Source organism: Lissotriton helveticus, chromosome 5_1, assembly GCF_964261635.1.
Source record: "Lissotriton helveticus chromosome 5_1, aLisHel1.1, whole genome shotgun sequence".
Lineage (NCBI taxonomy): Eukaryota > Metazoa > Chordata > Amphibia > Caudata > Salamandridae > Lissotriton > Lissotriton helveticus.
Genome location: NC_136065.1, coordinates 170,313,480 through 170,457,658, shown reverse-complemented (window position 1 = coordinate 170,457,658; position 144,179 = coordinate 170,313,480). Strand labels below are relative to the sequence as shown.

At 44.3% G+C, this 144,179-nt stretch overlaps 2 protein-coding genes across 3 annotated transcripts; one reads left to right on the top strand and one right to left on the bottom strand.

Moving 5' to 3' along the window:
• Positions 1-36,078: 36,078 nt before the first annotated feature.
• Positions 36,079-65,664, bottom strand: ZBTB26 (zinc finger and BTB domain containing 26). 2 transcript variants are annotated; one of them, XM_078641969.1, is made up of 3 exons: positions 65,505-65,664; positions 53,472-53,582; positions 36,079-39,328 (listed from the first exon to the last, which is right to left on the bottom strand). In XM_078641969.1, the coding sequence occupies exon 3, from the start codon at positions 39,316-39,318 to the stop codon at positions 38,128-38,130; it is 1,191 nt and encodes a 396-aa protein (XP_078498095.1). In that variant the 5' UTR covers positions 39,319-39,328; positions 53,472-53,582; positions 65,505-65,664; the 3' UTR covers positions 36,079-38,127. The 2 variants fall into 2 exon arrangements, with proteins under 2 accessions (XP_078498095.1, XP_078498096.1); XM_078641970.1 differs by lacking the exon at positions 53,472-53,582.
• A 302-nt stretch (positions 65,665-65,966) lies between these two features.
• On the top strand, positions 65,967-113,343 carry ZBTB6 (zinc finger and BTB domain containing 6). The gene is made up of 2 exons (XM_078641968.1): positions 65,967-66,194; positions 106,482-113,343. Exon 2 carries the CDS (start codon positions 106,492-106,494, stop codon positions 107,785-107,787), a length of 1,296 nt encoding a protein of 431 aa, XP_078498094.1. The 5' UTR covers positions 65,967-66,194; positions 106,482-106,491; the 3' UTR covers positions 107,788-113,343.
• Positions 113,344-144,179: the final 30,836 nt, after the last annotated feature.

Here is a 144,179-nt window from a genome sequence, read left to right as displayed (position 1 = left end):
CTATATGGAAATCCTACTAGGAGTTCAGATAGCAAAGGGCCAAAAACAGCAACAATCCCTTCTCAAGCCTCTACATCAGCATATATTCCCCCATCAGACGCAGTTGTAGTAGCATCTTCCACCATCACCCCACACATTAACCCGAAATCAGTTATACCGGCTGTCTCTAATCACCTGTCTACAAGTACATCATCTGTATTCAAACATCCTCCCAATCCTAACACAAATCAGCCAAAAATACCTACCACAAGACTGACCTCAACATTGAATCGCATTCCTGATACTCCAGCTAATAATCTAGCAAGGGAAATGGGTAATTCATTAAATGGGCTACCAAGATTGGAGGAGGAAGAAGCTAGATATACTAGAGGGGTCCAAGGCAGGAGACCACCCACTGAACTCCCGCCGGAAGCCGTACCCTACGTGGTGGTACTCACTAGGGTACCAGAGTTGTCTGGAAACAAGCGGGAAGGATTCTTCCAATTAAAGAACAAAATAATACACTGGTTGTCCTCACACAGACCAATAGCCAGAAATATTACTGGCGAAATAGTCCACGTTCGACCTTTGCCATGGCTAGGTGGAAGACCAAAGGACATAGGGGGAGATGTGGTTGTAGTAAATTTTAGGGATAAAAACGCTGTACAATACATATTAAACTGGCCACATGGCAATGAGAATAACTGTATTATACCGCGCCCATTAACCTACTTTTATCCAAGATCTATAGTATTCCCTCCCCAATCGGTAACCAGTAATGCCCTTTTTGATAACCATTTCTCTAATATGGAGTCTGCTAGAAACTCTGTTTACATGTACCAATCAGCACCAGCCCCTGTCTCATCCAGGTGGAACATTGTTCCCCCCAGACACAATGCATGTGAATATAGAAAAATGGCTCATTTAATGCCATTCACGCCACTGGAGTTATCAAATAGGTTCGATGTATTTAGTGGTCTGGATGAATGCGATTGAAGATTAATGAACAGGGAGGAAGATAGTGGTGGCGTAAACATCTCTAGTACTGACGGAGTTAAGGAGGAAGAAGGGAATAGATCCCTGAGGGTAGAAAATACTATTACTGCAACTGGCACTGGGGCTAACAGTAGCCTGTCCTTATCTACACTATCAGGGAACCGAGGGTCAAATGAGGGGCCCTCTTTGATTACTCTAGTCTCATGGAATGTAGCGGGGGTGCGTACAAAAATATGTGACCCTGACTGGAATATTTATAGGAATAGTTTTGATATTTGTGTGTTGCAGGAAACTTGGGCCACGGATCAGGTTCATAGAGTGGGATATAAAACATACCAAATAGAGGCTGTGCCTTCACCAAGAGGACGAGCCTCAGGAGGTATATTAATTTGGATCAGTGTATCTATTAACATTGGTATAAAAATCTTAAATACTGATTCCCTAGATATACTTGGTCTGAAAATAATCACAGAGGATAAAAGGGTGATTAACCTCATAAATGTGTACAATAGTCCTCATCCATCCTATAAGGAGTCGCTATACATTGAAAAACTGGAGATTTTTATGGACACTTTAGAACCAGATGCAAGCGTAATTTTATGCGGGGACATGAACTGCAATTCTGAACCAATTATGGGCATGGTTAAATTGTATGAAGACGAGGATGTTGCTAATGGGATCCCTGTCCTGACTAATAATGGAACAGTTGCTGGGACCACACTAGCCCTCCAGATTACAAGGTTGCTCACAAGCCATGGTTTGAGGGCATGTAACGGGGGTATGCCATCTGATAGCCCGAAAGCACCCACTTTCAAGAGGCGAGATTGCGAAAGTAAATTAGATTATGTCATTGTTTCTTTTGACCTATGGCCATACACAAATGATTTAAAGGTCAAGGAGAGATTCGACAGTGACCATTATCCACTCGAAACTAGCTTTCTTCAAAGCTTATTAAAAGGGCCGGGAGTCAATGAGGGAGGTCTCACTCAAGCACAGCCACCAACAACAGATAATATCATTCTCAGTAACAATCGAAGGGCCGTCAAATGGGCATATATACTGGAAAGAGAGGACTTATTGGCTAATATTTACTGTACCCTTGTAAATACATTTGATTCATATTGTCCGTCTAGATGTGAATCTGGAGAATTTATCAAATTACATAAATCCCTTTTTAATAAATTGTTAGACCTTCTTACAAAAAGACCAAAAAAAGGGACTGGCACAGTAAATGCAAAACCAGTAGGTAAAGCATGGTATAATAAGGAATGCCGTGTTGCTAAAACCATTTTGATTGATGCACTCAAAAGAAAAGGTCCTATAGAAATCAAAGATAAAAGGAAATCATATAATAAGATAATGGTAAAAGCAAAATCCTCTTGGGATGAGGAACAATGGTCCAGTATGCTATCAGCAGCCAAAACCAAGGACCAGAGGCAATTCTGGGAACTAGTGGCTAAGGGGAACAAACGTGAGATAGGCTCTAGAGAGGTCTTCCTAGATGAGGCTACGTGGGTAAAACACTTTACAACGTTGTACGCAGCCAAAACCATTGAGGAAACTTCCCCTGAAGAACTCACTTCTATCCAGCCGGAGAAACCATACCCACTGGTAGTCTTTGATCTGCAGGAAACTGAAATAGCAATTGCTTCAGTTAAACCAGGGAAGGCGCCTGGACTTGACAAAATTCCAGGCGATCTTTATTTACATAATATTGATGTTTGGGCACCCTATTTAAACCATTTATTTAATGCTATTGCGGCTGGTGATCAAATCCTGGACACATGGGATGGTGCAGAAATGATCACAATTTTTAAAAAGGGGATAGAGGCGATCCAGCCAATTATCGCCCCATTAGTCTTTTAGATATAACTCAAAAGATATATGCCAGGCATATATTAAACCGTATAAACACATGGTTGGATGAAGAATTAGTTTTATCAAAATATCAGGCGGGGTTCAGGGAAAAAACTGGGACCATAGATCAGGTATTAAGGTTATGCTGCTTGTATTGGAAATACGTCATCATTCGCAAGGGCCACTTGTATGTGACCTTTGTAGATCTACGAGCAGCATTTGACCTAATACCTCGTGACTTACTTTGGAAATCCCTGGAAAGGCAGGGACTCCCTGGAGAATTATTAAAATTGGTGATGGAACTGCACCAGGAGAACTATGCTAAGGTTAGATGGGGCCCAAATGGGGAACTTACAGATCCAATTCCCATAAAAAGGGGAGTACGCCAGGGATGCGTACTGGCTCCCACACTTTTCTCCCTTTTTGTTAATGACATTGCAGTCTATATGGAGAACTGTGATAATGATTCGCGTCGATTGGGGGGGGAACGAGTACAGTCCCTCCTCTTCGCGGACGATACGATCCTCATTTCACAAACTCCTCGGGGTCTCCAGATTTTACTAGACAGGTTCCAGCAATATTGCACTTTAAAAGGCCTAGAAATCAACATAAAAAAACAAAATATATGGCACTAAACCTGCACAAAAGTTTTAAAAGAAACTTAATGTTAAATGGCCATAAACTTGATTATGAACAGAGTTTCACTTATTTAGGGGTATTACTAGATTCTTCATTGGGATAGAGACCCCAGCTAGAAAAATCAAAAATAGTGTTCAAACAAAATTGTCTTCCAATACTAAAAAGACACAATAAATGTGTGAACAAGGCAGTTACCCCAGCAATAGAGATTTTTAGATATAAGGTCCAGTCAGCTGTTTTGTATGGGGCAGAATTATGGGGACCAGTATGTAGGAAGACCTTTGAAATACAGGAGAATACGTTTATCAGGGGATTATTAAAAGTACCCAATAACACTCCATTGTTACCACTATTTCTAGACTTAAACATTAAGCATACTGACCACCATGCAATTTTGAGACCACTATTATTATGGGTTAGATTATGGACAACCCCTGCACTGATTGATTACAAAAATGGGTTGAAAGAAGTATTGGACCTAGACAGTGGCAGTAAAATGTATTGGTTCAAGCACGTAAGAGCTTGGCTAATCAAACTAGGACTAACCCATTTCTGGAGTGAGCCGGAGTCCTTAAGCATGGCCTCCAAGAAAATTGTTAAACTGTCTTTTTGGTCTCATGTGAGCTATGATTCTGCGTACATAAGATCGCACGGCCCTTTAACTGAAAAATTTTAATGGTGAAAAATGTGGCTCATTTTGAACCATTTCTCGATGAGGTTCAGCCACCTTTGGCCAAAACCCTGTACTTGAAATATAGATACGGAACATTGAGAACTAAGGCCACTGAGAAAAGCTGGGGGAAGACAAACAGTGATTACTGCACTCTATGTACAAATAATATAAGGGAAGACGTTTTACATATATTGTTTTTCGTCCCAGTTATGGTAAAGCTAGGAAAAAATGGATAGTGCCATTATGCCATAATATTGGTTCTATTTCCCATAAGGAAGCTGGTAGAATTTTAAATACGGATACCAGCCAAGTAATTGTGTTTGGAATCAGCAGATTTCTTTTGGCTGTAAATTTCATCAGATTGAAAATGTATCTTCCTTTTTAAAATTGCATACCCTGTGGAACTGTTCAAACCATGAACTATGTTTTTCTTTTTTCCTTTTATTTTTTTTCCTAATTTTAAATTTCTATGCCTTGGCTGTTATACATTTTATTTAATGATCTTTTTAAATCTGTAATAATGTATTTTTAACCTTTTATATATATTTATTCAATATTCCGTGATAATTCTAACCATAACAGTGTGTCCCAAAATGATGATGTGTGTACTGATTATTGATCTTTTGGCACTGTACAAAGTATTTTTATTGTATATCTTTTATGTTGCAAAAGCAACGAAATAAAGATTATTGAATTGAATTGACAGGGACACCAGGAGCACCTCAGCCTTGAAGAAAGTAGTGAAAGGGACAAAGACAACAACTTAGTTATTAACATTTCTTCCTATGCACTTAATGAAAGCGAAATTAAGACTCTACAAAAAGGAACTGCCTTTGTGCCTATCAGCAACACCAATGAACTAGAATTAGAGATCAGCCTTTTCAAATTCATGCAATGTTTACGTTAAGGTATTTATTCGAGAATGTGGTCACTGACATGAATCCTGTTGAAGTTGATCAATTAAGAGGCTTACGCTCCAAAAGTTAATACCATGGCAGCTGTCAGCCATAAGAGCTTTGACACCTTCGAGAAGTTGGTTAAATCGATCTTCAAAAGTTCAATTACAGACGCACTTCCTAACACCGCAACCTACATAACAAATAATTTGCAATATTGAGGAAGTTGGCTAACAATCCTGAAATCACCTGTGAGTCCGCCGACAAAGGGGGAGGTCATCATGAACTCAAGTTTTTATCGAGGACAAGTCATGCAACATCTTTCTGACTGCAACACCTACTGTACCATTGATCACAACCCCAAGGAACAATTTGCTGAAATTTTGAAGACCATCATCCGATAAGCAGTTGACACAGGTGTTATCAATGCCAAAACTGCTAAATACCTCATACAGTCAGATTCTTAACCCCCGAACATGTACATGTTACCCAAAGTCCATAAAGACATTTCACATCCTGATTTCAGACCGATAGTGTCCACTAAGGGTAGCCTGCAAGAACCTGTTGGGAAATTCATCGACAAATACTTACAACCATTTGTGGTGAAGATGCATACCCACGTAAAAGATACAACGGATTTTCTAACTCAAGCTAATAATATCTCATTTGCCAATGATGAACAAATTTGGTTATGTTCCATTGATGTAAAATCCCTATGACCTAGGGATGGAGGCAATTGAAGACACCTTACTACACTCTGAACTAGACACACATTTTCAAGTATTTTTAATGCTGCTGATACATTTCACCCTATTTCAAAGCTATTTTTGATGGGAGAACCAGCATTACATACAGATGTCTGGTACATCTACGGGCAACAGTGCCGCACCTTCATACGCCAATATCTTTATGAAATATTTTGAAGACAACAATATCTTGAACCAGACATCGTGGATGACACACGCTACCACCTTTTTGAGATACATTGATGACATTTTTGTTGTGTGGGGAGGCCCTTTACAGTCACAGCAGGTAGAAACGTTGGAAGCGCTCAATCACATCAACGAACGGATTCAATTCACTTATGAGTACCATGCACACTCCATAACCTTTCTGGATGTTCAGATGACTCGCCACGACAATATCCTTGAAACTAATCTATTCAGAAAATCTACAGATCGAAATAATCTGCTGCACTACCAAAGTTTCAACCAGACTTCTTTAAAAAACCATTAACCCTATTCCCAACTGTTACGTGTGAAAATAATTGTATCTGACCCTGTTAAGTATGAACAACAAGCCTCAGCAATGTTGAACAGATTCAAAGGAAGAGTGTATCCACCAGACATTCTAGAATCAGCCATGGAAAGGTGTCAAAAGATCAAAAGATCTGATCTCCTCACTTTCAAACACAAACCCAAATCCAAACGTCCAGTAGTTGTGTCTAAATTTTACACCATCAGTTATGCGTACAAGAAGTCTATCAGAAAACATTGGCCTATTATTGCATCCGAACCAGACTTCAGGGATATTTTTGAAGGTCCACCTGTTTTTGTATTTAACCGTGCCAAGAATATAAAAGATACCATTACCAACACTCCCATACCCACCACGCCGCTCATCTACAAAGGAAATGTACCATGTTACAATTGTAACAATTGCAAGAATATCATCAAAGGACCCACTATCAATCATCCAATGAAAGGTGCCAAGATCCAGCTCAAACTGAACGCTACATGCGACACCAAAAATGTCATCTACATCTTGAAATGCCGTGTGGGCTGATTTAGACTGGAAAAACAGAAAGAAAAATTCAAACACGTGTCAATGAACAAAAAAGTAACATTTGAACTGGCAATACCAAATCTGCAATTGCACTACATTATAAGGAACACCGGTATAACATCAGCCAGCTGCAGTTCGCAGTCATTGAAGTAGTGGAGAAACAAGAATGCCGCAATAACAGCAACTTTCTCTTACAACAAGAGAATTTTTGGATCAAACATTTGAACTCAATGAAACCCAACGGTCTCAATGATCGGATGGAGTTCTCTTGTTACCTTTGGTCTTTTTTATCTTTTATGCCGCTGACATCTATCCTCACTTTCTGTTTCACGTTCATTTACACTAGCCTTTTTTCACCAATCTGACACTTTTTTCATTCTGTTCTCCCTGTTATGAATTTTTTCACCTTTGTTATGTTTTTTCCTCGCAATTCTATCTACTGTTCACTTGCTTCTATCAACATCTTTTTCTCTTTCACTGTCGTCCTTTTTTCTCTTTGTTTATTTGCATTCTTTAAATGAACATGCAGTTTGTTTACGATTTCATTGCTACAAAATGGCTATTATGTTTCAGCGGTTTGTTCTGGCATTTAAGAGTACGTCTTTGGTTTCCTTACCTTGATGAACATATATTACTATATCCGGTCACCTGCCCACTAACAAACTTTTCACTTTGGACGATCATAGAATCCTGAGAGAATTTTCACCCTCGCAAACTGTAAGTGTATAATACCGCGCATGCCGTTGACATGGCTTTCTTTCACCGCATGCGTCACTTTATTTTACCCTGTACCGAACTAGTTTCAGAATTTGATCACTTCTTTCAGTAATTGTGCACTCACGCTTTTTACGATGTATGAACACCAGTCCTTATGCACGTCGCTATCGTCTTTCACACGAGGGGGCGTTTGTTTCATTTCAAGCGGTTATGTTTCTAGACACTTTTTAACCTTTTCTTATCGGTTGCTGTTCTGATACTTTTTCTGTTTATTCAAACTTGCACATTCGTTTACGTAGCGGGCAGGCACTCATACCTGTAGGAGATACTACGGTTATTTATGAGGCACATCGTTTCTTCTTAACTGATATTATTTAGTTATTACACTCCTGATTTGACAGTTTTCTTACCAATTAGTAAATGCATATATTGCTCGTTTGTCGGTGTGTGTTCACGTTTAGGCATAATATGCTGTTTTATGTTTTCAGATTATCCCCCTGATGAAGGGCATTCTGCCCGAAATGCATAGGGAATGGATGTTATTGTGACGATGCTGTGATGACGATGATTTGATCATTCACATTGAAGGATTATATTGTTGATCATGAAAATTGGAAAACCATGAATAAATGCTTTTGAATTAGCTAAACCATTTAAGGATTGGAACTTTAAATTCACTTTGATTCAAACGGATAAGACAGTTTGTTGTGCATTTATACGCTGTGCCCAGGGGGCCGCCGCTGAATTCAGTGTCGCTGCTTATCTATTGTCACTAGGACACCCCAGTCAGGGGCTGAAACTCCAGGAGCACGCGCTAACTTTTCAAGAACTATTGCAAATACTTGGTGTGCGCACCCTACCTTTTCCGTATTACCCTATGTGCCCCCATCACTTATACTGATGCTTTATACTTAGTTTATGTGTACTACATGCCCACCAAATTGTTTGTTATACGAGGTGTGAATCTTTTTCCACTACTACCCTGTCTTGTAGTACAGCAGAAAAGCAGTTCCTCCATAGTGGCAGTCCAGCAGTGTGAAAGTCCTTGTAGCAGCAAAGCAGTCTTTCATCATGACAGTTTCTTTGCTAGTCCAGAAGGGTCTGATTTTGTGAGGTCAGAGAACAGTACTTATACCCAGCTGTACCTTTGAAGTATGGGTGACTTCAAAGAGGGTCTTTGAAGTGCACCAAGTTCCTTTCTTTCTAGCCTTGGCTTCAGACTCCCTACAGGGGGATAATCGACCCTTTCTGTGGAGACAGAACACTGCTTAATCGGGTGTGTCAGTTCCTCCTTCTCATTCTACCCAGGATGAGCCACTAGGATGCAGGTGGGCACTCACAAATCTAACCTTCCTTTGTCAAGTTGTCACCCACCCCAGATGTGTATTGGAGACATGCTGCAGGCACATAGAGCTTTGAGAGCAGAGCAATGCCAACTTTCTAACAGTTGTATTTCTAAAATAGTAATGTTAAATCCTACTTTACGAGTAAATGGACTTCTCATTACAATGAAATAAAACATGACAGAGCCATTTCTCCTTAATCTGGAATTACATCTTAAAAGTGTAATAAGGAATGTCCAATGTTAACCTAAGTAACAAGTAAGTCTCAGTAGTGAAAAACAAATGAATGTGTTTTTCACTACCAGGACAAGCAAAACTTAAAAAGTACATTTCCTTCCTTTTACTTACACAGCACCCTGCCAAATGGCCTATCTAGGGCCTACCTTAGGGGTGACTTATGCGTAAACAAAAGGGGGATGAGGTTAAGGTTTGGCATGAGGGTTTAAATGCCAAGTCGACATGGCAGTAAAACTGCACACACAGGGTCTGCAGTGGCAGGACTGAGGCATTTTACAGGGCTACTTTTGTGCGTGGCACAATCAGTGCTGCAGGCCCACTAGTAGCATTTAATTTACAGGCCCTGGGCACAGGTAGTGTGCTCCACAAGGGATTTAAATATCCAAATTGTGAATAAACCAATGTACCCATGTTTAGAGGAGAAGCACATGCACTTTAACACTCATCCACAGTGGGAAAGTGCTCAACAAAGAGGTCAGAAAACGAGGAGGAAGGCAAAACATTGGAGTTGACACTTCAGAGAGGGCCACTATTTGTGAACAGTGTGCCTTTTTGCTGAGGATGGTGGCATTTGCATAGAGAACAATCAAAAGTACAAGCCAATGTAATTCTTTTACATATAGTAGGCGTTAGAATAAGAGTATAGTTTTGACAATTGTGTTCAGTTTATTTAATGTTTTCTTGTGCTCCACTGTGTCTAACGGTTGATTGGTTGAAGTTTGAAAGTGAAAAAAATATATAGATTCAATAAAACAAAAAGGTTAAAGTGATGTTATAGTTAAGTGAATATAGCCAGTCACTAAATTAATGTTTGAACTAAAAAAAAAAAGAAATTTGCCAGTTATATTTAGCAGACCTAACTAGAATTGCACCTCCACCATGCACTGCTTATCACCTCACATATTCCGTCACTCATGACATAGTCTAGGACATCACTGGTGGCATTATCCAATGAGTGTGAAGTTTGCTTTTATAGTTTAAATAGTGGTGGATAACTACTGTAGAACTTGGTCTTTATGGCTAAAGTTCCCTAAACTTCTTGCTTTTCCCCTAGACCATTTTCCTGACATAAAGTTGCCAATTCAGATGCTTTGGGTACTTTGCCACTGCTGATCAGTGTCAAAGTACAAGTGTACTTATGTAAAGTGTAATGGTAATTGGTTGGCCATGATTGGTATGTTTGACGTACTAGTAAAGTCCCATGTAATGTGCACTGTGTGTGCCAGGGCTAGTAAGGCAAAGGCGCGCGGAGAAGGGAACTCAGGCCTGCCGTGTAGGGCCTGCGTGCAGTTTCCCAAGTTAGCATGTTGTACTGACAAGTGCAACCACTTGTCAGGCCTTAATTTTCCATTTGCATACACATTGGGCACCCCTGTGGTAGGTCCCGGGTAACCCCTGGGCAGGGTGCAGTGCGGGTAAAAGGCAGGACATATACTGAGGTGTGTGCTATGTCCTGACAGTGAAAAACACTCCATTTCGTTTTTACTGATGAAAGGCCATTCTGCCCATAGGACAGAATGGGGAAGGCTGGGTATTGCGTTTTGGTAGCCTAGTTTCCTATAAGTTTATAATGGAGAGGTGAAGTTTAGTATGTATGAACTCACAGTGTCATAACACATCTTTCTATGAAAGTGGTTTTGTCACTGTGTGTTCAGAAACCACTCTTTGAGAAAGTGGCCGAGTTTTGTGCTTTAAGCATTTCTGTGTTTCTCTGCTGAATGTGGATTGACTGTCTGGATCTAAGAGGTGAGAGGATCTGGGGAGGTCTTGACCCAAGGGAGGGGTTCAGGTGGCACCAGGCTGACCTGCATCTGGAGAGTAGGCAAGGAGAAGCCCCGGGAGGTGAAGAGGCCTGGGATGCTGCTATAAAACAATTGACCCATCTCCGGCTGAGTGATTAAGGATCCAGACCCCCAGTATCAAATGGAGAAAAGTGACACTGGAAGAGAGATACCCAGAACTGATTTAGGGAGGAGTCAGGGACCCCTCAGCACAACAAACTTCAAAGAAATTAAGGAGTATAACTATGAGAGCTGAAACCCCTGAATGTTGGATTGAAACAAATGGATTGAGACTAAAATGGCCTGGACCAATTTTGTGTTCAAGAGGTAATTTAGCTAAGGAAGGAGCAACTGAAGAGACTGCTGAGGAAAGAACAATCCTTGCTTCATGATCTGGGGCTGGTCTGCAGTTTGCTGTTTCAACCAAGGAAGAGGCTGTTGGGACTGTACTTGGAGGCGCTGGGTCCCCCTGTTTGACGAAGACTGTGGTTTTTTCCTATGTCTTGTAACCCCAAGGGCCCGAGGTGAGCTGGCTCCCTGTTTGGAAACACAGGAACATAAAAGTTTCCAGAGAAGTGTCAAGCGACGCAGTGGGCACGTGTTGTGGCAGCTTGAGACCCTCGGAAGGTGTGCCCTGTGATCTTGGACACAAGGGGGAGAAGTGAGACTCAGACGCGCTTGGTGTGTGTCATGGTGCACAGAGGGCGTTAGTGAAGAGCGCCAGTTAATGTGTGCACCGAAGCTGAAGTGAGTCTCGGATGCGCTTGGTGCATGTTGTGGTGCACCGCAGGCGTTAGTGAAGAGCGCCTTGCCAGCATGTGCACCAAAGCTGGAGTGAGACTCGGATGCACAGGGTGCGTGACGTGGTGCACCACATGCGCTGGTGAGGAGCGCCTGACCAACGTGTGCATCGGAAGTGGAGTGAGTCTCGGACGCACAGGGTGCGTATCGGGGTGCATTGAAGGCATTGGTGAAGAGCGCCTGGTCATCGAGTACACCGGAGAAGTGCGGCTTGGACACAGTGAGTGTGTCAAGGTGCGGCCAAAGGCGTTGGTGAAGAGTGCCTGGATATTGGGGCACCGGAGTTGGAGTAAGTCTCAGTGAAGCAGCGTGAGGGCTTTGCTGCAACCTGAGACTGCGGAGGTGATCGGCTGATGATCATTTGCACAGGAAGAAAGTGAGCCTCTGCAGCGCGGTGTGCGGGTCTTGGTGCCAACTGAGACTGCAGGAAGGAGTTCCTGGTGAGCGTGCACTTGGAGTCAAGGTCAAGTCCGATCAGCGTTGTGCGGTGGTGAACGTGCTCCTGGAGTAAAAGTAATCTCAGGGGCCTGGGGTACGTGTGCCCTGCGGCCGCCTGAGACTTTCCTAACAGTCGCGGCACGGACCGGCAGCCCCGGAGGAGCTGAGCTGCCAGGCCGAGCCGCTGAGGCCCGTTGAGAGAGTTCTGCACGGAAGGCCCAGTTGGAGGAAGGAGAGGAGAGTGGGGTTGCGCCCCCAGGTAACGTGGATTACTACCTTGGCGGGGTGCCGGCTGGGAGGGACACTCTCTCGGCCTCTCAGTCTGTCCGACGACGTGAGCCTTTGCTTCAGCTCAGAGTGGGGCCCGTACTGACGAATGGAGTGGCAGTACAGGGGCCAAAGTAAGAACCTGCACAATGTGCCTTTGTTGAACCGTGTGGGGGGGCAACTGTTATTGAAGAGGCTGATTGTCACTATTTACTTTGCCAATATTGTTGCTAACAAACTGCCGGACTGTCTTATGATGCCTGATATTATTATTGCATAACTAAGTACACAATTGTAGCGCTACGCATTGCATTATTTCTCCCTTGCCAACAACAGGATAGTAGCGGCCCGCATTGCATTATTTCTTCATTGCAAAGAACATGATTGTAGTTACGGATTGCATTATTCCTTAATTGCAAAGTAAGTGATTGTAGCGGCTCGCATTGCACTATTTCTTCATTGCAAAGTACGTGATTGGGGTGTGACGCATTGCATTATTCCTTCATTGCGCCGTACATGAATGTAGCAATACGCATTGCATTATTTCTCTCATTGCAGGTACCGGAGTGTACCGTTACGCATTGTATTATTTCTCCTTTGCCCGGCACAGGATTGTATCGTTATGCAGTGCACTATTGTTTGGCCAATGCAACGTGTGTGATTCTAGCATTGCGACCACCATAGCATTTTGAAAGCGGTGGCTGGAATTTTAACCTACTCGCCAGCAGGAAAGTATATTACCCTTTATTCTATATTGGCTTACGTATCGTGTGGTCTGATCGTATATCTTTTTGTATAAAGATTATACTCTGTTTTTTTTATCAAACTCCTGTGGAGTCCGTTTGTGGTGTCACCAGGCGGTCGCTGTGGACGTGGTTGCACATACTGAACACTTGTGCCTTGGAGATAGGCCTGGCTGCTCGTGCCAAGCTACTAAGGGGGTGAGCAGGGCTATCTCAAACAGTGTCCTTACTTGGCTTAACGTTGAGCGGGGAGCTCTGGGTCTCGCACTTGGTGACAGTAGTGCGGGACTGGGACTCCGGCTTCCAGCGACTACCATATTACTTTTCTACCTAATTTTGTACAGCTTGTGCCCACCTAATGGTGGAGAAGTGTGGCTCAGGGGTTAGAGGCAGCAGACCCGGAAGCTGAGATCAGTCCTGGACCAGGGTTCAATTCCCCGCCTTGGTGGGTCTTGGGCTAAAAATTCCACGGACTCGATAATGCTCGCCCCGGTGCCTCCTCGACTCACGGGTTCACACTCTGCGACTCTGGGCAATAGCTTGCTTAATCTCCACAACGGCCCCTCGTGGCGGGATGCCTGACTTTCACCTTGTGGATACCCTGCTATCTCACAGGGGAATATCAGGACGGGTTCCCTAAGCAAGCGCCGGGAAACCCACTGCGGGTAGCTGTGCGCTATATAAGCTCAACTACATTTACATACATTTACAAGTGTTTACAGAATGTGTGTGCACCTAATGCATTCTAGGTGTGTAGAGGTAAGAACACATGATACATCTTTGTATTGAGGAGTAACTCTGCTGAAAAGCTTTCCAACAGGATAAACATCCTACATACTAATCAGGACAATTTCTATATAACATAGAAGACTGTGTGCACATGGTACTAACCTATCTACATGTGCTTGTTTTGCATCAGAAGATGGGTTAGGTGTACAGTGTTCACCACAGTATGAAGGTCTGCAGGTAGTATGATCTTTAGCACCTTCAAACCTTTGTTATTTTGAGCAAATAGTGTCTTTCTGTACAGGTTTTCCATAGAGTGCACACAGTACGTTTTAGTACTCTGTGATGTTTCACTGTCTGCAAACAGTGTGGTACAGAGTAAACTCTCTCCATAGAGTAAACAGTGTTTAAAGTACCCACTTTTTTACTCCTATCCAATTCATTTCTCAAAGTAGAATCAGTGACTGTGAGGGGATTGATACAGCTAAAGGACTGTCCATAGTAGGGCTTTAGTTATGTAACAGAACTTGAGTATCTGGAGGAACTTAGCTTTCACTACACAGTTACATAAAGATTTAACACCATGGGAAATACCTTCTATCTGTGGTTGATAGTTAACATGAACTTGGCTACCCAGGAAGTGTATGGTATACTATCAATGTTGCTCATAACACAAGCTTGCTTCACTTTTGGGAGTTGTATGTAATATACCAGTAATGATGCTTGATATTATACACTCTTGATCAACCTCATCTGGGGTTCTTGCCGGCGGAGAGCAAGTCTCAAGAAACTTCAATTGGGAAACAGACGGGGGGGCCTAGGAGTACCAGACTTTCGCGGTTATTATTACGCGAGTCAATTACAATGGCTGTCTAGATGGGTGGCGGGTAGACATTTGCACGAAATCGGTTTCACCAGGGAACAGATGGCACGCGGAGAGCTGCACTCCTTACTATTTCCCAAGGCCAAGATACCCCGGGATTGCCACCCTCTCTTGCATACCGCTCTCTGATATGCTGGCGGAAAGCTCTGACATATACGTCAACTACCCCGCCCTATGCCGATAACATCCCCCTGCTGGGAATCCCAACGCCGCAGGGTCGGCTGACGCACCGTAGATTACAGCCCTGGACGGATGCGGGGGTAGACAGAGTTGGTGACCTGTTTGGAGATGACACACTGTTAGATCATGCCTCCTTTGTGCAAGCCACAGGAGCCCCACCACGACTATACATCCTACATGCCCCAGTGACACACTACATTCGTACTACATGGGCCCCACAGCATAGTAAACCAGAGCAGCACGAACTAGTGCACCTACTTCACTACATGGAGACTGGGGGACACCTAGTACGGTGGTTATACACTAGCATTAGGGAACATGCTGCTACGCCTCTCACTTCACTCAGGAACACCTGGACGTTGGACAAGGGGAGGCTGTGACAACTGGGGCCTGGAAGGTTGTTCTAGAACACCCTAGAAGAGTGTCCAGAAACGTGAAGTTTAAATTTATACAAGCCATGTTACTACATCAGGCATACCTTACCCCCCAAAGACTGCACAGGATGTTTCCTGCCTCTTCCCATTGCTGTCCCCGGTGTCAGGCGGATGAGGCCAGCCTTCTCCACATGCTGTGGTCCTGCCCAGGCACAGAAGGCTATTGGGGACAGGTCCGACACACACTCTACATTGCCACGGGCATGCAGATACCAGAGGGGGCACTGCCTTGCCTGCTCGGACACAGGAAAAGACCCAAAGGACATAAGGCCCCACTGAAGCTCCTGGACTTAGCATTGTTACTGGCAGTCAGGGCACTGACTATGAGGTGGAAATCTGCACGACCCCCAACTGTAGAGACCTGGCGATCCAGAGTATTGAAGTGGGGTAGGTCTGAGGGTGTAGCTCTCCGAAGGGAAGAAGAAAGGGGGCTGCGGAAACACCTGATTGCACAGGATTGGGAACGGATGCTGTTGGAGTTGGAAGACATGGATTTGACGCCTTCCCAGACGGAGACCGCGTAGCGGAGATGGCCGGGTGGGAGAGGGTGTGACCGCGAATAGAACCTTATCCAGGGTGTGTACAGGTTTGCCAGTGGATGATCTTCACATTTATTTAGATGTGTCAGTCCTTCGTGATTACTAGGCCCAGGAGTGCAACACAGACTATGCTGGGATGTCAGGAGATGTACGAACCGGGGTGGGATGTTGGGAGGGATGGGGATTGGCGCGGTCTTAAACTATGGGTCTACAGATGTATACACGCTGAGGAATGATCGGGCACTGGCAGTTTGCACCCATTTGTAAAGAAATGTTAATATTACATGGAGTTGTCCAAGCTGTCATAACCGAATCGTATGGCCTCACCATGAGACAATGAGTCAGTTGCCTACAGTTTCAGAGGGAGGAAATGAGAAAAGACTGTATGAGATGTGTGATACATGTATGTACAATGCAATATCTGACTGCAGTCGCAAATAAAGAGTTTTTATTTAAAATGATGCTTGATATTATTCAGAGCTATTTTGCACTTACTTTAATAGCTCTCATGCCATACCCGTTTATAGAGCAATGTGTACAAAAGAAGCTTGGATGATGTCATAAGTGATATAATAACTGAGGTCATAGAACATGTCATGAGTGATGTAATATGTGAGATCATAAGGAGTGCATGGCAGGGGCGCAAGAATAACTGGTGAATTTCTGTGTTCTCTTAGTTAGGTGATGTCAGTCGCAACATTAACAATTTGAACTAACATCACTTTAACCTTTTTTTTCAGTGAATATTTGTTTTTTTAACGTAAAGTAACATTTGATTTCTATACGTAAAGCAAATCCCACGCTGCGTACAGCCTTCAGCCGTGCGCAGCGGGGTTGCCCATAGGTCTTTGCCTGCCGCCAGGCCTTGTGCCCAAATCCCCAGCAGGCTGCCAACCCCATGCCGTGTACAGCCTTCGGTGTGTGCAGCTTAGGGTTGGCCTTCGGACCGTGAGGATCCCAGCCCAAAGGCACACATATATATATATATTAAGGGAAGGGAAGCGTGTAATTCCCCACCATGAGCCTTAATTGGCCCCAGGAAACCCAGGCCAAATACAATTAAACAGGGGATGGGGGTGTGCGGAACCCATCCCGTGCCTTCTTGTGACCCGGGAACCCCACCTAGAGGGCCAAAATCTATGGGGAGGGAGGGAGGGCGTGTGGCCCCCGCCCAAGCCCTATCAGACCCGAAGATCCAAATCCCCGGGACCAAATCTATAAAAGAGGGAGAGGGGCATTGTGGCCCCCTCACCTTTTTGAGCCTTCATAGACCCTGAGGACCCCATCCCCCAGGATCTATTATGTTTCAAGGGGCTGCATTGCCATCCTCACCGAACCTTAACCGGCACCGGAGACCCAATCCTGAGGCCAAAGTCAATTAAAATGAGGGAAGGGGTGTGTGGAACCCCCTCACCAAGCCTCATTAGGCCCCGGGGACCCCATTCCTCTGGGTCTAATGATTTATTAAGAGGAGGAACGGCCGTCACTCCAAGCCAGCAATTTTCTTAAAGTGAGGTGGCTCTCCTCCCAATCCTTTTTTGTCCCCGGGGACCCCATCTGCAGCAGCCCGCCTGCACATTGTGTTCCAATGCAGGAAGCGAGATAAACATTTTACAGACCCACTGTATATGCTAGTCTACTATAGGTGCCCACACGCTCATTGACTGGAATTACACAGGTCAACTTGGCGCCCAGTGCCTATCCAATGCCCGCCATGGCGGTGGTCCCATAGCTCTGTGGCCTGGTCGCATAGGAAGCAGGAGTGGCACCACGCTGCATTGCCAGGATCCTGCACTTCCACATGGACCTGCACTACTAACACTGGGCTGTACCTGTGTAGGCTTAGACAGAGCCGTATTATCCACACAATCAACACCCCTTGTAGACGCTACCTGGAAGGCGGGTGGACCGAGTTGGAGGCGCGACCTGGGTGAGAGACACCGGTTCTATGTCTTCGAGACCACAGACTACAACATAAGCGGATATTTTTCATACGCCGCTAGCTTCCGCCGCCACCCGCGTCTCGAGACACGGAAAGCAATCAACACAGCACTAAGTACCATTCCCTAATACAAATACGCCACTGCCCTCCCCACTCTGCAGACATGGGGAAGCCAGACAGGAAGCAGCCAAAACTCAACTTTGACACCCGCAAGTCGACCCGATCCCAGACGGAGCTGGACGAGGACCAACAGGACGCACCGACCACCTCTACCGCAGATCTTAAAGAAATACTGCTAGTGATGCAGTTGAGCCTAACCTCCAACATCCATCAAATCAAAAATGGACTCCATGAATGCCAGACTGGATGCTCTCACGCACAGGGTGTAGAAACACGATGACCGCCTTGTGGAGGCGGAACTACGAATCTCTGACTTGGAGGATACTACTGCTGCCACTACAAGCCAGACGCTCGCGATGGAGAGGGTCCTGAAAGTGATAGCCGCTAAGAACGAGGATTTGGAATCCCGCTCGAGGAGGAACAACCTCAAGATCCTTGGAATCGACAGCCACCGGAAAGATGGAGGAATATGTAGAGCGACTCTTCTTTGCATTGTTCGGCTCAGAGGCTTTTTCCCTGGTTCTCGTGGTCGAGAGAGCACACCACTCATTGGCAAATCGTCCGCCCCCGGGGCCCCTCCCAGGCCCATAATAGCCAAGCTATTTAACTAATGGGATAGAGACACTGCCCTCCACCTCTCTAGGGAAAAAGGACAGCTTAAGCAGGAGGGGATGGAGATATCAATATATCCCGACTTCACCCTGACCGTTCAAGATCAGCGACGTAAATTCCAACAGGTGAAGAAAAAACTGCAACAATTAAACATTCCTTATGCTATGCTGTTCCCGGCCCGCCTCAAGGTAACACATCAGGGAAAACAGAATTTTTTCACGAACCACCAACACGCCCAGGACTTCCTCGGGGCCCTACCTAAAGTGCTGGCGGGCCAACTGTCCCCTACACACCGCTCTGAAGGTACTGAAAACACGTCTGATATCGAATAAGATACAGGGAGGTTGACCTCACACCTATTACGCTATAGACCTAGAGCCTACGTGTCCGTTTCCCCCCCAGGTGTAGGGCGGATATTGAACTGACCCACGCCACTTCGCCTATATTGCATAGCATGGAGAACACGCACAGGCTGACACACACGCGTTGCAGAGCAGCCTGAGAGGCCAATGTCGAGCACGCACATGGGGGGTAAGACAAGGACAGCCTTATGCCTAGCATCACAAATGCCCGCCCGCGAGACACTCTCGCCACCCTTCAGCTATGCTTGATGGAAGCTAAGGGCCAATGCTTGACCCCTGAAACTGTACTCAGACCAATTATTCTGAAGTTGACTTATTTGGACGCAATATTGGGTCGGACATGCGGCACCCAGCCGGCTGCATTCACTGTTTACAGAGCAGCACTTCTTACAAAGACGAGATGAACCTACACAATTCCACCCGAGCGCACTCGCTATAGCGAGGTGAGACTGATCGCCCTCTGGCATCTACCAGACAGGTGAACCTTACGTACTTCATGCCGTACATGGTTAATTTGTTGAGCCCACCGCCCCCTGTTGGGATGGTGGAAATGGGGAATCATTGGGAGGGGGAGGGTTCGGCTACGGTGAGTTTGGGTGGCTGTTGTGGGTGGGGGGAGGGACTTGGGAAAGTTTTTATGTTCTGTTCCAGTGTTCCACTTCGCATATAAATGCTCACGCTGAAAATCCTGGTTCTCCATTAGTCACTCTTCTACCCCATGGTATGTACAAAGGTAATGGAGTCACGTCCCGTCTCTCTTAAATATAACTTTTTGAATGTACGAGGTCTGGTGGTCCCCCGTAAATGGCGCCACATTCTTTGTTATCTAGAACGCCACAACGTACACTGCGCCATGCTTCAAGAAACCCATCTTGCTCCCACCCCATCCCCTATATTCACTGCCCGCTGGGCAACCTGTAAATGCTTCTCATCCTATTCCTCATATGCCTGGGGCACCCTCATCTTGGTGAAACGCACGCTCCCCTACACCCCCCATTGGCTCTTATGGGGATCCACAGGGCCCCTACCGTATTCTCTGGGGTAGACTATCTCCACATTACATTATGATATGATAAAGGAACTTATATAGTGCTCGTTCACCAACGGTTTCTTGGCGCTTGACCCTGGTCTCCTCTTATAAGCTCAACACTGAAGACCCAGAATTTTTCCAGTTCCTTTGGGGCAAAATAATGGACATAGACTCTAGACACCTGATATGGGGGAGAGGGAGGAGGGAGGGGGTGGAACTTCAATGTGACCATAAACCCAGTCTTAGACAGATCGCATCCACAGATGCACCATTATACTAACACACAAGCGACCCTCAAGAGCATCTTGGAGGAACATGACCTGATAGATGCCTGGAGGACCCTTCAACCCCAAATCCGAGAAGGGACTTGTTACTCCACCGCGCACTCCTCCTGGTCTCGCATTGATAACTGGTTAATAGACAAAGGATTAGCAACATGGCTGCCACATGCTTCTCACCTCCCCCACACATATTTGGATCATTCGGCCATAATCCTTTCTTTTACGCCACCGTATGCAGACCCACCCTACATTTCATGGCGCCTAAACCCACAATCACTGCTAGACCCTGCCTTCAAAGATGAACTCGAGCAAGAAATATTAGATTTCTTCCCCCGAAACGATAACTCGGTACCACAATACGCTTTGGTATGGGAAGCCTTCAAGGTCACCATACGTGGCATCTGCATAGCCAAAAGTGGGGGCGGCTTAAATAATATCCGTAACACGCTGCAGAAGTTAGAGCAAAAACATCAAACAGGCGGAAATGCCTCTCCAGACTTCACCCACACCTGAACAGAAAGCACATCTGTGCGACCTCCTAACGGAGTATCACGAGCTGAGAGAGAGTGTAAATTTAGAGGGGGATACCATCAGGCACGTCGGTATGATATGAGAGAGAGGCCGGGAAGGGCACTAGCCTCAGTGGACCGCCCCCGCCGCATTGCCAATACTATATTAGAGATAGAAGATGAAGATGACCAGGTACATAGAAATACTTCTGACATAGGAGATACCTTTACATTCTTTTATAAACAACTATATAAAACACCTAGAAAGCAAACAGTAGATTTTACCACATTCTTTGAGGACACCCCTATCGCTTGGCTGGGGCCCGGGCAAAGAGAATTCCTCATTGCACATCACGAAGATGAGGAAATTATCTCCGCAATAATGCAATTACAATCTGGCAGGGTCCCGGGATCCGATGGCCTCCTGGACGAATTTTACAAAGTATTCCGACATCTCCTCATTCCTGTATTGCATCATGTACTCGAGGAATTCGAGAGACGGGCATTCTGCCTCAATCAATGCACAAGGCGCTAGTCATCTCCCTGCCTAAACCGGGGAAGCCGACTACGCAGGTAGATTCGTAAAGGCCCCTGTCCCTCATTAATGTAGACGCCAAGATCTTAGCTAAATTAATCGCCAACCGCATCAGTCCCCTCATGCCTGTTCTGGTCCTCCCCGATCAGTCGGGTTTTGTGCCGACTAGAGCCACTTCCCATAATTTGCGCACCCTCCTGGCGATCCTCCATGATATAGACCCCGACAAACGCCGCCGACATTTTTCTAGACGCCACTAAGGTGTTTGACTCCCTGGAATGGGACTACTTAGCCTTTGTCTTGCACTGTATGGGTTTCCCCATCCCATTCCTAGCCTGGATGCCAGAGGCACCAGACAGGGCTGCCCCGTCTCCCCTTTTATTTGCCCTGGCCATCGAACCCCTGGCCGCCAAGATCACTTCCGGGATCATGCCCTCATCTACCCGGAAAGGCAAATATTAATCTCTTTATAAGCAGACGACATCACCCTTTATTTGCGGGACCCAGCAGTGACCCTGAACCCCATTCTCAGACTGTTCATCCTCTTTGGACGTCTCTCTGGAATCAATATTAATCGTGGATAATCCCAAATCTACCCCCTCACCGACTCCATTTCCAAATTTGCACCAGACTATCCCCTAAAATGGTGCTAAGACACACTCACCTACCTAGGTTTAGTAATATCCTGCAACCTAGAGGAACTAATGAGGGTCAATTATGGATGAGCTTATTGACTGACAAAATCACACGATGAATCGCATTGCCACTGTCCATGGTGGGCAGAGCTGCCGTTATAAAAATGGTAATACTGCCCAAACTTCTATATTTATTCGTAAACAATCCCTATGCCCCCAGCCGACACTTTTTCTCGACTATTAAGAGCCAACTCAGACTTACTTGGAGAGGAATGCAAGCTAGACTGCGCTGGGACACCCTAACGCGCCCCTTCAGTGAGGGAGGATTCGAAGTCCCAGACCTGGAATTATATTTCAGTTGCGCCCAAGCTCACTTTGCTTCATATTGGATACCCCCCCCCCCCCCCCCCGTGTGTCAAATCTGGCAATTGAAGACAGATATATGAACCCTATCCCATGCACTGCGACTCTTACACAAAGCGTCCTGCTGTACTCCCCCCTTTTACACCTATCCAGCAGACAAGACATCCCGGTCATGCAGGAAGGCGGGTGCCGCAGACTCCTTCGCAAATCGTCTATACAAACCTGGGGACAATTGTACGATAAGGGCAAATTCCGCATGAGTGATGAATTCTTTGGTTCCACAATCCCTTCCCCCCTAGAGCGCTTCTACTCCGCCAGGTTGCGCCAAGATGTGAAGGCCCTCACTCCCTGCTTCCCTCAGGAGCCCCCATTATGTCCCCCCTGCATGCCCTTCTACAACAAACCACTCCTTCTCACGTCATACCACTACTATATTGTACAGTGCAGAAAGACAGAGAATATGATCCCGCATTGGCTAAGGCCAGATGGGAAGTAGAACTGGAACATCCTCTGACTGATGAACAGTGGTCCTTTTGCTGTAGATGGGAGATATCTCCACCAATAGCAAATTTCGTATCATCCATTACAAATGTGTTCACCTTCTCTATTACATACCAGCGCGCCTACACCGCCTGCGACCCCGGGACAATGACAGATGTGATCGATGTGGCAGTAAGGGTGCCGACTTTCAACACACAGCCTGGGAATGCCCGCCCGTCCGTAGTTTCTGGATGGAAGTACTTACCGCATTGGATCAAATGACACGACTGCACGTTCGCGAAGACCTCCTGACCGCACTCATAAGTTACACCGAACCCTTAGCACACACGATGCGAAGTGGAACTGTTAGGTTTAGTGAGATGTTGTTCAAAAGCACAGGCCTACGGAGAAATGTATGATCCTTCAATGCTCCTTGTCCCAACTAACGCGGCCGGCCCAATGTGGTTGTAGGCGGCTTGCTGTGTCACCCCCTCCCATATGTAGCAACTCTCAGTTTATCCTTTTGCAATGCCGGCCCGATCAGGGATGTAGGCATGCTGCTGTGGATGACATCTTATATGTTTCAATAAAGGTTTAAGGAAAAAGGATTTGATGTTTCTGCGGTTCCACTTACAAAAGCAAAAATGGAATACACCATTGCTAGCTTTCCTCACACACATTACAAGTAATGAAATGTTATCAATACGATTACATGAACAAAAAAGCTGTCATGTTGCAAAAAGGGCCTTACCTGTCCAAACGGTGGTGTTGCAGGGCAAACAATCTCAATCAAAATTTGAAAAGGAGCTCAATAACTTCAAAACAAACGCCTATGTATCCGTTTCAATGAGTTCATTGCAACTAAGAAAACCTTAAAACTTGCAATCTAAAAAAAGAAGACCACTATGGGCTGAAACACACACAATTAAAAAATAAAAAAGATAACTATGGGCTAATATACAAAACGCTTTGCATTTGCAAAGACTGCAAATCACAGAAAACAAGCTTTGCACAAGAGTATTTTGCTTTGAGAAAATCCCTTATCCCTTTTACAAGTCAGAAAAGTATTTCCAACTTATGAAAGGGGTTTTGCAACCCATTGTGAACTACAATTATGAGGAGAAATGAAAAGGAGTCTCAGTAGAACATATCAATGCTTTGTGACAATTGCAGCCACACACCATTGAAAGGATAATGAGACCACCCCGCCGCCCCCCCCCCCTCCCACCCCCACAAAGAGCATGGTAACTAAGTCACAAAGCAAAGGATTCTCTGTACGACAGCTTCACCTTTGGGCTATCATGTTGGGCAGCCTCATGAGAGAAGGGGCAAGGGTCCAGTGCACCACTGGCTGGTCCCTATGATATATTTACAAACGGGAAACATATTTTCCTACTATTTTTACCGCAGCACCTATCCCTTTATTGTGATGTTTTAAAAAAAAGTTTTCCATTGGGGATGGTGATCCGTTGTTTTATGCAGGCCACCATCCTGAATTCACAGGGATATCCAAATTGTGATCTGCCTAATTAATAAACATTAGGTAGGGTCGTTTTTCAACCCCAATCGAATGGGAATTTGGTGATGCAACCTATTAGCACAGTTTGCATCAAAAATTGTGAACTCAAACCAGTCAATGTTTTGTCAATTAACATGGTTTGCAAATGCGCCTTTTACATCAGATCCAATGTTCCTAAATTTCAAGAAAATCTCATCTTTCCATGAGGCTTATTTACACTATGGAAACAAAACATATTTGAGCTTGCAATCATTATAACATCAACCATGATTCTGTTTTGTAAATCTAACTACTAGTTCATCATTGTCTTGGTTCCTTCAAGCTTGATCCAAGCTTTCCACGTCTGAGCAATAGTTTGTGTGTGTGGGATGGGGAGAAGGAGAGGGGGTCGATACCAGGAACTGGGGGAAATAACTCGAAAGAGGTAGGGGCAGGGTGGGCAAGCGGAGTTGGACGTAGTTAGTGCACATGACTCACCTTTATATCAACCCAGAAAACCAATGGGACCACGAGCTATAGCTACTATCAACAAAAAGAATGTCAGGGGAATAGATACAATGACCTAGGACATATCATTGGGGGTGTGGTCTGCCGTGAGGTAGTGCTCTGTCAGTCTGCTGATGCTTTTGCCACACCTGATTGTGCTTCTGTGTTCAACCACTCTAGTCCTGATTTTGCGGGTCGTCATGCCCACGTAACGGAGCCCACAGGGGCATGTTATGAGGTACAGAGCACTACCTCACGGCACACCACACCCCCAATGACATGTCCTAACTGTCATTGAACAATTTGACATTAACCAAACAGACAATGACCGGATCCTTCATACAAAAGAACAGAGATGGATCTATCGCCTCTCCAACCAGCAACTGGGTTTGGGCTTGAATGACTCCATATACTGGAGCTCACTGAAAACATGAATTTCTTTCTCCTCACATGGAACACTACTCTTGATTCCTCTCCGTGTTAAATGTCCCGCTGTTGTATTAGCCAGTTATAATACACCGGCCTCACAACTTAACCCCACAGCGCTTTTTAAGTCCTTTTTAGGGCTCGGCCTACGTCAACCCTGCGTCAGCAGGGGAGACGGAGCTCCGAGCTCTTATGTTAAAAAAAAAAAAAAAGTTTCTTTAGGGGTCCGGGCTGCAACATTCCTTAGTGCGCGCGCGTTTTTTATGGCATGTGCATAGTGATTCGTCTTCGCTGTGCTGTGTTTTTAGTAGCCTTGACGCGATAGGCTTAATGTAATTTGTCCTTCGCCATGTTGGCATTTTCTGTGTGGTTACGCGCACAGCAGTGCATTAATTTCAATTAGGAGCTGTCAGGGTGCCGCGATAATGTAATGCAGATGTTGTGGGCGCGTTCACCAGTCTGCAGTGAATGGCGCGCGTTCTTGCTTTTCTTGTGTTTTCTTTCCGTGTAGGGCAGACGTGAAAGGCATTGTCTTAAGAGCAGAAGGCTATATATCTTCAATTATCTCGCCATCACGGCGGAGATAATTGAAAACATATGCCTGGAGTGGCGCGCGCGCGAGGCCGAGAGCTGAGCAGGATGACTCCATGCCACAGTGTAAGCAGTGCTTAATTTGTAGAAAAATAAGTCCCGGTGCTCAAAATCTTTCTTATGCGGCGGCCGCAACTTCTCACAGTTATTCACCTGGTTAAATTACTACGCCACCCAATTGTACCATTATTATGGCCACTGCCTACACTGACAACTCGGAAGCAGCCAGAATTTAAAAATAAACTACTGCTTGAGCATCACGACATCGATTATAACAGTCTACTTATTTCACAACTGCATTCATTCAAACAAAATGCATTTGAAAGTGCGTTCCTGGGCAAATTGCTTTCATGTGCCGAGCATTACGATCTGCTGCAATAAAGAGGTGTTTTTTAGAAACAAAGTTGGGTAGACTGTTAATTGCTATATGTAACAAAATCAGACCATTCAGTTTAGCGTGTAGAAGCAATTTACTTGAGAATGTTTTTGCATGAAAGTATAGCCATTCAAACATGTCAAGGCACTGGATTGTCCAGAGGGGATTAAACAGTCCACCTAAATACTTTTTTATTTATTTAGTAGTGAATTTATGAGCGTTTATGTAGTGAATGCCAACTGGTAGGCATACGCCTTTTGGTGCAAGAGCTTTACATTCTTAAAATGTATTAGTTTGTAAGGGTAGTCCACTGTGCCTCGCAGCGCTTTGGTCGCCTTTGACTATGAACATGAAGCAGCTTTGGAAAAGTGCGTTTTGCCTACTAGCCCCAAACTAGTTATAAGTACAGGGCCAGTGTAATGCCACCAATAAGCAGCGGGTGCTGGTAAAAGGTAGCAGTGGGCATTCTTGGCACAGTGGTGCAGTGTGCAGCCTGCAGTGGAAGGTAACCACGAGCGCAGGCAAGTGAGTGTGCCCAGCACCTCTCAAAGACTTTAATGCCTCTGGGCACAGCCCGGGTAACTTGCCGTTATCGTGTGTGTAGTGAGTGCAGAGTATTGAGTGCAGAGTGGTGAGTGCAGAGTGGTGAGTGCAGAGTGGTGAGTGCAGAGTGGTGAGTGCAGAGTGGTGAGTGCAGAGTGGTGAGTGCAGAGTGGTGAGTGCAGAGTGGTGAGTGCAGAGTGGTGAGTGCAGAGTGGTGAGGGCAGAGTGGTGAGGGCAGAGTGGTGAGGGCAGAGTGGTGAGGGCAGAGTGGTGAGGGCAGAGTGGTGAGGGCAGAGTGGTGAGGGCAGAGTAGTGAGGGCAGAGTAGTGAGGGCAGAGTAGTGAGGGCAGAGTAGTGAGGGCAGAGTAGTGAGGGCAGAGTAGTGAGGGCAGAGTAGTGAGGGCAGAGTAGTGAGGGCAGAGTAGTGAGGGCAGAGTAGTGAGGGCAGAGTAGTGAGGGCAGAGTGCAGAGTAGTGAGGGCAGAGTGCAGAGTAGTGAGGGCAGAGTGCAGAGTAGTGAGGGCAGAGTGCAGAGTAGTGAGGGCAGAGTGCAGAGTAGTGAGGGCAGAGGGCAGAGTAGTGAGGGCAGAGTAGTGAGGGCAGAGTAGTGAGGGCAGAGTTGTGAGGGTAGAGTAGTGAGGGCAGAGTAGTGAGGGCAGAGTAGTGAGGGCAGAGTAGTGAGGGCAGAGTAGTGAGGGCAGAGTGCAGAGTAGTGAGGGCAGAGTGCAGAGTAGTGAGGGCAGAGTGCAGAGTAGTGAGGGCAGAGTAGTGAGGGCAGAGTAGTGAGGGCAGAGTAGTGAGGGCAGAGTAGTGAGGGCAGAGTAGTGAGGGCAGAGTGCAGAGTAGTGAGGGCAGAGTAGTGAGGGCAGAGTAGTGAGGGCAGAGTAGTGAGGGCAGAGTAGTGAGTGCAGAGTAGTGAGTGCAGAGTGCAGAGTAGTGAGTGCAGAGTAGTGAGGGCAGAGTAGTGAGGGCAGAGTAGTGAGGGCAGAGTAGTGAGGGCAGAGTGCAGAGTAGTGAGGGCAGAGTAGTGAGGGCAGAGTAGTGAGGGCAGAGTAGTGAGGGCAGAGTAGTGAGGGCAGAGTAGTGAGGGCAGAGTGCAGAGTAGTGAGGGCAGAGTAGGGAGTGCAGGTGCAGAGTGGTGTGTGCTGTTGAGTGCAGAGTGGTGTGTGCTGTTGAGTGCAGAGTGCTGTGTATTGACAATGTAAATGACAATGCCATTTATTTATGATTTAAAGAAAAAAAAAAGAAATGTCATGAGCAATGCCAATAGCTCTACCTTTAATGATGCCGAGACCATTGCATTGTAAATGCTTGTTTCCCCAGTTAGCGCTCTTTATTTCTCAACCGTTCATGTTACTACACCTGTACACTAATCTGTGTACACTGGGTACAGCTTACACAGCCACACCCAACGCGCAGGCACCGACAATCGGTACCGCGCATGCTCATAGCAGAATACACTACTCTCCCGCACATGGGCATGCTCACAGCAGGATACACTACTCTCCCGCACATGGGCATGCGCACAGCAGGATACACTACTGTCCCGCACATGTGCAGCATAGCCATGACTCAGCGTGTCCTCGCACAGTCTGTTTTCTCTGTCCTTCCCCACACAGGTGATCCGAATGATGCAGACTGCATTTAAGGCACAAATACGGCCCAGGACAGTCTTACAGAGGCCGCAGAGACAACAAGAGGTTCAACGCAGACACTGACCGAAAGTTTCGTGAGTAAACCGAGCACTTCAGCTACGAGCCGGGTAAGCTCTCTTTCCACAGGTCCCTAACCCCTCTGAGGCCCCTTTATCTTCCCAGGGTCCACTCCTCTGCTGGACTACTCTATCGGGCAAATTTGGCAACAAGCCAACGTGAGGATAATCTTCCTTTCATGCACTTACCACCGTTTTTTTTGTGTTCATGCGCTTACGATGCTTAGCCCACCACAAAACTTCATGTATATATGATAACTTTCACCCTAGCCATAGCACCAATATGGCTACACCATTTGCCGCTTATTTATCGTCTACACAGCACAATAGATATCGGCAATCAAACTGTTTTGTGAATATGTTACCATACTAAGACTCTCCCCTGTATGTGTGTTTTGTCATACTTGTTGTATGTCCAGTAATGCTCTAAGAGGGAATCCCCCTCACACATGTAAAGCACCTTAGCGAGTGCTACACATTTTTCAAAATTACACAATCACTTAAAATTAAGTAATTTGCACCTACACACTTTGGTCCTGAGGAAAGCCAGCTTTAATCATAAAGGCCTGGCTGAAACATGTAGACCACACCTGGATGTAGGAGACCCTAATTAACACTCCTATAACATCAAACAGCCTTTTTAATGCAAACAGTGACCCAGTTATTAAAATATAATTTACCCTCTGGTACTGGGACCCCTGTATAGCTTTTACATTTTCACATTTACGTCACTACACTGCACACTCAGAAACATACCTGTTCCGCTGTATTCAGGCTTCTAAGCACACCCGGGACACACTCGGTGTCACTAGGTGAACCTGATGATGAAGCATGCCACCAACCAGGTCGGTGGGTGAAGGCTTCATGAACAAACAAAAGGGTTTGTACCCTGAAGACACAGTCTTGAGTCTATGTAAATTCACAAATAGGCTAATCCTTTTTGATCTCACATAAATCCCCGGGGATACGGACTAGCTACCTAGTCCTCCCTCTCCTTTGATAGTGATAAGTTTAAATGAGTATCATGCTGCACCAGGACTTGAAGTAACTGTATAAATGTTGTATTGAAACATATGCTGGGAAGTTACCGCTCAGACACTTGCAGTGCCTGTAAGACAGAGCCCACTCATGAGTAATAAACATGTACTTTGTTTTCACTCCAGTGTCGATCCTCATTTGTGAACCCCTAGACTGAGGGTGTCCCTGCACCAATGGGATATATGAAATTCCCATTTCTACACCCTTTAGAGATGAGGTTACATTGGTGCAGAATACGCACACCCATTACGACCTGGAAACTGCAGCCCCATTGGCTCAACAACCCTGTAATCAAAGATGAGTTGCAGGACAATACAGAATTACTTTCTTGAAACTGACAGAATCACCTCCTCCAGACTGGCACAATTAGAGGCCATCAAGGTCACACTATCGGGAGCATGCATAGGACTACTAGAGAAGTGCGTGGGACACTAGAGTATAACCTTTAGACTCTAATGCACACTCCGTGGCTTAGGGAAGGAGATGCCGTTACTGTAACAGTGGTAGACCTAGCTAGAGAATGGAGGGACCACAAAGAGATACAAGACAGCCTAATACAAGGAGACCAAATGCGTGGTGTTGATGTTACACACTGAGAAATAGATGGGGCAGGCCGCTTCCTGTCATGGATAATATGGCCTCAGACAGCATATACTCCTAGCTGGTCTATCTGTAATACTGACAGAGTAAGGGTGAACAAACAGTAAGAGATTAATAGAGCTTTACAGGAATACTCTACTGCCCTATACACTGATACCGCACAGTAAAGTGAGGCACTCCTGATGGGCCTACTCACCAACGCCGGTATTTCATACACATGCTGAAAAACTGGAAGACCCTCATATCTAAACAAGCAGTAATACTGGTGATAAGCTCCTTGGCTACAGGGAAGGCACCAGGGATGGATGGACTGCCAATTGAGTTCTCTACATATGCAGAACTCCTACTTTTAAAACTGCTTATGATTTATGACGCAGCAAAGGAGGAAAGATGCCTCCTCAACACGGCTATAGAGAGATCAATCAGTTCCATGTCAATAACAAGCTGAGACCCAACTAACTTGGCATTGTATAGGCCACTATCAATCGTGAACATGATTTTGAGAACCCTAAGCAAAGCCCTGGCAGAGAGATTGCTCCCATTAATGCCCAAGTATGGATATAAATCGACTAAAATGGGTTCAGATTGTATTGAATACAGGAAGCAGCCTGAGATAGATTGCCCAATTGGGCCTGCCTGGTCATAGATCTCGAAAAGGCCTTTGATTGTATTACAAGGGACTACATTTACAGGATATTACACCACTATCATATAGGTGACCAGATGTTGGCATGTATCCAACACTTCTACACAGAGAACCAAGCTATAGTTAAAAGCGGCCGTCATATGCTAGCACCTTATGGGATATCTAGAGGAACGAGGCAGGGGCATAATAACATTGGAATTCACAATCAGGAGAATGCCATATTTTGTAACCACAATGCGGCTGTATGAATAAAAGAGAATAATATGTACCCCAGAATCTCAGTCGTTGTGTTCTCAAAAGTAAATTGCAACATTGGAATATTGGGAGCCTGACTGAAGGCTACGGAGGGACAGTAGACCAAAAATGGCTCGAGCAGGTCACCTCCCAATACTGGTCTTTCTGTTTTTCACTTTTTTATTTAGAGCATTCGACCCTCAGTGAGTGGAATGCCTTAATAGAATTACATCTATTACACATCAGTATGCACGGTCCATTAAAAGCATGTTTCATTGTTACAGTCTCTGGTCTGTGGCTCGACTCGCCCTCTGGAGCCCCCCCGCCCCGACAGACCACACCCGGAACCTCTGCATAACCTTCGACTCCTCCCTCTCCATGAACCGCCAGATCAACACCGTCACGTCCACTAATTTCAACTGCCTCCGCATGCTCCGTAAGACCTTCAGATGGGTCCCCCTCGACTGCAGAAAGACCGTCAACCACACACTAATAACCAGCAGAATAGACTACGGCAACGCCCTCTACGCCGGAATCGTCAAAACTCTTCTACGCAAACTCCAAACCATCCAGAACGCCGCTGCAGGCTCGTTAGGGACTCCGCGCCACAAGCATATGACCCACCATCTACGAAGCCTCCACTGGCTCCCCGTCGAGAAGAGGGTCACCTTCAAACTCCTCACCCACGCCTACAAATCACTCATCAACATCGGCCCCAAATACCTCAACGACCGAGTATGTTTCACGTACACAAGAGGAACCTCCGCTCCGCCAACCTCGCCCTGGCAGAGGTCCCCCACATCCGCAGAAACAGCAGGAGAGCTTTCTCCTACATCGCAGCCAAGACCTGGAACGAGCTACCGGTCAACATCAGCCGCTCCCAAACGCTTCGCACGTTCAGGAAGGACCCCAAGACCTGGCTCCTCATCTGACCCGAACCTGCTCTCCAAACATCCCCCCAGCTCCTCACCCCCCACCAGCGCCTTGAGATCCTCACGAGTGAGTAGCGTGCTTTATAAACCTCCGATTGATTGATTGGCTTGGCTAGAGGGCCTTTAAACAGCCATTAAGGCCCTTGGCACTAGGCTATAATGCTATATAAGTAAATGTAAAAGCATACAGAAAAGAGCTTACACCATACTGATGTACCCATAATTAACTTCATACTCCGTTTTCCAAAATTCTTTCAAAAAAAAAATGAACAGGATCTGAAATATCATGTCTTGTTTTTAAACTAAAAACATTTTTATTAAGAAAATCAAGAGGTATTTCAATATTTTAGTCAGTTAAAGTTAAAACTTGGCATCACTTGAAAAGTAATTCACATTTGCAGATGCAAAATATCACTCTGTGTTACATATCTGGCTGCAATCACCTTTAACTTCCAAAATAACCTTGCAACTGCATAAGGAGAGTAGTACGTTGACAGCTGCATCAGACACAATTAATACAAAGTTTAAACTAATATCCACACAAAGCATCTGTATGAATGTGAAATATTTTCTGTAAGCGCTCCGATGTGGCATGCTTTCATAAAAGAAATTAACTCACTTAAAAACCAAACAATGCCTCCTTTAAAAGTCTATTTGAACAGGTGTATCTTTAGTAGAGATAGGTTATACAAAGTACATTAACCAGTAGAACGTGTTACAACTGAATAAATAATGAAGTATACATTTATCCAATGAGTTGGAAGCTTCAGAAAAAAGAAAAAGGACACGCAAGGGCAAACAAATGTTTTCCAATTTTTTGTCTGCTTGAAAACACTACTTGCCATGTCACTGTGGAACCATAAAATATTCATCATGAGGAACCTTGCATATCTTCCATTGAAAGATGTCACACACTCGAACAGTAAAATGCCAGTGGACAGAGAGGCAGAACTATTCAACTTTTCACCATACATATTTTTAAACAACAAATTGTAATTAATTGTCTTTATTTTGCCCCACTATTCCTCCTCCTTTCACACTTTCAATCCTCTAGGTTATTATTTTTCTTTACATTTTTCGTTCCAATGCACACTATTCCAATTAATTTTTACGTTCTGATTAACTTCATCACTTTTTTCAATCTTAATATCTTCATTTGTTTCATTGAGTTTCATCATTTTATCTGTTTGGTGAATATTATGAAAAATAATGATTACAATTCTCTTTTCTGACATTCTGAGAATTGTATCCTCCAGCAACTGGAATAGCGATATATAATGAATCCCACATTATTAAGCACACGCTTCAAGTACTATTAAGACCTCCTTCTTATCATGCGTATTTCAGAAACAAAAAGACGTACTTTAATCTTAAGATTGTAACAAAAAGCTGGTGTAAAATAAGTAGTCTGCATTTCTCCTGTTACACAAATGTTTCATACTGATTCAGGAACCACTACAACTTCATTTGGCTTCCTGAGCTATGTACATCAGTAATGCGAGGCAATTTCTTACTACAGCGGAGGATGTTAACATGCCGGATGTTGGTTCTATGGTTTTTCTATGAGAAACACCATTACAAATGTAATCTAGATGATAATACCTCTTTTGGAGACCAATTCAGACTAGGTTTTTGCGATATGCTAAAGTTCCAACAGAAATTTTAAACTGTAACAAAAATAAAGAAACTAGCATTGGCCAAGCAAATTTCGCTGGCTTGCATGTTGTTATTTGCCAAAGGTATTTGTTTTGCCAAAGACACCTGGTGCTCCGTAACAGGGGAGCCAGCTCTCATCAGACCCATTCGGAGGAACAAGCCTTTGGCATCTTTAGCAATGTATTTGTTTTGCCCTTAAGCGAATCATTTCACTTAAAGTGAAAACCAACAAAATATTTTTTTGCATGCAATGCATGTACGAGATAAAGAAATGGATGTGAAAAGATGTGTGATGATGGAGTGTACTTTTCAGATGTAAATAGTTAGCCGTGTTTTGCAATGGAACCACCACCTAGGAGAGGGCAATGATACAACAAACAGCCAGTAGCATTGGGTGAGATACATATTACTTTCGGATGGTCCAAGACTTATGCTGTGTTAAAGCAATGGCTGTAGGGTGCTAACACAAATACCCTGACTAAAATCCCACTTTTTCTATATAGTAAACAATGGGCATTGCAAGTAACTCCGCTGTCAAGCCAAACCTTCAAGGGGGGGGGGGGGGGGGGGACCTTAGGGAAATCCAAAATTAGGTAAGAGAAGCTTTTCATGGCCATGTGAATACAAAGAATATTTGCCATTTCTACAACTAAATAATAATTTTGTGGTGGAAATAGGCGCATGACGAAATCTAGTCTATATTTAAGCTTGGTTTCAATGGTGAGGGCAATTTGTATCATATCATCATTTTCATATAGTTAGTTTTCATTTTGGTACTTATTTAGTTTACTGGTAAAGCAAATAATGCTTCTTTTACGCATGGTCCCTTTGTAGCTCTTGCTAAACCAAGGGTCTCCAACCTTTTCTGTAGTGAGAGCTACTTCTGATCAGAGAAAATCATTGTGAGCTATTGAGGGTTAAGCAACTTGCTCATTGTCACACCCAGCTCCATTGACCTTAAGCCTAATGTCCATAAAACCAGATACTATGGCTTTAACAAACTACTTTGATTAAGGGTTCTATGTAGGACTGCCATGTGTGTCAGGGAAAGTGTGGTCTTTGGAGATGTATGAACATCAGTGCGTGTGAATGGGGTAAAAGTGTATGCAGGACTGAGAGCCTATGTTGTATGTATTTGTGGCACTGGAATGCCTTTCGTCATATGAGGCACTGTTATGTGTATTATACAAACATAGAACCATTTTTTTATATGAGAGAAATTTAAAGTACAGAAAACGTACTGCAAAAATGTACTTGATATGGAACATTTTTCTACATTTTAAATGTCTCCCACTTAAAATAATGGCTGTATTTTTCAGTTATAAATATGGCACTGTCTCTACCATACACTGGGAGCAAGGTGCCTGCTGTGTGTAAAGGCGACACTTTAAAATGGGAGAAAATTAAACTGAAGAGTTAACTTTATGTTTAATGGATTCTATAAAATGCATCATTCACATTTATTCTCCATTTCTAGGTGTCACATATACAAAACTCAGGCATCTTGCTCCCAGTGGCCAGTAGACAAGGTGCCATATTTATAACAGACAAATACAACCATTTGTTAAAATGCGAGGAATTTGAAGTGAAGAAACATGCTACATAAAACATTAAAAGAGGCTTAACTGAAAGTGGAAAAAACATTATGGCAATGTTTCATAGAAATATTTTTCTTCACGTTAAAGCTGCCCCATTTAAAATAGGTGAGTGTATTTTTCAGTTATAGATATGAAACAGTTTGAACTAATACAAACACCAGGTATCACATAGCAGATAAGAAGAGGTTCACAGATGGTAATTCCGATGCAGGACTTTCCACATCAGAACATGGCTCCCCGAATGTATCACATTTCTCTTTTTTTGCCCTGTTCATTGGTTTTGAAAATGCTCAATAAAGTTTTTCTGAACTCCCAAAAAAAAGGATGGAACAGTGTCTACTGAGAGCACGAAGCCTGCTGTTTGTAAATGGGACACTTTGAAATGGAAGAAACCTTAATGATAAAGTTAAGTCTTCATTTTAGTTATCTGTTCATTTTAATTTTCTACTATTTAAAAGCATTCAGAAACATAATTTTGTTCTCGCACTCCAATATTGAGTGGACATGGACTTAATTAAGAGTTAAATACCTCAGTGCTTCTGCCTCTGGGCCCTGGAACATACATCAGACTCCAGAATTGCTCATTTTCAGGCCCTGCTGTCTGGGGCCTGAAGATAATAATGTAAAATAAACACAGTCTTCCCATAACTTTAATAGAGAGATGTGACCGTGTGCTTTTTTTAGCTTTTTTTAAAATGAACTTAAGGCTGTGAGCTACTCTGAATGTATCAATGAGCTACTGGTAGTTCATGATGGACTAGTTGGAGACAATTTAAACTAAACAAATAAATATTCTGAAGAATTTTGATCTATTTTGTTTTAGCACTACTATAACAGAAAGCAGACAATTTTTCAGAACCTGGTGAAGAATTTGTATGTACTATTACACAAGAGCACTTTCTATGACACATAATTCAGCAGATTTTCAACAAACGTCCAGTGACCATGGCAGCACACATCTTTATTGAGAATTTAATCCAGACTAGACGAACAACTCATCACTTTGTTGATGCCAATTTGTATTTGGATCAAAGCAGCAAATATTCTTAAAAGCCAACAGCAGTCAGGGTCCATCAAAAGAGACAACAAACTGTCTTAGTCTATATTTATAGATCCTTAAATTGAAGGCATATGCTTAATGGTTGACAACACAGATGGTATAGACTTGGCAACAGACAGTATACCATTTTGTGGGACAACCTTCGGTCAGCTTACAAATTTGCCTCTCAGCCAATCCATAGTACATTTCCTTATGCACAAGAATTAACTAGGTCCAAAGTAGCATGACATTTTGATATCTATGTAAGTATTTGAAACATTCTATTGAAACTCAGAACAAAAGCAGTTTGCGTGAATAGCAACAGACAGACTACCAAGCTTATTGTCCCCCACACCAAAAACAGTTCAAAATGGTTACAGCACAATGGGCTGAGAGTACGTCTTTATTCCTGGTAGCTAGGAGTTTGAATTTCCTGCAATGAGAAAATAAATTTTACTTTTACTCTATCAATACATAAATAATCTCAGCACAAGGCACTCAGGTCTGCGAAACATCCAATCCTTTCAGTAGCCCATGATCACTCACCAAAAACCTACTGGCACGCCACCAAACCATGTGCAGAATATTCAATGAGGCGTCACCGCACATCCAGAGATTCTAAGCCCTGCAACAGTCTGACAGAACACTTAATAATGGTACAAGGTTTGCCAAACTCTTAAAAAGAGAAATAAAAAACAGAACAGCAACTTTTATTTCAGATTCAACTGGAAATCAGAAACTCTCATAACGCTTTCCAGTTATCAGTCTCAACTGCAGGATCATATGTGCAAGACTGTTCCTGACCCAATTGTCAAGCGGGTGTGGATGGATTTACCTTGAGCCCACCACCTGTGAGGCTTTGCCTTATTACAATATACCCAACATTGATAACCTACTTGCCCCACTTTCCCTTCATAAGCACTCTGAGGCAATTTTCAAAAACCCTAATAAAGGTGTACAAACACACACATCCAACTCAGTGCTTGGCTATACTTTCCAGTTTGTAATGGAATGTAGCAGCCACAGATGTGATGTCTTCTTCTGTCAGGGATATAGGTGTATGCTGAAAAAAGCCTCACTTCCCTCCAAAGATAAATGAGGGAAGTACGTTTAGTACACAGAAGCATTGCTTAACTCTTCATTATATGTGGCAACATGTAACTTTTTCTTTAAACACAATTTAAAACAGTATTGCTCTTGAAAAATAAAATAGTTTGATTAATATCAAGAGTCAAAACTTCGAGGATTTTCACCCAAATGGCTCCTGCGTAGACATACTCATTTCCTAGCAGTCCCTTTTTAGGAGAAACAGTTTTGATATCAGAAGATAGATTGTTTGTGTTGCTGCAAGTTTAAGCTTCTTAAAAATCTATTTGGCGTTAGGTTTTCAAGGGAGAGTTGCACCTTCTGTATCTTTCAAACTAAAACAGTTAGGACATGAACAGACACTCTCGTCACCAGACAGTGAGAGACACTAGCATTTTTCCGTGTCACTTACTTTGTATATCCTCCTCATAAATTTGGTAGAAGTATCTTTCCCAAAGACACTAGTGACAAAATATGTAGCTGTTTTCAGGAACAAGCATCGTGCTCAACAGGAATAAACATATATGGGTAAAAATGTAATTACTATGTTGATCTAACCTCATAAAGATATGATACACTAAAAAAACATCTGAAATAGGCCAATATGCCTCCAGGATGAGAGTGCCAAAATGTACACTGTCAAGAGTGTATTTTTAAGCACACCACAAATTCCGAAATCCAAAGGGGACATAATTCAACACTTTTTTTGTCCTAATTTCATATTGAAATCTCAGTAGTTGGAGTACACGCACAAATTTGTGTACCTTTCTCGAACAAATATACAACAAAAAATATAAAGAGAGAAACAATGATAAAACTTGATGATAAAACAGGTCTATTCTTGACGTGTGGTCGCATAAAAATCTAAGAGTCCAAGTCCACAGTAACATCTTGAAAGCTCCTTTCATGTGCATTGTCAAAACTGTTTTTCCCATGAAGCTGTTTGAGGTGCTTTCTTAAAACAGGTTTATGAGCAAACACCATATCACAGTAATTACATTTATGGGGCTTATCACCACTGTGAAGGTTCAGATGATCTTGTAGCGAGCATTTTTGAGAAAATGTTTTCCCGCATATCTTGCACTGGAAAGGCTTAATTCCCGCATGTACTCTCATATGCCGGTGCAGATTTCCTTTCTGAGTGAATGTTTTCCCACAGAGAAGACACATGAACAGTTTGTGCAATTTCAAATGACTGGCATAGTTTTCCAAATGACGAAATACTCTGGTGCACTTAGGGCACTGATGATGCCACTGAAGCCCTTTATCCATCATCCTGTTCATAGGTCCAAACATTTCTTTAGCTTCGAGCACCATATTGTCGCTGCCTGTATCCGAGAGGTCATAGTTCTGGAGTTGGTTGTCTTCAGTTTCATTGACTTTATTTTCAACAGTTGAGTTTATCAGTGAGTGTTGTGGCTCAGATCCATGCAGAGCAGATTGTTCTGAAGAAATAAAATGGTTCAAATTTTTCTTCTCAGATGCTTCTCCGAATGTCTCCACTTTGACAATCTGAATATCACCATCATCCATGTCATCACTATCTTCAGACAAAGGAGAACAAGGAGAACTTTGCAACAAATGATCTTCAATCTCGTCATCACTCTTCTTCAATTCAGAAGAATCACTTTCGTGTTCACATTTTTCTTCAGTATCCAAAGTCTCTTTTGGTTTTATGAACTTCCAGAGGGCCTGTATACATCTTTTCACAACATGGCTCATTTGAAGAAAGCTAGCAGCAGTTAGGTAGTTTACAAGCTCGATTTCTGGAAACTCCAGCATACCAGTATAACAGGATAAGAGCAATTGCCTCCCTGCTTCAGAACTTTGCAAAATGGAGATCTCGACTTCTTGTTCATCATTCAACAAAAAACGATCTCTTAAATAAGGTGATCCTGCAGCAAATACAATTTTATGTCCTTTGATTTCAACGTCATCAATATGTACAGTCACATCACAAAACTTATTTTCCTTCCGTAGTTTGTTCATGGTCTGTAACATTGAATCTCCATAATTCTCAAATTTGAACTGAAGGTGATCAGAGCGTTCACACATTTTTGCAGACCTAGATGAAAACAAACATAAAAATAAGTTAATTGTTTTGTTAGGAGGATCCATGCAACAAGATTTAATTCATTAATATCAAATATGTGTTATAACACTCAACATCTTTGCCATTTACCAAGGGCGATTCTTGAGTGTGAGGAACCCAATACAGGAGGGCCACTACACCATAGGCAAAACTATGGCTCAGTAACTTATGACTGTCCTCGGTCTGGTGTGGAGAGTGCTAGGGAGAGGGGAAACTGCATACCACACAGCTGCAAGACCGCCATGTGGTCTAATGCATGAGGCTTGCAGATGCCGATGGAGGGCAGGAGAATCTGTATTTGAAAGCAGTGACCAGTGGGCTAAATCAAAAACACTAAGCACAACTGGAAGACAAGCTTCTCAGGACGCATCAAAGGGATTTGTGAAAGTCAGCCTCTAGGTCTGCCTAATTTGCATACTTTCTATCAGGAACCCATGAGGAGCAAGGTACCCTCAAAGTGCTCGAATTTGTTTTGTAAAGAAGACAGGAGGAACAGAGAATCCTATAAGTATCCCATGTTCAGGGAGAAAAGTGCTGTCCTAAGTCTGCCGAAGGGCAGAATCAGAGACACCAAGACAAAATGGGGTTTGTTTTAAGTCACTCCCAGGCTGAGCTTTTGCGTTGCCTAGAGAGTTTTTGACCCCCATCTTTTGCGAGTCGTAAGTCGTTACTTAGCAACCTGAGATAACATACGAAACCATCATTGTTGTTGAAATGTTAATTTGTATTAATGCTGAAATGTTTTGATACCAATAGGTCTGAGTTTTGATAGTGAATAACCATTGTTAAACCCATTGTTTTCAAGCCAGGAGGCTTATGATATGGAATGGAACAATCAATGACAAATGGTATAAGCCGGACACCATTAGCAGCACCAGTAGGCTAAATTTTCTTGACCATATACCTCAGTTTGGTTTGCTATAAGCAAATTCAAGGGTAATGTGATTTTTAGTGTTAGAATCTGCAGGCACATGAACAGTTCAAAGTGACTCAAACCCAGATCTAATCCGGGTTCAGGAGTTAATTGTATACTGTGACAAGTTTTTTATCCCTCAGTTCGGTAAGACTTTGTGGGGGGTTCCAATTGTTTTTTCCCCATGTGCGGTTTTGTAAATAGTTGTAATTTTGAACATAATATTTAGTTGTGTATATTAACAAACTTTTCCTTTTCTTTTTATGTTAACATTTTATTAACATTTTCATGTGAAGGAATTACAGAATTGCAATAAAATAGAAACGAGAAGTAATGAAAAGGTGCAGTGGTATTTTGCACGTTACATGAGAATCCATTTGTAGATTTCATACAAGACACTATAAAGGCATTGCAGATCAAATCAGCAAACGTCATTGTATAAATCAAATCAGCAGAATCGGTGGATATTACAGCTGCCATTATTGGCTCCCAGAAATTGGTGGCGGTATACTTCCTGTGTGAGGGGAGAGTAGAGTGGAGAGGAACATGTAAGTAATGAGGAGATGGGGAGTACAGGCGTTATAAGGAAGGAGGAGGACCACTTGTTTTGAGACTTTTTAATGGAATTGGGAGTGTGTTCCTGAAGGATTTTATAGAGTTTAGAGGCTTGGTGGTCTTGGGATGCAACAAAAGCTAGTTTCTTTAGAATGCTTGGGTTTTATGGGTTCAGGAAGGGTTGATTATTGTTAATCGCAAATCTGAGTTTGAGGAAATTGTAGAATTCCTGGTTAGGGATGTTAAAGGTTGTTTGCAAGAGTGACAAGGGAATCGAATTTGCTCTCAACCACACCCTTAACAAATAAAATGTTGTGATGAGTAGCTACCACCACTGGGGAGGGGAGGGCTGAGGGGGGAAGAGGGTGGGGGTTGTGTTTTGATGTTGTTAATGGGCATCCCTCATATCGCTTCTTTCATGACAATGCCTACCAGGGGACTTGCAAGTGGAAGCTCACCGTTTGACCTAGCGTAAGGTGGCGGATGTTAGTTTCTGCCTGGGGCACGTAGGTCTCAGCCAAACTGATGTGGAGGCATCTGCCCTGACTTTCATTGATCTCCCACTTACCTCACAGGCCGTTTGGAACGCCCGTCTATATCAGGGACTGCACCTATTGAAGCGTTATCCTGTCTGTTAAGGGTCTGGTTAAAAGGAGCTCTGGCCGACTTAACGGGACGCGGGTGGGCGGATTTCAATGCTACCCCCTGCGTGGGACGATGTGCGGGATTGTCGCATTTTTTCTCTGTGTTTTAAAATCAATAAACATATCTTTGAAGAAAAAAATAAATGTTGTGATGACCTGGTGTTTGCCAATGGAGACTTTTACCATTAATATTTATTAGTGGGTTATGCCATAGCGAGGCGTACGAAGGGTGTTTGAGTTTGACAAAGCATTTGCTGTCCAGATATTTAGCTGCCAGTATCGTGTGTCTGATTATATTTAAGGAGTGCAGGGGCTTAAAGTGTTTTATTGCAATAGCAGCTAAGGGCCTGAACGGGGAGAAGAGACCCCTCTCAATATCTTGGGAAAAAAGTGGGGGGGGGGGTCGCAAATGTTTCGGGTGAATCCAATATGTGGACGGTTGGAGTATTTTGAAGCTCGCAGAAGTTGGGGAGCCCGACGCTTCCTTTCTAATGGTCCAATAATAGGGCTTTGGTTGAGATTCTGGGCCTTTTACTTCACCAACTAAATTGGATGCTAGTCTTGCTGAGTAGTTTAAACAAGCATTAGAAATGCAATAGGTCTCGGATTTATTTGAGTTAGAACTAATGGCATTGTAAATGGGAATGTCTTTTAGCCATGTGTTATGAAGTGTATGCATGTGGTGTGTAGTGGAATTATGTGGGTTGGATTGGAATTGTAGCAATGGTGGCATGCTGCGCTTCAGATGAATATGTTTAAAAGTAAAGTGCACCATACTGCGATTGCTACAATAGGTAATTGTGGATGCGTTAACAATTGATGTGTGCACTGATGGCTGGTGGTGTGTGTGCCTGTAGAAATTGTGCACTGATGGCTGGTGGTGTGTGTGCTTCGTGGAAGCGTGCACTGCTGGCTGGAGGTGTGTGTGCTTGGTGGAAGTGTGCACAGACGGCTGGAGGTGTGTGTGCCTGGTGAAAGCATGCACTGATGTCTGGTGTTGTGTGCCTGGTGGATGCCTGCACTGACAGCTGATGGTGTTTGTGCCCGGTGAAAGCGTGCACTGACGGATGGTGGTGTTTATGCCCGGTGAAAGTGTGCAGTGACGGCTGGTGGTGAGTGTGTGTGGTGGTGAGTGGGTGTGGTGGTGAGTGGGTGTGGTAGTGGGTGTGGTGGTGAGTGTGTGTGGTGGTGAGTGTGTGTGGTGAGTGTGTTTGTATGGTGGTGTGTGTGTGTGTGTGTGTGTGGTGGTGTGTGTGTGTGTGCGCGTGTGTGGTGGTGTGTGTGTGCGTGTGTGGTGGTGTGTGTGTGGTGGTGTGTGTGGTGGTGTGTGTGTGGTGGTGTGTGTGTGGTGGTGTGTGTGTGGTGGTGTGTGTGTGTGTGCGTGTGTGGTGGTGTGCGTGTGTGGGTGTGTGTGTGTGGTGGTGTGTGTGGTGTGTGTGTGTGGTGGTGAGAGTGGTGTGTGTAGTCTTGTGTGTGTGGTCTTGTGTGTGTGGTGTGGTCTTATCCTGCGCACTCACTCTTACTCTGCAGTCATTCTGCACTCACTCTTACTCTGCACTCATTCTGCAGCACACACTCTGCAGCACACACTCTGCAGCACACACTCACAAGCACACACTCACAAGCACGCACTCACAAGCACGCACACACTCACAAGCACGCACACACTCACAAGCACGCACACACTCGCACACACTCTGCAGCACTCACTTCTCACTCTGCAACACTCACTAACACTCTGAATCTGCACTCTGAATCTGCACTCACAATATACACATGCACATACCCTAACCTATGTGTAGGATTCGACCACTGACCCCCTGCACACTAATCGACACATAGCCATGATCATGCAACCAGCGCTTGCTTCAAGAAGAAACCACACCGGAGAATGTCAACATATGGTAATCTGAAAGGTTGCTATGTTTTCTTTACACGATGACACGGTATTACACCCAGCCTAAGGGTGATGGTCTATGGGGCAGATGCTTCCCACATGTCAACAAACGCATGCATGTCCATTCACGGTTCCTCCTACACGGACTACTGAAAAGCCAAATTAAGAGTGGTTTGGGTCGCGCCTCCCCTAAAAAAGGCATCACACACAGACACACAACAGGCCTCCTGGTGTAGCGGTCACTGTCCACGCCTGAATGACAATATAAACAGTCAGAGACTCCTGCAAGAAAGTACTAAGCACTTGATAAATAGAGTGTGTTCCGGTGGAGTGTGCTATCCCCGCCTCGAGGTCTGTGTGTTTATGTATCACCATATTACTTTGTCTTCCACGTTCCTCTCAAGGCCGCACTTCACCGGCAAAGCGCGATTCCATCATTTAAAAAAAAATATATCAGGTGGATTATTAACTTTCAGCAAAATATTCCCGGGCAGGAGGTTGAATAAAAGAGAAACCTCTGGGACTGTTTTGGGGAAGGCGGCACTGCCCCCAAATAATCCATAACTGCCACGCTCACAGCAGGTTTCTGCCCTTCTCGTGCTGTGCCGATGATGGGTCTATAGTAGACAAAGGCAGTGCAGTACCGTACCGTCCCGTCCCGTCGTGCACCACTCGCGTGCAAACTCTGGATCTGATAATGAGGAGAAATGCCACCCGACCAGGCTGGGGCGAGAGGGGCACCGCTCGGGAAAGTGCACGGACGGGTGTTCTCTGCCACGAGCCTTCCTTTCGCACATCGCCCAGCTCAGCAACACGTTTTCAGCACCTTCACTTATATACAAAGTTGGCAGTTGTGGCACCAGTGTGTTTGCGACACATTTAACAGTTGTAGGAAATCCAAACAGCTCAATCGTTTTTATTTTCCATACAAATCCGTTCTAGGGAGGAAGTTTGAGCTTTGGCACGAACCCACCGACCAAGCCCAACAGAGGCAAGTGATGCTCAGTGGTTCCTGCTGCCCCAGACCTCTCTCACTCATCTCTCAGGGGGCAGGCACTTACTGCTGCACTCCGCGTCCACGCAGCGCTTCAGGTCCGAGAACCTCCGGTCCAAGGAGTCCTTCTTCTTGCCCAGGCTGGGCCAGCAGCAGAGCAGGGCGGCCAGGAGGCAGAGGAGGCGCCCAGCTGCAGCCATGTTGCCAGCAGTGCCGGCTGGAGTGTGTATGTGTGGATGGAGCCTGGAGACGCGCATGCGCGCCGAGCGGCAGACACGTCAGCAGGAGACAGCAGAGCACGGATCTGTGCAAGGAGGATGTGGAAGAAGGAAGGGAACAGCAGAAGGAGGAGGGGAGAAGGGTCCGTGGCTGCCGCTACATCATCACCGCATTCCAGAGCCATGAAAGGAGATGGGTAGGGGCACATCCTCCCGCAGCCAATGACGCCAGCGTATCTTGTCTCCGTGAAATGGATTACAAAAAAAAGAAACGTGTGCCCAGCATCCGTCTTCTATTACCGCGGCCCCTGACAGCTGGTAATTGATGATATATGCCCTTCTGGTGCTCGTGTCCGCACGGAAAATGCAGGAAGTGGAGAAAATCTACAGCCTATGGCCTATTGCGTGCTGTCTTCTAAAAAGACAGGCATGCGAGGCCCAATTACCATGCAGATGGCAAAAAACGAACACGAAAAATCACGAGCATTCAGGAATTTTTGGGTTGCTTCTCGGAGACCCTGATTATAGAACTCTTGGCTCCGCCCACACTGCTGTGGAATACCCTCCCCCTTCATATCAAAACCTGCCCGCCTCTGCTCGCCTTCAGGAAACTAGTAAAGACATGGCTTTTTAATCAATAGTTCCTCACAAGAACAAACCACATTTTAAGAAAGCATACATGTATATGCTTTTTTTAAATGTGGTGTGTTCTTGTGAGGAACTCTTGAGTTATGGCGGTATACAAATAATAATCCATTGTGTGGTACTAATAGGGATCTGTTTAGTTTTTTTGTTTATTACTCCTCGTCCCTAAGAACGGAATCGTGAGACCTCCCTTTTTCTTTGAAACTTTTTAATCAATAGCCACTGGCTCCAAGTTTGGTCTTCTATGCAGTCCGTAGCGCTGAAACACCCAAGGGAATTTGCACGCGCTACAAATTGCTTAAAATAATTTTTAAAAAAATAAGAGCAATTTTCACAACTGGGTGAAGGCAGTTGCCACCTGGGTGAAGGACTGCGGCCTCAACACACCACTCCCTCCGCTTGGGATGACTTCTGGTGGCCCATGGCGATCAGGAACCCTCCCCACACCCACCGACCATGCTAGCAATCATCCTTGACTCCTCACTTTCAATGAACCACCAAATCAATGTATCCTCATCCTCCTGCTGCCACACGCTCTGCCTGCTTCGGAAGATTTTCAAGTGTATCCCCAACAAGTCCAGGAGAACGGTCAAGCAGGCGCTTGTCAGCAGCAAGCTCGACAACGGCAATGCACTCTATGCCGGCACGGCCTAAAAACGCAAAAGAAACTGCAAAGCATCCAGAACGCCTTAGCCAGATTTTTCCTGGACATCCCCTACTACAGCCACATTTCGGTCACCTGAAAGACCTCCACTGTCTCCCGATCAATAAAAGAACCACCTTCAAGCACCTCATGCATACCTACAAAGCTCTCCACAACACCAGATCAGCAAACATTAAGTAGGGATATTTGCCTATAGTTTTTGCCATCTAATGGGTCTGTTGTCTCTGTGGATAATGGTTATTATAGCCTCTGAGAAGTTCAGACCTGTTTTGCCTTTAGAGGAATAAAAATTAAAGAGGGATTTTAGGTGCAATGTAAGTTGTGGCTTGAACGTTTTGTCAGCAGTCAGACCCCGTGCTTTCTTTATTTTGAGTGTTTTGATCGCCTTGTCTATTTCTTGTATTTCGAACAGTTTGTTTAGGGCAGTCTGGTCTGCCTCTATAATTGAGGGGAGTTTCTTATTTTTTACGTATTTTTCATAATATGTGATATCTGGTTGCCAATCCGGATGTATAATTCTTTGTGGTATTGTGCAAAGCAGGCTAGCTATGTTTTCCCAGATTTGCTCTTCATTGCAATTGTCGAGGAGTTCTGGCTTTTGACATTTAGGTACTTGGCTAGGCATTTTCTTGCTTTGTTGAATTCACATAACTTTTGCTTTGCTGATGTTCAGCCATATGTGAGCTCTCTCGCTTATTAGTTTGTTTTATTGATATTATAATGTTTTCAGTTTGAGGATCACTTCAGTGGAGTGTTTGGAGACTAGAAGGCGCTCAAACTGTTTCACTTCAGATTCTAGTTTTTTTAAAGATATGTTTATTGCCATTTAAACATTACATTTGGCCATTCACTACTTTTCTGCTTATAAGTGATTGCCAACGTGCATTACAATAGCAGGATTGTTTGTTCGGAACGTCCCCAAGGTTTGTAATATGGGCTCAATGTATCGATTGCTCATATTTATATGTCTCGGTTCCTAGTGTCCCCAGCTGATGACAATGTGTGCATACCCTCCCCCCATCTCATAACCCATGGAGCCGAGTATGGATTCCAATACTCTCTCAGGATCATATTGGATTGTGGTTCTCAAGGGACTCTAAGTATGGGCCAATAGAGAAATGGGAAACAGGAAGCCACCAGAACAAAAAAAACTAGATAACTAATAAAACAGTATATCAACTATGTCTCTGAATGGGGTGATATGGGGCGCCCGGCACACCCCGGACTAAAGGAGGGTATATAATATGAGCTGCCACTAACTATTCACTACGCATGGTGATCCTGGCTGGAGAGTCTATGTCAGTGGGACTGGTAGAAGATCACAGCAACTGCGGTGCACAGGTTGGTGTAAGCAAGGTGCAGCACCTAGTGTGGGGTGGTCAATCCTAAAAAAAACAGTTTTTGAGGTCTATTTAACTGCAATAATTATAATCACAATACATAAGTATTAGTTCTTAGTCTTTAGTCTTAAATCCTGAAATATTATTTGTTCAGGCCAACACGTGTTTCACGACCAACTGTTGCTTCATTAGGGCCATCCAATACCTTTTCTTTACAAAACGTTAATCAGGATGATTATGCTCAAAGTTAAAGCGAAGCAGTGATAAAGTATTCTTCTTAAACTTCATGAATACTGTGGGTCCAGGGGAGAAGATAATATATTTATTTGATTCTTCCAAAGAGAAATATTCAACCATATTAATCGGTACGATAGCGGATAGCTCCATGAAATCTGCGGGTCTGTGAACCTAGTGTGAGATGGGCCTTACCCTCGGGTCACTAATTCCTCTTCATGATCACTCCTCTAGCTCTCCGTCTGCTGCAGGTCCTCCAGCTAACCAGTACCCACTGCTCCGAGTCTGTCTGCCTCCGGACTGCACCCAGTTCAGCAGAATCTCCACCCATAGCTCAGTCAGCGAGCACCTGCAAACTCCCAGGGCATCTTCCCGTCTAAGGGCCTGAGCTTCAGCCCCTGTCCAGGTTGTGACATCCCTCACCCATGTCTCTAGCCTTGGTCACCTCTCAGACTTCAACGACTATTGCTATTCTTGGTCTAGCTAAAGCGAGAGCTAAATCTGCTAATCTAATGCCCAAATTTTTGTTTTTAATGTCTGTGAAATCCTCATAACGGACAGATCTGTACAGTGCAGGGAAAAGTGACTCCAGGCTGGTCTGAAGCTTCAGCAAAACTGCATTCCAAAAACTCTGCATTGTGGGGCATGATGTAAGAGAAGTCTGGGTATAATATTTGGAATTTAGATTCTAGTTCTTCAAGTTTTTTGTTGGCCATGATAGTGATCATTCTGCCAGAGTGTTTCTGGAGAGATTTCCAGAGCGGCATTTTCATTGAAGTAATTAATGAGTGTAGAGCATATTTTTTCTCGACTGGTTGAGGCATTTAGAAGTGTCTTGCTAGTTAGGATGTACTCGTTCCTTGAGTGGGAGCTATGTGGGTTGGAGTAGAAAGTGAACTTACTATCTGTGGGGTTGACTAGCCTCCATATGTCGGTTAGGTTATGTGGCGCACATACTTTTTTCATTTGTTTGTGGGATTTCCCTGGTAAAAGTTTGCAGTTTTCATTTAGTCTTTGATTAAGATTGACCCAGAATGAGGTCCAGTCGAAGGTGGGTGTATATACGTTCACAATGAATAATTGCTGATTGCGTTCTTATATTTGTGAGAAGACCCTTCTGCTTTCTGTCTCGTGCATATTTTTAATTACTTTAATGCCTGCAGATCCAGCAAAGACCGGGATGACTCCGTTTTTCTTGTCGGAATCAGGGGAGCATGCCAGTACAAGTCGTTTGGGGGGTTGTGGGAAATATCACTATGCTGGTCTCTTGGAGTAAGAAGACTTCACCTTTCTGTTTATGGCAGTATTCTGTGATCTGCCTTCTTTTGACAGGGTGATTGAGCCATTTCATGTTTAACAAGAGAATCTTAGAGAAGTGTGGTTAGGCATAATATATGTTTTGGGGGTCTCTGAATAGTTTGAGCGGTTCTGAGACGCGAGAGGCTTAGTTTAAGGTGGGAAACTTCATGTAGAGTATGTAGAGCAGAATGGACTTGGCAGATTAGGCTTGGGATTGCCCCGGGTGGGAGAGGAGGAGGATAGAAAACCAGGAACAGAAAAGTAAGGAAAGCAATGAAAGAAGAGAATACATAGAAAACAGACGTTACCCTCCCTCGGCAAAAGGCGGTGCACTGGTAGCCACGGATCCGCACTGTGGGAGTTTTGAAAAGCGGGGTGGAGGGATACGGCAGTCAGGGAAGGGTTTGGTGGATAGTGGAGTAGAAGGCAGGGAGCAATAGGTATTCAGGGTCAGAGTTGAGATTTGGAAGGCTAAATCACAGTGCTATTCAATTGGCACTGGATGCCGATCATTTGGAGCAGCTTTGAGCAATCTTTGGGTTGTTAGTTTGCACAGAAACTTGTGAGTAAGCATACATTGCGTAAAAATTTCAAACATCGAAGGCATATAACAGAGGTAACAACATCAAAGCTCAATCAAAAAGTATGTTAATACAGTATATCGCTGATCAGAGAATTAGAGGTCTGATTGAGTAAAGCGCCGATAAATGAGGAGTACAGTCACCCTAGAATCGTACAAGTACTATCTAAAACGTAATATGCAAGTAAGACAGTTACAAAGCCCTCATAGAAAATGTATCATTGTTACAATTTGATAAGCCTGCAATTGAGAACAGTTACAATGACAAATTCAGCATAGTTGAGGTGAGGTGATGAACATGGAGAACATATTTGAACGTACTTAAACATCTATGCATTTTTTATCTTCGCAAGAGATGCCATATGTGTGATGAGATAGAGATTGCATAACAGGTTGTGTTAGGTCGAAGTTTGAACTAGACATTAGCTATGGTTTCATCCAGATACGATGTTATATTTTACTTTGGCCAAAAGTGGTGAAGATATCTGCTCTAGTGTGATTGGGAGGGCATGTGTGGGCATGGTTGTGTATGCACGTATGACTGTGTGTGTATGAGTAGGTTATGATAATGGTGTAGGTGGGAGTGTATGTGTGAGAGTATGAATAACGTGTGGGTGTAGAAGTATAAAGGTGTGTGTGAAATGGTAGTTGAAGCACCTGTGGTATGGGAGTGCATATAGGAGCGTGCAGTCGAACCAACGCAGAGGCATAAAGTAATGTAGTTATATGCTAGTTATATCATAGATGAGTGTAGAAGCGAGTGTGATTTTGTCAGGGTGCAGAAAATTACCTGCAGAGGTCAAGTACAAGGTGCCTGGGGGTGAGCGTATGCATTTGTTTAAGACAAGCTTGCATACATACTCATTTTTTACATCATACAGAAACCATTATACATAAGATGGGATGGAATTAAGAAGGGCGAGTCTTATGTGATGTAAAGGAGAGTAGTCCGGAACCACAGTCAGGGTTGTGTGGCACAGTCAAATCAGGAAATAATTTCTTGATGGTGTTGGTTTTCAATAGAAGATTGGAGCTCCGTAGGGTCACTAAAGATCAACGTTTTCCCATGTGGTTAATTTTAAATCGGTCTGGGCTGAAAAAGGAGAATGTGATGTTCAGCGCTGTGAGGGGGTTCCTCAGAGATAGGATGCCTTCCCTGCGAAGCAGTTTTATTTTGCATAATCTTGGGATATTCTGATCTTTATGTTGTTACAGGTTATTGTTTTTGACTTCCTCATGTGTGCTGAGATAGTCATGAAGTGCTGGAATCTAAAAGGTCTGAAGATGAGAGGACATGGGGTTATGGCACCCGGGATTGGTCTGGTTGGGACTCTGTGTCCTTTTGATTTTGAATGGTCTCTCAAATTTGATTCCAAGGGTTTGTGGTAAACATTGTTCGAGGAAGGAGGCACATAAGGAGGCTTGGTTTTCTCGCCCTTCAGGCAACACAAAGATTCTGAGGTTTCCTCTTCTGTTCCTGTTCTATAAATATGTTATGGTTCTTGAGAGGATGTTTAATTGCTTGGTGTTGGCCTAGGATATCTTTTTGTCTTGAAGGCTCTCATCCTCCATCATGCTGATTCTGGATTCAGCTTCCCCTATTCATGTGGATAAGGATTTAAAGTAATTCCGCAGGTAGAAGATACCAATTTGTAGTAGGTTGTTATTCACTTTGGTGCTTTGCATCAACTCTTGCAGTGAAGAGCGGTTGTGTAGGACTAAGTCCGTTTTGTCGTTAACATCTAGGGTTTGTTTTGATTTGACAGGCGACTCAATTGTAGGTGGGTGTTGTTTGGACCTTTTGAGGGATGCCTTTTGTTCTTTGCTGTCTTTATGATCCTTTGCGTCCCTGTCTTTGGAGTATCTTTTCGCCACTGGGGTGTAAGCACTAGTATTGGGTCTTTCTGGTACTGTAATTGATCCATTTTTGGAGTTTGTTGGCTATTTGTGTTGGTAAGGTCTGGCTATGGTGTGACCTTGATTGGAGTCTCAGTAGGCAGCATTTGAGCTGAGTGTGCTGGATTTCAACTCAAGGGTGACACTATTGCCACATGCTCAGTACTGCTACAATTACTTGCTGTGGAGGCACAGGTTACTGTCGATTTATAGTAGCTCCCAACACTGTAGGAGTGACGGAAGAGCTGCAGAGGGGGGTGTACTTTATTCAGATCCTGCTGTTATCCTCTAGAGAATTGGTAAGCCACACACTGTGACACTGTTATTGAGTGTTTCATTAATTGCCAGTGTTGCACTATTTGCCAGGTACTTTAAAGTTCATAATGGCTTATGCAACTTCTATGATGTGGGTGTGAGGCAATGGGCCCCGAGGGAGGTGTTAGCTTGGAAGATTTTACTACATACTCTTGATTGTATTTTGATGATTAAAGTCATGTAAACCACTGGCCGAGTGAGACAGCCATGTGTAGAGCTACATGATGCGCCTCACAGTAGGCCTTAAAAATTAGGCTGTAGGCCAGATATTAGCCTGATACTGGCATCGGAGCTACTTGCTCCCTTTGGTATGTGCTTTCCAAATTAGAGGGGGTGAGAGGTTGCGATGCGTGTTAGCAGCTGCAGAGGCTCTGGCCTCAGTGTTGCGTACAAGGTTGTGCGGAAGTGTGCGGTTATTTAATTGAGGTAAACACATCACAGGCCCAACACCAAGACAAGGTAAGACAGTCGCATAAGAGTATGCAGAGTAGCAGAGTATGCACTAGGGTGATACAGCGGGCCCTGCCTCAGCAATATGTAGGTCGGAGCTGCTGATATGTAATCAGGTCCTTCATATAATTAGCATTTGTGCACACAACCTTGGTGCCGAACTTGCGAAGGGGTGAACAGGCATGCAAGGGTGCAGATCGAAGCCCTTAGGTCCGTCCTGTACCAGCACTGCATGCGCCTCCGTCACTGGTAGTGTGCGTTAATGGGTGTGTAGTTCTGCAGTGCCATCTTACCACTCTATTGCGCTGGCCCCTGGAGGAGAACTGCACTTAAGGGTTGCGAAATTAGCAATGGGGGCAAGCCCTTTACCTCATTTGTAGTTAAGTGCATATCTTCCTATGGAGGGTCAGTAAGCACTTTGGTGGTGGGATCGTCGCGGGGTGCCAATCCCTGTTGCGCTGCAGGTGCCATTTTATCATCCTGCCAGCCCTGCTGAGGCCATGGGCATCAGGTAGTAAAACGCCATAAGGAGCTTCAAAAGACGTTTTCCATTCTCAGTAGGTTATCTGGAGCATGTATCTGCCTTATTAGTGGTGAATGGTGATGGACTGAGGGAGATAAATGGATATGATCTCCCCCGGCTGCCAGAGCTCACACTTTAGGCAGCAATCTTGTTTAGACTCGAAGACACGCACCCCAACAAACTTTTCCTTTTTACAAGAAAAAGTTGGAGGAGGGAAACTGTGCCCCCCTCCCCCAGGAGAAAATAGGGTTCGTGGTTTTTGAGGCATTGCTACATTGTGAGCTTCTAGCACACAACCCCTTCCTGAGTCAACCTTGGACCGTCCCTCACTACCTTGACTGTTAAGTGCCCAAAGGGGTTGTTGGTCTTCAGTTTGAGGGGGCCACATTATGGGAACCTAAGGACGGAAGCTAAAGACCCCGTTTGACTCAAATGGGGTCCACTAGGTTTTGATTGGCCGGTCTGCAGCCTCCTGACCTGGATTTATGATGCCGAGTAATTTGTAGGAACACAAACAGCACACCGATGAGACTCAACATCACTATCTTCAAAAACTCAATACGAGTTTTACAATTGTTGTACTAGCCATTGATGACAGACGTTTAAAAAAAATTACATTTCTTATTTAAAAAAATGAATAGTACTTTCACAACATTAGTACGGCTTTGCCTAGAGCTAACATCTAAATATCTACAGGCACAGGAGTCATGCATGCAGTGTGAAATACTCTAAATGAGAGACACAAAACGGATGTTAAACCACATATCACTTACATTGCTGCTTGCAGAACAGCACATACTGAAACCGTACTGCCAAATTATAGAGTTATGTGACCTGGGTCAAGATTGTCCAAGCTTTTTACATTTCCAGCATTAAAAAACAATAGAATGACAACAGCGAGGAACAGTGCCTTGATGTCAAGAGCAACTAAACACACAAGTGTATTTACCGTCAAGGACTAAGAGAGCGATTGAAACGGTCAGCATCTGTTTGTTGAGAATCTCTGTGCCATACTCAGCAAAAAAATATCGGCCACTTGTGCATTGTTGTGGGAGAACATCTGTGGTGGGGGTAAGAAAAATTTCCAAGCAGTAATGTACATAAAAACCTGTATTATTATCAATCTGAAAGTATTTTCATGAAAACATTTTTACACAGATGTTCACTTAGAGATTCCCTAAGAATTCCAATGAATTAACCTTATCCACATCATTACAAAACCAATTACCAGATGTAAATTAACATGCAAGATCCAGGAGGAGGATTTCAGACATTGGGTAAATATCCAAATGTGAGAACATCTTATCAGCATTAACAATCAAAGGCATAGCAGATACAAGACATCAATTTTACAGTCTTATTTCTATACATGCAAACATATACGTATCATACACATAACAGAAATTATGCAGTTATCCTGCACTGATTTAGACTGCATTTCCCTTGTTGACTCAAAACCAAAACTACATTTAAATAGTAGTCAAGTTTCACGAATGGCATAACGCCACCTCCCGGTAATTTGCATCTGCTCTCAAACCCTTCAAATAGTAAACTCACCTTCCCTCTCTCCTTACATTCCATTTGCCATGTCAACCAATGCCAATCCACAAATGCACTCTTAATCTACACATGTAGTCTAAAAGTGAGGACAGTGCCATTACCAAAGTAGTACTCTTCCTATTGAAAAAGAGCTACAGAATCTGTCCATACATTAATATCAAAGTCTAGTTCTGGAAATCTGCAATTGCATGCCTATATGTTTGCCAGAACCAATAGTGGTAAACTGGGCATTTAATAGCTGGTATGGCCTACTGCAGTAGGCTCTGCAGTTGTAATGTTGTGGTGTATATGTGCTATTGCATGGCTAATGAATGCCATGACTTACACGTTTTCAAGCTATTTCAAACTGGCTCAATAGTAGAACATTATCACTTTACAAAACACCGACAGTGTATTAACTATCTCTGCTACTTTAAGAGCAAGTATGCAGTTATGGGCACGTTAAAAAACACACGAATGTATTCAGCTACAGGACCAAATAGTCAATACCATCAAGGACTTGCTGGAATCATGTGCTGCAGTGTTGGCTTTTCATGGTAGTATCACACCATGTGGCACTATGAGAAGCCCAATAGAGTCAGTTGTAAGAGTTGTCTAACCAAATGTGTTTGTTTTAAGAACAGAGAAGATACCATGAACAAACTTCACCTGACCACCAGTGCTCTGAACTTACAAAAGCGTGTGAGTTCTAGAGATTAGGACAAAAGTTGCGGAAGGAAGAAACAGACACAACAGCATTAGAGTCATGGGTCAGGGAGAAAAGGCCAGTGATAGCTTGGCTACTGCATTATTGACACAGAGACACAACATTGCAGATGGAAAGAATGTCTAAGCCATATAAACTGGACAATTGTTTGGCATTTGCATTTCCAGATTACACTGCTGCTGTCGAGTTTAAAAGACCTTTATTGAAGTTGAGAAAGTCTTAAGAGGCAAGCCTTCGCTATGCCTTGATGTTTCCCACTACGCTAAAAGTGATGACAGATGGCACATCTGTGTTTTTTAACATAACGTCCTAGGTATGGGACCGGCTAGAACTGTATAAAACAGGAAAAGATTAGAGAAGCTAGATTGGACAACAAGTGCATCAGAAGAAGATGAGGAAGACACACCAATACCCTAGAGCAGTGTTTCCCAAACTGTGGTCCACGGACCCCGAGGGGTCCATGACACGTTCCCAGGGGGTCCGCAGGTAGCAGTTTTAAAAAGCACCTCCTCGTAAAATTACAATAAAAGCGTAAAGATAACACCAGGGATTAATGCACCTACTGGAGAGAGATGAGAGTTTTGTCCAGTGGCAGCTTTGACTTATCTAATGTATAACATAGGGTTAATATGCCTACTGCAAAGATCGTGTACCATGCATTTTAAAAAACTGTATTTTATGTGCATAGGTCAATGGGTTACTGCTTTTTTTTGTTACTGTGCAGTTCATAAGTGACAATTGTAATCTAGCACTGTGACATATAAACTGTCATCAAAGAGCTGCTTGCAAAATGGTACAAGTAAGAAACTTACGTTTTTTCCCAGTCTTTCATTATCCGGATGCTTCTAAAAAGTTTTGTTTGGATGAAAATACATTTTTATTGTTAAAGTCAATCCTAACCACTGTGTTATGCTCTGAATCCTGAGTTTGTGCTTCTCCAGACCAAGCCCTCTTTAAAAATGCCTACCAGTATTTATGGCCCGTGAATCCTACACATTGTAGTCCCCTGTGCCTTATGTAACATTTTCTATACGCTGATTTACATGTATGATTCATTGTCTCTATATGTGTGTGATGTAAAGTGCTCTGACATCCTACAAAGGTATGAAAGAGGCTATAAAACAAATGAACTACATGTGACAGATGTGCTATGGACGCTCCGTCCATCATCCCCTTTTGTATCGCTTTGTTCGCCCTAAGTGTGGCAGGGTATGCTCAGACGTGAGTCACTTGCTCACTTGGCCACTGGATTCAAGATAGCCTGGCTGATGAGGATTATGAATCCGAAACCGGTCCCAGTATGCTTGTTTCCGGTCCATGGAAGACATGGCTTGGTAGTTCGGGCTGGACTGTTCCCATGAGGCACAGGGTCAGACTGATTTGCATATAGCCATGTCTGAAATGGGGTGGCTGAGTGGGCTAAAGAATGGTGATGGATTAAACCCAGATCAGTTGACTGGGGGTGAGTGTTTGATTTGCTCAAACGCTCCGTCCATCATCCCCTTTTGTATCGCATGGAGAAATGAGAGGCACTGTTGAAGGGTGATAATAAGGGAATCATTGAAGGACCCCAACAAAGATTGTTGCATCCTGGTACATGGTAAGGTCATCATTTTCTATTCTTTAAGAGCAAATACAATTCAATATATAATGATAAATGTGTTGTAGACTGCACCATTGCCTGCACCATTGTTTCCTAATTTGTTTTGGGGGGAGAGCCTCACAAAACCCCTTTGTAGTGGTCAGGCTCACTCACTGCAGTTGGTGTGCACCATATGGGGGCTGGTCTGAAAACATGTGCCAGGGCTTCTTTGGGTTTCAAGTCTGACCCTGGCAGGAGCCTTGTACTGCGAAATAAAACCAACCTTTTAAAAGTTAGTCACACAGATGCAGCACCAACCTTCCCTATAAACTGTTTCGTGTTTTGCAAATTCTTTCAATAAGAATAAGGATATTTACAACAAAAGTGGCGGACAGTGTCGTTAGCCTCCTTGGCTTAATGACATGCTCCGCTACTTCAGAAACGCAGGGCTGCACCATATTTACAAGAATTTGGTGCAGCCCTGTGTTTCCCCCTGTGCTAGCGCTACACTTAGCAGTGTAGCGCTGACGCAGGAACCTTTGCACAATAGTGCAATGTTGTCTGAATTCAGGGGAAGATTGTTTATGTACAGGAAAGTCCCCCTTCCTGCACATAAACAATCTTGAAATGCAGTTTTGTCACTTCTAGGTGTGCTGTACAGATGGAAGTTACAAAATGATTATTTTTTTAAAAGATTGTTTATGTGCAGGAAGGGTCACCTTTCTGAACGTAAACAATCCAAGGTGTTTTGCTTTTTCTATGTGTGCTGCACAAGGCACCACACATGGAAAAAGCAAAAAAGAGGAGAAATAAAGCATTTCTCCTCATTTTGGCAAGTTAAGACCAGGTTTTCCCTGGTCTTAATTTTGGCACTTCCTCCTATTCACGCTGCCCTTGTAAATAGGGCAGTGTCAAAATCAACAGGTTTGCAGTGGAATGCCTGCAGCAACACCCACTGCCAACCCCTTTCTCGCTAGGCATTGCGTGAAAGGGGGCTTATTTACAAGGCAGCTGTAAGCCACGTTAAGTGGCTTAAAGATGCCTTGTAAATAAGGCGAAGCCCCTATCATGACGAGAACGTCGCAAAAAGTGACGTTCCGATGGCGAAAGGGGATTGTAAATATGCTCCTAAAATCATTAGCAATTCGAGTATTTGTTTTGTGTGCACACGTTTGTTTATTTTTTTCGAATTACTGTTTTAATGTTTGAAATTTAAATTATACAAATTGCTTGGGGTCCCCGGCTTCCAGTAGTGACTCAATGGGGGTCCTCAGGAGTCAAAAGTTTGCGAACCAGTGCCCTAGAGAACAGCTGAGCCCTTCCGGTTCCCAAACATAAAAAAAGAGAACCAGAGGCAGTAAATGCGACACCACCTTGCCAAACAATACTCTGCCTTAGAAAACTGTGGTGGAGCGCGGCTATTGGGCTCAGTGTCAGATCCAGAGGTGCCAACACATGAACAAGCTGAGATGCCACACACCCACTAGACTTCCAGATGACCCATAGAGGGGGCCTGGGAGGTACACCCCTGCTCTGGTGGGAAACGAAGGAGTTAATTATAACCAGTGGCTTATGTAAAGGCAAGGACAACGCTTCTTAGAGAAGGTCCTCTGAGGTGAGAATGATACATGGTATTATGATGAAGAGAACATTATTTTGTAATGGGGGAATCAGGATAAAATGATCAAAGAAATGAATCAGGCACACCCCTACTTGTTTGTGATCCACACTGAAAGAGTATTTGGGGGAAAGTACATTAAACAGATTGAAAGCTTGAGCAAAGAGCTGGTGTTTTTTGTTCTGGGAGGAGGAGTTGGGAAATGTTTATGCTTGCTGTGGGTATATTCAGTGAATTTGACACCTGTCCGTTTTCCATCACACTGATGGAGTAAGATCTTCTGGCTAGATAGTGGGTGTGGTACTGAAGTCCAAGTCCATGGCTGTGACCATCCTGTCCCGCACAGAAGCGGTCGCTCCCCTCACCTCCTCCACACCTGGTATCGTAGCGCTTGACTCTGCCACTGCGCTTCCAACCGCTAGCAACAGCTATTCTTTCGCGCACTTCTGGGCATTGTTTTGCTTGTGAAATATTGTATTGCTTGTGAAATATTTATTTGCTGAGTGCGTCTCGACTGCTTGTTTGTCGAATAGATATTGCAGAGTGCATTTGGGAGTGCTTTAGATCTCGATTGCTGCCAAATATCGTAGCGCTTTGACTGTGCGCTTTCAACCGCTAGCCACTGCTGCAGAAACTTTAATCTCCCCCATAGCGCTCCATTGTTCCCACTGCCTGTGCCCCAATCTCGCCCTGCCTTGCAGCATTTGTTATTGTTGCTGTCATTTTGTTTGTTGTGCCGTCCCAGACCGTCCCTCCACCTCGCTCCCGCCTCCCAGCTGCCCCTCCCACGCTCCGCCCCCTCCACTCTCCATTTATGACAGATGGACCCACGCGCAGCGGTCGTGCCCCATGCGCGCCGAAGGTGCACCAAAGGTAAGCCCGTCTACGCCCGTCCGCGCCTGGACCGCGCCCAGCGCCAGACCCCCACAAACCGCACACCGGCCGCATTAAGTATGGCGCAGCCACCCTCCTAGCCTTTAACCCCGGACGCACACGCCAATGCTATGAAGCTGCCCCGGGACGTACCCACGGACCCTTCGCCTGCCACTCCTGCAAATTTACCAGCATCAAGACCCTTACCACAACCACTAACCCCAAACACAGCTCCGACTCTAACCTCCTGAAGTGCATCCTGCTGAACACCCGCTCGGTCCACAGACACGCCACCGAACTCTGGGGTCTACTTGACGTGGTATCACCAGACGTCGCCTTCCTCACTGAGACATGGATGAATGCTTCATCAGCACCCGACATCGCCATAGCCATCCCGGACAATTACAAGATCATCCGAAAAGACCGCACCGCCCAAACAGGAGGAGGCATCGCCATCGTCCATAAAAATACCATCAAAATCACGACCAGCTCCGACGTTAACCTTACCACCGCCGAACACCTCCACTTCCAAGTCCACACTGACCCCAGAACCACACTCAGAGGCACCCTCATCTACAGGCCCCCAGGAACACGTAGACAATTCAGCGAGGACATCACGGACTTCATCAGTCCACATGCCCTCGCCTCCGAGAACTACATTCTACTAGGAGACCTCAACTTCCACCTGGAAAAGAAAAACGACAGCAACACCACCACCCTTCTGGACAACCTGGCCAATCTTGGACTCAAACAACTTGTTGACACCCCCACCCATGTAGCCGGACATACGCTAGACCCAATCTTCACTTCCAGCAAACACATCTCCTTCGATCGCACCACAGCTCTCCACTGGACGGACCACAGCTGTGTTCACTTCAACTACAAAACCACCTCGACCCACAACCTGTTCCCCGAAGAATATGGAACAAAATCACCACCGACCAACTCCTCACATCGCTCAACCAAAAACCACCCGCCTTCTCATCGGACCCAAACCAAGCTGCCATCAAATTCAAACAATGGATCACTCACAGTGCTGACGAATTAGCACCCTTGAAAAACCATCACACCAAACAAGACAGCAAAAAGGCCCCCTGGTTCAACGATGACCTTAAGAAATCCAAGAAACTATGCCGTACTCTCGAGAAAACATGGAGAAAAAACCCAACCGCCGACAACATGACCACCTTCAAGGCAGCCACCCGCAAACACCACCAGCTGATTCGATCCACCAAGAAATCAGCATTCAAGAATAGACTCGACAACAATGCCCATAACAGCAAGGAACTATTCAACATCGTCAAAGAATTTACCAACCCCACCGCAGCCTCAAACGACATCACTCCCTCCCAAGACCTCTGCGATTCGTTATCCTCCTTCTTCTACAACAAAATTGCCGACATACATAACAGCTTCGAAAACAGTCCCAACGAACAATCCTCCCCACCCCCCTCAGAACCTATACCGCCCTCTAACAATCTCATCGCCTGGAACCCAATCACCACCGAAGACACCATCCGCCTAATGAATTCCATCCACTCTGGCTCGCCAACCGACCCATGCCCCCACCACATCTTCAACAAAGCAGACTCCATCATCGCACCCCATCTCTGTGATGTTATCAACTGGTCCTTCAACTCTGCCGCCTTCCCAGAAAGCTGGAAATATGCCGAAGTCAGCGCCCTCCTGAAGAAACCCACAGCAGACCCCTCTGAACTAAAAAACTACCGCCCAATATCCCTCCTCCCTTTCCCGGCAAAAGTCATCGAGAAAGCAGTCAATAGCCAACTCGCCGCCTTCCTCGGATCCAACAACTCCCTCGATCCCTCACAGAACGGCTTTCGAGCCAAACACAGCACCAAAACCGCCCTCATCGCAGCCACAGACGACATCCGAACACTACTGGACAACGGAGAAAAAGCGACCCTCATTCTACTCGACCTCTCCGCCGCCTTCGACACAGTCTGTCATAGCACCCTCATACAACGCCTCAACAACATCGGAATACAAGGAAAAGCATTGGACTGGATCGTCTCGTTCCTCGCCGGAAGAACACAGAGTACGACGCCCCCCATTCAAATCAGAGGCTACCGAAGTCATTTGCGGTGTACCACAAGGTTCATTACTCAGTCCCACCCTCTTCAACGTTTACATGAGTCCGCTCGCATTCCATCGCGCGTCAACACAACCTTAACATCATCTCCTACGCTGACGAGACCCAGTTGATCCTTTCCCGCACCAAAGACCCCAACTCCGCCAAAACCAATCTTCACGAAGGCATGAAAGAAGTAGCCGAATGGATGAAAAACAGCCGCCTAAAACTTAACTCAGACAAAACGGAGGTGCTCATCCTAGGATCATCCCCCTCTGCCTGGGACGACTCATGGTGGCCTTCGACTCTGGGCACAGCACCCATACCCACAGATCACGCACGCAGCCTGGGCTTCATCCTAGATTCCTCACTCTCGATGACCAGACAAGTCAACGCCGTCTCATCCTCCTGCTTCAACTTACTTCGTATGCTCAAAAAAATCTTCAGTTGGAGCCCCTCCGAGACAAGAAAGACTGTCACCCACGCACTAGTCACGAGTCGACTGGACTACGGAAACACCCTCTACGCCGGAATTGCAACCAAATTACAGAAAAAACTCCAACGCATCAGCGAGACTCATTTTGGACATCCCTCGCCAAAATCACATTACCGGCCACCTGAAAGACCTCCACTGGCTCCCCGTCAACAAGAGAATAACATTCCGCCTCCTCACCCACGCACACAAGGCCCTCTACAGAATAGGGCCCGAATGCCTCAACACTCGACTATCCTTCTACACACCCACCCGCCAACTAAGATCCTCCAATCAAGGCCTCGCCGCAGTTCCGCGTATCCAAAGATCCACCATGGGAGGTAGAACCTTCTCCTACTTGGCGGCCAAGACCTGGAACTTACTCCCCTCCCACCTCCGCCTTACACAGAACCACATCTCCTTCAGAAGAGAACTCAAAACCTGGCTATTCGATAAATAATAAAACCCACCCCCAAGCGCCTTGAGACCCTCTGGGTGAGTAGTGCGCTATACAAATTCTCGAACTTGAACTCGAAGTCAAAATGTGGGACTAGAGAAAAGGGGAGGGTAAAGCAAGAGAGGACATTTTTTATGACATGCACAAAGGACATATATACATTGTTGCCATGGAATGTTAAAAGTATAGGGTCCGTAATCTAACAATACAAGACTAACGTTTATTTGAAGACACTATAGGTGTTATGGTGCCTATACCTTACACTATAGGTGTAAGAGGTATTTCAACAAACTACAGTTAGCCTGATTACAAAGGAAGAATATATGCAGCAGAATACTAATTGTTAATTGTTTGATATGAGGACCCGGACATGGGTAAGGCCAGGAGTACAGACGGATGGAGCCACTATTGGGGAAAGTGACGTTATATGATACGGAGATATTCCAGACAGCATTTACCCAAAAAAAATCAGGATCAGCTGAGGATTTTTTCTTCCTTCTCACCCATAATTTAAGGGGGGGGGGGGGGGGCGGATTTTAACTTTTTATAGATATTAACCTAGATTGCCCTACCCCGCATTTGGCCAGTTCCAATCCCAATAGTATGTTAGAGGGTTTCACTAAATGGATCACTGACTGGGGCCTTACAGATGTAAGGAGGCTACACCATAACCAAGACCGGGATTACTAATTTTATTCCCCACTGCATGACATTCACAATCACCTAGATAGGGTATTGTGTACTAAAGGGCTATGTCAATTTTTTACTGCCACAGAATATCTGACCATTACCCTCTGCTACGGAAAATTCACTGGAGGTGCAGCCTAGCCCCACTTGATGGATGCAGGTGTGCTCCCTGGAGAGAGGCCATTGTTTGAAGGTTATCACAGTTTATTGTTAACTTAATCAGAGAACCACTGCATTGTACACACTGGTTGGTGTGGAAGCTTTTAAGTGATCAGAAGCCATTGCATTGGCAAGATAGTGGACATTAGGGGAAAACTGGATATTGAGTTAATAGACCTGGATAGATTCATACATGAATTGGAAAAGACCATTATTGGCAGACAGACAGGAGAGGTATGCCCAACTAATCGAAAAATTACGATGTGATAATTCTAACGACTATGTACTATGGAAGCATAAGAGGAGGTCAGAGGCTTGAAGGCTTTTGGAAAGAAGAACACGGGAGAGGGTGAATGAAAATTATGGGAGGTGGTGCATAAGGTATAACTTTTATTTTTCATCCATCGTCCTGTCCCGACCCAAAAATTTGAACATTCTGCTACCTGCCCTCTCATTTTTGCAAATATGCATTCGGCATTATTTATCACACGGTTTACCTTTTAGTCCGTTATGGCTGCCAATACACCAAAAATATATTCCTCATATGCGAATCTATAATTGTACGGGACTGGGTTTTTTCTAATACGGTACTTTTAAATAGCTGCGGTTGTTAATATGTGTAGACATACAACACTTCGAAAAACAATCTTGCAATACATCAGTAAATCTATTCATCCTTCTACCCTTGTTTCACATAACGCAGCAGTCATTTCTGCATTCATGTAAAACACATAATGGAAGCAATAAAGCATAATACAAATAGGGCATCTGCATTGGATGCAAACTGCAGTGCTTAGAGACTGCGCGAAGCAAATACAAAATGTAGTGGCAGCATTTGCCTTGCAAATAAAACAAGCATTGGCATTGCCAATAGGTCTCGCTTGGGGACCTTATAAGTATTTAGTTTTGCAGCACAATATCCTTGTTGCATAATCGGATATTGTGCTGCAAAACTAAATACTTACTGTTGCTATCTCTTCTTTCCTTATTGTTGTTTGTGTAAGGGGTGTTTTCATTGCTGCTAACATATTTCCTTCCCTGTTCGTGTTTGTGTGAGGGGCGTTTTTCACTGCTGTTAACTCTTCCTTCCATATTCCCTGTGTGTTAATTAGGAAACCCTGCATTTCACAGTCTGCTAATTGGAATGTCAGGGTCATCAATGCCGGGAGGGAGAGTGTGTCGGAGACGTGGGAGCGAGAGAGGCAGTGAGTGGATTCGTACAAACATCATGGCACGACAAATCAGTGTGCATGAGAGTGAGTGGGTTTTCATGAGAGGGGGTGGGCGAGCTTGCCTCCGAGAGAGTACAAAGGTTATGGGACGGGAATTAACTAATGAAGTGCACATGTGTATATGTGCGAGATAAAGGAGAAGTTAGCGTGTTTGTGAGAGAAGTTGTTCTGTGCACGTGAGAGATATAAGATGAATGAACTTTAGAAAAAAAAAGGATTTAGGTGTAGCGGTATGAAGAGGAAGTAGGACAGGCAAAGAGAGAGGATGTGAAAAGGTAGAGGAAGGAAGAACAAATGGAGAGGAATCGGAGAAAGGGAGCCGAGGGGGTGCGAGGGATGAGGGAACACGGCCTGGGGGAAGCTGGCTGGGGAGGGGGAGGAGAAATGCAAGGAAGGCTGTGTGCAGCGTAATTAGGGGAGGAGAAGCTGAGAAGCCGCAGAGCGCACGCTGGGCGAAGCCCTTTGATGTGCTCTGCGGCAAATGGAGGGAGGCTGATGCGCGTTCATGTTTGAACACGTGGTTCACATGAACTGCAGGAAAACGCCATGAAAACGCCAGCAAAAAGCTGGTGGTTTCATGATGTTTTCGCCGCTTGAATTCTCGCTCCGCTAGGTCGCGAGACCTAAAAAGGAAATGAATCACAGCGCACACCGGGTACACACTGCTCTGAAAGAGCACGCCGACAACTGCACGACATAATCGTAGTGTGCACTTGAATTAGAATGTACAACAAAATACTAGTGATGCGCACAGAAACGTATCCCCAGCATGGCAAGACGACAGTAGCTGACAATTAATCGTGCACGTTTGCAGATGTTGTACCTGGAACTACAAAGACAGAGCGAAGATGATCAGCTGTGTAACGCACAGAGACAATTCTTACTCAGCGGCTGTAGTACAGATTTGTCACCATGCAAATGTCCATTATCCCCACTGAGTACACGTAGCAAATGTAAAACAATGGCAATGTACAAACTTTGCCCTGCAGGCGTACGTTATGGTACGTTGAGTGTTCATATGCATTATAGCCACAGCAAAAACTCAAGATACAGAGGCCTGGCAGGGCTCACCGACAACAACTGCACGGTATAGGTCCTGCAACTGACATTAGATATATAGTTCACGCACACTGTAAAGGCACAATTACTGTAAAGAAAACAAACACAGGTTTTCCCGAAACACAAACCGCGCAAGCATACACAGCCAATTTAAACACTGTCACAGCGCCGCATGGTCAGATGTACAATCCTAACAACCCACAAAGAGTAGAAGCCTAGCAAGGCACACCCAGTCGTTGCTCCTCCATTAAATTACCTGCTCTCTCGCATACCTTATATATAGACTGTGTTACGAACGTGTGTGTGTAATGAAGGTCTGATAAGCTGCCCGGATGCACAATGTTAACTCGCGGGCAGGTAAACTGCCCTGATGCCTTCACACTAATCAACCTACAGGGTCCATACAACTGCCCTGCTGGCCTTCCCGCAGAGAATCACTACCCCGAACCCAGTCATTTGGCCATCAGCTGCCGTGCAAACCCTACCTTCCCAGCACCTGCGGCCTGTAGTGACGGTACAAGAAGCTGGTAGAAGGGCACGGCTACAAATTCCAAACCCTAAGTGACACAAACCACCTTGCCCAGAGATACAAAATCCATTTGGTGAATTTGAGAATCCTTGTCTTGGAACTATCGCGAGATCAGTACCTGAGTCTTAGCATCGCGCGAAGAAAGCTAAAGACGTCATCAACAACGAATGGAACTAGACCGAGCATGCTACATATCGTATGCTTAGGGCCAAGAGGACGGCCATGTTAGATGTGGAAACTGTTGGATGGGGTCTTTCCACTTATGCAACTTGACGGCGCGATACATTCATTTATACTGGTAACTATTTCAAATTTGCATTTTCAGTAATCAAACGGGTATCTATTTGCAAGTCTATTTTGTTAGGTGGGCGGGGGTTGTTTCGGGCTCTTCTTTTGTGGGGAGTTCGGGCTTTTATTTGGTTTAGGTCTGAGCCGAACTAATGCTTCTTGGTTTATGAGATCTCGCATTGCAGGAGAGGAGAGGAAAGAGCACAAATGGAATGCAAGCCTGGAGGTGGATTGAACGCCCTATATTCAGAGGAAGAGGCTTTTGATGTCATAATTGGTTGCAGGAGTAGCAAACAAAGGTTGTTTCAGCCTTTCTCGGCGGAGCGAGGCTTCAGAACCAACACCGGCTGCTTAACAGGTACCAATACAACAAGATGGGGCCTGGGAGAGTGGCAGACAGTTACACATTAGCATCCAGGAAAAACAAGGTTCAGTTTTCAGGTCGGGTTTCTTAACGAGCAGTGTTTGGGATTACCACCTGACCGGACTCTTTACCGAACCGTATTGTCATGCGAACAGAGGCTAAAAAAATAAAGGAAAATATTCACAATCCTTGATTTCCCTTGCTCACATTGCCACTGGATTCAAGCTAGCCTGGCTGATGAGGGCTGTTAGCACGAAACCTGTTCCAGGATGCTTGGTTCAGACCTGGCTTGGCAGTTCAGGCTGGACTGTCCCCATGAGGCACAGGTTCAAGGCTGATTTGCATATGGCTACGTCTGAACTGGGGTGGTGAAGTGAGCTAAAGAACGATGTTGGATTCAAACCAGATCTGTGACCGGGGTGAGTGTCTGAAAAGTTTCAGCGCTCCGATCATCATGGCAGGGTATGCCCAGACGTGGGTCCCTTGCTCACTTTGCTACTGGATTCAAGCTTGCCTGGCTGATGAGGGGTGTTACCCCGAAACCGGTTCCAGGATTCTTGTTCCCGGTCCAGGGAAGATCTGTCTTGGCAGTTCGGCCTGGACTGTTCCCATAAGGAACAGGGTCAAAACGGATTTGCATATGGCTGATGAAGTGAGCTAAAGAACGATGATGGATTCAACCCAGATCTGTGACTGGGGTGAGTGTCTAAAAAGTTTCAGCGCTCCATCCATCATCTCCTTGTGTTTGCTCAACTCGTCTTAACACAGCTGCTCTTAAAACGCTTATGCAAGGTCTCTAGCAATATTGCATCTCACTACTGTCAAATTTCTGTTTTATATGTGATTTGTAAGGGCCACCGCGCGATAGGCAACTCACTGCGTGGAGTTAAAATTCTATGATGTTGTTTGCCTTTGCATCAGCATTATGTCATAAATAGGGAGGCGAGCATACTACTGTATTGTATTGATGTGACACCATGATGTGGAGCATCTTCAGCCAAACTGGCTGTTCGCCCAACAGCCGAGAAAATTGCATTTTGTGCCTTGTTGCTTCGCTTTTTAACATTACAATGAGATGTGAGATGGTAGCTTAAAATAAATAGCCAGTACTGGCACAACGTGTCACATTGGCTATGCTAATGAAATGCTTTTTTAAGCTAAGATGAAGCAGCAGTGTACTAGGACTTTCAATTGCAGGAGGACCTTTACACCTGAGGATGGTGAGGGGGGAATTTGGGAGTGGGGGGGGGGTACTCTTTCATAACGTCAGTCTAGCCAGGAATTGATCTTCTCTTAAAATAAGTTATTAATCTACAACGAAGATGTTGGTGACAGCTTACTTCTAGTCAAAATAAAAAAATATATTGAGGTTTTTAATGTTTTATACTTTAGCACACTGACTTCTAACTCTTAGTTTAAGGATGTGCAAGATCACTGTATACTGATCCTAGAGTCAACTTTTGAATTGGCGTACCTGCACGTAAGTGACTGAGCAATATATTATTTTCCTACATATATCACTGTGTTGCTGCAAGACACGCGGTACGCGCCTTTCAGCAGCTCACAGATATCTGGTATGAATTTTAAGTGCCTACTCAGGCAAAACTTGATTACTATAAAAGTGCATGGTAGTGTCCAAAATTATAGTGTCACAGGATTAATATTCTTATATTGCCCACACACAAAGAATGAGTGGGAGGTTTGTGAGGTCAGACGAAGGATGTTTTAAATGTACAGACTGTGAATTAAAATGTGGGTGGGACCAGGTTCATAGCACTTCAGCCAGGGTATTTAGGAGAAGGTCGGACTAAATGTGCCTGTTCATATGCAGGTACGCTCTTTACTAAATAAGGGAGGAACAGTTTATTTTTGAAATGAAGAATGTATAAACATGTAATTCTCAAAGGCTTTGGGTTTTTATGCAGAAGGCATGTGTACAATTTTAAAATGTTCTTTTTCTCTTTGGTAATAAAATATTCAGTCTGTATGGCGATTTTTGTCTAAAGCAGTACTTCCCAAACGTCTTAGAACCATGACCCAATTTTTAGAATGACAAACTTTTGCAACCCACCTAGCATTATTGGACATTAATGTAACTAAAGCATGGTGTAGTAGCGCGCTGTCATTTACAGATGGCTCATTTTCTTTTGAAATGCCACTACATTTTTACAGACCTAAAGTTTTACTGATAAAACTATATTGGACATAAATGAATGTGTGGAAATTGGGTTTCAGTGACTATTTGTCATTTGTTCATCACCAAGTAACCTGTTTTGATTTGTTTTGATTCTATTAAAAGCTTTGTTTCTGGCACACTTCAGAATTACAAAAAATCAGCTTAATGTTTGCTTTCCTAACTCCTAAATGTACGCAGTTAATTTACAGGTATTTTTATTGTGTTGTGTTACAAAAAAATCACATCTTACAGCCTTATCTCTCACACTCCATCAGGGGTGTGGAATTTACTAAAATATTTATTTGACCATGGGGCAGGTTGCTTCATAAATCTACTTGCCCTGTAACAAAATCCACTGTTCTCTTCGGTGCCATGTAGTGACAAATTATGGCAGCAATCTCATTATGTAGGGGCTCTGATATTGTCTCTCTGATTATGCCTGGGCTCATAACATAGTAGGGTTTGAATAATAACCATTCCCTTAATCTGCCACCTCTCCACAGATTTACATACTGGGGTTGAAGGTAGTGGTAAACAATATCATTCCAGGATTGGAATGCCCATTTGGGTCTTTGCAAACCCACTAAGGTGCATTTTGTAAGGGCTTTCTCCAGCTCTTCTATAATCTTTTCCCATACTGAGAGAGGTTGGAAATTTACTCCTGAGAAAGGCAGATGTAAAACTTCTTCCAGGGTTAGGAACAAAGTGGTTGAAGGGAAAGTGAACTTGCAAACGCTCAACAGATTTTCGCATGAGCAAATGTGCACATGCATGTTCACTCGTGCTAAAATGCAGTTTACAAATATTCTTAAGACCGATTTCTTGGCCTACTTCTGTGACTTCATGAAAGCTGTAAATCTGCACTAATGCAAGGACATATACCATGGGTGCACCTTTGAGATTTCTTTAATAACTGAGCCCCAAATTAGGTCTGGCGTTAATCAAGACCTTTTGTGTTTATTAAAATCCTATCTCTCTCTCTCTCTATTGGCTGGTTTCACTATCCATGATAACGTTCTGCTCTTTATCAAGGAGCATATTGGTGAACAAAGTTTTGTTCAGTGCCAGGAACTAATGTGGCAATGTGTGCTTTTTGACACCAACATTTATTTCTGCAAATGCTTGTTATAATGGTGAGGGCCCAGCAGCTCACTCACCATAAAGTTTTTACAAAAACCATGACAAAACAGGAGACGCATTGACAAAACCACCAATTTCAGACCTACTGACTTTGCCAATGTTCGTTTGTTTTTATGTTTCCCATAATCGTGTTGAAACTGGTTCCACCAATTTTTCCATTATGAATATTTTTGGGAAATACTGGCATGCATCAACGCATTTTATGAATGATGCTGCAAAGAAATCTAACCTACAATTTTACAATAGTTTAGCAAAATGTTTTCTTTCCTAGTTGCATTTTTTTGTGACCAATTTATTTTGAACACAAAGAATCATCCATCTTCCTTTCAAGTTTCTGCAAATATTTGCATCTAATCAGAGAGCATTTTGGGAGCATTATACATAGTCTCATACTGCTAAGCTTTGAAAATGGGTGTGCACATGTTTATACTGGAACTTCTGTCAGTAGTGCAGTCGGAGCTTACAATATTTCCTTACAACGCTCACCCTAATAATAAAGGCTTTGCATTAATTAACCATTATTACAAGTTTGAAGAGCATTAACCTATAAACACAAAAATTCTCTTAACTGCAGCCAATGCCCATCCCTGATCCATAATGTGGTACTGTAAACTGGAAGCCAAAGGGGTCTGTGCTGCATGGGGTTGCGCCTACTTGTGCAAAGGACAAGATACACATGAGCACCTGTTGTCCTTGGCCCCAAACAATATGTCGTGGGCACCGGGCTATAGGAATTCTAAACCCCTGCTCTGTGTACTCCAGAAAGACTGTCTCATAATTCACATTATTTTTCTTTGTTTACCTACAAAGTGGGAGGAGTTTGTAAACACCAATATTCATGTTAACAAAATAAGGAGCCTCTGTCTTTGAAGCGCAGTAAATGTGACATGATAAATTCAGAATTTAAAGGCATCTTTATTAATTGCTGGGACTTTCGCGAGGCACCAAAACATTGGCTTTGTGACCCACCAGTGGGTCACGACCCATGGTTTAGTAAACACTGGTCTTAAGTTTTTATTATACTCGACATCTCAGCAGACTTAGTACTTACAGAACGTGAAAAGAAATGTATGAAATATATTTGTAAACACATAATATTACTATTTGTCTAATTTTTGGATGCATATTACATAAACATTGCCACATTCACTCCTAAAATGTAGTTTTCTGTAGTCCTTTTACAAAGGAATCCTTATTTCAATGTTTTCTTATCTGTGGCATCCATAGTATTTCCAGTGACCGCCTTGCCTCAAACATATCTTGGTAGATGGTTCATAATCATTGAGCTCTGAGCTGTTCAAGCGGGAATTAGACACCCAGAAACTAGAAGTCACTGGGCTCTGAGCTTCATGAGGAGATGCACCGAGTTCCCGCTCCAATTCTGACGTGCCCAGCCAGAACCAGCACATCACAAAGTAGGAAAGGTGTCTCTGGGACACTAGCCAAAGTAGCTGGGATGCGCCCAGTCAGTGGAACCGTGTGCACTTCAGAATTTTGATCTCTTGTGGGGCGATGGCTGGCTCATTCAGGGTGCAAAGTGATGGTCACATGAAATGTAAAGTCACATTAGAGAAGTAAGGCCATGCACAGCTGACAACCTCATTTTTCTCTTACCCATGTACCAGGTACACATTCTTCCTGTTGTAATATTCCTTAAGCAACCTCTCCATCTTTAGTAAATTCATTTTCATTACAGAGGGAGACCATTTACTGCACAACTTCATTATCATCCAAGCCATGTTATCATTTGTAAAAGGTCCCCCCTCTAGAGTACTAAAGGGACTGTATTTTGTCATAGTGCATGTTAATCTGTAGGCTTATACTGTCTTGCCTAACCCTCTCTCCTATCATAACCAGCAATAATGTCTCTCCCTGCACACTGCCCATTCACTCTCTGTTAAAGCAATCCACAACTCTGTTGCTTACGGAAAGATAAACTGGTGTGCTCTACCCTTTGATACCATTCCTGTCAAAAAAATTGACTAACGTTTCTGCTGTGAATTGCAGCCCATTGTCACTCAGTGCGGACTTAGGTATGCCTCAAAAATATTCTTTCTAAGAAGGAAATTATGACATTAGCATCTACAGTTTCAGATACCTCAAATTCTGGCCATTTCGAGTAGTGGTCAATGACAACAATCTCATTTGGATACTCCCCAATTGTCCAAAATTCGTACTAAATATCTATACTTAGATCTTCCCACGGAGTCTGTGGACATCTCCGATCCCCCAGCGAAAGGCGGAACACTAATTGCGACTTATGTGAATTGGCACAAATATGACCGTTCCCCAACACACACCCCCTCCCCCCCCCAAAAAAAAATTCCGCCTCTACATCAAAACTAGGCCACCGGTAAGATGATTTTACTTTTCTTTTGTATTATTATTATTTGTTGAAGTTTAACTATACAATAGGTGGCCTTCGTGGTAAATTTCTAAAAGTCTTTGCTGTTTCTTTTCAGAAGGTAACACCCTGTCAGCTACAAGAATGTGTATCGCTAAGAGACAACTCATCCTTGATTTCCCACTACTTCTTACACTCTTCATGCAGTTTGTTTTCATCTGTCCAGCCATTGGTAATCAATTGCCTTACCATTCTTAACCCTTCGTTCTCTTCATAACTTGTCTCCCACTCCTCATCTAATATTGCCAAATTGCCCTCACTAATCATGGCCACACTTAATTCGTCTCAATTATTATTGATGTATTTACACATAGGTAGGGGTGAACGGCTCAAATAATCTGCCACTTTATTTTTCTCCTAGGTAAGTATTCCACATCATATACAAAATCCAGCCACCTATGCGTAATTCTCATAATATGCAGTGTAGCTCAGTCCTCCCTATTAGATGTAAGGACTCTCGTATGCGGCTTATGGTCCGTGCGTAATCTGAATCTAGATACTCATAAATATTGCCTGAATTTTTCCATGGCCCACACTGCAGCCATTATTTCCTTCTCAATTAGTGAGAACTTCTCCTCTGCAGGTGACAATGAGATAGAGGCATATGCTACAGTGCTTTCTTCCCCTATATCTGAAATTTGGGTTAAAACAGTCCCAAGATCCTTGCCACTGGCATCTGTTGTCACCACACTACAAGCCTATTCCATGTAGGAGCTCAGGGGATTAAAGGAACAGGTCGTCCCCCTCTCTATGTACTTATAACAACACAGGACCTGTTACTTTCGCTGATGCAGTTACCCTTGGTCCACCCCTCCTATCTCTCCCTTAGGATAGGGAAATCACCATCTATTCTGGTTGGTATTTCTAGACCAGGTTCACCACTTTCAAATTGTTAAAAAAGAGAGAACGCTGTTCACCCATCTATCTCTACCTGTCTCTCCCTCACCTGCCACCCACATTTAGTGAGTAAAGCACAGGAGGGAAGGGGTTGAGACCCAAAACCAAGGTGAAAGAAAAGTGAGAAAAAGTGAGGAGAAGAGTGGTGTCGCCTCACGGGAGTAACACCATGGAGGCTCTGCAGGAAGGTACTCGCCTGCCGCCTAGGTTCTCATCATCAGCACACACCACTCGAACAAAAATTGTGAGGTGAAAAAGAAAGATTAGGTGAAGGTTCTCGGGCAACAGTGCCTACGTGCGCACCAGGATTTGTGTGCAGCAAGCCTGTACCCAACAGGACAAAAGTTAAAAGTGAGCTACTACTCGCTGGCCTTCTCTGTTTTATTCTTGGCTGCTAGTATGCTCATATTAAAATGCCAACATGTTTCGTTGCCTATTAGAAAACTTACGGCAACTTCTACAGGGCTTGTGTGTGTCACTTCACCCTACACCCATTCACTGGTATTCCTGTAAATGTAAATTCCTCGGCAATGGCGTCCTTCCACCCACAATGCGAGAGGCAGCTATCTTCCTCTTACTGAAACCTGATAAAGATCCACTGAATGCACCTCTTATGGACCACTTTCTTTGATACATTTTGATAACAAAATTCTGGCTAAGATGCTTGCAAACAAGCTCTCACTCTGTTAGATCAAATTATCTCTTCTGCACAATCTGGATTTATTCCACATATATCAACTGCACTTAACCGTAGGACAGTCTTTTCGGTATTAAACAGGATCTCCCCTACCACACCTGCAGCGCTGGCGCTGCTAGATGCTGAGAAGGCCTTTGACTCTTAGAATGGCTACCCTTCGTAAGCTGGGCATGCCTAAAAACTTTATAGCACTGATCTCACTTTATTCCTCTCCAACGGCTAGGCTTCGAGTAAATGGGTTTCTATCTGACCCTTTTCCTATATTGCTTGGCACTCGACAAGGCTGCCCGTTACCACCGTTACTTTTCATAGTGGCTATGGACCCACTGGACATCAAGCTGAGCTGAACTATATGCACAGTTTTCTTATGAATAGGCTGCTAGTGCCCTGCGTACGACAATACTATCCTTCCCAATCCCCCATGAAGAGTTCACACCTTTAACGCTATTTATCACAGATCACGATGTATCGCACATGGTCACTAAACTATACTGTGCCTGCATTGCACTTGAATAGGTGCGAGACTGGGGGGGGGGGGGGGGGAAACGCAATGTCACTGGGAAGAAGATCTTGGACAACCACTCACTGATAAAGAAAGGGCCTGCAGCAAATTAAGAAGGTCTCTCCCAATCACTGTCATAAACTACCGCACTTTAAATGTGTCCATATATATTATATCACGCCTATTGAATTGGCTAAATAAGACACCTCCAAGTCTTCTCAATGCTCCAAGTGTCAATCATTCAGCGCTGATTTTGCTCATATGACCTGGAATTGTCCCATCATCTCCACCTACTGGAACTGGATATTTCAGATGCTATCCAACATCACTTCCACGTTGATCGTGCCTTCACCCAAAATGGTCCTGTTGGAAATTGTCTCTGAAGTCTCTACCTGTTACCGCAGGTTTACAGCAATTGCATTGTTGTTAGCCAAAAAGGAAATTGCAGTTAACTGGGGGGCCCAGCAACGCCCCACAAAAGAGACCTGCCTGTGCAGCATGGCATACTGTGATATGCAGACTGAGACCTACACTACCGTGCAACCCCCCCACATCCCGTCCTAAGGATAACTGGGACTTATACCGTACATATCTGATCACTTTGCAGCACGATTCCGCTGCCGCCTCCCCAGTATGTGTAACCGTACAGGATGGGAATCTACGCTCCCCCCTTCCACAAAACATAACGAGCGAAACCAACATTGCAATGGTTGCTTTGAGAAACACTTCTTGTGCTAACTATTCTCTCTTATCCTAGGCATGCCCCCCTTTTTTCCCCCTCTTTCTCATTGTAGTGTTCTATATTATCTTTTATATCGATAGCCTATCCTCCACCATCTCTCATAATATGGGAACGTTGATCACACAAATTGCTATTGTACTGATGTTGTTCCATGTAGCCATGTATGAGCATTTTTTCCATGTACACCAGCTATGAATGCAGCCTGGCTCAATGCTCCCCCATGTTCCCTTGTACTGAGATTAGGCTATACTAAACGACTCTGTATGTTTGTATTCTTTAGAAATAATAAAAAATCAACAACAAAAAAGAAAAAGAACATACGAACGAGGGGGACAAAGTAGAGATACAGAAACACAGACTGTTCCTTCTATACTGGATGATATCGCAGCTAATTACTGATGCAGTCTGAATTGTGAATACCTACACACTCAATACTAGGCTGAACTTCCCTGCGAATTGAACTAGTGCCCTATAGTAGAAAACCTCGTATTATGCACCCAGTTGGAGACCGCTAGAGCACAGCTAGGCTTTCCAAGTGCAGCTAAATAGATCTACGTTCTATTAATGAAATGTCCTCTTGTATGGCTCCAGGTCTGAATGGATTTCCATTAGAGTGCTGGCATATTCTAGTGCAATCTTTGGGGTTCCTTGATGTCTGTAATTCAAAAACTTGACAAACCTCTTAATGAGTGCCCCTCCTATTGATCAGTATCACTGCCAAACTTTGCAGCAAACCTCTTTGCCAAAGTCCTAGGATCTAGACTGACTAAGGTGATTTATATTTCTTAGTTCACTGTGATCAGAATGGCTTCATGCCAGAAGGAACTTTTGGCATTGTCTTCAGCATATCCAGGTGGACTGGTGTGCACAAATTAAGTATGGGGTACGACAGCTTTTCTGTCAGTGGACTTTGAAAAATCATTTGATATAGTGTATTGGCCTTTCATGCATCAAGTGCTTGAGAGGATGGCCTTCAGCCCTTTTTTTCTAAGAAATGTAGCAGTACTATACACAGCCCCCAGGACCCAAGTGAGAAGCACCCAATCTTGGCTGGCCGATAACCACCTTAAACTCAATGCTATGAAAACTGAGTTCCTCCTGATCTCACCTCCCGCGAAAATGTCTACCACACAAACATGGCTTAAGCACCTAACTGCACTCAATGTCCAACCGACCATCGTGGATTCAGCAAAATCTTTAGGCATAACACTTGACACCAACCTCAACATGCAGCAGCATATCAGCAAGGCAACTAAGGGGGCGAACTTCCAAATAAATACCTTGAGGAAACTTAAACCCTTCCTCCCAGCCAAAGACTTCCAAACTGCAATACAAGCACTAGTCATCCCTCGCATAGACTACGGCAGCGTGGCCCTCTGCGGCCTCCCCCTAACTACAACTGCACCTCTAAGAGCTTCACTAAACACGGCAGCAAGACTCATCACTGGATCTAAAAAACATTCACATATCTCCCCTGACTTTAAATCCTTGAACTGGCTGCCTTTTGAAGCCAGAATACAGCTGAAAATTGCCTGCATGACGCACAAGGCTATACACCTGAAATCACCCGGCTACCTCACGCATAAGTTGACAATTTCCGGCGGGTCCAGAACCACCAGAAGTACAAACAATCTTCTGCTGAAGCCTCGAAGATTCCGGAAGGAAAAAACTTACAAACGCTCCTTCTCAGGAATGGCGCCCAGGATCTGGAATTCACTCCCTCCTGAAACCAGACTCATCTCCTCCACTCTTCTTTTTAAGAAAGAAGTTAAAGCTATCCTCATGGCTAAATTCACTTGAACTACGTTTGATTTACTTTGCGTCGATCAGTATTACCTGTCTGATTCCTATGCACATATGTTTTACTTGTATTATTGAACTACCTGATTGTCCATGCTTCCTCATATTTGTACTATTTGTAATATTTGTACTATTTACATTGATTTGATGAGCTACCTTACTATGCCCATGCTCCCTCATATTTGTACTATTTGTACTATTTACATTGATTTGATGACCTACCTTCCTACTATGCTCCCTCGTTTACCTACCCTTCCACTCACTTACCCCTTGCCTTTGTAAAGCGCTCTGTTATCTGCAAAGATCTTGTTCGCGCTATATAAAACTTTCAAAATAAAAATAAATAAATAGTAAATCTGGTAAATGCTGTACCCTTTCCCATGAAGCAAGGCATGCTCCAAAGTTGTCTAGTATCATAATTTCGATTGTGCCCCTGGCAGAGAGGCTGCGTCATGATGCACAGTTGACGGGCTTACAGTGGAGTGTGGGGTTTGAAGACAGGGTGTCACTTCACATGGACCACCTGCTACTTGATGCCCAGCAGCCTAATAACTTTATTTTATATCATTCAAACACAGATTTAAGGGTGTTCCTTGGACCGTAGGGTGAACTGGGACAGTTCCTTATATATGCAAGTAGGAGGAAGACCGCCAACAGGGTTGGAAGGTGTCCGTTTGCACATAGCAGAAGGCCATTTTGAGTACCTGGGTGTATCCCGGTCATGTCTATGCCTTTCCTGCTTAACCACAAAAGAAAAGCATTATTATAGAAATCTGGTTTGTATATAACTTTGGTAGTCAAAACCAGGGCTTTACGCTTCTACTTTCTAAACCGCTTTAGATTCTATGCATCTTCTTTTAGTCATACTCAGCCACTTAACAAGCTGACACCCATTTTTTGCTGTTCTGATCTCTGGGATGGTTGTTAATGTTTATTCTGTTCTTAATTTTAAGGCTAAATTCACTTGCCTCTAGAGCGTTCCTCTAACTCATCCTGTTACTCGCAGTTTGCTAACTCACACGGTCAACCACTAAATCAGGCTCAACAATCCCACCTTGTGTTATCTGGATGGAGGAAATGCTCCGCGTACCAGCACCCAAATGAGCGAACACGCTATATGCGTTTCAAAGCTTTAACCACACTGCAGAATGCTCGCAACCACTTGTATGGAATTTATTCCCGTACAATATTATGCAATTTTGGGGTAATATTACCCAGTAGTAAATCCAGCAGTTTGCACTTGTAACGCAGTACAACAAGCAAAATGGCCGAGTGAATCGAGCCCAATGTGATTTGGGACTTTGGGAAGAGTCAGACGGATCATTCGGGAATAATGTGAATTAATTGTTTGCATAAATATTACTGAATTTAACTTTTTTCTTGCTTGTTCCTAGAGTACCAATCCCATTTTTTTGCTCTTAGTTATTATTTAGAAAAAATAATTTTTAATTGCCAGAATGAGATGAAATTAGAAGTCAAAGCAAGTTTTGGTTTCCTTAGAATCTCAATAGTGCAAAGCCATAGAATCATTAATCAGAACATCTCTAAAGATAAAGAAGTAAATACTGATTTGCTTTATCAAAGAGAACAAAAAAGAAATAGATAAGAAAAATACTTTTTTGTGTCCAAAACGAATCGATTATGGAAATATGATTCCTCAACCTTACATTTATGTGCTGCTAGAAAGTAGAAAGCTGCTAGAAAGTGGAAAGCAAAAATGTAAAACCAAATGCAGCGATCTTAAAATGCTGGAGCTCATATGGGTCATTAGGGACTTGCATCTTGCCTCCTCTCTTTCGAGGCTTCTTATTGGTTCCTGTGCGTGCCACTCACCTTTCCTCCATTTCTATTGGCGGTAGCATATTTTCCTGCATTTACCAATGTATGTGCCTCATCTGCTTCTTTTATCAGTTTCTTGCCGCCGAAATACTGTTAACATCTGCTTTGGTGGAACTAGAGTTTCAAAAATGTTTTGCCTTTTACTCTTGCAGCATATTTATATAACAATTTATCACCCTGAGAGATTAAGTGACTTGGATAGAATCACAGGATGTTGCCCGGCGCCACTGAGTCTTGTAGCGGGGTCCACAGCTCTAGTCAGCAGCTCTGACCGCTGTGCCACATCCTTTCCTGTGTTATCGGTCAGGGAGCTCTTTCCTTCTCCCAAACAATGATTAATGAAAACAACTCTTTATTCATTACATAGGCGAAACCGATGCATTACCTATGCTTGTTATTTCTGATCATGATGCAAGGGAGAGTGACAAGTCTTGGACTTCAATAATGCTGTCTCTTCCAGGTAGCCCAGGTGTACCTAGGAGCCACGAGAACAAGTGGGTAGGGTTGGTACATATTTTGAAGTTCTTTTCCTATGCACTCTATTTATTTTGATGTGGTGTTTCCTAAGTACTGCAGTTACATCAGAAAGGTCTGCTTTGCCCCACCAAGCTGTGCTTTGATTGCGTGGCCTCTCTTTGAAAAAACAATAATTTACCACACTAGTTGTGCAAGTGGGCTGGGATGGTCACAATATCTCGATCGTTTTTATGCTAATAAGGATATGAAATGTGGAAATATTTTGAAATATTGTATGTTAAATGAGACATTTTGTAACATTCTACTCGTTCTGACCTTGAACTCTGAATAGAACGGTTGTTTTTCACCGAGAGCATTTCGGCACAGCCTAGTTATTTAAATCGCTTGTTTCACATTGAATCACTCAACGAGTGCACAGTCGAGCACTAAAACAAGCATTTTCCCTCATAGACATGCCTTGGGCCATTTACATTAACCATAGCAGATCTGCATTGCATTGCAACATTTATAATTTAGAACTCCATTTTGAGTTTTAAGGCAAGGCCAATTTTCTTGTTAATACAAAGTCTCTTTATTTTTTAGACTGCATGCAATCTGATACTGCAAAACTGTATAAATAATATTTGCATGTGAGACATTTTTTTTATATATATATATATATATATATATATATATATAATTACCTACTGGCGGTCGCCAGTAGGTATATATAGTTAGGATTTTTTCTCTATGGGATTTTTGAAAATTCTATGTCTAATAACTTTGGCGTTTGTGGACGGAATTGGCTGAAATTTTCAGGAAAATGGAACATTTTGTTTCTGAGCAGCCCCTGAAAATTTGGGGGGGGTTCGTCAAGGGGGGGCCGAGAAAAAAGGGGGGTCCCAAAACGTGTTTTTAACGTTGAGTTTTCCATAGGGCGGTTGGCCTCACTTTTAGCCCGAACGGCTGAATGGATTTGCACGAAACTTGGCAAAATTGTAGGGACTGGTAGCCCGATGTGCCTTTGCTAGGTCTCAATATATGTGCTCCAGTGGATTTTGAGAAATTAACGTTCAAAAAAAGATATATATCTGTAACAGCGGACCAGGCAGCGCTCCGGTTCGCGGACTTTACGCGTTACGGAGCTTTGTGAAGCGAAGCTGATTGGTTCTCCGGCGTCTGTAAACATTCCAAACAGTCCGTAGCGGCCGCCATCTTGTCTCTCGGTAGGATCGAGAGACAAGAGGAGGCCAAAGTGAAGGGGCAAATGACCATAAGGGGGCATAGTAGATCCTCCCTGACCCCCTAGGTTTGATGTGGAGGTTTTAAAAGGGCCCCGCGGGGCAAAAAAAAAAATAATAATAATAATCGAACGGCTGAATGGATTTGCACGAAACTTGGCAAAATTGTAGGGACTGGTAGCTCGATGTGCCTTTGCTAGGTCTCAATATATGTGCTTCAGTGGATTTTGAGAAATTAACGTTCAAAAAAAGATATATATCTGTAACAGCGCTCCGCTTCGCGGAGATAAAATTATCTCTGTATTACCTAGCTGTTGCTAACACCAGTTAGCGACCGCTAGTAGGAGATAGCGACCATCTTGGGCCCCACTTTGCATGTCAGTGATATTTATCACTAATGACATGCAAAGTGGGCATGCCAAGATGTTAGCGACTGGAAACAGTCGCTAACATCGCTATCTCCTATTACCAACTTTTGGAGATATTCGCGCTAAGCGCGAATATCTCCAAAAGCTACCACCTGCCCTGAGCAGTTCTTAGCCATGTTATCCAATGGGAGGTGGATAACATGGCTAAGAGCATTAGCTCGGTAATGCATGAATATCGCTGAGTTTTCAGCGATATTAATGCATTGCGGTCGTTTTTTATGGCATTTGCGATAAACCTTGATAATAGCAAGGTTTATCTGCGATAATTTCTGACGATGCTTAGCGGTAAAAAATTCGTTGCTAAGCATCGTTAGGGATAAATATCGCTTAACTTTGGTAATATGCCCCAACGTCTGTTAACGTTCGATTCGAAGGAAATCAGGAAGTGTTGAAAAACATTGTCTGCGCCATCTTGCCTTTTTTCAAATGCCACACTTTTGTCGTGCACGGCAGTCATTTTAGATGCCTTGACCAGACCCACTCTCTGCACGCTGTCGATCCTTAGCATGGCTCCCCACCCTCGCAAGCATCTCCCCCAGGCACTGGTCACCCTCGTTCTCTGTCTTATGCATGGGTAATAAACCTCCCCCCATCTGCGCTGCTCTTCCCTGAGAATCACACCCTGTGCCCGCCCGACACCTCCCTTTCGCCCTATTCACTACCGCACCCTCTGACACTCCTTTTCCTCTGTGTCCGATTGTCCAGGCTATCAGCTAGCCCTGCAGATGTAGTTTATGGCCCCAGCTGTAAAGAATCACCCCTCTTCAAAGGAGTTATAGTAGATCAAGGCCCACACTCGATGAGATCCGTCACAGCACACGCGTTCCTACTATCTGAAAACCATCCTGTATTGTGATTGGGGAGGGGACCGAGCCTGAAGCGGAAGATTCCAGGGATGACTCTTTGTACATCAAAGTTTTTACAATTATGTGTCACATTAAAAATATATAGCACTCCAACAAAGTAGTAATATTATAAAACTTTAATAACTTATAAATATATACAACAAAACAAAAACAGTAAAAACATTTAAACATTTTTAGGGAAAAACAACGAAGTAGCGGTCGGCTGTGCGAATAGTCCCAACGCAGCACAACGTCCAGATTTCTGGACGGCACCCAGGTGATGTTGCCTGGGTGCCGCACTGATTTCGGCATCCGGCGTGGGGCGTCGCGGGGGGTGGGTCATCAGTAGCAAACTGTTGTGCGAATAGTTCCAAGGCAGCAGAACGATGGCACCAAGGTGATGTCCAGTAAGTTGCCACACTGGTTTTGGTATCCTACAATGCTGCTCCGAATAACGGCGTGGGGCGCCCCGGGGGGGGGGGAGGCGGCGTGAACGGGCCTCTCCAGGTGGAGTCTCGTCTGTTGTAGTGGGGCGCCCCTTTACCGTTTCAGTTGCCATTCCAACCGCTTTTGGTCCACTGTGTCAAAAGCCGCAATTCAGCTGAGTTGCGCCCACTCTTGCGGTGCAGCGATAGGCGGCTGCCACAGGACTCTCAAAATGGCGGCAGGCTCTTTTCTTTTTGGGCCTGGTCCACTGAAATGGCCCTGGGACACCTTGGAAATCGGACGCTTGTCTGCTAGGTCTTGGACCCCATTCTCGAAAGCGTCCCCTCCGCCTTGAGGATTCAACAAAAGTTTTGGGGGCCCCCGACTCCTGCAGGCTTCTGGTGGGGAGCGGCTGCCATGATTGCTCGCGGAATGACCACGACGGAGCCACGAGATGGTGGTGCTTTCATGGTGACGCCAGCTTCAGTGTGAAACATCCAGAAACAAGGTGGGGCTTTCATCGTTTGGGAAAAAAAAAAGTTTTCATCCAATGAAAAGTGTTATTTTTAGGTCATATGATCAAGCCTTCCATCATTAGGAAACCAAAAGTAAAATGAACCAATGAAAAGTTTTATAAACAAGTCACATGACCTGTTATGCGGCATAGGGTATAAAATGCGGAGAAAATACGTTGGCACGTGAGGCGGCGTCAGTAGCGGACCGATGTGCGAATATGCCGAAGGCAACACAACGCGCCAAGATCCGGATGGCACCGAGGTGGTGTCCAGCAAGTTGCAGCACTGGTGTGGCCATCCTACAATGCTGAAAGTCGGCGTGGGGCGCCCCGTTGGCCTGTGAGTTCGCGTCAGTAGCGGACCGATGTGCGAATAGGCCGAAGGCAGCACAACGCGCCAAGATCCGGATGGCACCGAGGTGGTGTCTAGTAAGTTGCCGCACTGGTGTGGCCATCCTACAATGTTGAAAGTCGGCGTGGGGCGCCCCGTTGGCCTGTGAGATGGCGTCAGTAGCGGACCGATGTGCGAATGGGGCCAAAGGCAGCGCAACAATATTTTCGGAATAGAAGACACCACAAGGCGCTGAGATGCCAAGATCCGGATGGCACCGAGGTGGTGTCTAGCAAGTTGTGGCACTGGTGTGGCCATCCTACAATGGTAAAAGTCGGCGTGGGGCGCCCTGTTGGCCTGTGAGATGGTGTCAGTAGCGGACCGATGTGCGAATGGGGCCAAAGGCAGCGCAACAATATTTTCTGACTAGAAGACACCACAAGGCGCTGAGATGCCAAGATCCGGATGGCACCGAGGTGATGTCTAGCAAGTTGCTGTACTGGTGTGGCCATCCTACAATGCTGAAACTCGGCGTGGGGCGCCCCATTAGCCTGTGAGATGGCGTCAGTAGCGGACCGATGTGTGAATGGGGCCAAAGGCAGCGCAACAATATTTTCTGAATAGAAGACACCACAAGGTGCTGAGATGCCAAGATCCGGATGGCACCGAGGTGGTGTCTAGTAAGGTGCACTGGTGTGGCCATCCTACAATGCTGAAAGTCGGCGTGGGGCGCCCCGTTGGCCTGTGAGATGGCGGCAGTAGCGGACCGATGTGCGAATGGGGCCAAAGGCAGCGCAACAATATTTTTGGAATAGAAGACACCACAAGGCGCTGAGATTCGGTTAGCACCGAGGTGGTGTCTAGCAAGCTATGCAGCTGAGTTGCGTGCGCACTTGCGGCGAATAGGTCGAAGGCAGCACAACAATGTTTTCTGAATAGAAGACACCACAAGGCGCTGAGATTCGGTTACCACCGAGGTGGTGTCTAGCAAGTTGCTGCACTGGTGTGGCCATCCTACAATACTGCTCCGAATAACGGCGTGGGGTGCCTGAAGGGGGCGGGGAGGCGGCGTGAACGGGCCTTCCTAGGTGGAGGCTCGTCTGCTGTAGTGGGGCGCCCCTTTACCGTTTCAGTTGCCATTCAGCTGAGTTTCGGCCGCTCTTGATGCTACAGCGACAGGCGGCTGCAACAGGACTCTCAAAATGGCGGCCTGTTCTTTGGATTTGGGCCTGGTCCACTAAAATGGCCCTGGGACACCTTAGAACTCGGACGCTCGATTTTTTTTTTCCTTTCCTCTACATGCAAAAAAAGGTAAATGCCCGGTACGTTATACGCTTCATCTGCCACGATGTACTCTCCAGAGGAACCGAAAAAAAATATAGTTATGGTAACTATACCATGCATCGTCATATGGAGAGGTGGCACCAATTAATTATAGTGCTGCATAAAAGAGAGATTTGGAGGAGAACCCCCGACCTGCCAGTACATTCATCAAAGAAGTGGCACTGACAGCATCAGAGGCAAGGGAAATGGTCCCAAATATTTAGAAGAACTTTGGAAAGATTAAAATGACATGTTTAGATTGTGGCAAATTAATTTCATGTGGACAGATGAGTGTTACTCTATAAATACAGCATATGAACATCATCATAGTCGATGGTTGGTAGAGACATTTTGACTATATCCTGGACCTGCCCGTCCTCGCCCAAAACGGCGCCGGAATAAATGGGACTCGTAACTCCTTGTTGTGTACTGGTTGCAGAACCTTGAAATCACGAGATACGTATGCAGTTTTGAAGCACATGGCGGGCGGGGACGGGAATTGATTGAGTATTTCGACATCCCTATTGATATTAAGTTCTGATGTGTTATTGATTACTGTACTATTGAAAGTTCGAATTAACGTCACGCATGGTACTTGCCCGCAAATGTATATCTAGATAATTTTATTGTAACTGGCCCTGTCGCATTTTAATTATAAAATGTACGTCCACCGATTCCGCAACTGTTAGACACCTTAGTTCTTGCAACCTAATGGCCCGCCCGTTACGTTCCTCTACAGTGTAAATGTCTACTCATCATATACGATTACAGTTTGCTCCGTGGCCGGCCCACGTGGTTATAGGCTCGTATTTGTATAATGAAATTTTCACAATAAAGGTTTTTAAAAGAAAACATGGTAGTAGTATATACATTGGTAAAGTTTTTAATAATAGTCACTGTTTTAGAATCATTAAAAGGCAAGTGAAATAAAGCAGACCAATTACATGAAGGGTAAAAGGTATAATACGCAGGAACGCAGTAAAGATAAATGGTCAAGGGCTGTTGTGTTTTCTACTCCTGCAACATAAAGTGATCGATAAGAATCTCATATTCAGGCGTATCGGCGACTAAGACAGCAGGTCGACCCTCTTTTGCTCAACGGCTCCGTCATGGGACGAAGAAACGCCCTTTTTCTCGAAAAAAGAATATATTTTACTTGCAGGACAGTTGTAAATTTTCCGGGAAAGCACATTAGCCTGGAACATTATAACATATATTTAAGAAAAAATAATGTTCGGAAGTAATAAAAAGCGTAATTTTTAGGTCATATGACCAAGCCTTTCATCATTAGAATAAGAAAAGTAAAATGAACCAATGAAAAGTTTTATTAACAAGTCACATGACCTGTTGTGCTTACGTTACGCGCTGCGCGTCGCGCCCCGGATGACTTCCGGATGCGCTAACGCGGCGCGTCATATGACGCATTACGCGACAACGCAGGTCCAGAATATAGTCAAAATGTCTCCACCAACCAGCGGTCGGAACACAACCCCTTTCAGCAGGCTAAATAGTTCTGTTAAATGACAACAGAAGGGACAGGCAACAAAAACCATCAGTCAAAGAGGGGAGGGCTAGTTCTTCTCTACCGGGTTACATTGGGGCGCTACCGGAACTGATCGAATTGGTAGTCTACAGTGTTTCTGGATGTTTCAGACTGAAGCTGGGGTTAGCATGAGAGCACCACCATTTCGTAGCTCCGTCGTGGCCATTCCGCGAGCAATCATGGCAGCCGCTCTTTATCGTTATTTTGGGCGGGGTGGGTGGCGGAGCCGAGCTGTATTGCAGCCATCATGGTGTGGAGTTCAGTTCATCTCACTAGTTTCGTATTTGTCATGAGGGGTTGTTCTTAATGTTTCTATTTTAGCGAGGTCAAAAAGAGATCCCATTAGTGGCCTACTGATTTTGCTTGATTCCTTTTGTTTTTTTACACGATTTTTCGTTATCTGCAAAGACTAAACAGAGTATTGCGACTCTGTGTTTGTTTGTAAATAGAGAATGAACCAAAGAGAACCAATTCTAAAACAGTAAATGCTTGGATAACAATCAATCAAATGGAGAGAGAAGCAGGCACGACGTATTACAACGGGGGCAAAGGCCTGCGTTAACTACCTTTCACTATCTGCAAAGAGAGAGTACTCCTAATAGAAATGAGGGGGGGGGCAGCATTCAAAGCAGATCAGTGTGCATAAACACGAAAATGTTTTTACTTACCACGTACTTGACATTCGACAGCTTATGATATTTGCTATTAAAAAACCATTGAAATTCACTGAAAAAACCATAGGTTATAGACCATATATAGTTAGGAATTAGCATTTACAAAACCTTGAAAATTCACTGAAAAAACCATAGGTTATAGACCATATATAGTTAGGAATTAGCATTTACAAAACCTTGAAAATTCACTGAAAAAACCATAGGTTATAGACCATATATCGTTAGGAATTAGCATTTAAAAAACCTTATTTTACCCACACAAAACCATTGAAATTCCATATATAGTTAGTTGCACTAACTATATATCGCGCACCCGCAATCCACTGCTGATGATGTCACATATTACATCATTCATGACATGGTCAGTGACATCACTGATGACATCACTGATGACATCTCAAATTACATCACTGATGACATCTCATTTGACATCAATGACCACATCACTGATGATATCATTCATGTGACAATACAATGCATCTCCTTACATTTTAATATAACCTCTGTTTCACCCAGTGTTAAATACAGAGTATAATTTTTGGAACCATTGACACACCAATACTAGTTACTACATACGCACTCACTGATTCCTACGTCTACACACACCTTCACTCATTCACCCATACAATCATTCATACATACAATCACTCATCTTTACAACACTATCATATGCACTCATACACCTATACAGACACTCACAGTCTGCCACTCATCCATGGAGTTACTCACACACCTAGTCAGTCCTGTAAAGAATCAATGACACTTCCATTTTCTTGTCTATACAGTTAAACATAGAGCACCTTACATTTTCAAACATATACTAACACATACTTACCTTCTTATACAATCATTGATACAAATACACATTGATCTGCACAGTCATACACCTCCCAGCCAGCCACACACACACACTCAGTCTCCCATACAAATACTTGGGCAATCAATCAATAACCCATATAGTTACTCATATAGCTACTGATCAACACATGCAGCAGTTTATAGAACAACAGACATAATGATGCACAAATTAAGACAGTTTAGTCACTAACCCATGCACTCAGTGAGACACATTTAATCACTCAGTCATACAGTCAGTCATGCACCTACTAAATCCTTCGTCCAGACACTTACACATCCACTCATTCTTCAATATGTAAGACATATTTAAACTTTACAGAAACAAAAAATCACTGGGTGTTGTCATCAGTCATGTCATCAGTGATGTCATTTGAGATGTCATCAGTGATGTCATCAGTGATGTCACTGACCATGTCATGAATGATGTAATATGTGACATCATCAGCAGTGGATTGCGGGTGCGCGATATATAGTTAGTGCAACTAACTATATATGGAATTTCAATGGTTTTGTGTGGGTAAAATAAGGTTTTTTAAATGCTAATTCCTAACGATATATGGTCTATAACCTATGGTTTTTTCAGTGAATTTTCAAGGTTTTGTAAATGCTAATTCCTAACTATATATGGTCTATAACCTATGGTTTTTTCAGTGAATTTTCAAGGTTTTGTAAATGCTAATTCCTAACTATATATGGTCTATAACCTATGGTTTTTTCAGTGAAAATATATATATATATATATATATATATATATATATATATATAGCTATGTAGGTACTTTTGATAAGAAGTGGAATCGGGCATATGTTCTATCCCTTGGAACGCTAACACTAGACCACTGCTTCAGCAAAACAGCTGATCCGCTCAGTGACTGGAAGCATAAAGTAATGGCTGGCTGCAATGTAGGGAACGTTTGAGATATTTAGGCCACATTCAAAGGCCGCAGTAACCTCATGATCATAGCTAGGTGATGAAGTATGCAGTATAAATAATGCAGACATCGAAAAGGTGATTCTGCAACTGCAAGAGAGGGTGTTTTTTTGATGTTCACCCTTCAGGTTTGGCTCAGAGTATTAATTACAAAGCAGAATGGTATCCATTTTGGATGCCCCCTGAGAGGAAAGTTTCCCAGACTGTAGACGTGTATTGCCTGCTTTCCTGTGGCTGGAGGGTGGAGACCAAGACATTGAAGGGAGGTGGATATAGGACTACTTGCAGCTATTCTGTTAGCAAGGTGCTGCTAAATAGTTTCTTCCTGAGCACTGCTGTTTTGTAGATTTCAGGGGTGAGTGGTGAGACTGCACTTTCTGCTGTACAAAGTGGAGATGGAGACGTTTCTAAGCCTGGCCTGCCCTTAGTCTGTTCCTAATTGCTTCAGAAATGTTAATGACAGTTTGGTACAGGGACCTCAAACTTCACTGCACCAATATTGATATGGCTAGTCTTCTCTGGTGGCAGGGGGATACCCCTAGGAGTATAGAGGAATTAGGAACCAGGCCTAAGCCACAATAAAAAGGAAAGGCATAGAAAGAGGCAGAGGGACCATAAGTCACAAAGATTCGCTGAGAAATAAAAAAAAAAGGGAGAGAGAGAGAGAAGTAAGGTTGGAGAGTGAAGGAGTAGGATGCGAGATGAGAAAAAGCGAAGAAGAGGGAGATGAGGAAAAGCGAGAGGAAGAGAGCGGCAGCAATAGAAGTGAGTGTGAGACAGGGTAAGAGAGAAGCGGACTGAGAATGAGGACAGGGTGTAAGAGAGACATAAGGAAAAGGAGAGGGAGTGAGACAGAGAAATGGAGGCAGAGGGAAGAGGGACGGGAATTGTGAAGAAAAAGAAAGAGGCAGTTCAAAAAGAAGGGACAGCATGGTGTGGAAAGAATGGGAAAAAAATAGTGTAAGAAACGTCTGAAGGTAGATGGTGAGAAGGAGACCAAATAGGCAATGCAGTGGGAGTGGGATGGTTCGTCACTCATCCCATGGATCCAACAGCAATGCCATGCTGCCTCGAATCGCTCACTCTTGCCACTTCCCACACTCATTTTGTGGACAAACGATTGCTGCACACGTCCCAGTGCAATGCTTCCTTTTTAGACCACACAAAAAAGAGTTTTTTTGTGTACTTTATTTCCACAATATGAGGTACACAACTAATCCCAGGCAGGAAGCATCCAACTGACCACACCTACCACACCTGGGATTCCACATTCCCGTAGCAACATTCAGAATACCATGAGATACATTGGAATGTTGCTGTTCTTTACCTCTACATATATAAACATGTTCCTAAGTCATACTAAACACATTTACCTTCCTCAAAAAAAGGAAAGAGAGAGAAAAGGAAAAAGAATACATCTAATATTTCCATGTAAGAATATGCAGACTTCACAATTTCCCAAACTACAATTTAATATTAATTTGTTTTCCAAAAGCACATCAAAGGATTTGCAGAAATCAAAGTATCATAAAACTGGTGCAGCTGCACATAAAGACCAAATACCTTCTCTTTACTTCTGTTTACACATGTAATTATTATATTTACTTGGTGTCAACTTGGCATGGACACTTCATCTTGGATTACCTTCACATTTTTCCTCCTTGTTAGTTTTCCACTCAATGACATTTCACTTTCCTTATACCACATTTCAGATTCAATTTCAGAACAATTGTTGACTTTCCGCATGTTCTACCATTTGCCCCTTGCACACAAACCACGTTACTGCATACATGCAATACCTTCTTGGGATTCGACCATTCAGAATCACCCTTCCGGACTCCTGCTCCAATTTGCACCCTGCCCCGTTCTCCATTCTCAAACTCTCTGCTCTTCAAACTTCAATTATGTCTGTTTGTGTATTTGTTTTGATATTTTTCCACCCATATTTTCAAAGCACGCTAGTCTAAATTTCCCGTATCCGTTCTGTTCATCCATGCAGGAACAGCCACTGTACACGCCATTCTACTCTTTAACAAGGAAAATGGAGTTTACTTTGTCACCGAATGGGGAGTTGTTCTGTAACTCCATAACATGTTCCTTACTTCCTTCTTCCAACTCAAACCCTTTCCCAAAGCCAACTGAATGCGCTCTCCCAGAACTCGATTGAACCTCTCGACTAACCCGTTCTCCTGGGGATTGTATACTGATGTTTTGTCATGCTTATTTCCCTCATGTTTGAGAAATGTTTCAAATTCTTCACTGGCAAATTGTGGCCTGTTGTCTGACACTACTATTTCCGGACATCCCTCCCTCTGGAAAATTCCTTCACAAAATGCCACGACGTTGCAGGATTTAATATCTCTAACAAATACTAGTTCTGGCCACTTAGAGTAATAGTCTACTAAGACTAAAGCAAACGTGCTGTCAGGACCCAAACTTTCAAAAGGTCAATTGCAACCCTTTCCCAGGGTTTATCAGGGAACTTCACTGGAGTTACGGTTGTTTCTAACACTTTGTGCGTTTTGTCACTACATACACATGGTTTGCAGTTCCAAACATACAGCTGAATCTGGCCACCAGAAGTCATTGCAGGCCTTTCTTTTTATCGCAGAAAATACCCCTTGTTCTTGTTGTAACAAATCTAAAAGCTATGGTGAATGGTGGTCAGTATAACCAACCCGTCACACCTCCTGACGATGTAATCTACTACTGACAATTCATCCCACACAGGCACGTATTCACTCTGCCTTTCATTTTCTTCCAGAGTCAAACTTTTCCGATTGTGTAATTTTATTATAGCATCATTGCCAACCTCCCTTAACTATTCATCCTTCCATATGGCTCCCTTGCAAGTGGGACCTACTCGCGCCACCACCCAATCGTCCTCTTTACAACTGAAATCACTGTCTAGAGGCAAACCAGATAAGCAATCCACATTCCCATTCCTGTGACCTGGTACGTATTTGATCTTGAATTAATATTCCTGCAATCTGTATGACTAATGCGCTATGCGAGGCATGGCTCTTCCAGCGGCCTTCGTGGTAAATTAATCAATTGGTGGCCAATGATCAGTTCTTCGATCGTATTGAGTTCTCCATACAAACATTCTGTAGTACTGCACCCCCCACCAACACGTGAGGGCCTTCTTTTCGAAATAGAATATGAACATTCCGCACCCTTTAACATGTGCAAATCAAAATCCACAACCCTCTCACTGCCCTCCTGTTCTTGCATATTTATTTATTTGTTTAAGAACCCCCTCCAAACCGTAGCAACTGGCATCCATAACCACAATGGACCTTCTAGCCGGATCAAAAGGCACCAACACATCGGCTTCTGCAATGTCTTTATGGCATTGAATGCTTGCTGACACTTTTCTATCCACTCATACCATGTCCCTTTTTTAAACAGTATATGCAATACATGTTCCTTGTTTTAGAAACTTTCTAGCCGGATCAAAAGGCACCAACACATCGGCTTCCACAATGTCTTTATGGCATTGAATGCTTGCTGACACTTTTCTATCCACTCATACCATGTCCCTTTTTTAAACAGTATATGCAATACATGTTCCTTGTTTTAGAAATGCTCTACAAATTCGGAGTAATACTTCGCAAGACCTAGGAACAACTTAAGGTGGTGGGGCAATCTCAATCGCCTCAATGAACTTAATATTGGGTTTGATACTTTGGCAGATAAAGTATGACCTAAGTACCCCACTTCTTTCCTCCAGAATTAGCATTTACTTAATTCCACAATCAATCAGCCCCCCTCCAACCTCTCCAACATTTTCCTGACCATTAAATCATGATGATCTTTATCTTCATCCCACACCAAAATATCATCTTGAAACACCATGCAACACCTTTTGCATGACCCTCTGAAACACTTTGGATACCAATGCTAATCTGAAGGGCATACATCTGAACTGTTAAGCTCCTTCTGGGGAAATAAATTAAGTGATTCTGGGTGTAATTGCACCTGATGATAGGTGGTGGAAAGATCAAGTGTGGTGAAATATTTTGCATTCCTTTCGTTCATCAGCATCTCGCTAATAGTGAGAAGGGGATGTCTATCAACCCAGATGTTTTCGTTCACATCACGAAGATCTACACACATGCAAATCTTCCCATTAGATTTTTTTCGCGAACACAATCCGAATTGGCCATTCAGGCTATATGATTCCTTTACTGAATAAACTATTCAGTTACTCAGATAATTGTTCACGTAAGGCCAAAGGCACACCCCTCACCTTATGCACCATTGGCACAGCCCCATCTTTAAGGACAATACGATGTTCAAACTTTTTTCAACCTTTGGGAAAACAATCCAGGATATTCATTTTTCCACTTCTCTACATCCAGTAGAGCACTCGGCAGCACCTGTTCAGGATGGTTGGGGTCCAACACAATTCCCAGCGATCGCTGCTCTCTCTGCCCCAACAAAGCCTTTACCCTTTCCACCACATGTACCTCTGCCCCAGCATTCCTTCCTTTGTACACTAGCTCAGCTTCAAAGTAACCTAGTACTGGTAGCTTGACCTCACAACACCTTTGTGGTCGCCAGGTGTCAATCCACATGGCTTGTTCATGCTCCTCCACATTCCATGAGACCATACACCACCAATACCTCTATGTTTTCGCTGTGATTGTCCTCATCATTATCCTCTTCTTGCTCATTCTCACTGAGGCTCTCCCTTATCAAATTAATCTTCTTCTTACTCATGTCCTTGCTCGCCAAATCTGCATACCCTGGAAAAATGACCTTTCTTCTAATATTTATAACAACCATTGACAGCAGGACATGCACTAGACTTGGCCAAATGACATGTGCTCTCTTATCTATAACTTCCCTTTGTGGTTTTGTTAGTTTTTTTCTCCTTTTTGTTTGTTCCCTTTCTACCCACCTTTTATGTACTGCATTCACATTCTCTTAGTCTGATCTGTTTTTGTCTTTATTATTATTCAATTCTTTCAAATTCCAGGAGATGTTCTCAATGTGGTGTGCTACCATTATAGTTTTTTCCAATGAAGGATCCTTCATTTGCAGTAATTTCTCTTGTACCTTAGGGTTACTAGTCCTATTTATCAATTGGTCCCTTATTCTTCTTACAAATCCCTGAACTTACATGAAACAGACAACATTCTCAACACGGCCACATATTGCTCTATTGTTTCGCCCGGTTGTTGAGCCTGGGAAACAGATGTATGACGTTCAACCACTATGCTCAACTTCTTGCCATAATATTCCTCCAGTGCTCTCATAGCCAAGACATATTTATCTTCAAGACCTTCCTCCACATCCGTGTGTAGAAGCAGGCTGAGGAAACTGTTGATTTGGCAGTACATTGAGAGTGATGATGCCGAGGTTGCATGCTTGGTCGGTAGGGTGGGAATGGGTCCCAGAGCGACTGGTCACCAGGAGTCGCCCCAGGCTGAAGGGGTGGGAACCAGGATGAGTACTTCGTTCTTGTCAGAGATGAGCTTGAGGCAGCCGTCTTTCATCCAGGTGACGACTGCCTTGATTCCGCTGTTGAAGTTGGTTCTGGCGGTTGTGGGTTCGTTTGTGAGGGAGAGTATCAGCTGGATGTTGTCGGCATCGGAGTCTTAAGTTGAGTCTGTGGCGTCTGACGATGTCTGCAAGGGGGGCCATGAAGACGTTGAAGAGTGTGGGGCTCAGGGATGAATCCTGGGGCACTCCGCAGCAGATCTCTGTAGATTCTGAGAGGAACTGGGGTAGTCTAACTCGCTGTGTCCGGCCAGTGAGGAAGGGGTGGATCCAGTCCAGTGCCCTGCCACGGATGCCGGCGTTACGGAGTCTCTTGAGTAGGGTACTGTGGGAGACTTTGTGAAAGGCAGCAGAGTGGTCCGGTAGGATGAGTGCTGCAGTTGAATCCTGGTCGAGGAGGGAGCAGACCTAGCCGGTGGCGGCCAGGAGTGCAAGTAGTGGACCCAATAGTGTCCAGTGTGCCTTAAAGAATTCAACAGGAAGCCCATTTGGGCCTAGGGGTTTGCCTGGCTGAAGTTGGACCAGAGCTACGCCAAGTTCCTTGAGGGTTATCCCTCCCTCAAATTAGGTTCTCTCCTCGTGAGTGAGGCATCAGGATGGCAAGTCATTGACAAATGCCGCTGTGTCCGTATCAGACGGCCCATCCATAGTAGAGTAGAGCTTGGTATAGTAGGCTGTAAATTAGGCAGCTATGAAGTAAGTGTCAGTGATGCTCTTGTCCGCTTCATCTACCAGGATGCAGACCAGGGGGAGGGGGGGTGAGTGGGGAGGGCGCGTGTCACTGGAGGTAAGCACACGCAGCGAAGAGTGGAATTAGCTTTGCTCCCTACTGATATATGCGACTCTGCAACGCCAACCACTCCTGCCTTGATTTGCCTAAGAGTTTCTGTTGAATGAAGGTGTGGGTGCATGTTATATTTCTCAGAAGGACTGCCTCTGGTCTGTCCCGTACTGCTGTTCCATTGTCAGTAATTGAGCTTCCCTGGTGATGCGATGGCACCTTTGTTGTGCTGTAGGTATTGTCCTGTTTTCCCCCCTCCACCCGCAGCTAGACACGCACAAGAGCACCTCACTAGCAAGCGATACATATGTTAAGGAATGGCACAAATGATGCAAAACCAACTACTTTCAAACATCAAAGTAGTCTCATTCAATGTTAAAGGGCTCAACCACCCGGTTAAGAGAAGAAAAGTGATCGAGTACCTAACCAAACTAAAGACCGATGTGTGCGTGCTCCAAGAAACTAAACTGTCAGCGGTGGACTCACATCGGCTGAGGACGAACTGGATAGGGCAATCGCTTTGCTCGCCAGTAGTGCAAAAAAAGAGAGGAGTAATTACACTGATAAACAAGAAGGTCAGACTAGCATTACATGAGAGCTACGCTGACGAGGAAGGGAGAGTCCTAATAACCAGCCTCAAACGGGGGGAGGAGACGATCCACATTGCCAATATTTATGGGCCCAACACAGAGGACAATGCATTTTGGGTAGATGTTGAGAGCAGACTGAGCAAGCTCCCCCAAGATGTCCTCCTGATTGTAGCTGGCGATCTCAACCAAGTACTAGACCATGCCACAGACAGGCACCCGCAAAGAATGAGCCACTGCTCTCAGGGGCAGAATACCCTGAAGAATCTATGCGCCAAGCTCCAACTCTGGGACCCCTGGAGACTCCAGCACCCAGATACCAGGGATTACACCTTCTACTCTCACCCACATAACTCCTACAGTAGGATCGATTACATCCTCATCTCAGCCTCACACACACACACCTTATAGAACACACAGAAATCGCCCCAAGAACAATATCAGACCACTCGCACATCAGTCTAACACTTAGCGGGCGACATAACGTGCACGTTAGCCGCCGGTGGAGATTCAACAGCGACATCCTTAAAAACCCTGCTAATGTAGCCGAAATAGAGGAGACAATAAAAGTATATCTAGAGTTCAATGATAGCCCGGACACAGACAGAGGCACCATTTGAGACGCCATGAAGGCCACAGTCAGGGGTAAAATACTTAGCATCAAATCCAGAATGAACAAAGAGAGAAATAAAAAAGTATTAGAGCTCGAAGTGCAGATTAAAGACCTAGAAGGGTGCCATAGTGCCAACCTAGCAGACAAAGACACCCTCACAGAGCTAACTAGGAAGAAATATGAACTCAACAAGATTTTAAGTGAGAGGGCGGGTACGTGGATAAACAAATATAAAGCAATAAACCTATGTACAGCTAACAAAGCAGGGAAAGCACTAGCCTCTTACCTGAAGAGCAAGCAGAGACAACACACAATCGCAGCAATAATAGACACTAATAAGAAATCACAAACGTTAAACAAAGAAATCCTCAAGGTCTTTAAAGACTTCTATGAGTGCCTATACAGGGAGGACAAAAACCTTAAAGCAGACGGTGGTGCCAGCCTCCTAGACAAGCTAAACCTACCCAAGCTGACGGAGTTACAGAGCTCATCTCTAGAACAAGACATAACCGGGGCAGAGATAGAGAAAGCAGTAGCTGCCCTCAAGGATAACAAAGCCCCTGGGCCGGACGGGTACACAGCAGGGTTCTATAAGCACTTCCTCCGCCTAATCAAGCCCACAATGGAAGAGGTCTTTACGCACTGTTTCCAAAAGGGGAAAATGACGAGCTCAATGGCAGAGGCCAACATAATAGTCATCCCAAAAGAGGGCAAAGACACACAACATCCACAAAACTACCGTCCCATCTCCCTAATTAACGTAGACTGCAAGATCTATGCAAAGGTCCTAGCGGCAAGACTAAACGCGCAGCTCCCAAACCTAATCCACAACTCTCAGGTGGGTTTCCTCAAAAACAGGATGTCCCAAGATAACACGAGACTCTTATGCCACTTAATAAACCACACCTCTGCCAATAAACCAGCAGTCATGATCACACTCGACGCCGAGAAGCGTTTGACAGAGTGTCATGGCCCTTCCTTGACCAATGCATGCAAAGGTTCGGGCTAGGAGAAAACTATCGAAGAATGGTGATGGCGCTCAATAACGAACCGAAAGCCCGCGTGATAGTCAATGGTGGCATTTCTGAACCACTATACCTGGAAAGAGGTACGAGGCAAGGTTGTCCACTTTCCCCAGCACTTTTCCTACTCTCCCTGGAACCACTACTGTCCATGATCAGGAATAACACTGAAATAAAAGGAATCCCAATCAGGGGGAATACGGTTAAGTTAGCTGCATATGCGGATGACCTACTCATTACAACAGAGAACCCCGGCCCCTCGATAGCAGCCCTAATGTCTACCACTGAGGAATACGCACAGGTATTGGGCTATAAACTCAACAGGGACAAGTCTGAATGCAAACCTCTAAATGTGCATACAACTAGGGCAGTATTAGGAGACTCAGGGTTGGCTTGGCAGAAAAACGTCCTGAAATATCTTGGTCTTTACTTCGGTAGGGATCTCAAATCAACACTCGACTACAACGAAAAAATAATACTAAACAAGCTGAAAGAGAAATTAGACTCATGGTCACCAAAGTTCATCAGCTGGTGGGGCAGGGTCGAAACAATAAAAATAATGCTAACACACCCATGGTTAACTACATGCTCAGTATGCTCCCACTCATAACCACAGAGGACTTCCACAAAAAATTGCATATCCTGACAAATAAATTCCTCTGGAGAGACAAAAAACCCAGGATAAGCCTACAGAAACTAAAACTAAGCAAAACCTTAGGAGGACTCAACTTCAAAACTTTCCAGGCAGCATGCCTAACCAAACAAGGGATATACTGGCTCTCGCCAGAGCAGGATTACACACCGGTATGGCTGGCACTAGATAGATCAATCCTAAAAGGTCTCACCCCCTTAGCCCTACTCACAGCTAATAAACACCCCGAGGTCAATAACACCATACTCAAAAACACCAAGAACGCCCTCCTTAAAGTCGACAAAAGAATGGAGAGGAGCATTAAAAACACAAGATGGGAATCTATTTGGTTCAACACTAAAATAAAGTATAAAGACAAAATACTTAACATTAACTCCTGGTACGAACGGGGCATCTCCACGCCCAACCAGCTAGAAAAGCTCAGTATCCCTCTCACATTCAACACCCTAAAACACTTGCACAACCTACCAGATATTGAATTCTATAGCTTTCTAAGAATAAGGGCGGCGCTCACGAGAGCAGAACTTAACAAGGAGGTCCCATCAATTCTGCAATATACGGCGAACCTAAACAAAATCGGCCACCAAACATCGCACCTATACAAACTCCTCTGCCCGGTAACGACAAGACTAAACGACAAAGCATTAGAATACCGGGAAACCCAACACAATAGGCGCTTCAGCGAGAAGGAAAAGCTTCGCCTGTGGACCTCAGTAGCCAAAAATAAAGTCACCCCAACCCTAGCACAAACTAAATACTGGCTCCTCCACAAAGCCTACTGGACCCCAGCACGCCTGGCGGCTGTCGGGCTCCGTGATAGCGACCTATGCTGGAACTGTCATAAACAAAAAGGAGACCTAGCACACCTTATCTTTTGCTGCCCCAAGTTCAAGACATTCTGGGGTAAAATAAGAGAATGCATACACAGCATAATTGGGTACTCACTACAACCAGACTTTCTAGGGGTAGTTTCCGCCTTCATGGCTCCAGAAATTCAGTCCAAAGACGACAGCGAACTGATCGACCTCCTGCTCACAGCGGCTGTTAAAACTATCCTAGCGAACTGGAAAGACACAGGGAAGGCAACCTTTAAAAGTTGGCTCAATTGGATCACCTTCCTAAGAGGGGCGGACAACATAACATCAAAACACTCATCCAACCCCACCCCAAAGGGCGAGATGTGGCACTCCTTGGACAACTACCTGGGCTCGCACAAACCTCCATAGGAAGGTCACGGGGCTCGGTACCCTCACACACAGCCACACACCCAGCCTCCTCACATCGCAAACTCTGGAAGTATGGGGGCTAACGACCGCGCTACCCATTCTGTCCTCTTTTCCTTTCTCTCTTTTCCCGCTTCCGTTTCCTACCTTCGAGGGTAATACATAAGACCACCAATGCAGCATACGCCAAGGTCGTGATTGCCTATCTAATGTACACGTGACCAATCATGTCAACGATATGCCTACTGTAACCCCAACTGCGTATTACGACACCAGTATTGCCTTCACTATATCTATACTGTACATACAAAATGTTCTAATAAAATCTTTTGAAATAAAAAAAAAAGAACTCTGGCTAATATTTTAATACTTATTTTGCGAGGGGCCTCAGAAATTAGCAGGATAAAGTAATCCAGCCATGAGAACACTATTATGCGTATCCGAATAGTAAGTGTAGCCCTGTGTGTTGGGGTGGTATAGCCGCCATGCATCATTCAATGCTAAATTTTCCAGGAAGTTGCCCTGATGCATTGTGCGGGTTGGGTTGTGGTCGCCATATTCGACCGGTCACGGGCTGGGTCAGTCACCCCATTTAGTTCACCTCCCTAACAACTAGAACCCTGGGGGGAGCTGCATCAGCACGTCACCTAGGGTGTGGAGGAATTCGACAGAGAGCGGTGATGGAGTGTACACTTTAAGGAAGGAGACCTGTCGTCACAGAGTAGGGCCGATACCACTTTGTATCTGCCCCACTTTTTCTCTTTTTATGTGGGTTTTTGGAAAAGGGATAGTAGAGTGAAACAGAATAGCTACTATGACCCCACCCAGCCCCCACCAAAACCCTTTCCTGCAGCAGAGGTGCATCAGGATTCATGCATCTAGCTCCTTTAAGCACCACCCCTATTTTGATTTTGTTGAGGAGCCCATTCATGTTCCAGGTCATTAGCTGGATCCGACCCGGATCGTGAGGAGGAGGTCTCTGGATAGTCAGGCGGTAACCATGGGTGGGAGGCTATTGCCAAATGCGCATCATAAGGCTGAGGCAGTGTGTCGCTGGGACATCAGAATGTACCGAAGGGATTAATGTGTATGAGTAACCTCCCCCCCCCCCCAATACTTCGGGACTGTGAAGTATCTGTTGCAGGGAATAATAGGGCCAACTGCCAACTGGTCATTTGAACCTGAAACCCATCCCTACTCTCCAACTCCCATAGCTAGACCCATCGAAAACAACCCATGAACAAATAAAGCAAGTCTGCCTATCGGGCCAGACACCTCCCACCATTCCTGGATAGAAAAAAAGTGGCAAGCCTGGCAGTCCGCAAAGGCATGGGTTGGTGAGTCAGCTCAAACAGACACGGTTCGTCAATGTCTCGGGGACCATCCAACCCCGTCGAGCCTACAGTCTCAGGAGATGACCTGCAGCATTTAGGATCAACAATTTCCTCCTCTGCCAAACGGTGCTGTCTCTTATTGCTCCGGCTCCTCCGTGGGAGCTGGGACCAGGGTCCAGGGCAACCGTCTGGCACAGATTGGTTCAAGTTGTCTGTGTCCAGTCGTCTCCAATCAGGGTCTTCCTTGATCCAGTGCCAATGCTCTTTCCGGTTCGTCAAAGAAAATAGTCTTCCCAGTAAGGATGATTTTATGGAGTGCTGGAAAAAGGAGCATATATTGCACATGTATGGCCCATAGTTTCTGTTTAACAGTAAGGAAGGAAAGGTGCTGCTGTTGCACCTGTATTGTATAGATCTTTAAGGAATCGTGGGAAAGGTCCCCCATCTTACGTGCTGCCCAGACGACCACATCCCTATCCACAAAGTTAAGGATGTGTGCTATTATGGGTCTCCGAAGGGAGGCCCTGGCGGTGGCTGGGGTGCCAAGGACCTTTCCCACGACTCCTTGGGTCCTTTCCAGCAGCAAGCAGGAGGACAGATCATCTGTCAGCACCCAAGAGCCCACCCACTGGTAGATGATGTCCATGGGGTTAGGCCCTTCCACATCCTCTGGGATCCCCACAAGGTGGATATTGTTTCACCAGGAACACCCCTCACTCTGACTTTGAGCGCCTTGGACTGCTTATTGAAGTTGCAAGGCATTTTCCTTCAGTGTGCGGACCGTGTCCTCCGTTTCAGGGTGCGACCTTCTGCCGCCATGACTCTGTCTACTGTATTCCGCAAGTCTTGTGAAGTAGGGAGAGGTCAACTCTGAGTTCACCAATCTTCACCCTCCAAGGACAATCTAGAGTCCTAAATAAATAGCTTGAAGTTTAGTGGTTGCTGAGTCTGGAGGGATGTCCTCTGGGCGTTCACGGCCATCCGACTGCTCCTCCTCTGGGTTCTGTGTGGGCTTCATGAATTTGTCTATGTGGCTCAGACCAGTGGGTGGTGGCGGGTTGTCTTTCACCATATCCATAGTTCACTAGGCTGCTATGTGAGCAGTTTATCGAGCCTATTAGTGCGGAAGCAGTACATCCTGTGGGGAAGTTCAAGCATCAGTGCTCGGGACAGGGTGGACCTTCCAGGATGCTAGGAGTGCCACCCTCCTTGGATGTCTTGGGCAGTCCCCTTCCTGGAGAAGCACTCCTGATATGACCGCTGCAGTGGTAAGGGGAAATTGAGGAAGTTTACCTGCCTGGCCGGCACACCCCCCGGCCATCACTGCCGCTTGCAGATCCCTGTAGTTTGCTGTGTCCCCGCTGCATTTGCACCTGTCTGGGCTTCTCTACTGACAGTCTGCCACCAGATGAGGACGGATTACGGGTGGGACTGCAAGTGGAGCCTAAAAATGTGTGTCCGCCATCTTTGCCGTCCAAGCCATACCCCGCACAAGTTACAAAGTTGGTATGAGCTTTGTGGTTTTGACATCTATATTGAACTGTTTTTTTGAAGAATTCACAAATCTGCAGAACTATGATCATGCCAAATAACAGTAAAATATATTTTTTTAACTTTAGAGATGTAAAAGTTGCACGCAGCCATGAAGGCGATAATAAAGAAGCATTCCTGATATAGCATGTTGTAAAAAAAGAAATATAATAAAACGTACACACTATCCTGTGGCAATGCTCCAATTGATTGCCATAATGTGCACTACTACAGATAAAGAGTACCCTCACTTTTTAGCAGATGATTAATTCTGTGGATTACTAAAACAATACACTGACCTTCAGCAACAGCCTGCAAGTACTAGACTGAAGAAGGTGCTGGCTGGCTAGGTAACTGTCTGTGGCTGACAAAGAGTAGGCCCCTGTGCACCCATCACCTGCTCAAGCCGGCCAATGTGTGCCCTGGAACACCAGATGCAAATAGAGAGAAGGCCAGGAACTGGCAAACAGCAGATACTGTATCGCTAGTGCACCAATGCTGTGGAGCATGGCTACTTCTTAGACTTGTGTCTCGCGTGAACTGGCCATCATGGTAAATCACATTTTGCTAGAAACAATATGTTTTAATGTTAAACCATTGTAAGCTCATGTTCTTTGTCCATTGCACTTTAGTTCAAGTAACAAGATATAGTTGAAGCTCAAAAAATGCATATATATGCATGCATGTATAAAATACATTCCAGTTCTTTTCTAGGAAGTTGGGTACGGGTGGCTGAAACAAACAGCTACAGATTGGCAGTAAAGTACACCGAGTGAAGTATTGGGTGCTTAAAACGGTTTATGGGGTGTCTTTTAATGAGGGGCTCTCTCTCAAAGGTCCTTCCTCGCACAATGCCAGGATGACCCTTGTGAGAAGTTGACCTGGTGTGCAGTGCTCACTATTCTAGTGATCACTATATATCAGTCCAAACAACCCTTATTGATGATTGGTTGTAAGTCAACCTTATAGACCAGCTATCCTAGTAGCATGGATACGAGCAGTCTAAGGCTAAGACTCTAGAGGGCGTGTTAAGCCAGCTGTTTTACCATCACATTACCCCTTGAACACCCAGTGAAAGGACACCACACAAGTGTTATGAAAATAAACAGTGTATTTATTAGAATCACAACAACCCTGTACTCTTTATGAGGACAGGGTGCTAGGCACACAACAAAACTCTTACGAAAATACTTAAGTTAGCACAGTATATACAAATGCCCGAGGGGCACGAACCATATACTCTAAAAGTGGAATGCGAATTACTAGCAGGTAAGTAACGATTCTCAGAGGCTTTAGAAACGCTAGGCCTACAATACTGAACACTCAGGTTAGGAGCAGGAGGCCTAGGGGAGCCACGTGCAGAGTGGGAACTCTCACGCGTAAGGCGGGAAAAAGCCTATGGAAGCTAGAAATCACAAAGTTACTGTTCTCGGGCGAACCCGACTAGGTGGGTCGAAAACGACAGTGGATCTGGACCCTTGGATAGTGAGGCTATGCTGGGGCACCGAAATGCCGAAGTTACCTAGCCCAGGGGCTGCGGCTGCATAGGTCTGAAAAGACGTCGGGATTCCTCGTTGACGAACCGGGAGCCTGAAGAAGAAGTTGCTGGCAGGCGGCCAGTGAAGAAAAGTTCGAAGAGATCCAAGCCTGGATCGGGGAAGAAGAAAACCTGAAAGCAGAGGGGACCAAGTTCTTGAATCACTAGCCAGTGATTAAGTGGGCACCAGGATGGCACCGGGCGAAGTCACCGCAGTCAGGTGAGTGGGCGCTGCTGGGTTCTGTAGTCTCACGGACCAGGAGGCGTTGTCGGCGACCAGGATGGAGGTACGAGCTGTCCCACGATGGATGATGCTCTCGACGTCGCTGGACCCAGGATTGGGGCAACAAGTCTTGGCAAATTCAAGCCCACGCGGTGGACCTAAAATGGCGTCTGGAGTGGACCAGGAGGGTCCGGGGTGCTCCTCTTTTGGAAGGGAGCAAGGGCCAGTCTGGAGCAACCAGACCAGCAGCAGTGATGTCGTCGGGCGTCGTTTAAGAAGGCCACAAGCCAGCGGGCTAGTAGCCAAACAACGCGGTGAGCAGCAAAAAGCAGAAGGGCCCCACGCAGATCGTGGAGATGCTGGGAGGCTGAACTTCGGTGCTGGAGCTGCTCAGGGTCGGGGCTTCTCGGTCCCCAAAGCACTCACCAGAGGATCCCTCGGCGGTCGTGCTGGAAAGAAGTCGTGCAGTCTTGAAGATGGCCGGTCCCTCGAGGTCTCGTCGCACCCACGGTTCTCAGCTTGGCTGTAGAGGTGGGTAGACTTCAGAGGTGCCAGGGAAGCCGGTTCTCGTCGAGCTGGGCAGTCGGATTCCGGAGGAAGGACTTGCAGCAGACCGCAGTGTTCTTAAGATGGTGCCTGCGGATGCAGGGTGACTACTCCTTAGTCACAAGGGAGAATCTTGAAGAAGAAATCTTGATGTCCTTTCGTAGAAAGTCGTGTCTTGATTCCAAAGATGATCTAATTTGGAAGGGGGCCTGCTCCTACCTTTATCTGGGAAAAGGGGGCTGGCACGCGACTAAGTCCTGCCCTATGGGTGGGACCAGGAGGGGGGTGGTTACACCCACTTCCTTGGCGGGCTTTTCCCCAGCTCAGGGTCTGGAGTGTCCCTGGAACTGGTTCAAGCCGGCCTATGCATAGTGAGCACCGGGGTGCCACTTGCAGTCACCTTCCTCTGAAGCCCCGCCTACCTAGGATACACAAAATCCTGTCTGGGACGGTGCTGGCACCGCCCATGGCAGGAAACCCTTTGTCCTTATCTCCTGCTCTGGGAGGACTCCCAGCAGCAGGAGGGCAGACTTGTGTCTCGGTGGCAGCATCCATTTTGTGGAGCTGAGGCTCTGTTTGACTTTAACCGGGGTTAGGGGTTACATACATGTCGTGTCCCTCTAGAAGGGTGGAATGCTAACCCCGTCGCCAGAATTGGCGAGGGGTTAGTATTCCAATTCGTATGACACCTTACTCGACATGTTTTGATAAAGCGATACCAGAGTTGGCATATAACCGCGAGGATTATAATGCACTTAAGAGTATATGGTATGCGATATCATGGAAACGGCTAAGGGATAGATCCCGAAAGCCGCAGACAGGCTCAGCTCATGCCAGAGCACCATCTCACACGATTCCAAGCACTCTGCCTTCAGGATTGTTAAGGCCTGCCATAGGAGTGACTGATAGGAGATCTATCTGTGTGTCCATTTTAGGGTTAGATATAGGTATACTATATCTAAAGCAAAGGGTGAGTACACCACCTTGCCCCAGCTGTCGTGCAGCCAGTTGTGTCAGTTTAGTTAGTCAGTCCAGGGGTGGCACAATACATGCTTCAGCCCCTGGGAGACTTCTGGGTGCACCTCAGCCCTGGGTACAGGGACTTGGAGAGGGCCCAGTGCCAATTCAGTACCTGAGTACAATTTGGATAGAGAGAACAGCTAGGCTGTGGGTCTGATTAGCAGGCCCACAGCCAGGGAAAGTCGTAAACCAGTGCAGCAAAAAGCAAAAATCTGGGTGATCATAGGATTGCAGACCCTACTCTCCTACAACCCTCCTGATACGCACAGTGGTGAGACAATTTCTTTCATTCTATACTGGTTACACTTTACGTGTTACTTTGTTGATGGGTTTCTTATTCGTTTCCTAGGGATACAAGGGGAGGGATTAGGGACAGGTTCTCTACATGTTGCCCCATTTCTACTGCCTAGCTGCCACTATTTACGTCTAGTATGGTCAAGATTCTCCTACACCAACCAACCTTCCACAGACCCCCTACCAGCTGGCACTAGGAGGTTGAAACGCCCAATTTCTCACAAAGGTACAGTTTGTCTAATTTTTTTAAAGTGGCTAAACTCACCCAACAAGAAGGTCAGCATTTGGCAGTACTTATTGTAGGGCAGGAACTATATTATTGCTTTGCAAGAAACACACCTCCCAGAAAAATGATGAAATCGGATTTCAGGTTAAACACTAATCCGTTGCATTCTTAGTAGCCACAAAACACAATGGCAGTTTCAACCACAAACCACCAAACAAAATAGAGAGGAGGTACAGTATGGATACAGGAAACTACACGGTTCTCTGACCACGATTGCCATACTCTGTGTTCCCTATACTTGGCAAGAGAGATTCTAACAGAACTTCTTGGATATCTTTCCAGGTTTAGCAAAAGGTGATCTGAATCTCTTTGGATACTTTAGTCTAGTGTGGAAAACTTTGATGAATAGATGTAGAAGGCACACACCCCACCTCCTTTTTTTAAAACATTAAGTGGAACCATAAAAACTCTGGGACTACAAGATGTTTCTAGGAACTCTTGGGGGACAGGAATGAATTTTCCCACAGCCCTTACAAAAAAACCTCTGCGGACTATTAAAAGATATTCATCATATATGTTAGAACGTCCTCTTTAGCTGACCCTTCTGGGAAGAAATCTTAGCAGCTATGACGGAGATACTGGGCAAGCCTATTCCAGATCATTTTACTTTTGTACTCTTAGGCTTACAATCACGCCTTTTTTAATACTAATCTAAGTCGGATAGTACACTCTTGTGGAGCTGTGTGGGCGCAGCAGAACTCTTCTTGGCTTTCTAAAAGACAAGGAAAACACCACCCTTGAATGCACTGTGAGTCCTTAGACTGGAATGGGATGACAATGGAAAGGCTAACCCAGGTTCTGTGCGATTTGTTCAAAATTGTGTGGAGCTCTCTGCTCTCCTATCTTTCACTGGGCACTCCTACACTAATCCTATCCATCATACTTGAAGACTCTTCACCTATTCTCATATTGATGACTGAAAGCAACTTTTGATGGCAAAATCAACCTATTTTGTGTGTTAATACTAATAGTGACACTTTGTGGACCTGGTTGTAACAAGTGGCTAAATCAACAGAGAAATACATGTATACCTTAACCAATGCAGATGAGAACTTAGGGGAGATAGATTTGGAAGGGGAAGAGGATGGAACAAGTGGGACCATTATTGACCCCTTTCATAACAACTATGTATACCTCTCTAGCTGTTCTGATACAAATGTGTTGATAAATGTCCTCTCTATGCAATATATTCAATACACAAAGAGTTAAAAAAGGGCATTGCACAGTTATGCGTGATTGGCATGAGTTCCCTTCATAATAAATTTTGTAATGGTCCTGCAAGGAAAGAAAGAGGGTGTGTAACATCATCATCTGCCTGTAGATCTTTTTTCTGATGTTTCTCCTTTTTTCTTGTAACAGGGTATACAATATGGCCTCCGATTTGGATATCTTACACTTCCGATTTGAACAGCAGGGGAATGGTGTGTTGCACAAGATGAATCTTCTTCGTGAACAGAACTTGTTTTGCGATGTGTCAATCCATATAAACGATGCAGAATTTCATGGGCACAAGGTGGTTTTTGCTGCTTGCTCTACATTCATGAGGGATCAGTTTTTGCTCAACCAATCAAAGCAAATGAGAATATCTATTTTACAGAGTGCTGAGATTGGACGAAAACTGCTTTTGTCCTGTTACACTGGTGTTCTAGAGGTCAGGAGAAAGGAACTTCTGAAATATCTCACGGCAGCAAGTTACCTCCAAATGGTCCATATTGTAGAGAAATGCACTGAAGCGCTGTCAAGATATTTTGACAATGAAAAACCACCATTGAACAGCTCTCACAGCAGTGACAAATGTGAATCTTCTGACAAACCTGATAATGGGGACCACTGCTTGGAGAAAGATTGTGAGATAATTGAGATTTCAGAGGATAGTCCAGTTGATGCAAAAATTGATATGGAACCGGGCACAGAAGATTGTCCGCAAACTGTTGTTAAAAGTCCATGTTCTGACAAGTGTGAAATAAAAGATTCTGAAGTACCTACAGTTGAAGTGGATTATAAGAATAGTGAGATTTGTGTGTTTCAAATGGGATCCACGGCTAACAATGCAGATGCTTCCGATAGAGGTCGTTTTTCACAACAGTGCAACTCATCTAATTCAAACTTGTATTATGCAGAAACGCAGCACTCTTTTATCAATTCTACGGTGGAGAGCCGATTGCCTGAAATAGCAGTAGGCCCATTCCAGGTCTTTTCTCAAGGAAACCAGGAGAGTGGGCCCAATGCAAGCATGTTCCATGGCTTGCAGTGCATGGAAGAAGGCCCTGGTCAATGGCGGCACCAGTGCCCTAAGTGTCCTCGGGGTTTTTTGAGCCTTGAGAACTATATCCGGCATTTAAAGATGCATAAACTATTTCTCTGCTTGGAGTGTGGCAAGACATTTACCCAGAAGAAAAATCTCAACCGGCACATCCGTGGGCACATGGGGATCCGACCCTTCCAGTGTACGGTATGCATGAAGACTTTCACTGCCAAAAGCACCCTGCAGGACCACATGAACATTCACAGCGGAGACAGGCCTTATAAGTGTAATTGCTGTGACATGGATTTCAAGCATAAATCTGCTCTGAAAAAACATTTGAATTCAGTCCATGCAAGGGGCAACAACGACAAATCAAACCCCGACACCATTACCAAGATTACGATAGACTACGATGAATAGAACTTAGTTTTAAACCTAAGGACTATATTTTAGGGTGAACATATTCAAATCTGAATTTTTAAGCCACTTGTGTCCTGACTTATATGCTATTTTAAGATCTAACCATGTTGTTCGGCTGTCCCACCTTTGAATCTTAACTCATTTTATAAGACACAGGGGGTGCTCTCCTGCAAGTGTTTTCACACCAGCAAATCCCCTGCAAGAAAATCACAGGAGCCAAATGATGAAGATTTTCTCCATGCTTTTTTTTAGTACGTAACTACCCCTACTACACATTTATGTAACGGTTCCCATCCCATTATCAGAAGCTTTATTCTGAAAGACCTGTTTTAATGAATTGTTGTATTTTTTCAGACGTTTAGCACATTCAAGTGCTTTTTGCCAACAGGAATTCATCTTAACATTCCTTGGATGGTGCTAGTTTTCTAATGTTTATAATATGGTGGAGTTTTGCACATTTGTTTGCAAATGTAAATCTTGAAATGGTTATTTTTTGTGATCTCCAATGCATTTGTTATCAGACCGGTAATGTGTCTGTATATGTAATTCTTATAAAAGCACTTTCGGGATAGTAGTAAATGGGCAGTAGGCAGTGTAAACATTGTGTATTGTGAGCCTAGTGTAGTGTTACATTGCTGCAAGATGTGCATTTTGTGCAAATGTAAGAAAATGTTCATTATGGTCGATGCCACTATCTCATTGGGTGATTTATGCAGAGCTTCGCACTGGATGTGCTGTCAGGACCAAAATATTGATGATAACAGAATACCATTACCTCCCAAACATTACCTTGGCAAAATTTCCTCTACAACACATTAAGTAATTTTCCATAATATTATACACCATTACCATGTCAGTTTTAAATTAATGACGTATTTGTTGCTACGTTATTTTAATTTAATTTCATGCAATTAAATATCATTTAAATGCACTTGAAATAGTATATCTTTTTAAATACCCTTGTTTGAGAGTAGGGATTAAGGTTTGGGTTATTAGATTTAAATTAATGTTTGTCTCTATTTTATTGATTACATTTTTCATTGTATTGATCACATTAAATGCTAAACATTGCCTATTGCTAGAATTAGCATTAGGGCTAGGATAAGGATACCATATTTGATACAAAGAAAATAACTTGCATTTAATTTAAAAAATAATTGTAATTAACATTAGCATTAGGGTAGTCTCCTTAATTGATTTAATATGAGAATAATTACACATTTTATTGAAAAGAGACATTGAAGGGTTAGGGGCAAGAAAATTAAGTAACATTTTCTATATAATGAAAATACATTAAAGCTGATCAATTATAAATGCTTACATGTCTACTACAGCGTAGAGCTAGATTTAAGGTTGCAGTAGGGATTGAGTAAGGGTACATTATTTAAGGTGATTAACACCAAGTTATTACTACAATAACCTGATATGTCAGTCAAGTAATCTTTATTGTATGTTCAATCAAAAGAAATATAAAGTAGATAAAACATTATGCATAAACTCCATAAAACCGTAAAAGGTCAGTTAAAAGAGAAAAACTCATTTTGTATAATAAGTACTGGGAGTACTGGGTGGGGAGCTAAGATCAAAGTGTAATAGCTGCATTCAAGAAATAGACCAGGGCTTATCAATGTCTTTAAAAGAAAACAAGCAGCAAGACAACATGAATCCGCAAGTTTTTAGTCACTAAAAGCAGTTCATAATATGAAGACCAGGTATCCCAGACAAAGCGATCCGGCCCATTCTTTAGGGGATAGCGTCCTCTAATCTAAGATTCATGATTTTCGTGTATTTTCCGAATTTAGCGAAGTCTACTGGCTCTGTCATGCTGAACACCAAATGTAATGCTTGTTGCAAGTTCGGGTGCCATGAGCGGAAAACAGTGGTTTTAACAGTCTGTGGCACAGTGTAAGACGTACAGGGTCACCACAAAGTAGATAGATAAAAGATCTGATTTTATAGTGGCAAAGACTGCAGTTTTGTCTTGCCTTGGGAGTATGTAATCTTGGTCTAAAATCCTTTTTTTTTCTAGGCCCATTAGCCTGGCAAAAAGGATTTGTCTTGAGCAGCCATTCCGTAGTGCACTTGACAAATAGTAGTGTGGCCGAGGAAATCTAATTGTGCACTAGAATACAACCGCTCCATGGCTCGCAGAGCTCTTGAGTTTCTAAATGTTTTCATATCATTTCCCTTGGGTAATCTTCTAGATTATTTTTTCAGGGCATATTTGAGCATGGCACACGAGCTGCGGGCCGTTTAAAACCTTTTGATCAATTTAGAAGGTATCAATTGCAAGTTGTGAGTTTTGTGACCACGGGTTCTCACTGTGGCTGAAAATGGACTGGATAGCTGCTATCATTGTGTTGGGCAACACCTTGATTTATCTTGTGGTAGTAGCTTACAAATGATGCCATGCTTGCCCACATCTGAGCCACCAGACCAAATTCCAGCCTTATCAGGCAGTTTCATAAATACAGAGTAAAGCTATTAGGCGCAGGATCAAGACTGATTTGCATATGGCTGGGTTCGAACTAAAATGGCATGAGGAGCAAAATAACGATGGATTTAGGCCCACATATCTGTACTGGGGTGAAAGTATGACAATGTTCTGCATTCTGCCTATCAATTTTTCTTTTTGCATTTGTCACCCCAGGTGGGACGGGTATCCACCTGGGTCCCGTACTCTCCATGCCACTGGAGTCAAGCTATCCTGGCTGTTGAGGGGTGAAACCCTGAAACCGGTTCTAGGATGCTAGTTTCCAGGCTAGAGAGGACCTGGCCCGGCAGTTTGGGCTGGACTGTTCTCTTTGGGCGCAGGGTCAAGACTGATTTCCATATGGCTGGGTTCAAATTGGAATGGCATGAAGAGCAAAAAAAAATTGATTTTAACCCAGATCTCTGTACTAGGCTGAACGTATGACATTGTTCTTCATTCTGTCCGTCAATTGTTCTTTTTAAAGACTTTATATGCCTTGAACTGGTATTTGTCCAAGATGCGTACTAGCTGACCCAGGTAAGCCTCGTGTCCATATGTAATCATTGGGAGCAGAGTGGCTGCCAGGACCGGTCTTATTGGAACAGTGGATGGGCTATACAAATAATTATTTATTTTATTCAGAGTGATGATGACTGCTTCAGCTTTTGCAATGGCATGTCTCAGTTGCTTACTATGTCCACCTTCAGTGGTGAACCACACACCCACATAGTTGTAGGAATCAGATTTTTCTATTTGTATCTCCTCTAGGTTCCACCTATAGGTTGTATTTTTGAGTGGGTGGCCAAAGGTGAGTGTTTTGGTCTTAGAACCATTTTCTACCATTTTCTTAGCCAAGTTGTAGTAGTGTAGTGCATTGAAAGCTCTCTGGAGAACGATTCTCGAGTGGTCGAGAAAAATGATATCGTTGGCATATTTACATTAAAGGATTCTTGGTACTCCCAGTCTTCTGAGGACTGTGGTTAGCGTGTTTAAGCGCTACTCTCATGTCGGCAGTATAGAGATTAAATAAAAGGGGTGCAAACACACAGCCCAGATTTAGTCTGCAGAGGAAGAGCTTATATGATAATTTCCAACCAAATGAGAACGGATTGTAAGATCCAACTTGTTTCCGTTGCATGAGTTGGGGCTCTAAGCTTGGTCTTGAGGATGCTGGTGACAACCAATTTGGCCCTCGGGTGGGGGGAGGGGGAGGGTTCACACAGCTGCCTTGTGTGTGTGAGCCTTGCTTCTTGAGCCTTACCTTGAATGAAGAGGAGAGTCTTTTGGCCAGATACCTAGGCTAAAATAAAAAATATTGTTTGGTCGCCAAAAGAAAATATTGGCATAGCAGTTTTTGTGACATGGGAGAACTACTTTGTGTGTGGATGTGCTCCTTGTGCCAGGGAGGAATGTGATTACTCTAAGTGAAATTAGATAGTGGCTGAAGTGGGCTTACCCATTACCTCATGCTGTATGTTATGGTGGATGGAAGAACAATTTTAATGACAGACTCAGACCAGTAGATGAAGAGGGCTGGCCGAAAACCTGTATAAATAAGTAAGTATACTTTACACATAATAGTAGTGAAATCAAAAGTTCTTGGCTAATGCCCAACCTAATAACTGTGCAATAAGGAACATCCTCAGGTCACGGGCGGTTACCCCCTTTCTCTCAGTTAAATAATTTTGTCCTCTTTATGTTGTGCCCACTGTTCAGAGATCACACCACACATAGACCGGCGCTGTAATACACAGCAGGATGACAGTACATACATTAGTGCGCCCTCCCAGATGTCTTCATGTTACTGATACCCTTATTACTTCATGCTGGACACATTGCTCACCTGCTATCGTATCTGTGTCCTCAGCACTTGATTCGCTATTGTATTATTCCCCAGTATAGGGTGTTGTTGATCTATCACTGTACTGCACAGTTAAAATTGTAAATGACAATAAAAAGATTTAAAGAAAAAAATATATAACTGTGCAATAAGGAGTGAAGTTCCCATTTATAACAATTCTGGTACACTCTTACTTTACAGTGTTGCCTATGGCATGAAAATGGGCATACAGACATTCATAGTTGGTCTGAGGATAAGTAATTGTAACTTGATAAACAGCATTTGTAGATGATGTTCTACTGAGCTTTTTTGTTTTAACCATGTTTTTACTTTTGCTTTTGGAACAAAAATTGCGAAATGTGAAATTGCAAGTGAGCCACAAATTAAAATATACTACAAAATAAAATTCAGAATATAACATTGCTCATTTTTCATAGACTTACCAGTGCAAGATTTTGCTTCTACCGACTGGTGCTAATGTTATTCCTGCACTTGTTGGTGAATATGCTGTTGAATAGTTGCCTGAAACTTAGTGTGAAGCATGTGTAACCTGGTTTCCACGTTTTGATTTATCCAAAGGGCAATCCAGTGCTACTGTGCATCACTTTTATTGTGCACTGAGCGTTAGATGGAGCATTTGTGTAAGAACTTATTTTTAATTGGGACTGACCAACAAGGACAGGCGCATTATTGAAGCTTAATAGTGAAGTATGTCTATTGTAATTAAGTATAATTTCAGCAAATTTTGCCTTTTGTATATCTGAATTCACTTCCTTTTCTTTGGATTGTGTGTTCAAACAATGTGGGGGCATCTACAAATTCATTTTTTTCTGCTTTTTGATGTTCAACACGCATGTTGATGATATTTTGAAATATACAAAGACATTTTCTGTTTTGTGAGTGTACATAATGCTTCGGATTACAATTTATGTAAAGCATTCTCTTCTACTTAAAGATTTAATTACTTTACATACGGAGTTAACCAATGAGTGTTGTACAGCATGCTCTGTTTAGAACTCCAACTATCCAGATCATTGCTGAATTTGTCTTTTAGGGGCCGGATGGGACAATAGTGGCATGCATATCCCAATGTTGTACTTTTTCCAGCATTACCTTTTGTCCATAAATCCTGCAATGTACTTTATGAAAAACATGTTTTACCATATGTATTGTTCAGTACTTGCTCCTTTATAAGATACTACCGCTGTTCATCAAAATATTTAATAAACATTCTCCTACTTTATAAGCTATGGTCTCAAGATGGGCATGTCCCATTATTTCATTCACAAATGTGGTCATTATCTGGGATTCAACCTATTTTACCCAATAACTGGGACAAGAAACGGGTACTAATGTTTTAAATTAATTTGAAAATTATTAGTTTTGTAGTATCATTTATATGTATGAAATATGCTGCGTTTTCATTTTTTAATATACTTTAGAGAACCATGCATGCATGTTTTCTAAGTCAGTTTCCATTCTATTAAAAGCAGTTTTAATGTATTTATTTTTGTAAACAAATTGTTTGTGAGTATTCCATATTTACCTCAGATTATTTCTATATTTTCTTTTCACTCATTAAAGTCACCACATGCCTTTTCAGAATATTTTTCTACTTGTTCAAGAAGGTGGATGGAGACACACTTTCATATTAATCACTATAATGAAGATCATAAAAGGAATAGTGTTTCTTTGTCTTAAGAAAGTTGTTCATTACTCCTGATTGTTTTATTCTTTATTTTCTTTTTCTATAATAATGAAGTCACTAGTAATGCCTGTTTAGATAATTTTTCTATTTTTTCAAGGAGGTATATGGAGACACTTTCATCAATTGCTGCAATGAAGATCATGAAAGGAATACCAACTTTTTTGTCCTAAGAAAGTTGCTTTGTCGAATCAAGAAGCCAGTGAAGCCCAGCTATGTCCATTCGCTGATAATTATGCTGGTATATGGGGCCACATCCAAAAACTATATTTTCAGTTTCTATCGCACTTGAGTGCAGACACCTGGCTTAGCTCATGTTATTTTACTATTCTAAATCCAAAGAAAGGCAAATACTACATATATTTTTCTATTGTACTTGTGTAAATGGGAAACCAGGCGGATTCATTATAACCTTTTTAATCTTACAATTACTATTTTGGCCGAGCATGGAAGAAATGTTTTCTAATTTATGTGATTATGGTTGTCTATACGAAATAAGTTTCACAATTTTAATCCAGTCTTCATAACTGGTGGTTTCACTGTTCCGACCTAGGAAGTATTTGCTTGTTATTTCTTGTGGAGTCAGTTGATTTATAAAATGCATGATTATCCATTGTTTATACTTCACAAACCTAACAGCAGTGTCTCATGAAAAGGCAGATGTTTTTCTCTTTAAGGCTCTCAAATCCCCACAGCAAGTATGGTCAAAATCAGTTTCTATGCAAACTGCACATCATTTATATATTTTGCACGTGTTAGGTCGAAGCCTGCGTTGCAGCATATGCGCTGTCGCATGCGAGAGTTCTTGTTAGCAAGAAGGGGCATGAAACCACGCTCCTTCTTCCATTGGCCGGCCTCGCCAAACGGAGGCCTGCCACTGGACAAAGCCTGTGTTCGGATGATTTGTCCGGCTGTGATCCCGCCTCTCGAGGACTGGGTGACGTGACTTACGGTGTCGCAAGCGTATTTTCTAAAATATCGCCATGGCAACCATGAGTCAGGTCACCAGTCCGGGAGGGGCGGGATTTATTATCCCGTTTCCGGCTATTTTTTTTTTTTTGCATTTTTGCAGTCGTTCCTCGGCGGTGGAGAAGGTAGGGGAGAGGCTGTGCTGGTTATTCAAACGTCATAGGGTAAATATTCCTGTCCTGTAAATGCAACTTTTGCTAACAGTACACTTGATTGCATGTTGTTTGTTCGTGCGGCGGCGCACGGGTTCTCCCCTCTGCAGAAAGCAAAGCTATAGTCTCTTAAATAACTCATTGTATAGAACCATAATTCCCACAGCAAGCATGCTAAACAGGCTTAATTGGCATTCAGTTTAAGAAACAAAAACACGAGTGCTGCTTTAGTGAGGGTTAGAAAGAAGCGTCACTGAAGAAAATCCACCAAAGTTACAGGAGGGAAACCTAGGGGCTTATTTACAAGCCCCTTGCACCACGCAAGGGGCTTGTAAATAAGCCCCATAGTTTCTTGTTTAGGGATATTCTATATACGTTCTCCCGGTCATAATCATGGGGGGAGGGATGAGGACATTTGTATAGTGCAACTCCACAAACCGCAGTGCCTCGAGGCGCTGTGCTATACAGTGCATCATTAAAAGTGTGCCACATTCTGTTCTGGACATGTTCCATTTAGGCAAGATAATGGCGCCACCGTGCAGGGGGTCAGAGTGATTTACCTAGGGTCCTGTCATTTTTTCTGTTTCCACTTTTGAGGTCGGAGGTAAACATATGGAGGATGTGCCGAGCTTGTGCGATGAGCGTTCAGGTCAAATGAAGGCTGATCCAACCTCATTTCTACCACATATTTATCACTTTCCACCTATTACTGGGTTGTGACATGTTTTCTCTTCCGCCTGTATAACGTGTATGTCTTTCGCCTGGCCAGGGGTGGTTTGGCAAGAAAGCAGTATTTATTTTGAGAGTTCGTGACATCTGCAGGCCCAAGCCCTATTAAGAGAAGGGCACCAGGGCATCTGTTGGAGGCCTGCTATGGCAGGGAGGTGTCTCAGAGAAAGTAGACTGCAGCAACAGGTAAACAAAGCACTGACTTGCTGTTTTTCGCCTCGAGCTACATAGAAAAAGTGGCGCTGGAGCTATAGGTGTGAGTGGCAGCTGGTGACTTTTGAAAGTGGTGAGGCGTAAAAGATGGAAATTAGTTTGACATTTGAAGTGTGTGAAACAAGCAAGCTGCATTATCATAAGGTCCAGACATAGGTGTTCTCACCTTACACATTTTGAAAAATAGATTTCCAAATGGGACATTTAAAGAAAAAAAAATAGTAAAGAATTTGGTTTAAATACTGCAAGGTTTATAAGGCAATTCTTAGTGTCCCTTAGAAATATTTTAAAACTTGAACGAGTGCGCCTATGTCTCGTGGCACTAAATATTTTCAGTGTGCCTATCGTCTCAATCAGGAAGATAATGCTCAGCATAGGAAATGCACACCTTTCACACACTCACATAAAGCTGCACCTTGTTGCCATTGGAGTTTTCTGTTGCATTGAAGTCAGTTTGATACATATCAGAATCCTCATCTGTCAGGGACATGGCAAAAAGACACATCATGAAATGGATGGACGTAATTTACATTGCGCTTATTGGCTTCAGATGTGTAGATCTAAAGTCTGTTTCACCATATTTAGTACTCAAATGTACTCAATGTGTAAGACTGTGCAAACGGAGAGAACTTCTCTCTGAGCCCCCCTCTGAGGTATGCTGCATAAAAGGGTATTAGAACAAGCATTGACCTAGCCAATAGGTCTCGCTTTTGGGACCTTATAAGTATTTAGTTATGCAACAAAATCAACTGTTGCATGGCTAAACACTTATAAGGATATAACTTTATCGTCTTTGGTAAGACTATGTAAAGATTACTGAAGCACCAGCTGGGTCTTTTGCCAAAATCAGGTATAACACCTAAAGAAGCTGTACTTTCTCTCCTGTTGAAAATCATCTAATTGTCTCCAAATATTTACTTTTTGAAATGGCCTATTTCCGCTCGAGTTCAGTTGTGCAAATACATTTCAGACTACTTTTCTTTTTTTTAAACATTTTTATTAACATTGCGAGAAACGGACAAAAAAACAAGTCATTTATTTTAAACATACAATAAGACAATCCAATGTAGATTATTAATACAGAGGTATAATTTTGTAACAAGAAATTCATATAAAATTAAAAATATATCCTAGGTGCATTGATGTTATAGTCTTAACAAAACTAAAACAAAAAAGAGTCTATAATCGCAGTTTACATAAACATTCCCCAAATTCTCTCCTGTTTCCTCATAGAACGGAAGCCCCTTACTTTGGCTAGTGCTTGTTCCATCGTAAAAATTTAATTGACTAGCAACCACCACTCCATAACATGCGGAGGTTTCGGAGAGATCCAGGCCCTAGCAATAATCAATCTTGCACAAGCATTTAGAATAGTATTTAAATCCTTATGTGGGCTATTTAGTTCCAGTACGTTTAACAACACCATTTGAACTAAAAGAGGAGGGAGAATAATCTGTTTATGATTAAGAATACCTTCTATTCCTTTCCAGAACTCACATAATGCGGGACAAGAGTAAAGCATGTGTTCCAAATCCGCTGCCACGAGGTTGCACTTAGGGCATTTAGAACGATCATTGAGTAGATTACTTGATGACCAACCGGAAATTCTTTGTGGAGTATAATACAGTTGACAAACAGTTCTATATAACTGAAGTCTTAAACTAGAAGACTGAACCACTCGGTTGATAAGGCAGAGAGAAGCGGATATCTGGTTCGGTGTTATATTGAAACCCGTTCTTCAGACTACTTTCCACTCAATCATCTTATTCGGAATTCATATGTAGATGAAAAGGTTTAATAAGCTTTTGCTGCAGCCTATTTATCTCTTAAGACTGGTCTGGGACTGGAAAAGTAATGCAGGATCTATTTTTCTGGCTCAATACTCAAGACATCTAACTGTTCTTAAGAGAATGCTTTTCAAAAGAAGTTGAGGACCTATTTTGGAAGAAGAAAACCTCTCCCATCATTCGTCTACAATGTTGAGTTCTTTTTGATATTGTTTATCTATTCACAAATATCGCTGAGACAAACGAAGCAGCCAGAACATCACCCGTCGGTCGTGCTGTCTCTCACACTAGTGTTGAAATTTTCCTGAATGAATCTTTGTTGTTTGGCACCCGTGACAAATCATGAAGCTTTCTTAGGATTTCTCGTACATGTAGAATTTAAATCTGGGGATTCCAATTTAGATCCACTAGATCTGCGTCTCATCCCAGTGATTCATGGCAACGGCAGATAGTGTACGAGATCCATTCTTTCTGCAAGTACCTGAAAGACTAACATGGATTCAGCCCTACTTTATTGACTCAGAACACATTTCTTCTTTAAGTGATTCATAGAAAATAGTTTGCTGTAAGACACTTGATGAAAGGGTCTCTTCTATATTGTTGTGGGGATTCTGGACATGCACAGACTATGCGCAGGAAAACAGGACCTCGGTGTATAGGGGTTGTACATTCCTACCACTTTAGTGCCCAAAATCCCAGGACCAACTGGTTATAGTGTTACATTCATTCTCTGACAAAATCACGAAGCTGCAAATGCTTAGACAACCCAGAACACAACACTCCCGACTCTCTCAGGAATCGAGGTAGCAAGACATACCCTTTCGCTCACTCACTCGTACTTGTCCTCAATAAGGATAGTCTGAATTACTGTATAGTTCAAAATGTTTATTTTAACTATCATGCTCTATAAAGCAGCAAAATGCATAAACCTAGCACAGTTAGCATTGATAAAATATTCAGCACGATAGAGGGAAGAGGGTCAAAAAGTTTTAGACTCTACCACCCCAGACCCCCAAGGAACTCAAGTGCACACACAAGGGGGGTGTACAGAGTATACAACACAAACACAATCAAAGTAATCCCCAATCAGGCACAACGCTCTGTTTGGAAAAACTGCCCTCACTCACATACCAAGGTATGTGACATGCTTCATCATAGGGCCTGCTTACAATACGCCCCGGTGTAGCCACACTCAGGGCGGAGCATGAGGGAGGGGAAAAAAAATAATAAAATCCACTAAACAAGATGTACAACCAGAATATGTCAACGTAAACAACACATAACATGTATTGAGGTGAGAACCGTGTAAACACCAAGTGACCAAAACTGAAAGTGCGACAAAAAAGTGCAGTTTAAGGGAGATGATAAAACTGATTAAGGGTGCCAACCAAACAAGTACCTTTATTAAACTTCCCTTGGTACCCCTATGAGGATTAAAAGTAAGAAACGGATGGGAAATGCCTTAAGGAGAAAATTAGGTATCTCAAGGCTTCCCTCCTACCACTGCTAACGTCAACATGTTTCGATCGCTTTATATGTGCCTCTAAGGGTCACTCCGGTCTTCTTCAGGACCGTCTCAATCAGTGCCACTCTCGATCCTCCCGTAGTTCGGACGATGGATCCCAAAGGCCGGGGCAGGTCCACCAGATCCCTACCCTTCCTGAGTTATGTGTGGAGACTGATCCCTGTAGTGCGGGAATACATTCACTGCAGGAGCACAAAAAGAGGGGATAGATACACCCACTTATTACTATCACTCTCTTTCGGTTTCTCCATTATTCTCATGCCTCCTACAGAAAGTAGTAATCATGCGTAGAACATATACTGGATGAGCAATGTGCCAATACGTCTTGTTTAGTGGATTTTATTATTTTTTCCCCCTCCCTCATGCTCCGCCCTGAGTGTGGCTACACCGGGGCGTATTGTAAGCAGACCCTATGATGAAGCATGACACATACCTTGGTATGTGAGTGAGGGCAGTTTTTCCAAACAGAGCGTTGTGCCTGATTGGGGATTACTTTGATTGTGTTTGTGTTGTATACTCTGTACACCCCCCTTGTGTGTGCACAGCATTGATACAATACCATAGAATATGAAAGGGGAAGTCATTATATATAGACAGTGGAAAAAGGACTATAAGGCCTAACCACCCTCCCCTTGGTAAGTTGAGGTTTATTATATAAAGGAAGATCTCTGGGCTATGTCAGCAGGCCCCATACCTTCAAGCCTAGATGGTAGCTTTACATCTTAAGAATAGCATAGCTCTTCTCGAAGGAAAGGTTTCCCTCCAAGTGTGTGTGAACAACATGCAACTCCGCAATATCAATGCACGAGCTTCTAGCAGTGCAGCTGTGTGTAGCATGTTTTGACTAGGTAATAGGGACTGACCAGAACAGAATAGAAAGGAGCATGTTTTTCAACCTTGCACATCATGTTCAGACTAAACTCCAGGAACAGCAAAGAACGCAGAAAGCAGACCGAGTCTTGCAAAATAAAGTCATGTAGTAACGTGCGCTTAAGCAGCATCATAAGAGCAAGGAGCTCATGCTAACTTAGCAATGTCAAGAATGACCCTAAGGGCCACATAACAGTATCTTCTGTTCTGGCTCTATGCTCCACATTGTAGATTATCATCCGAATGCCTCCAATGTGGTGTGGCACTGAAATGCCCCTGTGGTGTTCAAAGGTATGCAGTTTGTGCCAGGCCTACCATATTTCTTCTGACGAGTCTCCCTGTCACCATTGTTTGCACCTTTTTAGGTCTCGCTGAGCCAGCGCATGCGCTGCTCTGAGACATTTTGTATCGGGGTTTTCAAAGTGCTCCAGTGGCACGCACGCATCACTAGCGTGTTTTTAAATTTTTTATACATTACTACAAGTTTCCCGCACCGCGCGGCCAATGCTTGTTTCTCTCTAGCCCTTATCTCTGCCTCTCTTCCCTCATCTTCCCCAACTCTTGTCTCCCTCTTATCGACTGAATTAATCACTCTATCGGTCCCTTTTTCAGAATCTCTCTTTGCTGTCTCTTTCCTCGGTTTATCTGCGACAGTGTATTTCTCTGTCTCATCTGCATGTCTTTTTCTCCCTTCTTTTTTCGGTCTTTTCCTTTTCTCTCCCTCTCTACTTTTGTCCTATCTTCCCAATTTCCTGTCCAAGAGTCAACGTCTTTCAACGCCAGCCTCTTCCTCCCGCTGCCCCCCTATGTGGGTTCAATGTTGCTCTTTGCCATGTCTGTCTGTCTCTTCCTCCTCCGCTTCTTTCTCTCCCTCCACCCCTCTCTTCCAGGCCTGTACAAACTCTGTCTCACAGAGACCGACATTTCTCCACCTGTCTATTAAACAGGACGGTCTCTTCCCGTTAGAGCCCTTTTTCGGGCTTCATTCAAATTCAATTAATGACTCCTACTGCCCCCCCAGCGCCATCAGCAAGGGGAGGGCCTGAGGCGGGGGCGCCATGAAGCGGAGCAACCCTCCCCCTCCCCACTCCCCCTCCGCGCCCCCAGACTGCGGTGGTAAACAGACAGTTTTATTGTATATTTCAGGACATGTTTTATTCCGGGAGCGTTTCGTTTCATCACCGACTACAGCTTTCATTATTTTTTGTCTTAGCTCGGGGGGAGGAGGGAGGTCCTTTTTTATTTTCATCCCTCCCCTATCCCCCCACTCCTAGTGCGGGGTGCTCAGGTCCTGCAGGGGTGAGTGGGGTACATTAAAGACCAGAAATGAAGGCCCCCAATAATTAATAATTGAAGGTCCGGGCGGGCTCAGGGTCAGGTGCAGTAAATGTTACATACTCTTCCCCGTGTGTGTGCGCGCGCCACTGTTTCTTCGTGTGACATTGTATGTTTGCAAGTATATATCTATACGTATATGTGTAATTCAATGCATGTGTGCCTCGCTTGTTTGTGTGTCTGTGTATGTGTCTGTATGTCTGTCAGTGTGTAATGTGTGTGCGTGCTTCAACTACGGAAACAAACAAGCATTGGCAAAGACAAAGCTATACTTTAAGCGACCTTTGCCAATGCTTGTTTTGTGTGCAACAGTACACGTAAAATGATGGTATTCTCCTCATCATAGAAGCCAAGTGGCCCCATGTTAGGAGTCCTACCTAATGTCGGCTCTATTAAAATTGGTTTACAAGACTTTGCTTGCTGTAATTTTTGGCGCGTGCTAATAATGTTAAAATGAGAATACAAGTTTCAGAATGCAAAACGTCATTTTGTAAAATAATGAACCAGTGCCACACGGTCTAGTGCTTTTTGCCACCTAGCACATTTTCTTGTCAAAAAAGACCATGTGTTGGCAAATACGATCTCTGGTATAATCTGAAACAAGCCCCCGGTGGTTATAGCGCGCTATACAAATTAAATAAATAAATAAATAAAATTGGCATAGCCAATAGGTCTCGTCTTTGGACCTTATAAGTGTTTAGTTATCCAGCACAATATCCTTGGTGCAACAACATCAAGTGTTGCATGGCTAAACACTTATAAGGTCCCAAAGGCGAGACCTATTGGCTATGCCAATGCTTGTTCTATTCTGTGACACATGTACACAAACCTTTCTTGTCATTTACATGGCTTAATGGTCTCATGTCACAGGTCATTCTTCCTATAACTGCCAGTAACTGTTGATCCTCCCAACTCAATCCTCTGTTCAGCTAGTAGGGTTATGCCAAGTCACTTAGGCAGAGGATAGAAAATGGTCAAATAGATAAATACAAAGAATCCTGTTTTAATGATGGGTAACATACACCATGGAAATTCCAGTTGACCAGTTGCAAATGTTTTCAGTTGGATCCGGTTGAAACCACTTGTAACTGGTCAAGTGTTATTTCTTAAGTAAATGATAGAATGCAGGCTTGAATCGTGCTCTGTCACAGTAACACGGACATAGAATTCCCAAATTAAACTGTTGCTACGTCTCGCCCAGCATCAAGCTGCACAGCCACAAAGACACAAGTCGATAGAATCCAACAACAAGAATCCAAGTAATCAATTGTAATCCGTGTTTATTTTAGAAGTTCACAATGGAGGCCGCGTGATTAGCAACTGTAAAAGCTTTAGAAATACCCATCCAGGCTTTCTTCAACGGCACGTCAGAATACATGTACAATCCTGGGTAACTGTGTAATTTTCACGGTAGAGCTTAAAATGGGTGAGTTTCTGCTGTGGTGTACGCAATAGGTTTAACAATTGCGAGTTCGTTTGGTGCAGAATTGTTGTGGCGTTTGGATGAAGCAGTCACGTTGCCAGTAACATCGATAAGACACAGGGTACAGATTTTATCAGGGGCGTAACAAACGCCCCGCGGTGCAGGGAGCCCCACTCTCTTCAATAAATGAAGGGGGCCCCTCAGCTGTGAGAGAGGCCTGTGCTAAAGCAAGCCTCTCTCCCTCTAAAGCAGGTGCAGGCTGTCTGCAGCCTGCTCTGAGCCCCTTGACCCCTCCCTCTGACTGAAGAGAAACAAAGTATCAACATACATTGTTTCTCTTCAGTCAGAGCGCTGAAGGACCGGAAAGAGAATGGCGTGGGGGCCCCAGAGAGCAGAGGCAGCACAGAACTCTTCTCAGGACCCTGACAACGGTGGGAGTGGGGGCCCCCAAAGAGAGCATTCTCCAGGGCACAGCTCATATGAGAAGGGATGAGGCAGCAAAATGGTGCCCTCAGGAAAGCATTTTTGTTAGAGGGCACCATTTGGTTGTCCGCAGGTGTGGGGGGGGGAGGTAAGGGTGGGCTGAGAAGGGTGCAAGGCAGAGGGGAGAAGGGTGCAAGGCAGAGGGGAGAAGGGCGCAAGGCAGAGGGGAGAAGGGCGCAAGGCAGAGGGGAGAAGGGCGCAAGGCAGAGGGTAGAAGGGTGCAAGGCAGAGGGGAGAAGGGTGCAAGGGAGAAGGGTGCAAGGCAGAGGGCAAGAAGGGTGCAAGGCAGAGGGGAGAAGGGTGCAAGGAGGAGGGGAGAAGGATGCAAGGCAGAGGGGAGAAGGGCGCAAGGCAGAGAGGAGAAGGGTGCAAGGTAGAGGGGAGAAGGGTGCAAAGCAGAGGGGAGTAGGGTGCAAGGAAGAGAGGAGAAGGATGCAAGGCAGAGAGGAGAAGGGTGCAAGGCAGAGGGGTGAAGGGTGAAAGGTAGAGAAGGGGGAGGGGAGGAGGGTGCAAGAGGGAGGGGAGAAGGGTGCAAGGGGGAGGGGAGAAGGGTGCAAGGGGGTGGCCGAGAAGGGTGCAAGGCAGAGGGGAGAAGAGTGCAAGGCAGAGAGGAGATTGGTGCAAGGCAGAGGGGAGAAGGGTGCAAAGCAGAGAGGAGAAGGGTGCAAGGTAGAGAGGAAAAGGGTGCAAGGTAGAGAGGAGAAGGGTGCAAGGTAGAGAGGAGAAGGGTTCAAGGCAGAGAGGAGAAGGGTTCAAGGCAGAGGGGAGAAGGGTGCAAGAGGGAGTGGAGAAGGGTGCAAGGGGGAGGGGAGAAGGGTGCACGTTGAGGGGAGATGGGTGCAAGGCAGAGAGAAGGAGGGTGCAAGGCAGAGAGGAGAAGGGTGCAAGGCAGAGAGAAGAAGGGCGTAAGGCAGAGAGGAGAAGGGCGCAAGGCAGAGGGGAGAAGGGTGCAAGGCAGAGGGGAGAAGGATGCAAGAGGGAGGGGAGAAGGGTGCAAGGCAGAGGAGAAGGGTGCAAGGCAGAGAGGAGATGGGTGCAAGGCAGAGAGGAGATGGGTGCAAGGTAGAGAGGAGAAGGGTGCAAGGCGGAGAGGAGAAGGGTGCAAGGCAGAGAGGAGAAGGGTGCAAGGTAGAGAGGAGAAGGGTGCAAGGCAGAGAGGAGACGGGTGCACCGTAGAGAGGAGATGGGTGCAAGGTAGAGAGGAGATGGGTGCAAGGCAGAGAGGAGAAGGGTTCAAGGCAGAGGGGTGAAGGGTGCAAGGGGGAGGGGAGAAGGGTGCAAGGCAGAGGGCAGAAGGGTGCAAGAGGGTGGCCGAGAAGGGTGCAAGGCAGAGGGGAGAAGAGTGCAAGGCAGAAAAGGAGAAGGGTGCAAGGCAGAAAGGAGAAGGGTGCAAGGCAGAGAGGAGATGGGTGCAAGGCAGCGAGGAGATGGGTGCAAGGCAGAGAGGAGATGGGTGCAAGGCAGAGAGGAGAAGGGTGCAAGGCAGAGGGGAGAAGGGTGCAAGGCAGAGGGGAGAAGGGTGCAAGGCAGAGGTGAGAATGGTGCAAGGCAGAGGGGAGAATGGTGCAAGGCAGAGGGGAGAATGGTGCAAAGTAGAAAAGGGTGTAAGGCGGAGGGGAGAAGGGTGCAAGAGGGAGGGGGAGAAGGGTGCAAGAGGGAGGGGGAGAAGGGTGCAAGGGGAAGGGGTAGAAGGGTGCAAGAGGGAGGGGGAAAAGGGTGCAGGGGGAGGGCGAGAAGGGTGCAGGGCAGAGGGGAGAAGGGTGCAAGGGGTATGGTGATGAATTTAAAAATGTGCCCCCCCCCCCCCCCGAAACATTTCTACAGACGCCCATAGGAAAAGCACACTACTATGTGAGAGAGTGGAGAGAGACAGTGGAGAGAGCGAGAGAGAGGGTGGAGAGAGACAGTGGAGAGAGTGGAGAGAGAGAGTGGAGGGAGAGAGAGTGGAGAGAGAGTGGAGAGAGCGAAGGGAGAGAGAGAGTGTAGAGAGAGTGGAGGGAGACAGTGGAGAGAGAGTAGAGAGAGAGACAGTGGAGAGTGAGACCGTGTTGACAGAGTTGAGAGAGAGAATGGAGAGAGAGAGTGGAGAGAGAGTAGAGACTGAATACTGACTGACCGAGAGACTGACTGGCTGAGAGAGGGACTGACTGACTGACTGAGATAGACTGACTTACAGAAAGAGAGAGATAGAGACCGACTGACTAACAGAGAGAGAGAGAACCTGACAGACAGACAGACAGACGGACAGACAGACTGACACCTAAAATTGGGAAAACTTCCCCGGCCTACTGATGGCAGGGACCCTGTAATGAATGGACCACCACCTATGATTGCCTGCAGGGAGACTAAGCCCAACCTTTAACTCCACCATCCAGTGTTACTTATAACAGCTGGATTGGTGACAGTGGTGTAACAATCGCCCCGCATCCCCTGCAGTATGGCGGGTCGCTGGCCTGAGACCTCTAGACTGGCACGGAGGATGGGAGGTTTGCAGGGGGGAGGCCCTCAAGTTTCGATACCCCACTGGATCTTATACTTGTTGCACTGTAAGTTTGTGTTTGGCATTTGCTTGGTTCATGATAATTGGCTCTGCGCACACAGTTGTGCATGGGGCACATTGCACTTTAGGCATAAACACATATATTTTGTATTCAATTTCTTGACACTGGCTTGGTTTATACTGGGCACAGATTCAGCAGTTTACCTGGTCTAACTTTAGTGATGTGTGGTGTGTATTTACTCCACGGACTATACAGTTCAAAGGTTTTACGGTCATGAAATTATTTATGGTCGCTAAAGCTTTGTTTTTATATTGCAGTTACCCCTGAAGAAGGACTTATTGCCTGAAATGCACTGGGTTAATATTTCCATAGTTACCCAGGATTATAAGTGTTTTCTGACATGCGTTGAAAAAAAACAACATCAGCATTTCTTCCCCATTGAAAGTTGGTAATCACCCTGCCTCCGTTGTGAACTTTGAAACTTCTAAAATAAATATTACAATTGATTACTTGGTTTCTTGTCATTGGATTCTATGCTTGTCTTTGTGGCGCACAAGTGTTATTCCCACCACAAACCAACAAGCAAACAAATAAATAGTATAATGGTACACAGCAAGTAAGCTGAGTGGGGAACCAAGATGAACTCTGGGCATGCCAAGCAGAAGGCGCGGAAGACTCGGTTGCATGCACACAGTTAACTAGCAACAGGAGTTATCTGGTCAGACCAGAATCCAGTAACGTTACGTTTAGCACAACAAATAATACAGATTCCAAAGGGGTGTGCAGATTATTGCGACAGGGTCTTAAGTTGAAGCCAAGCGGTAATGTATACATGTCTGGACAAGCCAGAAGTTAAGAGGTAAGCAGACACTGAAAGGGTTGAGCAAGACAGTTGGCAGAAGCACTGAGCTTAGCACACTTTTTTACACAGGGTAATTCAGGGTGCAGAACATTCCTACAGCTTGATAAGGCAGACTGCTGTCTGCTCCTCATGTTAAACATGAAGCCGAATTCCATAGCAGCCTTAAGACACACTAACAAAGCCAATGCCTTCGACTTTTGTACAAAGCTTATAGTGACTCAGCATTGCAGTACTGATGCCTTAGTTTGAGCTCATAGACACTTTGCTAACGTCAGACCAGGGATCTAGCTACCAAGGAATGTTGCACCAGGTACAGGGGCGCCAGGACCGAGGGGTGTGAAGGGCCCAGTGAGCTCCAATTATAAGGGTCTTACAATGGCCAACCAGAGCCTAGGGAGGCTGTTTTCTTCCTTGCATTAGGGTTCATGGTGCTTTTGGTACGACATTGCGTGAGACATTCACTCTCAACCCATCAAAGTTGTGAGTGTCCGTGAGGTGAAACTAGTCATTTCCATTCACGTGTCTTGCCTGTCCAGATGAAGATGTGGTAAGGAAGTGGGTACCATTGTATGTAAGAATGTGGGTAAAATGAAAAATTACTGTAAATGGGGTTTACTTGAGAGGTTTGTGGGTACTGCCCAGTTCATTCATAAAAGACCTTCCTTTAGAAGCACATGGATTAGAGGTGCAGGGAGTGCCCAGGCCCTATGATGATCAAGCACCTGCCCTGCCCGTGGCTCTGACTCACAACCAAGGATTACTACAATTAGAATAGAAAACTTGGATGTAAAAAGAAAGAAGTTAAAAAGAAATGTTTTTAAAAAATATATATAAAATGGGTCTTAAAGGAACCTCTTTTTATTTGGTTCGCTTTTTTCCTTCATTTTGTATTTTATGTTTTTGTTGTCATTCCGACGAGACCATCCGTGACAAAAGACTTCTTTACAACTTGATACATGACTATATTTTGAATCTAATTTAATGTTGGGGCTTGCTGTGGTGCTCATGCCGGATCTGTAAGCCAATCCTGACGTTCTGCTAACCACACAAGATGCAGGTTTAACACTCCTACACACATGACAGTCATTTAGTGGCGTGGATCTTTCTGTTTTTTCTGCAAACTTTCACTTGAACATTATCTTTAGCTTGTCTGTGCTCAACTTCCTAGCTTGTTCGCTCTTCTGGTTTTTCAGAAGGTGCCTTGTGTCTTACTTTTAGATGTCTTTATGGTCTTGCATGAGTACACACAGTGAAATTCCTAGGGCAACTTCAGAACATATTTAAATAACCATATTGTAAAACATATCTAAGAGAGAACAGCTGACACTCTAAATTTAGAAAAATACAAACATTTTTTTTATTTGATCTTTTCTTTAAATATAGTTCAATATATACATTTCATCACAGAGAAGTGAACATGTATCATATACATCCTGCATTCATCCCTCTATCCATACATACATATCATGCAGAAGTTTGAATTGTTCTTAATAATCAATTGTTTATACATTCCTGATACACAGTGATTTCCACTGAAAGAAAAAACATTTTCTCATATATCAAACTGATAGAATATTTTTCTTGATTTTTTAAAACATGAGTGAAACAAACAGGCAAACGTCATATGAAATAATGTGATTAATGGGTGGTTTTCATGTCATTTCTTCTATTGCCATCTCGGCAGAACCTGTCTTCTTCAGGAATGCCACCTCCAATTAACTTCTCACATTATATAGGTCGCAGATTGCTGGTGTGTTCACAGAACAGGAATAAAAATGGACTTGATATAGTTCTTTCTTGTATGGACTTATGTGTCCAAGCGAAACTTTGTTGTTCTGTGCCTGGTGAAATGTGTCGCAAAATGGCTATGGAGGTATCCTTCTAAATGGAAATTACGAGTCAATAAGGTTGATTGATGCTCCGTGTTAGACAGGCTGTGCCTCCAAATAGCTATTAAAATTATGTCTAAGATGTACTGGTGATGGGTAACCAGTACATAGAGTGCCTGCTGTGCTAGCCTGTCACAGAAGCTCCCGCAAGAATAACGGAATCTGGTCCTGATGCCAGAAAAATTACACGAGTACATTCCACAACGTCCATGGACCAAAAAGAAAATGCTCTCTAAGTATGAATGTGACTATTGTTATAACTCTGCCAGAACAAACCTCATCTCCAGCTGCCTGCTGTTCTCCTGCACCTGTGATGGGCCGGCACTGTTCTCTCCAGAAAGTCCCCTTTTCAGTTTTTGGGGCAGTAACGGTGTTCTCCTGCTAAATCAACAAGCAATGAAAATGCAATAGGTCTCGCCTTTGATTAAGTTAAAGTCATTTGCTTAGCTAATGGTTTGTTTAGCAAAGCAAATGGCTTTAACTTAATAAAAGGCGAGGCCTATTGCATTTTTAATGGTTGTTTTACACTTGAAGCCATAATGAAATAAAGTCCTTTACACAGAATCACACAACGTCAGTCAACTGCAGAAGTTTGGAGTAGGATGCATGATGGCAGGCTGTGAACTTGGATGCCAGCAGTGCAGACCATTTTTTTGAGTGTAAGCTCACCCAGCAATTAGAAGGCACTGTGTCACACCGCAAGTAAAACAAGTTTAAAAAAAAAACACTGGGAGGGGGGAGGAGAAACACGAGAGACGGCCTGCGGCCGTCAAAGTGAAAGTACGGCCAGCATTGCTGTGGGGAGGGGGGAGGAGAAATGCGACACGCCTGGATATAGTGTGAAGCAGCAGGGGCCTTTGAAGTAAAGCTTCACTTCAAAGGTGTGGGAGGAGTGCGGCTCGGCTGAGCCAGAGCGCACGCTGGGGGAAGCTTGTGGGGCGGAGTGGGAAGAGCTGCTGGGGAACAGATGGCTGTGGATTTGATGCTGTGCACGCGCATTTTAGGTCAATGCGCTTGCGCATTGACCTAAAAGCGCACGGGCACAGCATCAAATCGCCAGTTAGTTAAAGTCTGTTTAAGCCCCTATAGTCTCGCTCCGCTCAATGCGCATGCGCATTGACAGGTCGCGAGACCTTAAAAATGGGAAAGTCTCTCCTACTCAGCAGTCAGCACAGAATGAGCAGAGATGGAACCATTTATGAAACATGCACTTTTGAGGTTCAGCCTGCGTTAGCACATTCACTGCATGCACTCTGCTTGCAAGAAGTATTGTTTACAATAAAGGGGTTGGAGCCTGCCCATTGCTTACCATTAGTTGGCTTCAGTGTCCCTCTTCTTTACTGCTTCCTAATTGGCCAGCGCAGGCCAAGCCTCACTTCCGTTCCTTTCAGTGGAAATTAATTTTACTTAATTACACCTGTCTGCTGCTTGCGCTCTGATTGAGGTACAATGTCTTCTTTTGTCTCCCCACCCCCATCCCATCTCCGTATTGCTGCCCCCGTCTGGTGCTCCCCTGTACCTCCCTCATTTTGCTTTCCCCCTCTCCCTTTGTTGTTGCTCTCACCCTCCTGCCCATGCCTCTCTCATGTTGCTCCCTCTGCCCCACTTTTTTTTTTAACATATAACATTACTGCACAGGCTGCTGTACAACATGCCTTAAAAAAACTGTGCTGACACGGTTAATAATGGCCTCGTCATAGCCCTTTTTGTTGCTGTATTCAAGCCATGTTGCACAGAGCAGATGTCTAAAAAAACATTGACCAAGCCAATAGATCTTGCGTAGATGAGACATATTAGTGTTGCCAAAGCTTGTTTCTGAAGTGATAGGCTATGCAAGCTCTAAACTAATGAAAACATACTTTTTTTTGTTTGATGTTTTCTCCAAGTCTGCATATCCAAACTCTAGTCCAAGTACTAGAAAGAGGAAGTTCAGCTGCTGCTGTGTTTTTCATAATCTTGGGGGTGGGACTCTGTTTCTGATCCAAGGACTTAAAACCTCTGTGATTTGTTTTTTTTAAAGCACTGAGTTTACAGCTATAGCACACTGATTTTTTTTGGTCTATAGACACTCTGGGTCAGTAGACTTAAAATGGAGGCCAGAGTCTACAGCACTCATGTGGACTCCATTTCCACAAACTCTGGCCCAATGTCTGCAGACTCAAAATCACACCCAGACCAAGGTTTTTTTGTGCTTATTTTCTAACCAGTATGATGTCTATTCACAAAGACTTTGCATTATGTAAATTAGTACTCATGTAGCACTCTTACATGCCTTAGCAAATTGCTTCTAAAACCTCTAAAGTGGAAATAAAACATGAATATTAAGCAAACATTCATATTCCTTTAGCAGAAATAGAAAAGACTGTGCCCTCTTTGCACTTTTAATAACGAGATGGACATGTTGGAGCTTATTTGCAAAGGCATGTAAGCATTTGCAGAAGAGTATGGCTGAAGTACTAACTCCCGTATGCCCATTTTGGCCCTCCTACCCACCCTGAGGTCACGGTGTACCCCTTGACTCCTTGTTCCCTATTGACACTTAATTTCAATGGGAATCTGAGATGGAATTTCTAATGGCAGCTGCAATTTACTGTTAAGGCCAGTACATCGCATTCTATGGGTCTGAGGATCCCAAAAAGGAGAATTGGAGAAAAGGCTCTCTTGCCCAATTGGATCATTTGTTTTCTTCCAAATTACAGTCCACAAATTTACAGATACTGCCTTTTATCTTTTCAATGCAAATATAAAAAACACTGAGGGCCGATTACGAGTGCCCTGTCCCCGCACCGCCAAACCCTTGTGGGGAATGCCACCCAATAATTACATTTGATGGGCATTTCCATTGCCGTTCCCAAGGCGGTGCCTATAAAATAGACACCACCATGAGAACGTCAAAGGAAGTTCCAGCACCGCATTTACTGAAACGTCCATGCTGTGCTGTAACATCTGTGCATGCACACAGTGGGGCACATGTTGTGCCCCCCATATGCATCCACAAGGCATATAGCACAAGGGGGCCCTACAGAGCCCCCTTTCTTTCCTCACCACCACTGTTTTCATGGAGGAAAGACCTCCATGAAATCAGGGCAATGATGTAAGTTGTTTTAGGATTGGAGGGACCGTGGCGGTCCTGCCAAGCATATAGATACCTTTGACCATCACGCCTCTGCCAGGAAACATTTGTTGCCTGGCGGTGTAGGTGGTCCCAGGGTGGCACAACCACTACCTCGCCACCAGGAGTCTGACTGTCCTCGGACCCCTTAATCAGGCTCTGAGTGTATTTACACCAAACAATAAAAGATTCTGAGAAAATGTTCAAGTTTCGTGCCACGTTTGGTGTAATTTCATTTAGCAGAGTTTGCTGAAGTGGCGTGCAAAAAATCCTACAAGACCTCAAATGGGAAAGACTACTTTTTTTTACCCTCCTTCATGTTTCAGCCCCCCACCCCGTCAATGGGATTTGCACGACATCTGACAAACCAAATGTTCGCAAAATGTGCGGTCTTCTAAAGTTCATACAGATTCCTCAAAAGTTGGTAAAGTTATCCATACTAATATAATAAAGAGAGAGCCCAAACCTTTGAGGCGGGTAATCTCAGAAACCACAGCACCAATCACATCACCCAATACAGCGTTGGAAAGGGCAGTTGCAGCAGAAGGTCATAGGCTATGCAGGCGCCCACCATATACATTTAAAAGGTAAAAGAACCGTGCCAGCAAAGTAGTCCCTTGCGGGCGTGTCTGCGGGTGGGCGTGGGTGAGCGCTGGGGTAGTGACAAACACTGGGGGCGTGTGCTACGTTCCGCCCTTCATGCTGTGTCTCATATCGTGTGCTGTGGGCGTGTGCTGAGGACGTGGGCGTGTGCGGGCGTGGGATTACGGAAAAAAAAGCGAGCGTTGTGCTCAATATTTCATTGTTTTTTCTTCCCAAGTTCTGTACATTCCGGCTCCGGGTGTCCACCCTGCTCCCTTTAAATACCCATGCACCCCATAATCATAACCCAGCCTTACTCCTTAAAATACCCCAACACCCTTAAACACTAATCCATCTTAACCCTATAAATATACCCTGTACCCCAAAACCCAAACCTATCCCTAAAAATACCCTTGTACCCCAAAACCCAAACCTAGCCCTGAACCCTATAAATACCCCTGTACCACAAAACCCAAACCTACCCCTGAATCCTAAAAATAACCCTGTACCCCAAAACCCAAACCTAGCCCTGAACCCTAAAATACCCCTCTACCCCAAAACTCAAACCTACTCCTGAACCCTAAAATACCCCTGCACCCCAAAACCCAAACATAGCCCTGAACCGTTAAAATACCCCTGTACCCCAAAACCCAAACCTAGCCCTGAATCATAAAAATACCCCTGTACCCCAAAACCCAAACATAGCCCTGAACCCTTAAAATACCCCTGTGCCCCAAAACCCAAACCTACCCCTGAACCCTAAAAATACCCCTATACCCCAAAACCCGAATCAGTCCTGAACCCCTGTACCCCAAAACCCATACCTATCCCTAAACCCTAAAACTACCCATGTACCCCATAACCCAAAACTATATCTGAACCCTTAAAATACTCAAACACCCCAAAACATATACCTCAGTACCCCAAAACATATACCCTATACCCATACTTACCTTATCCAAACATTAAAAAAAACATGCTTTTTCCATTCATGCATTTACAACGAATTTCGTTGTAAATGTATGCATGGTAAAAGCATATAAAATGTAATGCCATGCGTTATAATGGCATTGCGGAGTCATGGTACTTTCGTAATGAAAGTATGCGGAGTGTTGGTATGCGGAAAGAAAGTTGCGGAATAATGGGTGTTTACCCTCCCCCGGTAAGTACATTGGTGGCACAGCGGCCCACATCTCCAGCAACATACTCATATTTTTTCACCACCGATTTGAAGAATGCACAGGTCTCTCTCATTGATGGCCAGCACCGACATACACTTTTAGACACACCTCCCGCCACAAGTTCTAGAATTGCGAACTTTAGAGCTGGGGAGCTACGTTCGAATCTCGGCATCAGCTCAACATCCTGTGATTCCAGGCAAATCGCTTTGTCTCCCCGTGCCTACCACAAATGAATGTGTTCTTCTGTAATGTAAATTGTGCTCATGCCATGTTGTCGATTTCGCGCTATATGATATTGCAAGGAAAAATAAAGTAGGGAAACTCGAGTTCACACACTACTGAACGTGCACTCTTAAGTGCATCAGCAGTGCACTGTGAATAGGAGCGTTTCACAGGCCTGTCACAGATAAGAAATGCTATCAAAACGAAATCCTACAAAACAATACACTACTGGCCGGCAGCAATTCATACCCGGACAACGTCGGGACGGGCTGCTAGTTAGTAAATAAACAGACCTTTAAGTGGAAAGTGAAACTTAACCATAACTTACCCAGCTGCCATCACTGACTGTACTTATTTTAGTTTATTTATAGAGTTGTATATAGCGCAAACATGAACCTTTTTGGTATCAGAGTGCTGTACATCGGGTAAACACAAGGAGAACATAAAAGATTAACATAAAAGTGGAGGAATAGAACGGAACTAAAAAAGCACATAAACAGTCACTAAAGTCTGAGAAGGATGCATCTTCATTAGGGAAGGAATCTGTTCATTAATAGAAACTTTGCTTCTCGTTTGAAGATGGCAGTTGAGGGTTTGGATCTGGTCTCAGGAGGAAGCGTGTTCTACATTTTAGGGGCAATTCTGGAAAAGGAACACTTGTAGGTTTTCTTTTTGTTGAATTTGTAGGGCTTCAGTAGAAGGGAACATGTGCTTCTTAAAGATCTGTTCTCACCTGATAGGACAGGTTTCTTGGCCAGGAAAGTTGGAGTGTTGTGGTGAAGGGATTTATGAGTATGTGCAAACAATGTTTAGATAAATATTTGCTTTATAAGGAAGCTAGGTCAGCGCTTTAAGGTGTTTGGTGATTTGATCACTTTTGTTTGAGCTTGTAATGAGTCAAGCCGCTGCGTTGAAGGTTGCCTTCAGAGATGCCAGGTTTTCTTTGGATAGTCCCATGAGAGTAGCACTACCATAATCTAGTGTGGAGATCACTAGTGCTGGAACTGCTGTCTTGAGATCTGCAGTCAGAAGACAAGGTTTTATTTTCTTTAGTGCATGCAGTTGGTAGTTGGCGCTCCTGGTGGCGGTGCTTATGTGATCATACTTAGAAAGGTGATTGTTCAAGATTATTCCTAGAGACTTGGATGAGGTTATTATGTGTTTGGGGTACAGTTCAAGGCGTTAGGTCTGAGACCCATTCTTTGACATTAGGAGTGTGGTTGGGTGATGAGATTAAGAGGAATTACGTTTTGAGGGCAGTTTTGAGTGGTTATGAGTTAGCCAGTGTTGAGTTTTTGTCAGGGTGTTATTCAAGATGCTGATGTCTCCTAGAGAGGCGATTTTCATATAAGGTTGAGTATCATCTGCATACATGTGGATGAGATGTTTGAGAGGCACAAACACCTTTTACGAGCTAAGAGTCTTTTACCTGTCAGGGCATTCTTTAGGATTTGACTACAGAGCTACCCCAACGAGGCCATACGGTCCCCTGAGAAGTAAAGACTCCACAGAGTTCGGTAAGAGTGTATGTATGGAATACGGCATGGCACGCTGAATAATTGTTTCAAAATGTTATGAATGAAAAGATATACGATCATTGACGCCACTAGAATGATGAGAGAGATTTTAAATGTATTTAGATGCATTGATAGTACGCACTACCTAGCATGCTGAAAATGTCAGTTTACGAGCAAAGCTCGCCACTCCACTGGATTCTGTCACGAAGCCTGAGAATGCACAAACCTTAGTGTGAGTGGCTTGGGATGTTGATCACTTCCTAGTTGTTTAACCATGACACTGGTGTGTTCAATCCTTTTTAATATGTACATTCTTGGGAAGTATAAACATGTATAGTTACATGCATAATCAAACAAGGCTGTATGTTGCTTTCTTCCCTTCTCTGATTTTTTACAGATGGAGACTCACAAGTGATACAAATAGTCGGTTCATATCCCACACATAAGGAGCAGATACTCTGCCCTTTCTCTACTGACAGGACAGGGAATCCCATTTACTGCACCCCAATGAGGCCAACCCGAGCCCTGAAGAAAGTCCAAGACATTTAAGGCCACATATGGGCTGAAACATGTTGGCACTAGGGTCTTAGGACCATAATATTCCAATCTTGACCCGTTTTAGTTAATTTTTAATAACCCCGACAGACCCAAAAATAAAGGGAAATGGGGTACTGTCGGAGATTTTTACATCTATAGTCCCCCTGGTCTTCTACAAACTTCAAAGAGCTCCCAACACTGTGGTTGAGCCCACCCCGACTTCTAGGCGTATGGGTGACCCGATGATGAAGCATGACACCACTAGGGTGTGTGAGGGTAAATAAACTTAAAGGAATCCTTTCCTTCCTCACCTATTGGTGAAGCTACACACTTTCTCGCACATTGAATGCTTCATGTCCTCCCAATTTTTAGTGATTTTCAAATTGGTCGTCATACGATCAGTTGGAGTAATTTTTGTGGTTCAGTTTCATGTGGGAGGATTTACTCCAACCCAGTCTCCTCTCTACCCTCCAGGCACTGAAAGAAATTCTTTCGAAAGCCTCTTTTGTGTAAATAGGAATGAAGAGAACCATTTTAAAACAGTGCTGGAGAGACCCATCCTTTATCCTGGGAGGTTCAGGAGGTTGTCATGTTTAACCGTGTAAAATGCTGCTGACAGGTCAAGGAAAATTATTAAGCAGGATTCATTGTGGGTGAGAAGTGTCAGGGCATCATCAACAGTGTGGACCATGGCAGATTTGGTACTGTAACCTGGTCTGAAACCAAATTCATATTGATTGTTGAGTTGGAATTGCTCAATATGATTTCATAGTTGTTGATGTGCGCATTTTTCCAGAAGATTGGCCATAGTTGGGGATATTGGAGTCTGGGTGGTGGTGGGTAGGATCTGACTGATCTATGTTTAAAAAAAAAAATATAGATGTAACTTTGACATTTATGGACAATCCGATATGGAGCCCTATAATAGAGAGGCGTTGATGAACTTGGTCCAGGTTGTGTTGGGTCTCGTTGAGGAGATTGGAGGTAATCGGCCAATGAAGTGGTTAGACTATTTCAGAAACAATAATATTTTTAAAATGCCAGATTCATTAAAAATCTTAAGGATGGACCAAGTGACATTGTGTTTAGGATTGAGCGAGGGCTTACAGGGGGATTTGCCTGAGGTATGGGGGGTCGAGTCACTGTAGTTTTGAGGGACAAGAGCTTCATGACAGTATGGAGATACTTGTTGATTAGGTTTGTTTTCTCAATAAAGGAGGCAAATACGTTGCTGCTTGGCCGAGTTGCTTTTTCCGGATGCGCAATTACATTTTCTAGTTGTTTGATTTTTGAAAATTAAAAAAAAAATTGGGACCGTTTATGTGCTTGTCGAGTTGTTGTCTGAAGAAAGATGCTTTGGAACTTCTGATAAGCCTGTTAAAGATTTTCCTTGTTTATCTCAGTAGGTTGAGGTCGATTGTAGAGGGTGTAAGTTTCCATGACCTTTCTGCTGATCTCAGTGAGCGGCATTCTTCTTTGAGGCTGGACTTAAACCATGGGTTGGAATGTTTGATGTGAACTCTTTTCAGTTGTTTTGGAGCAAGGGCGTCCATGATGTGATACATGGAGTTGATATAGTGATCGTTGACGTCTGAGATGTTAGTGGATGGAAATAGGATGTTGTTGCTGAGAGTAGAAAACATGAGAGGGTTGATATTTCTGGTGTCTCTTACCCAGCTTTTGGCTTTCACCAGTGCCCCTTTAGAGAGAACTGTCCTTTCTGCTATGAAGATCATGATGCAATGGTGGTCTATCAAGTCGCATACATTTTTGCTTCACAGCTGTGAAGGAGCACCCGAATTGCTACACAGCATAGATGTAATTGGCAAACACCATATTTGTGTAGTTCTCATGCAGAATCATGCCAATTTGTGCACGCCAGGAAGCACAAAATGAGTCGAGGAGGAGCCCCCCGGGAGGGTTTGGTTAACAAAGCCAGATGAGCTCTCGCACCAACAAAACACTGGGAGAGGTTCTCTGGAGAAATCCAAGTCTTCAGCCAGCCTCTGATGAAGCATTCCGTTCATGTGCCCTCTGCCCCTTCCTGGATGCCATCTATTCTAATACTGTTCCTCTGGGCTCCCCGCCTCCTAAACGTCCGCTGCTCTTTCTTTTAGGAGCCTGGTTACCTCCAGGACGCCCTAGTATTTTTAATGACCTTTAGTACTTTCTTGGTTGAGGATGACCGCTTGTCACTCTGTGTGGACTGAAATGGTCCTGATGCTATTCCTGTAGCAAAATCTCCTTGATGCGCACTGGTATAGCACTACATCTTTGCCTGTGCCTGATGGTTGCCTTTATCTTTAACCGTGATTCTACCTGACTCCTCCCGCTGCAACCTCTATTTATCTCTCTGTAGCATCTGTTTACTTGCCATGCAATTTACCTCAGTCTTGAAACCTTAGAGCATGGGCGGCAGATGGTGTAGGTGGGTTTGGAAAGGTCATGTAGGAGGGTTGCCCCTAAGATGGCGCCAACTACCTCTACTCTATGCTCAAAACAGCTACATTGCTCCCCCTGCGGTGTACTTGTATAGAAAGGTATACACTTCTCCGACCGGGAGGGAGGGCGAAATAATGGGGTCACCAACCACGCTCCCTCTACTCCTGAAGCCACCCACTCCTCCGATGGAAGACATTATTTGTTTCCATCCACTATGTAACTCTGCTTGTGTGTCAGTTGAGAAGAGATGCTTCACTGCAGGGCGTTGCATTATCCTCATATATTTTGAAGTCTCCATTTGGTGTTGAGGCCTGCACATGTAATGAAGTGCAGCGAGGGGAGGGGGAGTATCCCTGTGCCTACTGCGGACCACTAATCTCCTCCTCCCTCAGCCTCTTACCCTCTCCCCGAGGAGACTGGGGGCCGAAAGAGCACTGGTCATCCCTGCCCTCAGGAGGGGTTAGGGGAGAAACAAATGAGAGTGCCCTAACACAATTACCAGGGCCCCCGGCTCACCCTTCTGAGGTCTGGTCCATGACATGGCTGCATCAGCCTCCTCCAGTTTGCATGAGGCCATGCCCCGTCTTCCGGCCCCGGTGCTAGGCTTCACTGGTCAGCAGTTTCAGTGGGGTGAAGGGAGGTGGGGATGGACGGGGCTCTTCACCACCCCGCCAGAACCTTGGCAGCGACTGGCAGTGCCTACAGCGCCTCCCACAAGCACATGGTACCGGCATCAGGTGAGGCCACTAGTTGTCTCTGAAAGGGTAATTGCAGATTGCCCATGTCAAAGGCAACACTCCTCTACAGCTGCCAGTGTGGCAGCATGGGCCAAAAACCCAGTGCAATTGGATCTTTCCCCATCCACAGCTCATGGTGGCCACCTTTTCCCTGCGCAAGGTGCAGGCAAAACTAGGATGGTGACAAATGGTGTGGGGGGAGGGGTGCGGAGGGGGTAGATTGCAGGCAGATGCTCAATTAAGCATTTTGGCTGGTTAGCTACTACCTCTTAATGTTTGGCCTCTTGACAAGGAGACTTGTTAGCCCCACTGCCAACGGTCACCGTTCTGTATGCTACAAGGAACTTAGGGCCAGATGTAGGTAGCCTAATACCGGTCGGTAACTGCCGAAATTACCGAATTTCGGCCGTTACCGACCAGTATTAGGCTTTTGAGATGTAGGTGGCCAATTTACAGATTTGGTAATTTACCGAATCGGTATTTTAAGGAATCAGTAAAATACCGATTCCTTAAAATACCGAATCGGTGAATTACAGAAACTGCAATGTAGGGAGCACTATGAGTGAATTGCATAGTTAAGGATTATGTATTTACCACCAACTAAAAGTTGGTGGTAAATATCGAAAACCTTTGGAAAAGCATTTTTGTGCATTTCTAAAAGTGCCATGTGGCAGACATACATGCCATTAGGGCATGTATGTGTGCCACATGTGCACACATGCACGATTCAGGGGTGCAACAAGGTGTCAATGTGACACCCTGCCACCCTTGAATGTGTTCCCCCATTACCGAATCGGTATTTATCGGTAAATACCGAATCGTACCGATTCGGTAATACTTACCGAATTTTTTCCTACATAGCATTTACCGATGCTAAAATACTGAATCGGTAAAATTCTGTATTTTAGAATCGGTAAATTAGGATTACCTACATCTGGCCCTTAGCCTCTATTAAGCTAAAAAGGTCACAATGACCACTTTACAGTTACTGGAAACAGTTATAGAGACAGGAAGTTCCATCAGCAACCTTCATTATTGGGCCATTGGCAAGACAATTATGTCTTCAAACAGAAAGGGAGCGGCAATTCCAACAATATTCAAAGCAGGTGACCCAAGGAATGGCAATATAAAGGGAATCCATAAGCATTATTGGAGGGATTTCTGCATCCAGTTGAAATCTCCCCGAAATTGGTATATCCTCAAATGTTTACTGAAGTTAAGGTCAATCCTGTAAAGTTTGACATGCTGCAAATTTGTCTGGTAGGCCCCATTTACAGGGCTTGCTACAAGGTATTCCAGGCAAACTGCTTTCCAATGTTTGACCTTTCTGAAAAAAGAACAGAGGGAAAGTTTAGGAATGTGTGTGAATGGCTTACCAAGGCTTTCCATGTTGGTTCTACTCGGTGTTAAAGCTATTCTTGACAGCGCCCTCCAGAAAAGGACTTCCTCTTGCACTAACGAATCACTTCGCTGTGCACTGAATAAGAAAAATAATTACTCTATTTGGAATTTCAGAGATGGATCAGTCAAGCTACAGAAAAGAAAAAACAGACAGCTCAAAAAACAAAAGGCTAGCTGATAATTATTTTTACTTACGCTACCCCATTAGGAGCAGGCATAGCTAAAGGTTTATGGGCTATCCTTGTGTTGGTTATTTGTCCAAGGAAAGTTAGATGGTCTCATTCTGATTGAGATTTTTATGTGCTATGTATGACACATTTAATGTGAGGGTTCATTTAATATTTTGGTTAATTTTATGATATTATTTTTGAGTATAGATATATGGATACCATTAAATCCCTAAAATTGTGTCGATGAATATATACAGAAAAGGACATGGGGGCTTATTTAGAGCTTGGCAGACTCGTCGCAGCGGCAACCCTCTATGCCAAACTGAAGGTCTGCCTGCCTACTCCCGCTCCGCCATTGACCTACTTCTTTGATGGTGGTTTATAAATAGTAACGTTTGCCCAATTTAGGTACATGGTGGTATGTAGTTTTGTTTTTGCAGTTCGTCACACCAGGTAAAACCTGGCAATGAGGGACACCAAAAAAATAAAATAAACTAGTAAACGGTACAGGTTATCAGGTTTTGGTCGTGGCGCATGAAATTCATACACCAATATGTGTGTTTAGTTCCTCTTCTTTGTTTATACCGAAGGGTGTTCTAGTATTTAGGTCAATAATGTATTTGGATTCGAGAATTCTAAGTTGTCTTTCCATATTGCCACCCCTTATATGTTTGAAAATCCTATCAATCCCACAGAAGCTAAGTAGATTCTTATCACTATTGTGGTAATTGTAAAAGTGACGTGCAGCCTGTACCGTTTACCAGTTGTCTCTGTACCTGTGGACACATATCCTTTTTAATTGAGATTGTTTGATGTATGTGCTGCTGATGTATACTAGTATTGTTTATTCATGATGTTTGGGGCTATGTTCTTTTAAGTTTGGTAGCATCGCCAGCAGTAACTGTATTTTAAACTGCTGGCACAGGGATCGGCATAACTGACCCGACAGTGATGATTGACGGTGGCATATTCTGGGACCATCACCTCTGGCTATTTAATTAGTTCTGGCTGGCTTTAGAGGTATTGCACTAGATATCATCCACCTCTTCTTGCTGTATTTCACAGCATCCGCCAAGGGAGGAACGTCTTATGATTACGTATTAGGCAGGCACTTACCATTACCCATTAATCCTCCATACCCAGACCTGGCTAACACACATTTGTATGTTGGCTTTCTATTTGTTCCCCCATTTGGAAGGACACTACAGACCAGTAGCTTCATCACCCAGCCCTCAGTTGTGCTTTGGTGTGAATGGACATGTACTCATACCATTTCCACCAGGTTTCACTGTCACTGCTTTTATGATAGAACACTTCTCCATTTTTTGACACGTGCAACCCTGTATTTTAAGGGGAGCACTCCTTTTCTTTCTACCCAGGTGGGCGGCATTAATTTTACATCTGGGTACCATCACAGTAAATTATGCACACACGTGCTTAAGCTTCCACGTGCTTTTAATTCATATATTAGGTTACACTGTGGGGCAACTGTCTTGTGACGTTTTCCTTTCCGGACACTCCATTCCAAGACACTACACAGTTCCGGCGCCCCTCATCCTATATATTTGGTGTAGTTGGAGCCATGGCTGGCTGCCCCATTCCGAGGCACTGACTCTATCACAGGAGACAAGGCAGGAGCAACGCTAAATATAGCTGTGTTATGAGCATAATTTTGGTCAGCACCACGCGCAGCCCTGTCAGATTACTTACATCTCCACAGTGACACGCTATAGAAAATGACTATATTAGCACCAGTGGAAGCCACCTCAGGTCGAACAATTACACATGTAATCTACCTCATGGCGGAGTTTGAACTTATCAGGCATACTTCTGTAGACATATGTCTCATGTGATTCATTTTTGTATGCACGCGTCCTAATGAATTGTGGTTTATGCGAATCATCAAAAGGTGGAATTAATTGTCATATGTATAATGTATTGAATTATGGATTGTAAGTATTTATTCCTTGATGTTAATAATCCACTAATATTAATTTTGGATGCACTCTTGTTATATTATACATTTTTTTCTGGGATAAAACGATCCGGATAGTATGTCTGCTATGTCTCTAATGTTGTAATCCCTTGTTTACAAAATGCTGATGCACCCACTTCCGGGTAACTTGACAAAGGCCTTCCCGGCTGAAATGCGTTGTTGGTGAGAAATAAATCTCACACGGATCAAATTGGTGTGCCGCCTCTTTCCTTTGTGGTTGGAACTCTTTTCAAATATTGTGGCTTTCGCTACCACGGCAGGCACCTGCGCTCTGAAGGCAGGCGAGCGGCGTGCAGCGAAAAACAGTCCTATATATATATATATACATATATATATATATATATATATATATACATAGTGAAGGCAATACCAGCACACCACCCAGTATGGGAAGTGGGATGCAAAGCAAATCGAAACAAGATCTCTGGTCAAAGTTATGGAAACTACTTAAACTAGAACAAACCAAGTGGTGGGAGGCCACTACACTGGTCAAATACATAGAGGTGGGTCGAGTCCCAAGAGGGCTCAGAATTTATACAACCCCAACCTTTAATGATCCTGACCCCGAGCTGGTGGAGAAATGGGCAACCAACAGCCATGAATGTTCTACAATTATGTTAAAATTGCTAGTTGGGGGGGCGCGGCCAGGATGGCGTCGGAGTAGGACGCTTTTCCGTGCCTCTCCAGCGCCGATCCGACACAGCTACTTATAGCTCGGTGTCGCCGGCACAGATCGGCCCCCGGACTGTTGGCAGAGGTCCGTGAGGAGTGGCGGAGGGGTCCGGTGCAGCCGGCGGTGCGCAGCGCCGCACGTGAAGGCGGCAGAAGCGAGGAAGTGGTGAGGCCTTGGGATCCCCGGCCTCGGGTGATCAGGAGGCCGGCCGGAAGTTCGGGCTACAGCGCCGGAGGAGGAAGCTCGCCCACCGCCCACCCGAGGGTCCCCCCAGACGCCGGCGGCTTGAAGCGCACCACGCAATCGGCGGCAGGGGCGCTGTATGCCAGAGGCCGCCGGTGGTGTTTTCCGGACAGGAGGTGAGGGGGGGCCTGTCTTTGAAGGAGCGCGGAGGCCCAAGTGTACCGGCCCGGAGAGGCAGTGGAGTCTCAGGGCGTATTCCAGACGCCGCATACTTCTGTGCCACGCAGTGGGGCCCGGCCGAGACGAGTGGAGCTGCACGCCGACCTGGTGGGGGATAGTGGCTGGACCCACTGACCAGGGAGAGTGCCGTGGGGAGAGGCTGGGGGAGCACGTCTGGTGGTCAGGAGGCGGTCTGGACGTGGAGAGTGGCGGCGCCATTTTGCCTGGCTCCCCCGGTCGCCTGAGTGCTTAGCGCTGACGCCTGGATAACTGGAGATTGTGTTTCCCCGCTGCACTATTCTCTTAGGGGCTTGCCATCAGCGACGGGGGACTCCTTGTTCCCTGGTGTTTGTGCGTTCCCGCCGATTGGAATCTCGGCGTCCAGGGGTTCTCTGGGAGCCTCTGGCCTGAGGTAGCGTGGAGGACATCGAGTTGGGCTGCCCTGCGGAGCCGGTTACTGCGCCTCGAGCCCGGGACCCTGTACCGATTGGCCTTGGAAGTGACTGGGGGGCCGTCCGCCCCAACGAGGGCTGCCAGGAGTTATGTCTAACCAGGCTCGCAAGGGGCGCGTGGTGAAGGACGGAGCGGCCAAATCTTCCCAGCAGCCGGCGTCCCCTGGTCCCAGTGGGTCGCCAAGAGTGTCCGATGATGAGGCCCCGGCTAC

Coding starts and splice junctions, on each gene's coding strand:
- ZBTB26 (XM_078641969.1), bottom strand. CDS start 39,318: ATGTGTGAACGCTCTGATCACCTTCAGTTCAAATTTGAGAATTATGGA.
- ZBTB6 (XM_078641968.1), top strand. CDS start 106,492: ATGGCCTCCGATTTGGATATCTTACACTTCCGATTTGAACAGCAGGGG.